The sequence below is a fragment of the Symsagittifera roscoffensis genome, chromosome 4 (genome assembly GCF_963678635.1).
Source record: "Symsagittifera roscoffensis chromosome 4, txSymRosc1.1, whole genome shotgun sequence".
In the NCBI taxonomy this organism is placed as follows: Eukaryota; Metazoa; Xenacoelomorpha; order Acoela; family Convolutidae; genus Symsagittifera; species Symsagittifera roscoffensis.
This window is the reverse complement of record NC_087065.1, coordinates 43,358,117-43,502,295: the sequence shown is the minus strand read 5'-3', so window position 1 is coordinate 43,502,295 and position 144,179 is coordinate 43,358,117. Positions and strand designations below refer to the sequence as shown.

At 38.3% G+C, this 144,179-nt stretch overlaps 7 protein-coding genes across 12 annotated transcripts; all 7 read right to left on the bottom strand.

Moving 5' to 3' along the window:
* Positions 1 to 26,878: 26,878 nt before the first annotated feature.
* Positions 26,879 to 27,709, bottom strand: LOC134844896 (uncharacterized). The gene has a single exon (XM_063861723.1). It carries the CDS (start codon positions 27,707 to 27,709, stop codon positions 26,879 to 26,881), a length of 831 nt encoding a protein of 276 aa, XP_063717793.1.
* Positions 27,710 to 31,958: 4,249 nt separating this feature from the next.
* Positions 31,959 to 34,092, bottom strand: LOC134843870 (argininosuccinate lyase-like). Its single transcript, XM_063860184.1, has 2 exons — positions 33,188 to 34,092; positions 31,959 to 32,925 (listed from the first exon to the last, which is right to left on the bottom strand). Exons 1-2 carry the CDS (start codon positions 34,086 to 34,088, stop codon positions 32,417 to 32,419), a joined length of 1,410 nt encoding a protein of 469 aa, XP_063716254.1. The 5' UTR covers positions 34,089 to 34,092; the 3' UTR covers positions 31,959 to 32,416.
* Positions 34,093 to 34,235: 143 nt separating this feature from the next.
* Positions 34,236 to 45,325, bottom strand: LOC134843660 (TBC domain-containing protein kinase-like protein). The gene is made up of 2 exons (XM_063859858.1): positions 45,217 to 45,325; positions 34,236 to 36,989 (listed from the first exon to the last, which is right to left on the bottom strand). The coding sequence occupies exon 2, from the start codon at positions 36,985 to 36,987 to the stop codon at positions 34,330 to 34,332; it is 2,658 nt and encodes an 885-aa protein (XP_063715928.1). The 5' UTR covers positions 36,988 to 36,989; positions 45,217 to 45,325; the 3' UTR covers positions 34,236 to 34,329.
* A 19-nt stretch (positions 45,326 to 45,344) lies between these two features.
* Positions 45,345 to 58,386, bottom strand: LOC134843659 (VPS35 endosomal protein-sorting factor-like). The gene is made up of 9 exons (XM_063859857.1): positions 58,188 to 58,386; positions 57,678 to 57,938; positions 56,777 to 56,981; positions 56,247 to 56,493; positions 55,725 to 56,140; positions 53,610 to 53,893; positions 46,964 to 47,597; positions 46,477 to 46,685; positions 45,345 to 46,237 (listed from the first exon to the last, which is right to left on the bottom strand). The coding sequence occupies exons 1-9, from the start codon at positions 58,380 to 58,382 to the stop codon at positions 45,473 to 45,475; spliced, it is 3,216 nt and encodes a 1,071-aa protein (XP_063715927.1). The 5' UTR covers positions 58,383 to 58,386; the 3' UTR covers positions 45,345 to 45,472.
* A 2,002-nt stretch (positions 58,387 to 60,388) lies between these two features.
* LOC134843699 (probable ATP-dependent RNA helicase DDX27) lies at positions 60,389 to 65,352 on the bottom strand. The gene is made up of 5 exons (XM_063859932.1): positions 65,129 to 65,352; positions 64,748 to 64,922; positions 64,197 to 64,418; positions 61,847 to 62,030; positions 60,389 to 61,624 (listed from the first exon to the last, which is right to left on the bottom strand). Exons 1-5 carry the CDS (start codon positions 65,347 to 65,349, stop codon positions 60,522 to 60,524), a joined length of 1,905 nt encoding a protein of 634 aa, XP_063716002.1. The 5' UTR covers positions 65,350 to 65,352; the 3' UTR covers positions 60,389 to 60,521.
* Positions 65,353 to 65,747: 395 nt separating this feature from the next.
* Positions 65,748 to 80,505, bottom strand: LOC134843701 (uncharacterized). Of its 4 annotated transcripts, XM_063859934.1 has the most exons (14): positions 80,319 to 80,505; positions 78,894 to 79,134; positions 78,582 to 78,632; positions 77,706 to 77,832; positions 77,099 to 77,187; positions 76,792 to 76,939; positions 75,900 to 76,214; positions 72,587 to 72,982; positions 70,450 to 72,350; positions 69,608 to 69,844; positions 69,022 to 69,326; positions 68,450 to 68,747; positions 67,604 to 67,949; positions 65,748 to 66,070 (listed from the first exon to the last, which is right to left on the bottom strand). In XM_063859934.1, exons 1-14 carry the CDS (start codon positions 80,405 to 80,407, stop codon positions 65,868 to 65,870), a joined length of 4,746 nt encoding a protein of 1,581 aa, XP_063716004.1. In that variant the 5' UTR covers positions 80,408 to 80,505; the 3' UTR covers positions 65,748 to 65,867. The 4 variants fall into 4 exon arrangements, with proteins under 4 accessions (XP_063716004.1, XP_063716005.1, XP_063716006.1 ...); XM_063859935.1 differs by lacking the exon at positions 78,582 to 78,632; XM_063859936.1 differs by lacking the exon at positions 67,604 to 67,949 and having other exon boundaries at positions 65,978 to 66,070.
* A 4,802-nt stretch (positions 80,506 to 85,307) lies between these two features.
* LOC134845308 (uncharacterized) lies at positions 85,308 to 115,382 on the bottom strand. 3 transcript variants are annotated; one of them, XM_063862281.1, is made up of 5 exons: positions 115,268 to 115,382; positions 112,176 to 112,458; positions 111,019 to 111,086; positions 110,627 to 110,947; positions 85,308 to 91,484 (listed from the first exon to the last, which is right to left on the bottom strand). In XM_063862281.1, exon 5 carries the CDS (start codon positions 91,471 to 91,473, stop codon positions 85,546 to 85,548), a length of 5,928 nt encoding a protein of 1,975 aa, XP_063718351.1. In that variant the 5' UTR covers positions 91,474 to 91,484; positions 110,627 to 110,947; positions 111,019 to 111,086; positions 112,176 to 112,458; positions 115,268 to 115,382; the 3' UTR covers positions 85,308 to 85,545. The 3 variants fall into 3 exon arrangements, with proteins under 3 accessions (XP_063718351.1, XP_063718350.1, XP_063718352.1); XM_063862280.1 differs by lacking the exon at positions 112,176 to 112,458; XM_063862282.1 differs by lacking the exons at positions 110,627 to 110,947; positions 111,019 to 111,086; positions 112,176 to 112,458.
* Positions 115,383 to 144,179: the final 28,797 nt, after the last annotated feature.

Genomic DNA, 144,179 nt, shown 5'->3' with positions numbered 1-144,179 from the left:
ATTAGCCTGAGAGATAATCATGTGAGCTTCTGGTCCATTTTCAGACTTCTCTGAGGGGAACAATTACATTGTTTTCTTAATTTCCTAACACCGATTTTGATCTATATCGACCAAAACTCAAAAAGTACGAGCTTCCATATGAAACGAAAAAAAGGAGAAAATGCTTAAATTAACTTGTTCAGATGTTATAAAAAGTTTCCCAGCTGTATATTATGTTAATTAGATCTTCATTGTCCAAAATGAAGTTATCTAAAAAATGGTAGTTCTTTCTGTTTGGCGCTGTTTTGGACAATTTCTGAGAAAACTCTCCCAGTTTATTCCATACATGATATATTCACTAAGATTGAAACTACTTGTTTATGAACATAATCCCTTTGCCGAGGAGCCCATTTAATTATGATAAGAACCAAAAGGATTTCAAAATGGTTTACACTTACGGTCTCCGAGTACTCGCACGAATGCGTGGTACACTTCGTCGTCTATGTGGTTGCGGTCTAAGAAGAGTGCCTTCAAGTGACAGTTCTCTTTTGTCAAATTTACTGCAAACTTCTTCACTAATTCCTGCAAAACCGAATCTTTGCAAAGTAGGGCTTAGGAGTTGAACGCAAGTTGAAATGTCAAAAAAGCAGAAATTTTTGACCCGTACACCCGAATTCAAAATCTTTCTTACGATAAAAATAGTGCACAAGAAAAATTTGAAATAATTTTCACCAAACTCCAATTTAGGGATAGCCGAGGGGAGGTGGATGTTCATATCTTCTTCAGGAATAGACTATGTTGGTACACGGATCCTCTTCGGTACTGTTTAACGACACCAATTTTCAGCCGACCAACTCTGAAGACTTTCTAAGAGCGCCAATCTAAGGCAAGTTGGGCAGAAATACGTTATTTTTGGGGAAAAGCGTGTGTAGCAATGTGATTTTTGCAAATTGTCAAAATCATTCAAAAAATACTCCGAAATGGAATTTAGTATGGTTCAGACAAACTCCAAAACCAATTTGATCGACCTAAAAAAGGTTGACTAAAGTTATAAAGTTTTTGAAAGATTTTGAAGTTGCAATTATTCTTGCAACAAGCCCAGATATCCTTCCCTGCCTTGATTGAAATTACTTATGATTGCATAATTTTTGACTACATTTATGACACGTGACACAAAAGCTTAAAATGAATTGGTGGGCAACTATGTTCAGGACTGCCAAGCGATAATGTCACCTGTTTGATATGGTTGTCGGATAAGTCTAGACATTCGATGTCTGTTCTGATAAGTGACTTCTGCATCCTTTCAACAGTGGAGGGGTGGAGTCTGCATCCTGCCAGAGAGAGGAACTTGAGGGAGGAGTTGTTTTTGTTCAGAACACCAAACGACACACCCACGTTCGGCCCCGTGATCAAATTGCGACTAAACATACAGTTGGACTAGGTAACTCCTCTCAATTTGAAATCAAACCTTTTTTGAAGCCCGCCTTACACACAAAAAGAGTGAGCTAAAAATGACAAATCATATTTCGGGCTGAATTTCAAAAATAGTTCCAACTTCTGATTTTCAGAGATTTCCCACTAAATTCGCTCCTGCTAGAGCTGGAAAACTACTTAGCTGGAAACTGGTGAGTTTTGTTAGTTATTTAAGGCCCTGCAGGCATTTAAAAACAATAGTTACAACCAATTGATTTTTTCAATGAATTGTGCTAAAATAGTGATGCGGTGCTGACGCTTTGGGTCACAATTTGGCAACTTTACTATCAAAACAAACTTACTGACCTCAAATCCAGCGAAATCAGCGTGAAGTTACTCTTGAGTGCTTTGAACAGATCCACAGCCGACTGGCTGCTCATCAAACTGTTGCCAGACAGATCCAGCACTGCCAGACAGTGGTTGGAGGAGAGAGCAGGGGCCACTTTCCCAATGGCTGCATCACTGATCTTGTTCTTGTTCACATACAGTTGTTTCAAACTTGTCCCCGTCTCCATTAACACCTAAGAGTTCAGAAGCAAGGATTCATTTGCAAAGTAAAAGAAGTTTACGAGTAGCTTAAGAGTTTTTCAGCATTTTATTGAAATATTTACCAATTTGATGCATGGATGTTTGTTTTAAATTTCACAATCTTTTCAGAAAATTTGTCATTTTTCCAGGAACTTTGAAGTTTTGTTGTGATAAGATCAATCTCTAGGTCTCATAACTTCATTCTGGAAATGTAAAATTTTGTTTTACATAAGATAAAGGAACTACTCATTATAATTGATTCGAAGCAAACCTTATAGAATGCTCCGAATGAGTCACGGATGCAGTTTTCTCCAATGTTGACTCTGGAAATGAAGCCGTTGTGGGTGAGCATCTGGGCTATGAAGCGACAGCTTTGGTCCTCAAGAAAGTTTCCGGACAAATCTAGCTCCTCAACCTTGAGAAACATAAATTGAAGTTCGATACATCGACACTCAAAACTTGTTAAGCCAACAAGCCGAAGGGCCAGTTTGCGGAAAATCGGGCAGCAATTTTAATAAGTTGAACTTAAATTTGGACGTCCTGAAACCTAAAAAAGCAAAAATGCTACTTGCAGCAGACGTGAGTTCCAAGAGGCTTACAAATTGCTACTAATCAACTTTATTTTTAGCCAAAAATCTTGTATTTTAACAGCTATTTTTAAAATCTTTAATAAAATTGTCTCGGGCAAAGTTGTCTGGGGCAAAACTGTCCGACCATATTCCCAGAAACTTTTGATTGCGCAATTTTTTTTTTTGAATTTGACAAATTGGGCCCATTTCTTTGTCGAGTGATGCGAGAAAACAAAAAAATTTGGAGCACTAGTAAAATAATTATAATCTACTACATTTGTGTCCTAAAACGACAATCAATTGAAAAAAATGGAAAATAAACTCTTGCAGATTCAAAAAATTCTTGCCAAGGAAATGCTAAATTGAGCTTTAAGAATTTGTTTTTCTGGAGTAGAACTAAATTTTTACGACTTACACAAAGTTTTTTTGTCGCTTACTACCCAATCGCTTGATATAATCTTTTGATATTAGACTCAAAAAGCACAAATTTCAAATCAGTTATCCTAGAGAATGCGAAAACTGATGAAATTCACAACGAAAAGAGCTTTGATATAATATATCTTCTTGAACTCATTTTAATGTTAGTTTGTAATACCTGCTCTGCGATAACAATACGCACAAACACGAATTTTTTCCCTTCTTTCAGTGTACTGAGCGATAATAGGAATGAAAAGTATTCTTGTTTTTTTTGCCCTACTCCTATTGGACCTTGGTAACTATTATCTCCCTTTGCCTTTTTATCTATGAGAACGTTTTTTTTGTTAAAAAAAAGTATTTTAAAAATGTCAAAAAATAACGGGCTTTTTTTGTATGCGTTCGTTTTTGTAGTACTACGCAATTTAAATAATACAAAATAGCAAATTTATTTGATTTGTTTTCTGAAAATTATTTTAGATTAATCAAAAAGTAGCAATCACAATTGAATTTCTAAAATCAAAAAAGGAGATAGCTTACAAGATGGTGACCGGCAAAGAAGAAGACAGCCGTTAAGGCGACAACAATTTTTGATGGAACTAATAGACGACCAATTAAGTCTCTGAGAAATACGAAACGCAAACTGAATGTTTCAATAATAAATCTGAGCAAAACCAGACAAAAATTATAACACTTAAACACACATCATAAATTTTCTAATCTTCCATCAATTCAATTCGAATTACTACCAGAACGACGGCTGGGGTTAATAAGGAATTGATCGAGAACTATATTGCTTTCCACGCAATACCGAGGGTAATCAGGACAGACCAAGTTCGGGATTCAACTCGAAATCCATCGGTGAATTCTGCGCAAAAAATTTTGTTCGGTTGATATTTGTACCGGTGGGAACCATCGGGGAACAGGTCATGTCGAGTGATGAAATCGAACAATACGTGAACGCCTTATGGCTTCTTCTTTCCAAAAACCAATGGCTCTCAAAACGGCACTCAACGAGATAATGTTTTGTATTCCAACAACTGTAAATCAGTCAATGGGATGTTCGCCACTTAAAGCACATTTTGTCCGGAAGCCGAATACGGTTTGGCATACGGTTAACTAGATTTGCGTCCTCTGATAAATTGTCTTGGAAAAATGTGTTATGTTTCGTAGATGAAAACAAGAAGATGTTCCCGGCTCAAGTAATGCAGAATTACACATTAACAGACAATGAGACAACAATGGGCACATATGACCGAATCGAACATCCTTTGGTGGCCCACAGAGAGAACAGTGCTGGACCTAGTAAAGTCACGCCGAATAAAGTGCCGGTTTTGAGCGCTCACAAAAAAGGGTATCATAAATTTCGGAGAAATCAAGATCGATTAAAATCGGTTAAATTGTTCGGGAAAAAATCATACGGATACATTGAGTTTTCGAAAGGTGATTCATAAGTGTGATATTTCAATATGTTTAGGTGAAAAATTTCCGGACCAGGGGAAGCTCCAGTCACTGCGACGTACCAATCTTAACGTGATAACAGCTACATATTGGCCGAAGGTGGAAGAGCCCAATAAATCTAGGAAGCCAGCAACGTTAAAGTAATCACAAGATCGTCCAAGGGACTCGAAAAAAATAACGGCAACGAAGCTGGACAGACAACCAAAATCGCGGGATCAGTAAATAACTCAATTGTTATTGACAGTTCTTTGGATGGGTTAAGGTCAGTCTAGAGCCCAATAAGGAAAAAGACGAGCCCTACCACTACAGAGCCGATCCCATTGGTTGGCAAAAGCGTAGTTAAGACCGGAGGAGTAGTACTTTATTTTAGCTCCAAAGAAAATATCGTAAAAAGGATGGACATGAGAACAGTCCAATTACTCTCTCGTATACTGAGGAACCAAACAAAAACTGCCGAAACATTAATAAGTCTGCAGGAGTGGAGGTGCAGGATGGTGTAACCTTTCCCCGCAAGAAACTGGAGGAGCTAACTTCAACGCTAGAGCCAGTTAACTGGAGAATTCCAGTTCCCCCTTTGAAGGAGCCTGGAATAACTAGTAGTCCGTTGGCATGAACACCAAAGCCGAGTGTACCCCATAATACGCGACCACTGCGTGAGCGAAAGCCACCAAAGTTGCTGGGGGAGCGATTTTTTACAAGCGTGGTTACAAAGCATGCTACCACCATAAACGCGATCAGGTCGATGGACAGTTCAGAGGATGAGGACCATAGGACTGCCCTGGGATGTCAATTCTTTAAAGGACCAACCGTCCACGAGGAGCGAACCATAATGGGAGCCGGAGAGCTCCGCAGAAGACAAAAATGGCGACTTCGAAAAAAAACTCCGAGTCCTAAGAAAAGAAATGCGGAAGACACATATTTCGACCGGGAAATCTGTCGGTCATACTGGTGAGGAGATTGTGTTCGGGATGATATCAGTGGTTTAGATAAAAGGGTCTCGAGACACTCTGTTGATATTATTGACAAGTTGCGGAAAATCAACAAATTTTCTAAGGTATTAGTGCTAGTAACCGATTCGCAGGGGGACATGATCGATGGAATCCGCCTGCAATCACTATATCAAGGCCTAGAGGCCCGTATTCGCAACAGTCGGAAGAACCCTAGGTTGAGTAGAATGATCGACGAGGCTCAGGCCGAAATTCAGCGGACCCGTGAAGCCAGCGACAAGGCGGGGCAGTAATTGTTCAACAGAGTGATCGCTGGAAGTGAGAAGAGCCCAACAGAAAGTGCCAGGTGGGTCAAATTTCAAATCCCGTCAGGGACAGCTGACAATGTGACCAGAGGGACACCTAAATCAACCCCGACGCCACTGGTAACTGCGCCAGCTACGCCGTTGACCGGTCATCCTACGGTAGTTCCACCATTGCCACCTTTTTTGAAAGAGGAGTGTAGTGGAGGGTGTTAAGTAACTTAAAATTTTTACGTATAATGTATTAGTTTTATCGCATGCTTACAAGGTCAACATGGTAGAGGTCGTGAACTATGCGTTCACCCTTTAGCGCTGGTGACCGAAAAGAATTCAAGTTGTTTTTCTTACGTTTCCTTGCAAACAATGTATGTCGTTACACAACCAATGAGTATACTTCTACAAAGACGCTTTTTATGAAGGAAACAGTCTGGAAAAAACTAAAGATGCCTTTAACAACTTTCTTGGACAATTTTTTTGATTGATAATCGCTCCAAATAACAATTTTTGGCTTTTTCCAGTTCCCCCCTTTCATTTTTTGAAATTCAATATATGAAAGTCTATTTAAAATAAGTTTTTCATATTATAAACTGCCTTAAAACATGTCAGCGTGAACAAGTGAACAAATTTGTACAGCATTTATATTATGCAAAATGCCGTGTGAACAATTTTTGAACAGTTTTATTTTGTAGCTTTACGAGGGGGGTGGGAAACTGAAAAGGAGCCCAATTTTCTAAATATTTTCTCTTGTTATTTGACAGACTTTTAAATTATACCATGGATATTTCTTCAGGTTTGTTATGAGACCATATTGTAAACGAGTTCCATAAAGCCAACTACAAAACAATTAGGGTTCTTTTCCAGTCCCCTCTTTGATTTTTTTGAAATTATTTAAAGGAAAGTCTTTATAGAAATGTCGTTAGAAATTGTTAGTGAAAAAGTAGCCTCGTGATCAGTAGCATTGGTGGTTGCGGTGGTTATATATGATCAACCAGTTTGGTTTTTCGAGCCCTTCAAAGCCCTGGAATGACTCTACTCCGCATGCATTTTTGCACCGCATGCAAATTTCTAGATTAAAAGAGCGTTTTTTAAAATTTTCTAAGACTGAGCAAAAGGAACCGTACAAAAAAAAGCACAAGCAGCTCATTTTTTAGAGCAGACGAGTTATTCGCAAAAGCAAACACTCGTTGATTTGATGATGTCTCGGTTGAAAAAAGGACTCCAAAAAAATGGTACGTACAGACAGAAAAAAGTCTGGAATGAAAACAGTTCAAAATCCCGAAAACATTTGCTGAAATAAAAGTTCTCTACATTCATTGGGCGCCTTGTCCGAAGTGGCGATGTTGTTCTTCTCGCTACTCCTAACGAATAGAGACACCGGGTCCAGGCCACGACTGTCCATACACTTGATCACCTCTCTGAACATGTGTCTGCTCTCTCGGATGAACAGGGTGTCCCGAGTGGCGATGGATCCCAACATGTTCCTGTAGCCAACCAGACTCAGAACAGACAGGTGCTTTGCTAAGAAAAACGGAGGATCAATTTGTCTGTTTTTTACTTTTATATTAGAAGATGCGAGTGATTCAGAAAAATTGTCAAGAGAGTTTTTGTTCGAAAATCTTTGCGACACAAAATTAATCATAATAACCTTAATAATAGAAATAAGCTTTTTTCAGGCTATTATACTACTGATGATTGTTAAAACGGCACTTACAACCATTAAACATTAGCCTGAGAGATAATCATGTGAGCTTCTGGTCCGTTTTCAGACTTCTCTGAGGGGAACAATTACATTGTTTTCTTAATTTCCTAACACCGATTTTGATCTATATCGACCAAAACTCAAAAAGTACGAGCTTCCATATGAAACTAAGTAAAAAGGAGAAAATGCTTAAATTAACTTGTTCAGATGTTATAAAAAGTTTCCCAGCTGTATATTATGTTAATTAGATCTTCATTGTCCAAAATGAAGTTATCTAAAAAATGGTAGTTCTTTCTGTTTGGCACTGTTTTGGACAATTTCTGAGAAAACTCTCCCAGTTTATTCCATACATGATATATTCACTAAGATTGAAACTACTTGTTTATGAACATAATCCCTTTGCCGAGGAGCCCATTTAATTATGATAAGAACCAAAAAGGATTTCAAAATGGTTTACTTTTACGGTCTCCGAGTACTCGCACGAATAGGTGGTACGATTCGTCGTCTATGTGGTTGCGGTCTAAGAAGAGTGCCTTCAAGTGACAGTTCTCTTTTGTCAAATTTACTGCGAACTTCTTCACTAATTCCTGCAAAACCAAATCTTTGCAAAGTAGGGCTTAGGAGTTGAACGCAAGTTGAAATGTCAAAAAAGCAGAAACTTTTGACCCGTACACCCGAATTCAAAATCTTTCTTACGATAAAAAAAGTGCACAAGAAAAATTTGAAATAATTTTCAACAAATTCCAATTTAGGGATGGCCGAGGGGAGGTGGATGTTCATATCTTCTTCAGGAATAGACTATGTTGGTACACGGATCCTCTTCGGTACTGTTTAACGACACCAATTTTCAGCCGACCAACTCTGAAGACTTTCTAAGAGCGCCAATCTAAGGCAAGTTGGGCAGAAATACGTTATTTTTGGGGAAAAGCGTGTGTAGCAATGTGATTTTTGCAAATTGTCAAAATCATTCAAAAAATACTCCGAAATGGAATTTAGTATGGTTCAGACAAACTCCAAAACCAATTTGATCGACCTAAAAAAGGTTGACTAAAGTTATAAAGTTTTTGAAAGATTTTGAAGTTGCAATTATTCTTGCAACAAGCCCAGATATCCTTCCCTGCCTTGATTGAAATTACTTATGATTGCATAATTTTTGACTACATTTATGACACGTGACACAAAAGCTTAAAATGAATTGGCAACTATGTTCAGGACTGCCAAGCAATAATGTCACCTGTTTGATATGGTTTTCGGATAAGTCTAGACATTCGATGTCTGTTCTGATAAGTGAATTCTGCATCCTTTCAACAGTGGAGGGGTGGAGTCTGCATCCTGCCAGAGAGAGGAACTTGAGGGAGGAGTTGTTTTTGTTCAGAACACCAAACGACACACCCACGTTCGGCCCAGTGATCAAATTGCGACAAAACATACAGTTGGACTAGGTAACTCCTCTCAATTTGAAATCAAACCTTTTTTGAAGCCCGCCTTACACACAAAAAGAGTGAGCTAAAAATGACAAATCATATTTCGGGCTGAATTTCAAAAATAGTTCCAACTTCTGATTTTCAGACATTTCCCAATAAATTCGCTCCTGCTAGAGCTGGAAAACTACTAAGCTGGAAACTGGTGAGTTTTGATAGTTATTTAAGGCCCTGCAGAGAGAGGAACTTGAGGGAGGAGTTGTTTTTGTTCAGAACACCAAACGACACACCCATGTTCGGCCCAGTGATCAAATTGCGACTAAACATACAGTTGGACTAGGTAACTCCTCTCAATTTGAAATCAAACCTTTTTTGAAGCCCGCCTTACACACAAAAAGAGTGAGCTAAAAATGACAAATCATATTTCGGGCTGAACTTCAAAAATAGTTCCAACTTCTGATTTTCAGAGATTTCCCACTAAATTCGCTCCTGCTAGAGCTGGAAAACTACTAAGCTGGAAATTGGTGAGTTTTGTTAGTTATTTAAGGCCCTGCAGGCATTTAAAAACAATAGTTACAACCAATTGATTTTTTCAATGAATTGTGCTAAAATAGTGATGCGGTGCTGACGCTTTGGGTCACAATTTGGCAACTTTACTATCAAAACAAACTTACTGACCTCAAATCCAGCGAAATCAGCGTGAAGTTACTCTTGAGTGCTTTGAACAGATCCACAGCCGACTGGCTGCTCATCAAACTGTTGCCAGACAGATCCAGCACTGCCAGACAGTGGTTGGAGGAGAGAGCAGGGGCCACTTTCCCAATGGCTGCATCACTGATCTTGTTCTTGTTCACATACAGTTGTTTCAAACTTGTCCCCGTCTCCATTAACACCTAAGAGTTCAGAAGCAAGGATTCATTTGCAAAGTAAAAGAAGTTTACGAGTAGCTTAAGAGTTTTTCAGCATTTTATTGAAATATTTACCAATTTGATGCATTGATGTTTGTTTTAAATTTCACAATCTTTTCAGAAAATTTGTCATTTTTCCAGGAACTTTGAAGTTTTGTTGTGATAAGATCAATCTCTAGGTCTCATAACTTCATTCTGGAAATGTAAAATTTTGTTTTACATAAGATAAAGGAACTACTCATTATAATTGATTCGAAGCAAACCTTATAGAATGCTCCGAATGAGTCACGGATGCAGTTTTCTCCAATGTTGACTCTGTAAATGAAGCCGCTGTGGGTGAGCATCTGGGCTATGAAGCGACAGCTTTGGTCCTCAAGAAAGTTTCCGGACAAATCTAGCTCCTCAACCTTGAGAAACATAATTTGAAGTTCGATACATCGACACTCAAAACTTGTTAAGCCAACAAGCCGAAGGGCCAGTTTGCGGAAAATCGGGCAGCAATTTTAATAAGTTGAACTTAGATTTGGACGTCCTGAAACCTAAAAAACCAAAAATGCTACTTGCAGCAGACGTGAGTTCCAAGAGGCTTACAAATTGCTTCTAATCAACTTTATTTTTAGCCAAAAATCTTGTATTTTAACAGCTATTTTTAAAATCTTTAATAAAATTGTCTCGGGCAAAATTGTCTGGGGCAAAACTGTCCGACAATATTCCCAGAAACTTTTGATTGCGCAATTTTTTTTTTTGAATTTGACAAATTGGGCCCATTTCTTTGTCGAGTGATGCGAGAAAACAAAAAAATTTGGTGCACTAGTAAAATAATTATAATCTACTACATTTGTGTCCTAAAACGACAATCAATTGAAAAAAATGGAAAAAAAACTCTTGCAGATTCAAAAAATTCTTGCCAAGGAAATGCTAAATTGAGCTTTAAGAATTTGTTTTTCTGGAGTAGAACTAAATTTTTACGACTTACACAAAGTTTTTTTTGTCGCTTACTACCCAATCGCTTGATATAATCTTTTGATATTAGACTCAAAAAGCACAAATTTCAAATCAGTTATCCTAGAGAATGCGAAAACTGATGAAATTCACAACGAAAAGAGCTTTGATATAATATATCTTCTTGAACTCATTTTAATGTTAGTTTGTAATACCTGCTCTGCGATAACAATACGCACAAACACGAATTTTTTCCCTTCTTTCAGTGTACTCAGCGATAATAGGAATGAAAACTATTCTTGTTTTTTTTTGCCCTACTCCTATTGGGCCTTGGTAACTATTATCTCCCTTTGCCTTTTTATCTATGAGAACGTTTTTTTTGTTAAAAAAAAGTATTTTAAAAATGTCAAAAAATAACGGGCTTTTTTTTGTATGCGTTCGTTTTTGTAGTACTACGCAATTTAAATAATACAAAATAGCAAATTTATTTGATTTTTTTTCTGAAAATTATTTTAGATTAATCAAAAAGTAGCAATCACAATTGAATTTCTAAAATCAAAAAAGGAGATAGCTTACAAGATGGTGACCGGCAAAGAAGTAGACAGCCGTTAAGGCGACAACATTTTTTGATCGAAATAATAGACGACCAATTAAGTCTCTGAGAAAAACGAAACGCAAACTGAATGTTTCAATAATAAATTTGAGCAAAACCAGACAAAAATTATAACAATTAAACACACATCATAAATTTTCCAACCTTCCATCAATTCAATTCAAATTAAAACCAGAACGACGGCTGGGGTTAATAAGAAATTGACCGAGAACTATATTGCTTTCCACGCAATGCCGAGGGTAATCAGGACAGACCAAGCTCGGGATTCAACTCGAAATCCATCGGTGAATTCTGCGCAACAAATTTTGTTCGGTTGATATTTGTACCGGTGGGAACCATCGGGGAACAGGTCATGTCGAGTGATGAAATCGAACAATACGTGAACGCCTCATGGCTTCTTCTTTCCAAAAACCAATGGTTCTCAAAACGGCACTCAACGAGATAATGTTTTGTATTCCAACAACTGTAAATCAGTCAATGGGATGTTCGCCACTTAAAGCACATTTTGTCCGGAAGCCGAATACGGTTTGGCATACGGTTAACTAGATATGCGTCCTCTGATAAATTGTCTTGGAAAAATGTGTTATGTTTCGTAGATGAAAACAAGAAGATGTTCCCGGCTCAAGTAATGCAGAATTACACATTATCAGACAATGAGACAACAATGGGACATATGACCGAATCGAACATCCTTTGGTGGCCCACAGAGAGAACAGTGCTGGACCTAGTAAAGTCACGCCGAATAAAGTGCCGGTTTTGAGCGCTCACAAAAAAGGGTATCATAAATTTCGGAGAAATCAAGATCGATTAAAATCGGTTAAATTGTTCGGGAAAAAAATCATACGGATACATTGAGTTTTCGAAAGGTGATTCATAAGTGTGATATTTCAATATGTTTAGGTGAAAAATTTCCGGACCAGGGGAAGCTCCAGTCACTGCGACGTACCAATGTTAACGTGCTAACAGCTACGAATTGGCGGAAGGTGGAAGAGCCCAATAAATCTAGGAAGCCAGCAACGTTAATGTAATCACAAGATCGTCCAGGGGACTCGAAAAAAATAACGGCAACGAAGCTGGACAGACAACCAAAATGGCGGGATCAGTAAATAACTCAATTGTTATTGACAGTTCTTTGGATGGGTTAATGTCAGTCTAGAGCCCAATAAGGAAAAAGACGAGACCTACCACTACGGAGCCGATCCCATTGGTTGGCAAAAGCGTAGTTAAGACCGGAGGAGTAGTACTTTATTTTAGCTCCAAAGAAAATAGCGTAAAAAGGATGGACATGGGAACAGTCCAATTACTCTCTCGTATACTGAGGAACCAAACAAAAACTGCCGAAACATTAATAAGTCTGCAGGAGTGGAGGTGCATGATGGTGTAACCTTTCCCCGCAAGAAACTGGAGGAGCTAACTTCAACGCTAGAGCCAGTTAACTGGAGACTTCCAGTTCCCCTTTGAAGGAGCCTGGAATAACTAGTAGTCCGTTGGCATGAACACCAAAGCCGAGTGTACCCCATAATACGCGACCACTGCGTGAGCGAAAGCCACCAAAGTTGCTGGGGGGAGCGATTTTTTACAAGCGTGGTTACAAAGCATGCTACCACCATAAACGCGATCAGGTCGATGGACAGCTCAGAGGATGAGGACAATAGGACTGCCCTGGGATGTCAATTCTTTAAAGGACCAACCGTCCACGAGGAGCGAACCATAATGGGAGCCGGAGAGCTCCGCAGAAAACAAAAATGGCGACTTCGAAAAAAAACTCCGAGTCCTAAGAAAAGAAATGCGGAAGACACATATTTCGACCGGGAAATCTGTCGGTCATACTTGTGAGGAGATTGTGTTCGGGATGATCTCAGTGGTTTAGATAAAAGGGTCTCGAGACACTCTGTTGATATTATTGACAAGTTGCGGAAAATCAACAAATTTTCTAAGGTATTAGTGCTAGTAACCGATTCGCAGGGGGACATGATCGATGGAATCCGCCTGCAATCACTATATCAGGGCCTAGAGGCCCGTATTCGCAACAGTCGAAAGAACCCTAGGTTGAGTAGAATGATCGACGAGGCTCAGGCCGAAATTCAGCGGACCCGTGAAGCCAGCGACAAGGCGGGGCAGTAATTGTTCAACAGAGTGATCGCTGGAAGCCAAACAGAAAGTGCCAGGTGGGTCAAATTTCAAATCCCGTCAGGGACAGCTGACAATGTGACCGGAGGGACACCTAAATCAACCCCGACGCCACTGGTAACTGCGCCAGCTACGCCGTTGACTGGTCATCCTACGGTAGTTCCACCATTGCCACCTTTTTTGGTGAGCAGATGTCGAAGGAAACGGACTCCACAGTGGTTCCAGAGAGCAATTCGCCGATCAAAGAGAGATTGAATTACGACCAACAAGGATAGACCGCGATCATACAAGGAGTGGTGGATATAGCTAACGTGAGTGGGGATTCAAGCGGACTGATGGTGACGGACGATTTGGATATCGCGGAAGAGCTGTTGGCGATAAGTATGACAAAAGAATACAACCGTCAGATTTTGAAGATTTGGAGAGCTTATGAACTGAAACTTTAATTAAAACTTTACTCGCCCTGAAAGGAGGAAACGTGATAAGATACTATCAGTGGAAATCTTCGACAAATCACTAACGTACTTAAAGGTTTTTGAGGCAGTGAATTGATTACCGAACATTTGAATTAATGAAAGAGGAGTGTAGTGGAGGGTGTTAAGTAACTTACTATTTTTACGTATAATGTATTAGTTTTATCGCATGCTTACAAGGTCAACATGGTAGAGGTCGTGAACTATGCGTTCACCCTTTGGCGCTGGTGACCGAAAAGAATTCAAGTTGTTTTTCTTACGTTTCCTTGCAAACAATGTATGTCGTTACACAACCAATGAGTATACTTCTACAAAGACGCTTTTTATGAAGGAAACAGTCTGGAAAAAACTAAAGATGCCTTTAAAAACTTTCTTGGACAATTTTTTTGATTGATAATCGCTCCAAATAACAATTTTTGGCTTTTTTCCAGTTCCCCCCTTTCATTTTTTGAAATTCAATATATGAAAGTCTATTTAAAATTAATTTTTCATATTATAAACTGCCTTAAAACATGTCAGCGTGAACAAGTGAACAAATTTGTACAGCATTTATATTATGCAAAATGCCGTGTGAACAATTTTTGAACAGTTTTATTTTGTAGCTTTACGAGGGGGGTGGGAAACTGAAAAGGAGCCCAATTTTCTAAATATTTTCTCTTGTTATTTGACAGACTTTTAAATTATACCATGGATATTTCTTCAGGTTTGTTATGAGACCATATTGTAAACGAGTTCCATAAAGCCAACTACAAAACAATTAGGGTTCTTTTCCAGTCCCCTCTTTGATTTTTTTGAAATTATTTAAAGGAAAGTCTTTATAGAAATGTCGTTAGAAATTGTTAGTGAAAAAGTAGCCTCGTGATCAGTAGCATTGGTGGTTGCGGTGGTTATATATGATCAACCAGTTTGGTTTTTCGAGCCCTTCAAAGCCCTGGAATGACTCTACTCCGCATGCATTTTTGCACCGCATGCAAATTTCTAGATTAAAAGAGCGTTTTTTAAAATTTTCTAAGACTGAGCAAAAGTTGCATATTTTGGTCTGTCAATTGGTCTGTCAAAAATTGAAAAAACTTTTGTCAAATAGAACCCTCTCAAAAAATTTGGCACTGGGAATGAAGGGAGTTCACCATAAAGTTTTCTGAAATTACCATTTACTGAGGTGAAGAAAATTTAATAATCCGGACATACAGGATGAAAATAAGCATGAAAACAATAATCAGGAAGTTTCAAAATCTGCAAATGTTACTATATATGTTTTCAACCTTTCGTCTTTTTTGTTTTTACCCGAGTATTCCAGGTGGTGATCAGGCAGGCGACTGACCTTGGTGTTGTTGATGAGTGCCTCCATAAGTGCGCCCACCCCCCTCTCGTTCATGCTTCTGTTGGGGATGAGGATGCTGCTGTTGGCCAAATTACTCATCGCATGGTGGTCGGGGGTGAGGCCCAGGTGCTTACACGCTGACTCGTAGATCTATACTAAACAAAAATACCATTCGATTCTTGTTCCACGAATTGAGAAGTTTTTGGGGAAAGTGTTTAGCCGTCTATGCTATTTCTAACAAAAAAAATATGTTCCCAGCCTGAGTCGAGGTTTGCTATTTATTGCTGCCTTTTCTAGCATATACAAAATTTAACTTCGGCTATTTTCGGAAAAAAAACGTAAATTACAAACTTAGACTTCTAGTATTTGGTCAAAATTCAATCTCGTCGCGAGAGACGCCATAAGTACTACAAATTGAAAAAGTACAGCATTTACAAAAAAAAACGGTTTTGTTGATGTTCTAGCGTGTTGAGATTAAGTTTATGGCATATGTTACCTTGGCGCCAGTTCCATCGAAAACTTTCTGGTAGTTTGCTTTGTTGAAGTGGTTCAGCTCAATGTACTCCTCCACGTCGCCAAGATCAGTCGAGAGACTCCTCCCAGAATCCACAGTATTTTCTTCCTTCTCACCGTCTCTTTTGTCATCTTCGCCATCCAATGACACGTCATCTAAACATGTTTATTCTCATCATTACACAGTCTTAAAATTAAATTATTTAAACATAGTGGAAGCAAAAAGGTTTGAACGAATTTTAGCATAACTTTTGGGATCTATATATATCGGACATTGATACTTTAGTGATTTGCTTTGGTTTATAGTTGTGAATTTGAAAAGCATGTGTAGTTGGCTCCAAAACCATAGACTGGGTATTTAATAAACTTTTTTGCTTTTACAATTTAACTTCCTAACTAGTTACGAATGAAAAAATGAGAAGAATGATCTGTAGAGGCATCACTTGACAGGCATAGCGCCAAATTGATGATCTTCCGAGCAAATTGTTAAAGAAATTTTTTTAAACCAGTTTGCAAATTCTAAGTAAGTCACTTGAATGTAATTTTATTCGTTATTTCTATTTTTGAAGAGCTTCAGTTAGCACATCGATTTGTCCTTGCTTTTAATTTTAGGTAGAAAAACTTTTCTCCAAAATTGAAATTTTTAAAATCTCAATATCAGAACGTAAGTAAGGGTGAAAAGTCTCCTGAAAAGACGTTTCAACACCCACCCACTCCTCCGCTTTCCACAGTTCTCTCGGATTTTGGGATTTGGAAAATTTTTAGAGGAAGGTCTCTACACCACAGATATGTTTCGAAAACGTTTTCATAGCAGCTTGAATTAAAATAATCAATGATGAATCTGCACATTGAATCGATATAACTAGGAAATCTGATTTTTTAAAATATTTTGCGTTGTCTACAGACCCCCTGATCGCACGTGTCTTAAATTTTTGGAAAGTCTGGATACTCTGTTGAATGAACTTCGATTTTTAAAAGGAACACCTATAATTGATATAACTTCCTGAGATTTCAATATTGACATATTTTCGAATGATATGAAACCAGAAATTTTAAATTATAAATTGCTTCTGAAATCTTTTAATTTGGACATTTTCTTGAGTGAACCAACCAGAGTCACTAAAAATAGTGCAACCTGCATTGATCATTGAATATCAGAAGATTTTTTTCCAGTGACAGTTATTAAATCAACAATTAGTGACCACTATGCATTGTTTGGTGAATTGCCATTTACTATCGCTAAGGCTGATAAAACGGTTTGTTGTACCACAAATGTTAAAATACTGAATCGAGACGACGACCTACTTAAACTACTATTTCTCCTACATAAAGAATTCAAAAAAGTGAGCGTAGATAACTCGTAAATTTAAAGTTCAAATTTTATTTCGTTCAATGATCGATGTTTTCGATAGGTTTTCCCCTTCTAAATTAGTCGATATCAAAAAACATTCGAAAAAAACGTGGATAATTAAAAATGTTAAAAAGCTGTGAAAAAAGAGATACTGCGCATAACAGAATGATTACTTTTCCCATTGATGAATCAAAAAGAAAGTTCAAACAATTGAGGAATGAAACCAAAAAACAAATTGCGATAGAAAAGCGAAAATTTTATGACAATGAGTTGGGTAACTCTAATGATTCAAAAAAATGTTTCAAGTTTTTTATAAGTTTTGTGGAAAAAAGAAAACTAGTTCAAATAAGATAGAGGTGAATCATTTGAATAACTTTTTGTTGGACCTCAACTTTCAAAAAAAAATTCAGATATCTTGATAGAATCTCTCGCAATTGCAAGACTTTTGTTTCTTTCCCACTGACATTGACGAAATAGCAAAAGTTATTAGGAATTTAAAAACATACATTCGACGGGTCATGATGGGTCGAGTAAATTGATGGTTATACTTTGTGCACCAGTCATTATGAAGCTCATGGTTGTTTGCTTTAATGAAAAATTCATCAAAGAGACTTTTCCTGATATTTGCAAAATTGCCACGATAATTGCTTTATTCAAAAGTGGAAGTGACATTGATTTTAATGATTGCCGGCCAATTAGCCTTTTTTCAACATTTAGCAAAGTTTTTGAAAAACTTATTTACCGACGAATGTAAAAATTTTACAGAAAATCAAAACACTTTGTCCTGGACAATTTGGGTTCAGACCAAAACACTCATGTGTACATGCAATTACACGGATAACTGAATATATACGCACAGTTTTGGAGCAGAAAGATTATGGAATGGCCCTCTTTCTGGATTTTAAAAAAGCATTTGACACTGTTGACCATGATATTTTAATCTTTAAAATAGAAAAAAATGGCTTCCGTGGAAAATTTTTATATTTGTTAGAGAAATATTTAACTAACAGGTACAATATGCGACTGACGGTACCATAATTTTGTCTTTAGAATAAACAACTTGTCGTGTGCCCCAGGGCTCAGTTTTGGGTTCTTTATTGTTTTTGATATATATCAATGATAATTCAATTATTAATGAAGTAACAGAAAGTTTTTTTGCTGATGACACTGCCATTGTAGGTTCTGGAAAAACACCAACGTTTATGAAAGAATTCAGCAAAGATGTCCAGAGCATAAATGACTGGTGCAATGTTAACAAGCTATCGATGAAAACAGACAAGAATAAACTAATGGCTTTTAGAAAAGACCTGTCGGATTCCAAAATTTCAATTGCTGGCCAAACTATGGAAAATATTGATAGTTTTAAATATTTGGTTCTCGAAGTTGAAAAAAAACTGAGTTTCAACAATCAAACTAAAATAACTTGCAAAAAGGTGTCAAAATTCAAGGGTGTTTTGTACCGAGGAAAATCATGCTTCTCTAAACAGTCATTAGTTAAGTTTTACATGGCGTTCGTGATTCCGATAATTTCCTATGGCTTGATAGCGTACGGATGTACTTCGAAAATAAATCTTGACAAAATTTTTGTGATACAGCAGCAAATTATAAGAACCAATTTTTTCTTTCCTAAGTATGATCATGAGTCCGAGTATTTTTCAAAATATCAGCTGCAAAATGTGTATGAAATGTTCATCAGCCAATTATGTTCTGAGGCAATCTTTCAGTTCTTAGAAGTGTTCTCCTTAAACCTTTTAAGTCTTCAATCAAGAAAGATGGGTAGGCTCACGCGCAGGGGTAGTTTAGGATGTTTGTCACTACCTTTAATGAAAACAAAATTAGCTCAAAAATCGGTGTCTTACAAAACTCTGAAATGTTTCAACTTTTTGTTGTCAAACGATTTGGTACCCCCAATCTTAACGAATATTCTGAAAGCAAAAAATGACATGCGGACTGTCCAGGCTGTGGCAAAAGTAAGACAAATAGCCGGTATTCATACTTAACCTTATAAAATCTCTCGCTACGCCAAAAATGACTGTTTCCCCACATTTGAAATTTTCTGTTTTCATCTTGATTGTTTTACAGGCTATAACGACTAAATACGTGATGTTATTATGTGTTCAAGTGTGAAATGTGTTCAAGTTAGTTGGTTTGTTCGCCATGCAACATTTCATTTGTAACGAGGAAAATCATGCTTCTCTAAACAGTCATTAGTTAAGTTTTACATGGCGTTCGTGATTCCGATAATTTCCTATGGCTTGATAGCGTACGGATGTACTTCGAAAACAAATCTGACAAATTTTTCATGATACAGAAAAAATTTATAAAAAGCATTTTTTTCCTTCGTCAATATGATCATGTGTCCGAGTATTTTTCAAAATATCAGCTGCAAAATGTGTATGAAATGTTCATCAGCCAATTATGTTCTGAGGCAATGTTTCAGTTCTGAGAAGTGTCCCCCTTAAACTTTTTAAATCTTCAATCAAGAAAGATGGGTAGACTCACTCGCAGGGGTAGTTTAAGATGTTTGTCACTACCTTTAAGAAAAACAAAATTAGCTCAAAATTCGGTGTCTTTACAAAACTCTGAAATGTTTCAACTATTTGTTGTCAAACGATTTGTTACCCCTCAACCTTAACGAATATTCTGACAAGCAAAAGAGAGATTTTTTCGTCAAACTTAAAATTATATACCTGGATGACAATCGATTGCTTGTTGACATGCTAATAGGATGATTATATGTGGTATCCAAGGGTGCAAGCAACTCTAATAACTCTGTTTTTGCCTTCACTTATTTACCTAGGTTTCCCTCGGGTTACTGCCAGTTGGGCTGTACTGCCCGTACAGTAACCCTGATGCAGTTTGTTAGTTCATTAATGTTCTCTAAACTGTATCTGAATTCAAATTCAAATTCAATCAAAAGACATCCATCTTAAGTTTTTTTTGACCATCGGATGTCGCTGACAAACAACAACCACAAACCATCGTCAGAAGAATCCAGTTTGAGAATAGACCGAGGTTGTCTGGAGTGCAACGAGTAGCTGCGACCCTGCTCTGAATTATCCATAGTCTGCTCCTCATTTCTGCGAGAAGTCTCTTCTGTTATCCCATACATGTCTTCATCTTCCCTGTCCCTGTAAAACGAGTGCTTGCTGGTTTCTGTCGCCATAGTTTATTTAAAAAATTAAAGAAATGGTTTTGCACGTGCAGATATGGACTACAAAACAGGTTAAAAAAATGACGACCCACCGTCCGCTCTTTTTCACACATCATCAACATTTGAACTTCAATTGGCTCTTTTTCCTTTTCTCCCCCACCTCAAACGAGCTTCAATTTTTTTAGTGTAGCGAGTGGTTTTACGAGGTTGATTATGAAGACCAAATATGTTTGTCGTGGCCTTATTAGTCTGTATGTCAATTTTCATAACAATCGAACAATGTGAACAGAATGTTTACTTGTAAAATTTTGCAGGTGCGGGAGGGGCTCTTTTCCAGTTCCCCCCCTTTCAAATTCAATTTTGAAAAGTCTATTTAACGTTGTCATAATGCAATGAAAGTTGGCGTGGTGAACAGATTTGTTCTTGATACTTTACAGCGTAACATACGCATTTAGCCGTAATAACACGTAAAACAAACAAAAAACTCGGTATTTTGAAAGGGGGGAAACTGGAAAAGAGCCTAAAATCAAGCATTTAGCCATAATAACACGTAAAACAAACATAAAACTCGGTATTTTGAAAGGGGGGGACTGGAAAACAGCCGCGGGAGGGAACGGAAAAAGAGCCCATCAATTTTCAAAAACGGTCCGTTTTTGCTGTTTCTTTTATAAGTGATTTTTCTGTTCACATTGCCCATCGATACAAAAAATGACATGCGGACTGTCCAGGCTGTGGCAAAAGTAAACAAACATCCGGTATTCATACTTTACTTTATAAAATCTCTCGTTACGCCAAAAATGACTGTTTTCCCCACATTTGAGTTTTTCTGTTTTCATCATAATTGTTTTACGTGCTATAACGGCTAAATGCGTGATGTTACTATGTGTTCAAGTGTGAAATGTGTTCAAAATAGTTGGTTTGTTCGCCATGCAACATTTCATTCATTAAAGAAAAAGACTCTTATTCACTCCCCCAACATTTCTAATTTTCTATTTTCTCAGTTGTCTTACGTGAATGGCTGAATGCGTGATTTAACGATGTAAGGTATGAAGAGCAAATCTGTTCACATAAGCTTTTCATCAAGCAACATTTCATTACAAAATGACAAAATAAAATACGTTTTTCAAAACTGAAAATCAAATGTAAGGTGAAGTGGATATGAACCAAGAAAAAGAGCCGTTAAATGAAATGGGGTAATTGTCACAAAGTATACGGCTCGGGCCTTTTACAAACCCTCTCAGTTAACCCTATACTTGAATTTTAATTTTAAAAATCTGTTTAAGCACTGTCAAAATGTAGTGGAACGTAAAACTCGAAAATGCAAGTCTAACCTGCTACTACTCTCTCGCTCTCTCTATATATATATATGTACATATGGAACTTCACGTTGTTTTGCTCTCCTTGAAGGTTATCCGTGAATCGTGAAAAAAACGCTTCGTGAATCGTGAAAAAGATTGAATCAAGCTGCTACGTGGACGTGGAATCAAAATCAAGTGACAAAAAAGGTAGTACTCAATACCGCAATACAAGCTGTGCGATTATGACGAAAATTTTGGAACGCGATCAGAACTGTTGTACAATATTTTCTCTCGAAAAATTGATGTTAGAAACAAAGCAAACCTCAAACATTATCTTACTCGACTTTGTTGCAGTTTTTAGAAAACGCAATAGAGCAAATTGTGCCATGTTTGCAGCCAATTAAAGCTCGTCAAGTCTTTTGTTCTTTGATTGTGCTAGTAATGGAACAATTTGGCATGGAAAAATAACAAAAAAGAATGATTTTTTGAAAAAAAGGTTTTTTTTTTAATTTCAAAAAGCTCGAAAAATCCATTTTTCAGCTTCAAGGTTCTGTTTAGCTTTTTGACAAAAAATTTGTTTCAATATTCCAGGGATACTAAACTTGTTTGACTGAAATTAAAATTTTGAGACTCTGTCAAGTATAGGGCGGCTAGAGGTACGTTGCTGGTCATTTAATTAAAAAAACTTAACATACTAGAAAAAAACCTTTACTTTTTTTAACCTGAAACTGAATAATGGAAATTGTATATGCGTTTAGTTTGCTAAGATAATGCTCTTTTTGCACAGAGAGTTTTTGCTCAGAAGTCAACATTTGAAAACCAAAAAAGTGCCAGGGACTTTTTGGCGTCTAAGAAAAATGTTGTGTTTTAAAAAAAATAACCTTCTGAAACTTTGCATCCAAAGATATAAATTTTTTAGAGTATGATTCTGTAGAAAAAGAGAAATTTTGCTCAAAAAAACTGATCAGGTCAGAAATGTGCACTAGGTCTTTTGGCCCAGAACAAAAAAATATATATCTCCTAACTAACCCTTTTTGCAATTTTTTTCTTCTCTAGCGATGATCCTCAATTTCATACTCTGCTGAAAAATTGAGCTGAAAATTACAAAAGTGCTCCAAACATCGAACAGGAAAACTTTTAGTTCAAATGAATCCAAGTCAAAAAGGTGCAAATTAACTTTCGACCTTGTTTTTTGGTTCACTCGCCAAAATAAATACTCAGCTACAGTTTGCTAAGATAATGCTCTTTTTGCCCAGAAAGTTTTTGCTCAAAAGTCAACATTTGAAAACTAAAAAAGTGCCAGGGACTTTTTGGCGTCTAAGAAAAATGTTGTGTTTTAAAAAAAATAACCTTCTGAAACTTTGCATCCAAAGATATAAAACTTTTAGAGTATGATTCTGTAGAAAAAGAGAAATTTTGCTCAAAAAAAACTGATCAGGTCAGAAATGGGCACTAGGTCTTTTGGCCCAGAACAAAAAAATTATACCTCCTAACTAACCCTTTTTGCAATTTTTTTCTTCTCTAGCGATGATCCTCAATTTCATAATCTGCTGAAAAATCGAACTGAAAATTAGAAAAGTGCTCCAAACATCGAAAAGGAAAACTTTTAGTTCAAATGAATCCAAGTCAAAAAGGTGCAAATTAATTTTCGACCTTGTTTTTTGGTTCACTCGCCAAAATAAATACTCAGCTACAGTAAACAAAAAATTAAAGGAGACTGTTAACGGTTTCTTATCAATTAATTTTTTTTTGAAAAACGTCCGAAAGGTCGTTTTTTGACCACACCTTTACCAAGTAGAAACATATCGCTGAACTCACAAATCAAAATTGTGTTGCTTTTTTTCGAAAGTCTGTCTTCTTGCCTGCGCTTGTTAACTGTTTGGAATCTGAAAAAAAAATTAAAATTTTTGTTTTTTTCTTAAGTTTTTTTATCTGGTCATTTGGCCAAAAAATGTTAGTATCAAGCCTGAAATATGCTGGGAAAACGTTTTTTTTTATGTTTTGCTCACAATTTTAAGAAAAAAACATACCATCCGAAAAACATCATTTTGAGTCTTCAAAAAAACAACAAGTCTTTAATTGCTTTTCTAAGTAGAACAACTTTTTCCGGTTTCCTGATTTTAAAAAACGAATTTCGACAGAATCAATGCTTACGTTTCAAAATTATTTAAAGATTGTCTAAAAAAATCAAGTTCAACTTTTTCAACTTTCCCACTAAAATCAAAAATGCGTAGCTGCTCTCACAAAAGTTTTCATTATTAAGAAAAAAAAACGCCTGAATTTATTTATTTTTGAGTTTTCTCGAAAAAAAAAGTTTAAAAAGAGAAAGGTTATGAATCTACAAGCGTCTTTTGATTAGATCTAAGCTCTGAACTTCAAAAAAAACTTGTGATTACCTAGATGCACGAAAAACCGATACATTTTTACAGTTTTTTTTAAATTCAATAATTTCAAAAAACTATTAGTTTCAGCAGCAGAACAGGTAATTGCTGATCAACTAAAATTTTCTAAGAATTACAAGTGTTCATAGGCCAGCTCTCAGCTCTGTGTTGTATAAAAAAAGCGCAAAATTCCAGACACATTGGCGTGTTTGTAAACAAAAAAAAGGACCAGACAGCTGATCGTATGGCTCAGCCCGCTGACTTGTTCTTATAGCCATAAAAACTGCCACGTGTGTTCTAAAAATTACTCAAGAAAACTAAAATGAGATAGTAAAAAGCAAAATCAAAACAATTCAGAAACTGAAGAAAACAAAATGAGGAAAGGGAACATGAGAAACTAAACCAAACAACCATACAGTGTTTTTCATAGAAAATACCACAAAGATTGTTTTTTTTCCTCAAAATTTTCCGAAAAATTTAAAGTGTTCCTTGGCCAGCTCTTAGCTCTGTATTTCTCTGAATGGGCCCAAAATACCGCAGAATATAGGCATGTTTTAAAAAATTAAAAGAAACACAAAAAAGACCAGACGGCTGATCCTATGGCTTAGCCCTCTGACCTGATTACATAGCCATTAAAACTGCCACATGAGTTCTAAAAAAGTGTCCGAAAAACTAAAGAGAGATAGTATAAGGCAGAATTAAAACAACTCAGAGACTGAAGAGAACAATTCAAAGATTGGAAGCATGAGAAACTAAACCAAACAACCATTCAGTGTTTTTCATACAAAACATTTCTTGACATTTTTTTCGGAAACTTTTGCTTAAATTTATAGCAGTTCCTTGGCCAGCTCTTTGACCCCTGTTTCTTTACAAAGGCTCGGAACAACGCACGCAACTAGTTTTTATTGAAAGCGTTAAAAATAACCAGACAGCTGAACATATGGTTTAGCCCCTCTGACCTGTACCTCTATCCAAAAAAACTGACCTATGGGTTCGAAACAAACTACTTGAGAAAACAAAAAAGTTTAAAAAAATCAAAAACAAACTACTCAGAAAATAAAAAGAACAATTTTGAGATTGGAAATATGAGAAAGAACGACAAACAACTAATCAGTGTTTTTATAGAAAATATCACAAAGATTAATTTTTCAAGGAATTTTCAGTTAAGCGTACCAAAATTTTGGGTAGTTCTATAAATGCAACTTTTGAAAAAAAGTCAAGAACTTGATTCAAGAAATCTATGTTGACTCGGGAAGAACTGAAAAAATTCGTAGGTCCTGGGACCTCAGCACTTTGATCAAATGAAAAACTTATCAAGTTTGCACAAAACAAGAAGCAGACAGAAACCATCCGATGATGTCAGAACTGCCCGCTAAAAGTTTAGGATTTCGGAAAAAAAAATTGAAATTTTGTGGATCTTTTTTTTTAGGTTGATCAACTTGATTTTCCAATCTCTCCAAAAATACTATACAGACCGTTTTGTCAAAATGTTTGAAAAAAAAACAGGCTAAAAATGATGTTTGAGCACTTTTATTAAAAATTTGACCAAAAAATTGCGTTTTTTGGCGCGCGTTTTCCCCCCTCAAAATTAGTTCTATTGGAGCCGAAGGCATCTTTAGAAAATGTTCGATGATATTCAACCAAAATGGATCTCGTAAAATTATACCAAAGGGGGACCCTTCGGAAAAATTTAGCAACCAGAGTTGAGGGGGGTGGGGGGAGCGGTCGCACCCAGCGCCCTTCCTCTCGGCACGCTACTGCTCGTGCCTTACAACACGCGCAGTCAGTGCACATCGAAACTGATGGACACCGGCAGCTTCGTCATGACAATTGAGAGATTTATAACCCACCGCAGGGAAAATATATGTGGACCGACAGCGGACCTATTACTAGCATCTAGATTTGGAAATCATTTCAGAGCGGAACTAAATCAAAGACAAGAAAGGAACACTAAACCGAAAGACAAAGAGCTCCAGTTTCACCGACAAAACTGAATAAAAAACTGATTTGTTATTATGATTGGAAATTCAGTTTGCTTATTTCATCAGAAATTGTTTCGTCTATAAAAGTCATCTATGTCCAATTTTCAAACTGCCGCCTTGATTTTATAGTTCCTTGATTTGACCGACCGATTAGTTTAGCTATATAACATTGATAAACGAACTGAAACTGTTTGCTATTGTTGCGACCACGTAACTGAAATTTGCTGGAAAGATTTCAGGCGTAAGTTTTTTTCCCCCGATTTTAGGTACCTCAAGAAAAATTCGTAGGGTTCAAGAGTGGTATGATATTGAGTTCCTATTAGTCAGTAATCGGGTTTCAAAAACCATCAAAACGGGTTCTCTTAGTATTGCAGTTTTTGCTATTCGTACTCATTTTTAGCGGAAAGATTGGACTCCTGATTTCGTGTGTGAACAATTTTTCAATTAAAACCATTTGAAAGGTTCATGGATGTTTGAATCGGACATTATTACGAGCGGATTTATGATCTCTTTTTGAAAAACAATGGTAATTTTTTATAAAAAATTCCGAATGAAGTTCTGTCTAAACATTTGTCCTTTCAAGATTAGTGAAAGGAGCTGACTTTTGATTTCAACGAGGAACAATTTTTCACTTAGTAACATTTGAACGGTTAATTGATTTGTTTTAACGAAAATATATATTTTGTAGATTTCTCATTTCTTTCCGAAAATTTTTTTCCAAATCATTTTCCAATTATATTCCAAGTATTCCAATTATTTAGCAATGATAACTGTGGTTGGAGCATTCTGTTGATTGAAGCGAATCTGGATATTCTTGCTATGTTGTTCCAAGTAAAGTAAAGAATGTTTTTCAGAAAAGATTATTATGTCTGATAAAGAAGTGCACAAGCCTCAGTCTTTTCCCACACCAAGTTAAATAAACGTTTTACAGTTCATATGAGAACAAAACTTTATAACAGTTTCGGTTAAAAATCTGTCAAAGCGATGAGTTCATAGGTCAATTCTGTTTCTTATCAAGATTACTGCTTTGCTGGTTTGTTTACGAGGTACACTTTGTTGGAAGCCTTGACATTTTGTCCGAAGACATATTCGTCCTGGACTTGATCCCAATCAGCCTGCCAACCCTGCTTTCCGTATCTTGGTTCATTCAGGTACGCACTGATGACATAGTTACACGCCGAGATCACATCCCAAACTGGGAGATTGGAGCACTCTCGGATTGCGTTAGCGTATGGCGGCAACTCGGTACACTCCAGAAGAATGGCCTTGACCTTCGGGTTTTTCTTCAGAGTTTCGTTCACAAGTGCGACCATTCCTGGTTGCACCTTGGCGACATCGACCTTCTGACCCAAAGCGACTGCTTCGAATCCTGGGATGTTCTCGCATCCGAGGATCTTGACTCGCGGGTCGACAAAAGTGAACCCGCAGGCCTTCTCGAAAGCTTGAGTCATCCCACCAAGAGCAACTCCATTTGCAGTCATGACAATGATCTCGTCGTCAGGTGAAAGGGTAGCTTGGATGGATTTAAGCTGGAGCAGTGAGCTCATTACCATGCAGACTGGCTTCTCCTTGTCAATGCTCAGTGCCAGTTCTTGGAAGTACACCATGAATCCACAATCTCCGGTTATGACACTCACTTTTTTCTCCTCGATAAGCCAAGTGACAGATTCGATGAATCTTTGTTTGACTTCGGGAGTCAGTTTACCAGACTGGGCCATTTCGAAAGTGAGTCCGGGGACTACTTTGTAATAGACATCGTACCCGTAGGTATCCGGACAGTCGATGTCTCCACATGCTGGAGGGTAGTCGTAGTCCAGTCGAATGACTCCAAGAGTGGGTGCTGGTTTCATTTCTGTTCCAAGACAAGAAAAGATTCTCTATCTACCGAGAGATCAACTGAATTCAAAGTGAGTTTCCACAAAAAGTGAAATGGTGAGTCTACGTTTCCTTTCGATGGTAAATTTTTCATTTGTTGCAAGCATATATGGCGTCATATTGAAAGTAAAATCCTTTAAGAACGGGTCCAAGAAAGTGATGAGCCTATAAAAAGGTACTAGTTGAAGAAATATTCATTTTGAAAGGCTCCAATTTGTCGAAAAAGAGTCTTTGCTGCCTGCTATTTTGTATTTTCCAAGCTTGGATCGGTTCGATATATCCACTTGATTCAAAAGCGATTATCAACTAGCTTTCAAAAAGTCGAAATTATCAAAACCGAACAAATGATTTAAGCATTTGGATGCTGTAGCCTTAAGGAAAACTGAAGCCAAAGGGGCTTGCGGATACTTTCTGAACACAGATGATCAGAAATTATCCGCACACCTCTTCGCAAGACTATTCGATGATTCTCGTATCAAATATCACTGATTATTTATTTGAAGAATAAAACCAGCAGTTTTTCGTCTTCAAGTGATTTCGTCTCTAAGTCATTCAGGTAATATTTGCCAACTTGCACCAGTTAAACTCACAGTGAGGAAATTTCAAGAAACATCCCGGTAAATCCATAATGGCTTGAGACTTTTAATTGCACCAAATGGCGTTGAAGATATCATTCCTCTGGTTTTGAGTAACAGAAATTCGCGACCTCTGACTTGAAGTTTAAATTCACAATTTTGAACTAAATTTGATAAAAACAAGGAATAATGAACAGGGTACTTTGCATGGGGTGCAGAAGCTCTAACTGCAGCTATCATCGTTGCCAAGTAAAAAAAATGGCCGGTCGCTGCGCAGGTAGCATACATTTTCTGACCACAGTTCTTTGAACTTTCAAATGTTTTTGGGCGTTTTCCGCGCGCGCTCCCCTCTCAAAGCTAATATATTTTCGCACCTAAGGCGACTTTAGAAAAATTTCAGGGTCGGTCAGCCAAAAATGGATGTCTTTAATCAAGGGATTGAATCCCTGTGACGGGGGTGGGGCGTCCTTCGATTTCCCTAAATCCGCTACTGCTTGTGACGGGACTAAGTGAAGCTAGCTACAAGATCGATATTATTGTAAACTCAAGCATCGAAGACAAACATTGTTTTCTTTTTTTAAGCCATTTCAATATTTCGTGATATAATACAAAAGGTGGCAGATTCAAATTAAATAGCTGGGTCGCTCCTCGATGTTCTTAGAACAGTATTGGGTGTTAATTTATTTAGAAGCCAAACTAATTGTTCAAAAGAACCGCAAATTTTGAATTCTTGTGAAACATGTCAGCTAGCACAAAAATGCATTGGATATACTTCACAATCTTCTTCTATGGTATCTACTTAACAGCTTCCCCCTATCAATAAATACAGGAAATTAGCACAGAGCTTTCTATTGCGAATTCCAACTTAACTGCATTCTGATAGGTCAAAAACTCGACTGTTTTTATCTACTTAACAATCTCCCACCCCCTTTCTTAAAAAAATGAGGGGGAGAGATTATTTAGTAGATCCAATGCATTTATAAAGCTATCTTAGTAGCATGTAAAAATCTCATGTACAAGTTTAGTGACTGAAAGTAATGATATGAACATTTCATGCAATGTACTTCGCAAGCTTAATACATGCAATCAGGGGCGGATTTGGGGGGGGGGGGGGGGAGACGATTCCTTCTTCTCAGGGATTCGACCGCCTGCCGACCCAAAGGGTTCTCTTTTGTACAATTTTGAGATATCCATATTTGGTGATGAACCCTAAAAATTTTCTTAAGGCGCCTTGGGCGGCCATATATACTAACTTCGAGGGGCGCGCGCCAAAAAAACGCGATTTTTTGTCTAAACTTTCTAAAAAGTGCCTAAAAACGCCTTTTTGGCCTGTTTTTCAAAATTTTGCCAGCGGCGCTGAAAATTTGACCAAAATAGGGTCTTTTTAGTGCTTTGGGAAAGCTCGGAAAATCAATTTGGTCGACCTAAAAAACAAGGTCGACAAAAATTTCGAAATTTTTTGAAAATCCACGCCCTCGAGAAAATCCTAGATCCACCTCTGCATGCAAAATGCAATACTCAAAGTTGCCACATATTGCAATATTGCTCTCAATATTTATTAATTTTGTCTTTTGAAATACCTGAAATAATTGATAAGACCACCTCTTGATGATTGGGAACTATTTATTGCGTATTTTCAAAACCCCGAAGCATGATTTTTCAACGAGATTGTTGATACATGAAAAATTACTCATAAAAAGTGAATATGCTACCATTAGAAAAACCTTTTGGTCGAGTCGAGATGTAGATTATGTTTTGTCCACTCAAACTCAAAATTCAATTTACCGCAAGAGAGACAAATTCATAATCAATTTTTTGTAGATTTTTTTAGTTTCGCTTTTCTCCAATAACCGCAGCCCCATTTCAACCTATATCAGGACCAAAACGCATAAACAATTCGGAAAAAAACCGAAAAAAAAATACATCAAATTGCTCAATCTCTGTAACAGATAACGGCTAATATTCATCGATTTGTGTTTTTGAAGAGGGAGTCCGGAGAAAATCAGGGTCAGATACCGTGGTCATTGCATTTTGTGTTACTTGCCCAACAGCAATCAGGTGCTCTCTTTTGCCTCATCCCATTTGTGAGGCGTTAATTGACTGCTACTGTTTCCTCATTTGAGATCAACTAGTCAACATCAGCTTTTTTCGTAACCGATATTCCTTTCTCATACTTCATATTTTAATTTACACATTTTTTGTATAAAAATTACCCATTTAAAAAAATCATAATTTTTTCAAAACTGTTGCCCATTTTAGGCTCATTAAACTAGCTTTATAAACTGAAGTTTTACTTTGGAATACAAATTGCGACTGCAAATTAAACATGATACCAAATTTTCTACTCCCACACTACTTAAACCATTTATGTACGCACAGGTAAAACGGAGATTCGCATCACTGGCTATACAACGGAAACGAAGTATTGCAAGATTGTGGATGGACAGAAATTGAGATGAAAATAACAGGATCTGAGTTTTATTATTGGGAAAAAATGAAATTTCAGAAAAATAGTCGAATAACACAACCATCAGCATTAAAAAAGATTTTAATTTTTATCCAGCGGCCGCAACAAATAAGCAGACGCTCAATGACCCCAAAAACAAAAAAGTTCTCTAAGAGGAGTAATTGTCAAAAAAAAATTCGAAATCTTGCAATACAAACTACCTAAATTTTTAATACAAAAATTAATCAAATTTTTCTTTTGAAGCGACACAAAATAAAATAACTAAGATGATGAAACATAAGCTGAAACTAAGACGAATAAAACATAAGCCGAAACCTAAGACGAATAAAACATAAGCCGAAACCTAAGACGACGATGAAACATAAGACAAATAAAGCTTTTCAGCGAAAAGAAACAAGCAGGAAAAAATACAACTACAAGGCTATTCAAATTTAAAAACTGTAAATCAACAGCACTTGCATCTATGATGAAAAATGCTGGCAGCAAAAAAAATCTCCGATGCAGCACTTTAGCCGACAAAATATAAGCAGACATACATAAGTCCGACAATTCTGTTTTTCCCGTTCAATTTGATGCAGACTGAAAATCCAGGTCCGGCTGGGACTCGAACCCCAGACCATATCTTATTAGAGTTCACTAATAAAGCAAGAAAAGCAAGTAAGATTTGAAAGAATATTTTTACGCAAAAGAAACTAGTTTTTGATTACAGGACACTTGCTCTTGTAAGTTAAATTATACAGCCTTAGAGGCACTTAGCATATGGGTAAGGCTTTCACTTTGAAATCGTCAGATCGTGTATTCGATCCCACGCCATGGCAATGATAGTGTGCGAAAACGAGCTCTCACCTGACCTCTAGCTTCAGGTCTACCACAGCCTGACCAATTTCGGCTGCAATAGTGGTACCACGTAAAAGTTCTAGACGCAAAAAACGGTCTTGATTCGCACAAAAAAGAGCTTCGCTCAAAGTCTGGAATGTGGGTAGATAATACAAATGTACTATCCTTGTCAGTACTGTTACGGCTGATTCGCAGGAACCACTTCAATCATTCTATTTACAGTATATATTTCTTTGCGATCATGTTTTGATTTGTCGAATAAGTTAAGGAAAGTATTTTCTGGTATAAATATCCTTTTTTTCCCTGAAAACTAACACTAATTTGAAGTTGCAGGGAGAATTTGAAAAAAATGACGCAATATTAAAATTCAATGTTTTGATACAATTTCAAGTTCAAGACATGCAGAATACTCTTCAGTTTACAAAGAGTTCAAAAACAAAGCAAGGTATACAATGGCTATATAAGCTATCGCTATGGTAAAATACAGTTTAATCAAAATTTGTGCTTAAAGACTAAGACATCAAATTAATGGGAAATACTAACAGAGCCACCCACAAAACAATGATAGACACTTTTTTCAGAAACTTCAATCGATAAACTATTGAATAAATTAAATTGCTTCCTGGCTCATGAAATTACGATTTTAATCAAAATAACCTTCCAGAGCCCTTAAAAGTGGTGGTTGCAAATCGAGATACGGATAGATTTAAGCAACGCATCAATAATTCTATTGCACAGCAAATTTTGGCATTGTCAAATTGATACAAATAGCATGATAAATAGCGACAAAATGAACTTGAGTTTCAGTTTTGCTTCAGCCAATCAGTGAAAACTTCGATTTGCCATTTGATCGATTTCGAACCCGTGCCTCCTTTGGCGTTATATTGTTCCATTGACTTCTCGTAGTCAAAAATCTGCAGAATATCGGATTCAAACTTGGTTGAAACAGCTAGAAAGTCATCTACCGTCAGCTTGTCCAAATCGACATTTTTCGATTCTGCCAATTGAACGCACTCTCCTGAAACATGGTGCGCATCTCGGAACGGGACTCCTTTGCGCACCAAATAGTAAGCAATATCTGTGGCTAACATTTCTGGACTAAGAGCCGCCTTCATCTTATCGGGGTTCACAGTTAATGTTTTGATCACGCCACAGGATATCTTGATCAGACTTGTGATGGTTTCTACGGCATCGAACAGAGGTTCCTTGTCTTCTTGCAGATCTTTGTTGTATGTAAGAGGGAGTCCTTTCAGGGTACATAACCAGCCCGTGAGGTGTCCAGTTAGTCGCCCAGCTCTGCCTCGAATCAATTCTGGAAAACATTTTTATTAATGCATTTAATATTATTTTTCATAAAAGAAAATTGGCGCTCTTGTATAAAAATTGCAGGAAACACTTAGCTTATTTTAGAATACAATCAGAGGACCCTTCATAGCGCACGCTTTAATATTACAATCAAATAAAAGAAGGAATGGTTCAAAAACCAAACTTTCAAAGTTGGCTAAAAACAAATTGTTTACTATATATCAAGTCATCATCATAAATGGGAGGAAAAGGAATTTTTCGAGACTTACCACAACTGTCCGCATTCTTCTTCTGTGGCATCAAACTAGACCCTGTGCTGTACTCATCAGCCAAAGTGACAAATGAGAACTCCTTAGTCGAGTAAATTATCAAATCCTCTGCCATTCTGCTCAGATGAGTCGACGTCAATGAGCTCCAGAATAGAAACTCAGACACAAAATCTCGATCACTGGTTCCGTCCAAACTGTTCAGAGTTATACCATCAAAGTTCAATTCCATGGCCAGGAAATCTCGGTCGATATCAAAGGGGTGTCCTGCTAACGCTCCAGAACCCAGTGGCAAAACATTCGTTCTTTTATACACCTCTTGAAGCCTTTCGAAATCCCTTTTCAACATAGAAGCATAACATAGTAACCAATGCGACCATCTGATTGGCTGAGCTCTTTGCAAGTGCGTATACCCTGGTAACATTACAGTTTGATTCACTTTAGCTTGCTCTACAAAGGCAGATATAGCTTCTTTGAGGACAGCTGAAATGGCTAGTATTCGATCTCGCAACCATAACCTCGTATCGGTAGCTACTTGGTCGTTTCGACTTCGACCCGTGTGTAATTTTCTGCCGACGTCTCCGACCAGTTCGGTTAGTCTTCTCTCATTCGCAGTGTGAATATCTTCGTCCGAAGCAACTATCTGAAATTTTCCGCCTTTCCATTCATTTCTTACTAGCTCCAGGCCTTGGCATAACTTGTCTCTTTCTTCTGCACTTATGATGGATGTCTTTGCGAGTGCTTTGGCATATGCTATGCTTCCGTCAATGTCAGCTGACCACATGATTTTGTCGTAGTCGATTGAAGCGTTGAATTTCTCCATCTCGCTATCGAGAGGTTTCTTGAAACGTCCTCCCCATAGTTTTGGACCATCGTCACCAGAAGCAGCTGCGTTGCCGGCCATCAAAAAACCTGAAACATCAAATAAAATCGAAAGTTAATTGAAAACGCGTAAAAAGGCTAATTTACCACTGTAACGATTTAAAGATAAAATGAAGATCAGCCTTGATTGAAAGTAAATTAATTTTAAATTTCTAATGATATAGCTGGCTTATTGCAAGCGTAAAGAATCGATAGATTATTTTTCAGATTTTTCTGTAAAATTTAGTTAACTACACTACAACAGCAATTATTATTAACTACAGTTAATTTACAATCATCAAATTTGTGTGAGCGAACTCGTCTGCTCCTCCGTGCACAAAACAAACTCTAGAGTACGATGACTTAATCAATAAACTAGTGAAGTTTCTGCATAATATCACGTTATTAGAAGGACCCATTACTACGACCAAGCTGTTATCCTCGACCTTCACTTGATCGGTTATTAGCGCAATGACCTTGACTTCATCTTCATGCATCATTTCTCCGTAATTTATGTTCACGCTTTCTGGCAAGTGACCTCTGTCAAACTCAGATTTTGACCGCACGTCAATTATAACAAACTTGGACAATTTCATTTCTGAGTTTTGAATCAGATTATCTCCTGATGAGCTTTCGTCTCTCAACTTGATAAGTACGATCACATCGTGTGCGTGAATTCTCGGGCACCAGTCTAATTGTCGTTCAGATAACGGGTAATCAATGCTACATTTAGATTGTATACGGGTTAAGTTGTCACTCGGCAAGAACTGTGTATGATATAGATCGGGGTTCACCCAGTTCCGAAATAAACAACTTGGGGGCGTTGACACCGAAAGCTGTAATGAAAGAGTCTTAATAGACTCTACTTCAATTTCAGGTATATCGGAAAACAATAGAATTGCACCATCAAAATCTACAGCAAGCAGTTGAGATCGTAACAATTCCAAAATGGCTGCACCCATGAATAGAGGAAAAGAGGGTCCTTGCAGTATTAAAGTATCCCACAAATGATAGATTTTGCCCATGGGAAAGGTGTGAGCAAAAACTGTTAAGAACCATGACATAGCGTACAGATTTGGCGAGAAATTCTGTTCGTGTAAATGGTAAAATAGTTCTGGATCGTGGAATGCTATAACTTGCGAGAAACAAGCAAGAAATTCTTGAATAATCGCCGAGTTATCCGCCAAGAAGAACTTATACAAGTACTTTTTAATAAATTGAGATAGACAAGAAAATGCAAGAGCAGGATTGTTGAAATGTAGACATACGAAAGGGGCCGCTAATGAGTCCAGGCCTTGCCAGTAGACCAGGTCTGGGTTCGAAATAACCCAAGCCCGGATCACAGTTCTCAGAGCCCCGTGGGCTGTGGGCGAGGATAATAGGGGGTGATATTGATGACATCTTGGTATGTCAACGTCGATCTGCTTGTCACTTGGCAACTCCACGGAGAAGTCGATACTGTCTAACATCGAGTTAACTTTCATCATATATGTAGCACTACAGTTAACATGCAAAAGCGCAGCCCATATAAAGTTTCTGTAATAGGCAGGAATATCCGTAAAAGCCTCCTTGTACAGAAGTTTTTTCGTTACAGGAAACGCTCTAATCAACCTGTGGAACATTACAAGTCTTTTTAGTTGATACTCAACGTCGACTTCTTTGATGTTCGATCCTAAGCATCGCATCCCGAAATCACCGCCCGCTGCTATAACTGATTGGCTCGAGAAGCACAGCAAAGGGAAAAATGTATCCATAGACACCGATGATAATTTACTTTGTAAAGATTCGATACTCAACTCTATGATTCGGTCATTCGCCTTTAAAATTCTCGAGAACTCGTTGCCAAGATAGACACCGTCATTTGATATACAGTTTGGGAACCTGCATATCTGGAAGATCTGTTTCAGTAGACCTTGTTTCTGCATCTCCTTTGCCAGATTCCCACCTGCTAGTTTCCATAAATGGAATATTTCATCTGAATGACGAGTATAAATGAAACTTTCGGTCGTTAGTGGTTTTAAAGGCAGTTTTGAAATCTCAACAACTGGTTGGCGAAATTCTTCAAACAGAGCAACTTTGTTATCATGCACATTATATCCAGTTAATAATAGCTTGATTCTCAGAGACTCCGGATAGAGCGTCATCAATTCTTTGCATGTTGAACGATTTGCTGGATTACGCTTTAGACAATTTCGCACAACATTTTGTACGACTGGATCAAATTTTGCAAAGGCTTCGTCGATCTTGTTGCTCCTCAAGATGTCATCAAGTAACGCTTCGTCGTCTGAGTCCGCGTCGAAAAGGAGTATCAATTTCGAAAATATTTGCTTCAAGCTTAAAAACTCCCAAAGACGCACCTTAAAAGTCATTTCGAGTAACAGAAGGCCAAATGTCCAAACATCATACGAGTGGTCAGATCCGCTCCACTCTAGGTCTGATTCAGGAATTGGTGCTTCATGGGCCATACTATGGCTCATGACGGTTTCCGGAGGAAGGAATCTTGGTACGTCTATTGGAGCAGAAACCATCACTCCACCAAGCGAGGCATAATGTATCGCATAATTTGCTAATTTAACATCACCACTACTTGAAATATTGAGACAGTTCCAGTCAAGACAGTGATGAGGAATTTTTTGACTATGCAGGTAATCCAGGCCTTGCAAGATCTGATAAGAGTGTTTCAAAACATCACTGGAATCAAATTTATCTGGCTTAAGCCAGTTCTTTCCATGTTCCAAAACAAAAAGTACGTCTTCGTTACCCGACCGTGAACAATCAATGTAGTTACATAATCGAGGATGACGCAATTTGATGAGTCTTTGGAACCGTCCATGAATTCGTATAGAGCACGGAGTCAGCGGGAGTCCAGCCGATGAACATTCATTCGTATCGTAGGTTCTCGTGTGATATGCTTGACATCCTAGATGATGGTCATTGTCCATTACTAGAAATGGAAATAGAATATTATCGAACTCAAGAAACAATTCTCATGAGTGTATTGATTTGTAAAATGTGGAATTAAGGACTTACAGTATGAGAAATATATTTAAAAATTTCACGAAGGCACGCACAGCTCAGCCCGGTAGATAATGTAACCGGAAAAAAAACAGGCTTCCTTTTTTAAGCCGTGAGCTACTGTAGCAGACTTAATTTGAACAAAGCTCTAAATCCCTTTCAGAACTAAAAAAAAGCTCTCAGAAACACATAACCCAATTTGACAACGAGCATTATCTGTTCCACTGGGAATTCTACGAGAAAGAAAAAAGAGCTTTGCACCCATGCTAGACAAAATTGTTAGTGTTCCAAGAAAAAAATAACCAACAGACATTTGGAAAGAGTCAATGAACGCTAAAAAAACTGAATTAGACTAACTTTAGAATTACCAAAAGAAAAATTACAACTTTCGAATTTCACTTATTTTTGACACTTATCTGATAAAGTTAACCCAATATTAGAAAACTAGGTCAATAAGTATTTTTTTTATTTCGCTGGGGAATCTGAAAATTAAAGTCCACGTTCAAAACTAGAATTCAATCAAATTGTTGGTGACTTACAATTTTGCTGATGTTGGATATTCCGCCTTCCTTTTAACAAAGGAAATGAACTGAACTGAAAAAATCAAAGTCAAACAGCGAAAAAGTAAATTTGAGCCTGAACAAAAGAGAACTTTCCTGAAAAAAAAAAACATCAACACGACCTTTATAAGAACCTGGAAAACGTTAATTGACTCTTATGAAACGACAATATGCTGTATTTGTTTCAAAATCCGAATAAAATTTGTTTCAATAAGTCAACAATTGTTCAAAACTTTACTAAGTTTTGCAATAATTAAATTGTTTAATTTCAAATGCACGACACATTGATAGCTCAGTGCCGTGAGCTAACAATGACACAGATGCGAAGCATGTAAAATGCATGTAAAATGAAACGGAAAAAATTGAAGAAAAAAAAACTTCAAAAAATAGTTTTTTTAACAAGAAATACAACATAAGCCCAAAATATACGGAATTTTACATGCAGTATTATAAACTTTACAAGCAACTATTCCAATGCTAGAAAGCAGCCAAATTTCAAACCAGTCCTTTCTGCGGAACTAAGCCGACAAAAATATGCAGAGAGACAATAATTTAGATTAGCCAAAATTGTTCAGTGCAAAAAAATCAAGTCTCGACTGCAATCAAACTCCCGGGCTTTGTAGTCTCGAGTATCGGCGTTAAAGCAACTTGTAAGAAAGCTGAATGTGAACTAAAAAGTCGGGCTATGTGAACTAAACCGACAAAAATAAACAGATGGACGATAGTCTGAAAAAGCACTAAAACTCTAATTTGCGTAAAAAAGGTGCCGGCCAGATTGCAACCAGAGGCATTAGCCATCTCAAGCAGTTGTGTTACCTCTACGCTAGATCCGCCGGAGGGTTGATTGGATTTGAAGTTATAATTACCAACCGCTAACGAAGCCAAAAACACCTTAGCAAAAAGCCTTCAATTAAAAAAAATGAACACAGGCAAAGCTGAGCTTCGCACCACTTCAAGAAATCAAGAAAAATCTAACTTCAATTATTATAGAAATCAATTAGCTGAAACAAAAGAAGGATTCGGGCTTATCTCTATCCATTTCTTTCTCATCACCAATAGATGGAAACGAAAAAATAAATTTTGGTCAAAAAAATTAAAATGCAAAAATTTCTATATGTACCCAAAAACTGTTCATTAAATTTTGCAACCAAACAACCTGAATATCCAACTGGAACAATCGGGGATAAAAAAACACCTATACGCTATTTGCTATCGTATAAGATCAAAAAAAAAATTAAAAAACAAAATCAGAAAAATGAATGTAAGAATTACAAACAATTGCCCCAAAAAAAATAACTTGCGAAAAATCTCAAAAACAATGCAAGCCTAAAAAATCAACCAACTACAACGGTAAGAGAGCTAGCTGGATCTCAAAAAAAACTACATTAAAAAAGACGCCGGTAAGGGAAATTAAAACACGAGTCTTTTATTTTGTGAGCCATACTCCACACTCCTGGGTCCCGTGCAACAATTGCCACCCGATTCCGTTGTATACAAAACAGTTGAGTCAAATTAGCAAAAAAAATCGAAAGTTAAAAAAAATAAATTAAAACAAAAGGCTAAACCATCAACTTGAAACGATGCTAAATGAAATTGATCGAATCTAAAATACACTGAATAACTTAAAACTTGAACCCGTTCTTTACACTTTAGGAACAAAAAAAAACTTAAAATTTAACACAAAAAAATGTCTAACAGAAAATTTGAAAAAAAAAACTTTTTTTCTAACAGAAAAGTTTAGCACGTATAAAAATACGAAAAGTATGAAGTACATTTTCCCTCATGAAATTGATGAAACAAAAACATTCATAAAAATTTTCGAAAAAGACAGAAACATAACACCCGGCAAGAAAGCCGACAATACTTGGGGCGAAGTTTTTCAGCTGTAAAACAAGAATCACTTCAGCAGCTCTAAACCAGTTGTTGAACTACACCTGTTAGACGCGCAACTTGGGTAGGAAAAAAAGCAGATGACCAAATTTTAGTCGTCCTGTGAACAAGGTTGTTTACGGGTGAAAAGTCTACTATTAGATTGCAATACCCTTTCTTAAAATGAAAAAAGAAAGAAAGAAAGTAATAAAAATCCATAAAATTGTAGCGCAAATGACTAGAATGTCACTTTCAGTCAAAATATAGACTCCCAAAGGATAGCTTCAATAAGTTCCCTCAGCGTGGAACAAAACCGGTATAACAGTTTTCCTTTAAGTCCCCTAAGCGTCGAGAAAAACGGGTATAACAGTTTTCCTATTCAGACCAATCTTGCACAAGCTCAACTCAGACCCAGTTGATGTTGCTCAAGGGTTTATGTTGCTCAGTTGATGTTGCTCAAGGGTAACATAATAATATTTCTCAACATGATGATTTTCTTTTGTTTTACAAAGCTTTTTGTGGTCTGAACATTCTGTGATACTTGCATAGGAACCACTACTTTCACTTCAACTTCCTACCTTTTACACCATCTTAGAAAATGTAATAGCTAATCTTCGCAATATTCCATCGTTTCTTTGAAAAACAATGGTAGCATTTTTAAAGAAAAAACCATACACAGAGGCGACCCGGAGCTTCGCACCACTTTCGATACAACACAAACATGAAAAAAAATACGTGAACCAAATTTTTCGTATGTCTCTCAATAAAAAACAATCGGGGCCCCAGCTAAAGCTGAAGGTACGTTTATGATATTGAATGAAATTCCTATACTGATGCCGCACAAAAAATGTGATTTCAAAAACTGTACTTTGGCCAAAGCCTTAGTTGTTTCTCTACTGAAATGAGCAAGAGTAAAAAATTTTGAGATAATCAATTTACCCAAGAAAATAACCTTTCTCTTACAGAAAAATTTAACAGTCGCCGTTTCCGCAGAAACAATTATCACAACCGTTTCTCACAATTGCAGTTTTCATCTCAGATTTGATTGTGAAAATTTGAAGAAAATTCAAAATTTCCAAAAAACGGTCAAAAATTCTAAAAAACGGCCAGTCTTTCCAAAATTCATAACTTTTTTCTGCAAAATGAAAGTTGTGGTCACCTAAACAGAGAAAATTATGAAAACCGGATTTCTCCATAAAACACAACCTGAGAATTAGCACGAAAATAATTGTTTCGTAATTTAAATAAACCCTTGATATCAGATTTGGCCAGATTGTTAGCGAGAAACGTACAAGAAACGGTCTATAAATAAAAAATTTGACATTTCTGAGAATCATAGCTTTTTGTGTGAAGAAATAGGGCATAGCCACTTATGCAGGTGAGATTCGCGCAACCTGTAATTTTGATTGAACCTAAACAATCCGAGGGCCATAACTTTTGGTATCAGAAAAATTTGGGAGTAGTCGCATAAACATACGAGCCGAGCGCAACCCGTTCCTTGAATTGAACCCAAAATCTAAGATATTCAAAAAAAATTTAAAACGGTCAAAAATCAAAAACCTGCCCATTCCGAGGGCCATAACTTTATGTAAAAAAATTTTGCGTGCCCGTTTATGCAGGGAGCTTAAAACCGTTCTATTCATTGAAACCACAAACCCATATTTGAGAGGGTAAGTGTATGGGAGTAGGCGGTCTTTCAAAAACTAAAAATTTTTCAAACCCATTGGTACACATACAATCGACTTGAAAAAAGCGATGTGGGAGCGTTAAAATTGTGTTTCCCTTGAAACGACCCAAAATTGAGTGATTAAGCCAATAAAAGAGAGACCGAAACAATTTCGGGCCGCGGAGCTTTTTTTAGAAACAAAAAAGAGAAATACGAAGTCAAGGTAAGTAAAACAACTGTAGGAGTAAAACAAACACTAAAAACAACATGAAAGAAAAATGCTCGCAGCAAAAAGAAACGATTTCGAGATGTGACAACTAAGCCTTAAACAGATTACTACACAAATAATTCGCCGACAATTTAATTTGAAATAGAATATTTCCCGCTTGAAAAAAAAACAGGTCCTTGCCAGATTCGAACTTTTACCATCCCAGGCATATTCGCTACCTCTAGGCTACTTTGGCCGGGAACGCATAGAATTTTGAATTTATTATGAACCAAGATACAAGTGATTTAAGTGATTCTGTTAAACAAGTTGTTAATCCGAAAAAAAAGTTAATATCCAGGTTTGATAATGCTTGTTAATCGCAAGCGTAAAAACTATCCAAATAAATCAGACTTTAAACTATTTGAAAGAAATCAAAAGTTCAGCCATCTACCAGTTGAGAACGCATGAGATGAGTAAAATAGAGCCAAAACAATCAAAAATGGGCAAATTGGACAATTAAAATTAGGGCAAAAAACACGAATCATTTTGAACTGCAATGACAGGAAAAAAAACAGTCAAACTTGAAAAATTGTGACAAACAGTCGGTACAAGTTGAACATAAGTATAGATAAAATGAAATGAGGCTTTGAAAACGTCAGATTGAGAGTTCGAACCCCCTGTCATGGCAATGATAGCGTGTGAGGATGCGCTCTCATCTGAACTATAGCTTCAAGCCTACCTTAACCTGGCTAATTTTGGCTGCAAAAAAGCACCACGTAAAAATTCTGGACGCAAAAAAAAAACGGAATTGATGTAGAAAAAAAGAGCTCAGCAAGATAAACTCTAAAGAAGACAAAGAAAGTGGAGAAATAAGAGAACGGATATCCTTAGACAGGCTTTGAAAGCCTTTGATAGATCCTCTGCGAATCTAATCACCGCAAATAGTTCGTTATAGCCATAAAAACTGGAAAATATGAATTCAAAAAGTCGTTTCTGCAAAACTACAGACTTTCAAATTCTTAAATTCCATATTTTGAGAATTGTTAAAAAATCAAAAATTATGAAAATTGCCATATCTCGGAACCAATAATGAGCAGCCAGTTTCCAATCCTGGAAATATCCTGGTAAAAACTCACTGCAATTTTCACTGAATTGAAAGCTGCAATTTTTGTGCAGTTTTGAATTTTTTTGAAAAATAATTTAAAAAAAGTCAAATTTCGGCAATTAAAAAAGTTCGAGAAGTAATATTTAGAAGCCAAAACTATAACCTCTTAATTATATTACCGACATCCTCTACCATAGAGTTGAGAGCTTATCGAGGTAAATTATATTTCAATTATTGAAATCTCATATTTAAAAACGAGAAGTATTTGAGATTTTCAAAACGAGAATTACAAACTAAAAAAAACGTAGAAACTAAAATATAAAAACGTAGAAACTACGGTTACATCATTTGCGTTTCAACTGGTACAAAAACGTACAAACCAATAAAATTATGACATCAATGACTCGTGTTATGTACCAAAAACACATCGGAACTTAACTTCTATATGGATCATCAGGGCTCGTTTTCAGCTTCAATACACATTTAAAAAAATGCAAACAGCCAATAGAAAATTGGAAAAGTGTCAAAGAAATCAAAACAAAAGAACTTTCGGATTCCGGAAAAAAATAATAACCAAAGTTCTTTGAGTTTCTTGAATCTTTTACGATTAAAAATTGTTACGCAAAAAAGAAGCTTCTCACCACTCGCGATACAAAAAAACCCATGTGAAACAATATTTAAAAAAAGTAAGAGTCAACGAATGCAGGGAAAAAGAAACAAACGCAAAGAAACAGAAACAAGATTGACTTGTTTTTTTAACTTTCGATTTTCTAACAAAAAAACAGTAATGAATGCAAGTGAAAATTAAAAAAAACACTGACTTTCTTGAAAAGTATCAACTTTCGAACTTCAACGAAAAAAATAGATGCCTTTCTAAGCTCTTTGAATTTTTAAAACAATTTATGATTGGCGTTTTTTTGATAACACGAACCCAACTTGAGAAAAAAATCAATAGGTAAAGTTTTTATTTCGCTGGGAAATCCTAAAAATAAATTCCACTTTCGAAACTAGAAATCGTTTCGAAAGTGAAATTTATTTTTAAGATTTCCCAACTTTTCGGATTTTCGTATTTCCCAACTTTTAGGATTTCCCAATTTTTAGGATTTCCCAACTTTTCGCACCATTTCCACGTTCGTATTTGGAGAGTTCTATTTACGTCACTTTCAGCAGATGAACTTCAATTGAACTCAAAAAGTGCATTATACCTAAGTGCATTAATATTTTAAAAGTTTTTCCTGAAATTTTTTAAAAAAATCACCATGACATATATACCTTCGTTCATTACTCTTAAAAAATCAATTTCCGAACTTCGAATCAAACATTTCTACAATAACTCATCATTGACACTTGTTAAATATAACAAACCCATTTTGAGAAAATTGGATCAATAAGTAAATTTTAATATTACATTTCGCAAGGAAATCTGAAGATTAAATTCATTCCACGTTCGAAACTAGAATCCGAACACGTATTTCGTGACCTTTACAATATTGCTGTTTGATAGAGGAGTTTGCGCTCCTTTTGACAGAGGAAATGAACTGAAAATTCAAACCGCGAAAAAAAATGTACCTGAACAAACGTTAAGACTTTTCCTGAACAATTAAGGACAAAAAATCATCACGACTTATATAAGAGAATGAACTAAGCTCATCGACTCTTAAAAATGAGTATTTGAACAACCGCAATACCTTCGTTTTTTCAACAAATTTCTTAATCTTTTTCAATACTAACCACAATCAATCAATATTTTTATTCACTTTACAATCATTAGAACTCTTTTCTCAAATAAAACACTGGCGATAGAACCATTTGCAAAAAAGGACAAATTTTACAAGCAGACAAAAACATAATTCAGATTGTTACGGAAATAAAGCTTGATTGATTGCGCTTTTGTGACTAAGAACTACACGAACAAAAATTTTGATAAAAAAATTTGGGCTTACTTTTTTGGAATTCAATTACCCATGCCATTGCAGGAACAGATCAAAAAACTAGTATGGCTTGCTTAAATCAAATAAGTACCCATGCTTTTAAAACGTAACTGACAAAAAAATCATCAAACAACCGATAGCACGACAAAATTATTTGAATTTCTAGAAATAAGGCTTCTTGCCACATTCGAACAACGGATCTTTGTGCTCCAAGCATGCTGCGTTCTCTGATGAACGGGCATATTAGTAGCAGAAACTTGACTTGTTAATTAAAAAAAATTGATGAAATTTGTGAACAAACTTTTTCCTCAAAGGCTATGCAACCAATCAAATGAGAATATTTTTTTATTCCACTGGGAATTCTGAAAACCTAATGTCACTTTTGAAACAAAAAGTAGTTTAAGTTTTTGGCGCGATTGGTTCTTTTCTTATTGTGGAGCGTAATTCACTCAAATTTGCCTTAATAAGTGAAAAATCCATTCACTTCAGAAAATCGTTCCTAACGTCAGAAAATCCGTTCACTTTCATTTAATATTTTGGTGTTCTTACACGGAAATTCCAGAAATTCATTTTGATTATTCACATTTAAACGAAATCAATCCGTGTCTTAATTTTCAAAGAACCCAGCAGGGAAAACTCCTGGTTTATTACATTAAGAAGCATCTGCCAAACGCACCGAAAACTCAAACTGACTGATAAACTACCAGTATGAGTTAAATCGATTCGCTTCTACCCCGGAAAAACGTTTACATACGGATTTGATAACACAGGCTGCTATCTCATATTCAGTTGAAATCTTTCATTAATCAAATCTTACGATCTGATTTGCCACATCCTGTTCTATGCAGTCACGGGGGATCCTTGTGGCAATGATAACACGACTTTGATCTATAATTTTTCTATTGAGTTGAAACACAGTATGCGATGAATTTAAATTCATGTTTTAAACCCATGAGTAAAATTTGAATAATCAGCGCAAATGTAACTTGACGATAAATTAAATAAGAAAACGTGAATAGAAAATATAATGTATAAAAATAAATATCGGATTTATAGCAAATCTTGTATATAAATTACTTGGCATCGGGAATAGCCGAAGTCAGTTTGCGATATGCGCTCATAGCCGATTCTAATTCAGGTGTCACAATATTTGCTGCAGCAGCTTCGCTTTTTAACTCCTTACGCGCATAAGTTAGCAAACTGCGCAGCATTTGCTTTTCCTTGAAAGAACTTCTTAGCACCAATTTTGGGATATATCTCTCACAGGTAATCACAACATGCGATGCGCTACACGGACAGCAGTAGAGCAAGCTTCTTATGTAATCAGTCACTAACGGAACGGTAAGTGTTGGATTTGTGTTGATTTCTTTGTTCAGCTCTGTAATCAGATGTCGACTGATTTTGTTCATCTCTGACTGGTATTTCTTATCAGCTCCGTACCCATATAGGTCCCCGTTATTGTCAACGTATGGGACCTTCAGAGTCCATTTTGACTGAGCAAACGCAGCTAGTGTCTTGAGAGCGTTGAGGTAAATGTTGAACTTAGCTGCAGTTTCATCGGGTAGTGGGAATTGGGTGAATTCATGAATGGCTGATTTGAAATGGAATAGGATGCCTTGGCTTGGGTAATCAGGCATCATAAGGAGAGTTGAGAATAAATTAGCTGAGAAAGCCACTATCCAAGGCTCTGTGGATTTGGTGCGATTAGTTGCGCTTCTATGGCCTGTTGAAACATTAGCTGAAGTATCAGGTACAGATAGCGGGATGAATTTAATCGTCCCAATGAGAGAGGAGAAAAGGGAATCTGCCTGTGCAGTCGAACAGTTCCATAATGCAACCTAAATGCCAGCAATTTTAGTTGACTTTCTATGGAAAAAATTATATACTTTAGCGCAAAAATGAACGTGCCATACTGATACTGTTTAAAAAAGTTTGTAAAAAGTAACAAATCTTGCTTATTTGAACTCAACCAATTCAAAAATAATTTCCTGGAAGAATTGAGGAATTTTAGTCGCTTGAACAAATCTACGGTTCGAATTGATATCCTCTATATTTCTTTTCGAAGTCTCGGTCTAACCTGAGCTGTATTGAGATAGAGGGAGAGACGTGTGATTATGTTTTCGATGGAAGGTACGGTGATGATACTGAATGCTATGCATGCTCTGATGAAGGACGAAGTGCGTTTGCTGTGTCTTCCCGACGGCATCCTGCGAAGTGTCTCCATGGTCAGAGTGTTCACTCTGTGAACTAGTTCAGTGATCACTGATTCAATCAGGAAGAAACAGGCTGAAACATTATTGCTTTCGTATAATATTTGTTGAGATATTCTGTTTTAAATCTATTGCTGAAAACGTACACGAAAACACCTTTATCCGTTCTCGAAAACTCCGTAAAACCTAAAATTAATTGTCAGCTATTTAAAAAACTTACAATTTACTTTAAAAAACAAAAATAGTTAGATGTACTTCGATTTCGTTATAGTATCGAGTATACGAAGAAACGAAAGAATATTTTAAACATAAATTACTAGTTTTTTAAAAAAAAAGGTATAAAATTATATTCACCTCTCGCTTCGACATAGAAATTCAACTGTGCTTCGAAATCATCTCCGAAAGTAATTCGATCGAGCATCTTCAAAATCAACTCAGCCACCAAAAGAGAGGTGTGACTCTGACCTCCAAATCCTTGCCCATTTTCAGTCAATTCTCGTGCCAAATTAGTCACACTTTTCATCGAAAACGAGGACAGGTTGTCATGCAGATTCTTGCCGATCCTCAACAACGCATTGATAACTATAGGATCCACTATCGGCTCATCATTTGAGGTGTTATTGATAAACATTTCCAAAATCAAGTGATTGACTTCATAGCGTTTTGATTGGTCGCTTTGAAACAAATCCAAAAGTGCGAGAAAACTTTCCAGACTTAGAAGCTGCGCACAAGTAGATCTCGATGATTGTCTGAACATACATCGCACAGAATCAGTCAGTTCGTTCAGAACTTTTTCATACTTCCGTTCTGGGACCACGTGTTTGATCAGGCCTTTCAGTATTAGTTCCACGTGGTCCGGTGTCAGGCATTTGGCTGCAAATTCAAGCCAAACATTGGCAACTCGCATAAACTCCTGGATGTTGTCCAATTTCAGAACCGCTTTCCAAACCTCATTAAGAAGCTCCCACTTTTCTGCCATCGAGGCGATCTAAAGATGCAACATTAATACCAATTCACTTCCCCAAGAGATTATTCAATATGTTTTGTGAAGATTGCCAATTTGTATAGTTTTTTTTTATTTCCTTGGCTTTTTTCAGACAAAAAAAAATAATTATTTAAACGACAGATCGTCATTTGAAGTTATGAACAAATAAACACATAAACACAATTTTAATAATTAAATAAAAGATGAAGAGAAAATCATGCTTCAGAAAGACTAGCACTTGACTCGCACCTACGGTGCTTCAAATAGATCGTTGAACGTAAAAAATAGCTTCTTAAAACATGTACTAAAACAGCGATATTTTAGTGACCCTAATTTAATGCAACCGTGAAGATAACTGGGCTCATCTATCAGGTTTCTTTTCTTTTAAAAAACACCATATCTCGAAAAACAAGAAGATTTGACAAATTAAATTCGAGGGCAGATTTGCTACCCTAAATTGTTCCCTGGCAGCATTCCATCGTAGATTTAGAATTTCAAGTTATACTACTATATTTAAATCTAAGTTTTTTTTTGAAAACAGTATTAAAATAAAAAATCATGAGAAAGGCCATATTCTCGGAAACAAAAAAAGTGAGCAGGTAAGGTTAGAGGCCCTGACAGTACCCCCCCCCCCCCCCCCTGATTTGTATACTGATGGTAGACGAAGAATTCCCTGACAGTACCCCCTGATTGGCACCCTGACCGTACCCCCTGAACGTACCCTGACAGAACCCCACCATTAGGGTTAAGAAGTTCAAGATCGGTTAGTTTTTTTAATTCAATTTTTATTGCAATCCCTGTGAGTGTACCCCGACAGCACACCAACATAGGGTTGAGAATTTCAAGTTTCATTAATTTTGTTTTATATCAAAGTTTTTTCAAATAAAAAACAAATCATAAAAAACTCCATATCACGAAAACCAAAAACATTCGAGCAATCATACTGGGACGCCAGAATTGCAAATCCTGAGTATAATTCGACAGTACCCCCACTATAGGGTTGAGAATTTCAAGTTTTGTTACTTCATTTTATATCTTATTTAGAAAAAAAATGAAAAAATCATTAAAAAACGCCATATCTCGAAAACCGAAACGATTTGAGCCGTCATACTTGAACACCAGATATGCAACCCCTGAAAGTACCTTGAAAACACCCCACTATAGAGCTGAGCAAAATCTGTTACTTTAATTTAAATCTAACTTTTGGAAAAAAAAATGAAAAAATAATAAAAAACGCCTTATCCCGAAAATCAAAAAGATTTGAACAGTCATACTTGGACTCCAGACGCCGACTTATTGCAAATTTTAAATGCAATCCTTCTGAGTTCACCCCGACAGCACAGCAACATAGGGTTGAAAATTTCAAGTTCGGTTACTTCAATTTATATCTAAGATTGTTTGAAAAAAAGAAATTGAAAAAAAAAAAAACGCAATTTCTCGAAAACCAAAGGATTTTGGGAGTCACAAATAGACGCCAGATTTACAACTACAAAGTTAACCCTGACAGCACCCCACTATAGGGGTGAGCAAGTTCGGTTACTTTAATTTAAATCTAACTTTTGGAAAAAAATGAAAAAATAATAAAAAACGCCTTATCTCGAAAATCAAAAAGATTTGAACAGTCATACTTGGACTCCAGACGCCGACTTATTGCAAATTTTAAATGCAATCCCTCCGAGTTCACCCCGACAGCACAGCAACATAGGGTTGAAAATTTCAAGTTCGGTTACTTCAATTTATATCTAAGATTGTTTGAAAAAAAGAAATTGAAAAAAAAAAAACGCAATTTCTCGAAAACCAAAGGGTTTTGGGAGTCACAAATAGACGCCAGACTTACAACTACAAAGTTAACCCTGACAGCACCCCACTATAGGGGTGAGCAAGTTCGGTTACTTTAAAAAAAAATTGAACTAAACATAAAAAACGCCATTTCTCGAAAACCAAAATGATTTGAGCAGTCAAAATTTGACGCCAGTTTTGAAAATCCAGAGTGTATCCTGACAGCACACCACTTTAGAGTTAACAATTTCAATTTCGGCTACTTCATTTTGAATCAACATTTAAAAAAAACATTGAAAAACTCCTACAAAAACGCCATACCTCGAAAACCAAAAAGATTTGAGCAGTCATACTTAGACATCAGATATGCAACCCCTGAAGGTAACTTGACAGCTCCCCACTATAGGGTTGAGCAAGTTCGGTTACTTTGAAAAAAAACTGAACTAAACCATAAAAAAACGCCATTTCTCGAAAACCAAAATGATTTGAGCAGTCAAAATTTGACGCCAGTTTTGAAAATCCAGAGTGTATCCTGACAGCACACCACTTTAGAGTTAACAATTTCAATTTCGGCTACTTCATTTTGAATCAACATTTAAAAAAAACATTGAAAAACTCCTACAAAAACGCCATACCTCGAAAACCAAAAAGATTTGAGCAGTCATACTTAGACATCAGATATGCAACCCCTGAAGGTAACTTGACAGCTCCCCACTATAGGGTTGAGCAAGTTCGGTTACTTTGAAAAAAAACTGAACTAAACCATAAAAAAACGCCATTTCTCGAAAACCAAAATGATTTGAGCAGTCAAAATTTGACGCCAGTTTTGCAAATGCAGAGTGTATCCTGACAGCACCCTACTTTAGTGTTAACAATTTCAATTTCGGCTGCTTCATTTTGAATCAACATTTTTAAAAAAATACTGAAAAATTCCTACAAAAACGCCATATCTCGATAACCAAAAAGATTTGAGCAGTCATACTTAGACACCAGATATGCAACCCCTGAAGGTAACTTGACAGCACCCCACTACAGGGCTGAGCAAGTTCGGTTACTTAAGTTTATATCTAAGTTTTTTTTTCTGAAAAAAAATTGAAAAAATTCTAAAAAAACGCCATTTCTCGAAAACCAAAAAGGTTTGAGCAGTCATAATTGGACAGCAGCTTTGCTACTCCAGAGTGCATCCTGACAGCACACCACTAGAGTTGAGAATATCAATTTCGGTTACTTTATTTTGAATCGAAATTAAAAAGAAAAACATTGAAAAAAGTCCTAAAAAGACGCCATATCTAGAAAACTTAAAGGAATTGAGCAGTCATGCTTGGACGCCAGCTTTGCCACTCGTGAGTGTACCCTGACGGCAGCCCACTATAGGGTTGAGAAATTCAATTTCGGTTAATTTATTTAAATCTAAGTTTTTTTTTTACCTAAATTTAAAAACATAAAAAACGCCATAGCTCGAAAACCAAAAGGTTTGAACAGTCATATTTGGACGCCAGACGCCGAATTATTGCAAGTTTTAAAAGCAGCCTCTGTGAGTGCACCCCGACAGCGACAGCACATCAACATAGGGTTGAAAATTTCAAGTTCGGTTACTTTAGTTTGTATCTAAGTTTTTTTCTTGAAAAAAAAATTGAACTAAATCATAAAAACGCCATTTCTCGAAGACTAAAAAGATTTGAGCAGTCATAATTTTGACGCCACTGTAAACCCTGACAGCACCCCACTTTAGAGTTAACAATTTCAATTTCGGCTACTTCATTTTGAATCAACATTTAAAAAAAAAACATTGAAAAATTCCTATAAAAACGCCATATCTCGAAAACCAAAAAGATTTGAGCAGTCATACTTAGACACCGGATATGCAACCCCTGAAGGTAACTTGACAGCACCCCACTATAGGGTTGAGCAAGTTCGGTTACTTTAAAAAAAATTGAACTAAACCTTAAAAAAACGCCATTTCTCGAAAACCAAAATGATTTGAGCAGTCAAAATTTGACGCCAGTTTTGCAAATCCAAAGTGTATCCTGACAGCACCCTACTTTGGTGTTAACAATTTCAATTTCGGCTGCTTCATTTTGAATCAACATTAAAAAAAAACATTGAAAAATTCCTACAAAAACGCCATATCTCGAAAACTAAAAAGATTTGAGCAGCCATACTTAGACACCAGATATACAACCCCTGAAGGCAACTTGACAGCACCCCACTAAAGATCTGAGCAAGTTCGGTTACTTTAAGTTAAATCTAAGTTTTTTTTTGAAAAAAAAAAATGAAAAAAATCCTAAAAAAACGCCATTTCTCGAAAACCAAAAAGATTTGAGTAGTTATAAGTGGACAGCAGCTTTGCTACTCCAGAGTGTATCCTGACAGCACACCACTATAGAGTTGAAAAATTTAAGTTCGGTTAATTTTATTTAAATCTAAGTTTTTTTTACCTTAGTTTTTTTAAATTTAAAAATCATAAAATACGCCATAGCTCGAAAACCAAAAGGTTTGAACAGTCATATTTGGACGCCAGACGCCAAACTGGGAGTGCACCCCGACAGCGACAGCAGATCAACATAGGGTTGAAAATTTCAAGTTCGGTTACTTTAGTTTGTATCTAAGTTTTTTTTGAAAAAAAAATTGCTAAATCATAAAAAACGCCATTTCTCGAAAACCAAAAAGTTTTGAGCAGTCACAATTTGACACCAGTTTGTCAAATCCAGAGTAAACCCTGACAGCACCCCACTTTAGAGTTAACAATTTCAATTTCGGCTACTTCAATTTGAATCAACATTTTAAAAAAAAACATTGAAAAATTCCTACAAAACGCCATATCTCGAAAACCAAAAAGATTTGAGCAGTCATACTTAGACACCAGATATGCAACCCCTGAAGGTAACTTGACAGCACCCCACTATAGGGTTGAGCAAGTTCGGTTACTTAAGTTTATATCTAAGTTTTTCTTTAAAAAATATTGAAAAAATAATAGGAAACGCCACATCTAGAAAACTAAAAAGAATTGAGCAGTCCTGCTTGGACGCCAGCTTTGCAACTCATAAAAGTACCCTGACAGCAGCCCACTATAGGGTTGAGAGCTTTAAGTTCGGTTATTTTACTTAAAATCTAAGTTTTTTTAATTAATTTTTTTTAAATTTAAAAATCATAAGAAAACGCCACATCTCGAAAACCAAAAGGATTTGAGCAGTCATAATTTAAAGCCATATTTGCGATCCCTGAGCGTACCCTGACAGCACGCCATTGAAGGGTTGAGAAATTCAAGTTCGATTACTTGATTTTAAATCCAAGTTTTTTTTTGAAAAAAAAAATTGAAAAAATCATAAAAAACGACATATTTCGAAAACCAAAAAGATTTGAGCAGTTATATTTCGACGCCAGATTTTCAACTCCTAAGTGTACCCTGACAGCGCCCCACTATAGGGTTGAGCATGTTCGGTTACTTTATATCTAGGTTTTTTTTGAAAAAAGAATCGAAAAAAATCATAAAAAACGACTTATCTCGAAAACCAACAGGATTTGAACCATCATACTTGGACACTAAATAAGCAATCCCTGAGTGTGCCTTGACAGCCACCCACTATGGGGCTGAGCAACTTCGGTTACTTTAATTTACATCTACGTTTTTTTCGAAAAAAAATTGAAAAAATCATAAGAAACGCCATATCTCGAAAACCAAAAAGATTTGAGCCGTCATACTTGGACTCCAGATATGAAACCCCTGAGTGTACCCCGACAGCACCCGCTATGAGGCTTAGAAACTAATTTTTAGTTCAATAAATGGTGATACAAAAATTTGGTAATTTTACTTTGCGAATATAGAAAAAATGTGGAGTTGAAGCATTCGCCCTACAACAGATGCCTATTTTGTAAGCCTATTTTTGAAAGAATTGAAATGTTTACTCAAGTTGACCTTTTAAAATCAGTTGTAGGGCGAATGCTTCAACTCCACATTTTTTCTATACCAACATAGTGACTTCTTAAAAGTGTGCCAAATGAAATTTCTTAAGCATTACAATATACGAAATAGCTTAAACGTGCAAAAATCTTTCGTTAAACATGCAAAAAATATTACGTTCAAAAAGCTTAAATGTGTCAACATAGGGACTTCTTAAATATGCCGACATAGGGAATTCTTAAACATGTCTTATGTGAAACGCCAATTAAATAAGGTATAGATAGATCGATAGATAGATAGATAAAGGTCATTCAAATGGCAAAAGCTGATTTTACCCTGCCATGTAGACATTTCTCCCCCAGAATCCTGTACAACTCCGACTTCCTCACAATTAATTTGGTCTGATTCTCATCAACCACTTCCCTTGTACCCTTCAGTGCCCTCTTGTCCTGGCTGATGAAGTCCGTGAAGTAGTCCAGCTGTGCACAGATGTAGTCTGGAGGGAATGTGGAGAAGACTGCGTGTCTGAGTACTATGTGCGTTTCACACCTGTCTCTGATTGAATCTAACATTGTGTCTGAGGAGTTGCAGATTACACACTGCAGAAGCCACTCGGCAGCTAAAACAAACATCAAGTCAAGGAAAAAACTAAAAAAAGAAAAATTTCTTTTTCAAATTTGTAGCATAATTAGTTTCAAATGGTAACAAGTATAACCGGTTGCAGCGCAAGTTGCACTGAAAATTCCGACCAAAATGAAAAAATGAAGAAGAACGATTTTTTTCAAGCGGCGTCGTTTTTTTGTTCATGGTATGAGAAGAATTGAACGAAAGCCCCGAACTTCGATAGTGGTGGTAAATTAGGTTCATTTGACCACAGTTTTCCTCATAAAGTAGAAAAAATTCAATAAAAAAAATTCGATTTTTTTGTTCCCAAGAAGGTGCTGAAAGAACCTTCGTACACTGACTTTACTGGCGTAAAACTAAGTTTTCGCGGCTTAACTTGAAGTATAAGCTTCCTACACAGAGGCGAAGTTGCACTTCGCATACACAAGCAAAAATATGACCAATAACGCTACTGGGAAAAATGAATGAGTAAAACTATGAGTCTACACAATTTCTGAGATGACGCACGCCAATTAAGACGCATTTGCAGTACCAGTCAATTTGGAAAAAAGAAATTTACCAGCTAACATGCCTAAATTTATAGAACAGTCTATGGAGCAGTAATAACATGAAAAAAATAAATGTAATTAAAATGAAATGAACATTTTTTCAATTTGAGATTTTTGTGAAAATCATTCCCCCACACGCCATAGTAAAACGAAAAAATAAATTTCGCTTCTAGCAAAAAAATGAATTATGGAAAATAAGCTTCCTTCAACCAATTTGGAACGATTTCTATGACGAATTAAATCTCCGCTTACTCGTTAATAGCGCGAAATATATCGCGCGTTATTTGTCCCAAATTGGCCAAAATGGCAATTTGTATACCCCCCATAACTCTATAAAAATGATCGCGCGTGAAACATCTTTCCAAATTTAAGCTTAGGACAACAATACTTTTTGAATGAAATAGAAACCCCGTCAAAAATGGATAGTTAAAACTTTGTAATTCGTCTGAAGAAAAACAAACAACCCCGAGCCCAAATATTCCGTTATTTCGTTACGAAAGTCGGAAGAAAAATAGCCTGTGTTAAAATCCTTAGCATTGGCTGTAAATAATAGCTGATTATCGATCAAAAGGAACACATTTTATCGCAACAATATTTGCATCGCAACAATATTTGCGACTTAGGTTGGAAAAAAAGAAAGATAGTTCGTGCTATAACACAAAAATTGCTTGTGTAATTATAAGACTACTCGTTCTATTTGCTCGATACTAGACCAAAACAACTAAAACAGCCGAAGACAAAATTCCTCCATTTTTTGGGGGTCGGAACAAAAATGAGATCTTTGAATCGAGAACTTTTTGATCTACTTGTTTGAAACGTAGGAAGGCGTTTATGCACAAAGATGATGTTTTTAAGTACAACTGATTTTGGAATGATATTTTGAATCTATTTTACCCACAGGCGAAGCTTCATTTCGCAAAAACTAGCGAGAACACGGCAAAAATCAGCTCTAAAAAGTAGAAATAGGCCTCGAATTAGTAAGAAAAAAAATCGGCTACGTCTAGGATTCGATCTGCGACCTAGAGATTGTGAGTCTCACGCATTAACCACTCAGCCGCGAACGCTAAATAAATCACAAACACTAGCTACAAATAAAGCAGAGAACAGATGTTATGAAATTTCCAATGCTACAGATTGTGTTTATAGCAAAATGCTACCAAATAAGTGATTACTTTTAAGGCATACGAGTTAGGTTAGAAAAAAGAAGGTTCGTACTTATACACTTAGCTCGCAAGCCCGCTAGTGTAGTGATGGGCTTTAAATTAAACAAAATATTACCTGGCAGAAACAGCTGGTAGTATGGCGGCACTTCTATACTGCAGTTCTTTGCAATTTTGTTCACAATTGGAGTCTTTATTTGATCAAGACACAGCAAAAAATCGTTGAAATTCTCCATCAGACAATCTCTATACTCAGGGGCGAGTTGCAAACAGGCTCTGCACAAATAAGCTCTCGTGTATACAGCCACTAGCGGGTCTCCGATTCCCCGAATCATTTTAGTGATCCGCGTCAGTGCACTTTTGTATTCGCCCATGGTTAAGAACCTGTAGCACCTTAAGACTGCAGTCTCGGCGTAAAGACGTGGAAGCATTTCGCGGACCGAGTAGATTTTGTAGAACCAGTTCCGAGCTAATTCCTTCACGCTGTCTGGGACCATTTCAGGAGTGAATCCCTCGGACAGAAAAGCTGCTTTGCTAAAACGGATACATCAACTTTCATAAGTTCCTCTTGCATAACTTGCATATCGCTAATTCCACTTAACATTATTTTTTCGCTTACAATTAGCTCAGTTATACTAACTCTTTCAGTCGCTTATAGACTGCTTTCCCAAACGTCTCCACAATGTCGGTTATCAGCACAAACTTGCTCGGGTAGAATTCTACCACTGATGTATCTACTAGGAGTTTCACACACTGGATGACAATTTTGAACGCCTTCACTTTCTCTTCATTGTTCCAGGCACCCATGAAGCCACTGTTCATTTCGTCTATCTTAGCTATATACTCTCTCTGACTCAAGTTCTTTCCACCAGTTATCCCTGTTTCGGCTATAAAAACAAAAAAACCATGTTTGAAAAACAATACTGAAAATGCCATTTGTGCATGAAAAGTTTTTTCCGATATCCTACTCAAAAAGTAATCTCTATTTTCACAGAAAATACACGATTGCAATTAGAATACAAAAAATGCAGGATCTGAAAAAACTTTTGGGATCAGTAAAACACAATTAATCCTATTCGTGGAGTGTGAGAATTCTCGCCAGCTTGCCAACTAAGCCATTTATTTCTCTATTAAATTTGAACAAAAATTTGAGTGGCGTTATTGTCTAACCCATTTCATCCAACTGGTCCAGCCTCCTAGCTATCTTCTCTTCCACTGCGCTGCCACCTTTTACGGACGTCTTTGGGATTCCGTCCAGTGAGATGGTCAGTTTCTCCGTGGTCGTGAACTGCTCTAGGATCTCGATTCTTTTGATTGACCAGGGCACGAAAGAGTCGCCGTAAGGACCAAAAATTTCTGCCGCAGATTCCACACTCTAAACAAACAGTTTTGGCATACTAGGCACTCCTTTATATTACTTTAGAAGCAGGCGTCGCACATCAAAGATAAATCATATCATTTTTGGAAAGTATTACTCATTAAATATAGCTTTATTTCCAATTTTTCCGACAACTAGCGATTTTTCATGTCCAGAAACACCTAATTTTTGCAAAAAATCGCTCCATCAATAGAATATAATAGCTGCATCTAGCGAGTTTAGTGATAGAAATCAGCATCTTGAAATAGAACAGTCAACAGATGGTTGGAAAAGAATAAAAAAGTCTGAAAGAACTCCGGAAACGGAAAACAAATAATTGAAAATTTAACAATTTCGATAAAAAAATATCACGTTGAAGCTCTTTGAATTTCAAGAACTTTTTTCCGCTGGGAATTCAGAAAATTAAGTCCACTTTTGAAATTAGATGTCGTTTTACGTTGTTCGCTACCTTTATTTTTTTTTTGCTGTTCGATAGAGGAGTTTGCCTTTCTTTTTACTAAGAAAATGAACTGAGCTAAAAAAAAAAATCAAAACTCCGGCCATGAAAAATCAAATTTGAGCTTGAAAAAACTTTCCCGAAAAAAAAAACGAAAAAATCGTCACAACCTTTAGAAGTGAAAATTACATCGTTCATTTATGCTTAACAAGAAAACAAAAGACAGCCTAGAAAACAGAAAAAAGTAAATTACTAACCGACGCAGTTGACACAGCACTTCCGCTTCTCAGTTGTTGTCTGAACGAGTTGCCCGCAGACATACTCACAGCAACACCTCCGAATGACTTCGAGCTAGAAGCAGCAGCAGCAGCAGCACCAAGAGGATCATTCAACATGCCCGATAGATTTGACGCACTCTCTTCCTGGGCCATGGCCATTTTGGATAGGGGGTCGTCGAAGTCTTTCTCCGAGGACACAATCTTTGGTACCATAGCAGCTGTAGTTGCCGATCTCACCACCTAAGAAGAAGCATTTAAAAACTATCTCAATTTGTCATGAAAAGGGCCCCTAAAACTAATTTGTTTTTTAAAACTCTTGGTCGTCTATTTTTGATACTAATCAATTGCTTAATATTTGAATTTTTCAAAAAAAATTTCACGAGCCCTAAGAACTTGAAGTCAAAAATCTGTTAAAGAACGGCTGGGGAGAAACTATGACATCGGCTAAAAAAAGATAACAAGTAAAATGTTGGAATAAATTGTGATCACCTGTGACTTTTGGGCGTCCACCTTCTTGATATTTAACAAAGGATCGAACTCGCATGCTTCCGACCCTGGGAAGTTTCTCTGCTCAGCTGCGATTGAGAAGTCTTTGGCTTTCCAAACTGAGGGCACCACAGGGTCAGACGCAACCCTTTTGACATTGACAGTGTCGCTCCGCTTCTCGACAGTTTCAACTGCCATGGCAATATCTGAAAGATATTCCAGCCTTCGGAAAGAGTTTTTTGTTTCTTTTTGAGTAAAAAGTTTTAGCTTCACCCTAGTTTTAGCTTCAAAAAAAGATCGAAAATGTCGAAAAAAAACTATATCTAACAAAATGAATAAAGCTAGTTTCGAAACAAAACATGCCAAGACAAGAGAATGTGAAATTAGCATCGCAATAAATTTACCAATCGGTAACAAAGCCAAAAATACCTTAGCAGAAACCTTTCGAAATGAAAAAAAAAATCAACACGACTTACGAATTATAAAAAGTTATTCAGTCCTACTCGCCCCCAAAACTTTATTAGCTCTTCAAGTGAAACAATATGCGGTCCATAAGCCGATATAATATACGCCGAATTCTATAAGGCCGAAACAAAATTTTAAAAAGCAGAAAAAATGCAAAAAGTAATATGATTAATAAGAAGTTACAAGTCCCCCCACACCCTCAAAGCACACAAACGCACATATGAATTAACTATCAATTCTATTAACCTTTTTAGTATTTTATGCAATCGAGAGGCGAGCCAATATGTTTCCGTAGAGACAACTCAAAAAGGTCACTAAGCCAATAAAATATAAGACGAAATCATTTGGGCAGAAAAAGTTTTAAGCTAGACTTTGAAGAAAACATACTAAGTCAAAGCTACGAAATTGAAAACAGCAAAAGTCAAAACACTAAAAGCAACTTTAGTGTAACTCGCGTACACTAAAAAAAAACAATTTTATGATGTGGCAACTAAGCCGACAAAACATAACCAGGAAATAATAAGCCGACAATTTTTTTGAAACGGAATTTTTCCCGTTTGAAAAAAAAGCAGTTCCTGTCAGATTTGAACCCAAGACTATTACCGTCCCAGGCGTATTCGTTGTCTTTCAATCAAGCTTGTCGGAGACGCAAAAAAAATTGAATTCATTCTGAACTTACCCTAAAATAACTACTTTTAAATTTTGACCATTCTGTGATCAAAGTTATTAAGTGGGAAAGTCTAGTAACTGATTGCAATATCCATGCTTATCGCAACGGTAATGACCGTTATTACTATCGGATTACTTCGAATATCGCTTCATTTGGGAGTGTACGTCTTAATCAACACAGACACAAAGTTGCAATTCGCATACACAAGCAAAAATATGACCGATAACGCTACTGGAAAAACTGAAAACTTTGAGTCTACAAAATTTAAAACTTGGAGTCTAAAAAATTTCGTTAGTGACGCACGCCAATTATGACGCATTAGCAGTACCAGTCCATTTGAAAAAATTACCAGAAGAAAAATTTACCAACTAACATGCCTCAATCTAAAGAGCAGTCTATGGAGCAGTAATAACATGAGAAAATTAAATGTACTAAAAAAATTTCAGTTTTTTATAATTTCAGATTTTTAAGAAAAAATCATCCCCCCACGCGCCATATCAAGTACTTTCGCTCCTAGCAACAAATAAATTATGACAAATAAGCTTCCTTCAACCAATTTGGAACGATTTCTATGACGGATTAAATCTCCGCTTACTCGTTAATAGCGCTAAATATTTCGCGCGTTAATTGTCCCAAATTGACCAAAATGACAACTTTTAAACCCCCATAAATTTACAAATAAATGATCACAGGTGAAATATCTTTCCAAAATAAAGCTTAGGTTACCTTTGAATGATATAAAAAAATACTGTCAAAAATGGCTAGTGATCAGTCGAAATTTGTCTGAAGAAAAAAAACCACCATGAGCACAAATATTCCGTTATTTTCGTTACGAAAGTCGGGAGAATAGTAGTCTGTGTTAAAATACTTAGCATTGGCTGTATTTAATAGTTGGTTATTGATGAAAATGAACACTTTCAAAATGAACACATTTTATCGCAACAATATTTGCGACTTAGGTTGGAAAAAAAAGATAGTTCATACTATAACACAAGCATTGCTTGTGTAAATATTGGATTCCTTTGAGAGTGTACATCTTAATCAAAAATTGGATTCTTTGCCGTTTTTCCTCCAGTTCTTTCTAGATTGAAATTTGATTTTAAAGTGAAGTCAGTCATCTGAATTAAATCAAAAAATTATTAAGACATCAATTTAAACTCGATAAATCAATCATTCAGGATTTTAAAAAACTCACAAAACAACTACTTTTTCTTTCCTCGTTTTGCCCTCTTTGCGTCGAGATACTGACTTTTTATTAATTTTTTTTCCTCTTTATCTCTAGCCTGAGCCACCTCTGCTTTTCTGGATTGAATTTTTTTCTCTTGTTTTGTCAGAGACTTTTTCTTTTCAGACGTTTCACAACTCTCGGCATATTCTGCAAGCTTGTTACTCAGTTTTTTCTCCATCCGTTCTCTGTGAGACTGGAACCAAGTTCGTTCGGACTCCGAACTTACACTATTTTTGGCTCCTGGCATCCCATAGAGATCCTCATGTTGCGTCAAAGTTGCTTCCGCTTTTTTGATTCTAGCCTCCAATTTGTAAATGTCGGCATTTGCGTCCTCGTGCGAATTGACACTTTCAATATCTACTTCAATAGCATCCAAAACTCCTTTGTAATACTCGATAACTTCAGAAGGTATGCTTCGATTTTTCAACGTTGTCCTCGAGTACTTCAGAACCTCTTTCATAATTTTCCGGTCTTGCTCTCCATATAAGGTCAGTGAAACTCCACTTTTCCCAGCTCTGGCTGTTCTTCCCACCCTGTGTATATACTGCTTGTAGGTCTTTGGCATGGAATAGTTGATTACAGTTGTCACTCCCTTGATGTCCAAGCCTCTAGCCGCCACGTCTGTAGCAATCAGCACTTCAAACTTACCATCTTTGAATCTGTTTAGCGTGTCCAGCCTTATAGTTTGAGGAATGTTTCCATGGAGTTCACCAGCTGAAAGTCCAAAAAGCCCCAAAACAATATGCATACGTCTCGCCAATTGTTTCGTTGGCACAAAAACAATAATACGATTAGTGAAGTTTCGAACTAAAAGTGACACCAGCATTGCTTCTCTGTACGGTTCCATCTGAGGTCGAATTCTCACAAACTCTTGTCTCAAGTTCTGAGCCACTCCCAAACTTGAGTCGACATAAATCTTGACCGGGTCGCGCAACGACACAACAGCTAGATCTCTGACCTGGTCTGACATTGTGGCAGAAAACAACATGGTTTGCCTACTCCGGGAACATCCCTTGACAATTTCTTTGATTTGATCCTCAAAGGACTCGTCAAGAATCCGATCAGCTTCGTCCAAAACTGAAACAACAATGTTTCCAAATCAAAATTATGATTTTTTGCAGCATACGGCAAAAATCCAAAGGCATCAGCAATATTCAAAATGATCCCTCGATTATTCTCATCAAAACTCAAATGTGTCTAACCAACATAAAATTGAACTACAATAATGGTTTCCATGGAATACGATCACTTCAGCTAAGTTACTTAATGAGTTCTTGCTTATATTATACTCATACTAACCCAAAATTTCGATATTTTGCAGGTGAAAGCTAGGCGTGTTGACTAAAATGTCAATTAGTCTACCAGGAGTGGCAATGAGGACATCAGGGAACCGTCTAACAGCGTCCTCTTGTGTCTTCAGATCCAAGCCACCAGTAGCAAGAGTTATCTGAATCTTGGAGAATTTTGCCAAGCTTTTTGAAACCTGAAGCAAAATGGCCTTTAAGGAACAATTTCTCCATATATACATTAACTTTGAGCACAGAGGCGAAGCTGAGCTTCGCGCCACTTGCGATTCACAAAGCAACCGACTCGAAGAAAAAAATTGACCAGTATTGAACAAGCTCGAAAAACTTCGCATTATGCTACACATCGCGCTACAATATACAATATAGTCAGTGCAAAAAAGACAACAGATCTAAAAAAAATTTAAGTAAATTATGTTGAAAAAACTACAGCTACGAAAACTTCATGGTTGTATCGGATGAAGTTCATAAACAGCCGTAAAAACAATAGGAAACCATTCACCTGGCGACAAAAGCAAAAAAAATTTGGGTCAAAACCTGTTGAGCCGAAAACAAAACTGCTGACAAAAAAAATTTCATAAGGTTTTACAAATTTTTACGAGACATCCATACTGAGGCACAGAATCCTTCATGAATATATTTTGCCCTCAAAATTACGCAAGATAAGTTGACTAAGCCAAAATAATAAACTATTAAAATTTAAAAAAAAAACAAGAAAAAAACGCAAAATCAGATTTGGTAAAATTACAAATTACAGAACTTTCAGTTCTAATGTAAAAACTGTTTAAATTGGAACGAAACCTATGGTTTACAAAGTGAGCCACAAAAACTCTAACAGATTTTTAGAATGTGCGTTTATAAATAACGGAAAATGAACCGACAGGAACAAGAAGGAGAAACACTAACACGAAAAAAATGTGAGAAATTTTTTTGAAAAATTAATTACTACATGAAACAGCCTTTACTCAATTACTACTTAAATGGTAGTTTCATTTAAATTTGAGCATGTCTGAAGTGATAAATTCCAACAATTCGGGTCCAAATTATCCTTCCTACTAAAAGTACCATTCTGTGAACAAAGTTGTTTACGAGAAAAAAAGCCTATTACCCAATTGAAATACCCTTGCTTATCACAAGGGTAACAAGGAAAGCCGGTTTCTGTGCAAGCAGCATATGTTTCGACCAATCATTCAAAAAATTCCCAGTTTTTTTGTGCGTGTCTCGATGAGGAAACTAATCGAACACGTAGACAGTAAGTGATCAAGACATTATCGACAAGTTGTTGTCAAAAAATGAATAAACAAGTTTGTTGCCATATTTTTGCAGAACAAATTTAATTAAAAAAAAACTTTTTATTGCCAAGTTAGCGCTAAAAAAGCATCCAAAACTAGTTTTTCTGGAGTGAAATTAAGTCTTTCACTAGCTAAAATTATTATTTTTGAGTTTAAATCTTGACTGAAAAGGTTTTAATGTGTTGCATCACTCGACCCATTCCATTGATTTTTTTTGTTGTAAAATAAACTCGACCATTTCCTATGACTATTTGTTGTACCTAATTTTACGTGAAAAAGACACTAAGCACAATCGAAGACAAAATTCCTGCCCATATTCAATGGTCAGAACAAAAAAAAACAGCCTAGAGTTGCAAAAAAAACACTGAACGCAAGGAAACAGAAAAGGTACAAAATATATAGCCTTCAAGCTCTTTAAGTTTCCAGAAAATTCATGATTGATACTTTTTGAGCATAACTATCTGACAGATGCAAAATGATAATGAGCGCAAGAAAACAAAGCCAACAGACAGTTGCAAAAGAGTCAATGAACGGAAGTAAACAGAAAAAAATTTTGAAAAACCTCAATTTTCAAAGAAAAAAATGAAAGCACTAAAACTCTTTTAGTTTTGGGAAAAAAATTATGACTGGCATTTCTTGATATAAATACCTAAATTTGAAAAAACTGAATCAAAAAGTAAAAATTTCATTTCGCAGGGAAATCTGAAAACTAAATTCCACTTTCGAAACAAGAAGTCGATCACTTTTTTCGGGACCTTTACACTTTCGCTGTTCGATAGTGGAGTTTGCCTTACTTTTAACAAGGGAAATGAACTGAATTCACAAAATCAAATTCAAACCGCGAAAAAGTAAACTAGAGCCTGGACAAATTTTATGACTTTTCTTGAAAAAAAAACTAAACAAACTACGTTCATCGACTCTTAAAATGTATGCAAATTTAATACATTCAAGATTCATTATGACTCAAAATGAGTTACAAGGACCAATTTACTTGAAGCAGTCAAAAATCTTTGCTAGCGGTCAAAAATCGATTTCACGTCTCTGCATTCCAACCTGGAACACTTGCACCGCGAGTTCTCTCGTAGGCAACAGCACAAGTACTCTCGTAACTGCAACCCCGTTAGCTGGTTTGAAAAGAAGTCTCTCCAGAATGGGCAGCATGAAGGCGGCTGTCTTTCCCGTTCCAGTGGATGAGCAGGCACAAATATCCTTTCCTTGTAGGCCGATTGGAACACATGCTTGCTGAATGGGAGTAGGTACATCATAACCCATGGCCTAAAAATATCAGGATAAATATCATGCAAGCAACTTCAACCGTTCAATTAAATCATGATTTATAAAATTATGGGGAATAGCTTACATTCTACTCAGATTTACCAATTGATTTACATTAACAAGAGTAGCCGGTTGCGGTGCAAATGGCACAAAAGGCGCAAACAGAAGATTCAATAACTGTTTAAGAAAGGGTCAAGGCCGCACTTCGTAAACGTAAGCAAAAAGAGGCAAGAAGACTCCGACCAAAAATTTCAATATACTTTAAGACAATTTACTCATTTCAAATTCTGGGATGTGTTCAATGAAAGCAGAGCAAGTGGGTTACGCACACTGATGCCTTTGAGTAGTGGACGGGAGAGATGCATCTCGTCGAATCTGAGGAAGTCCTCCTCCTCTTCATCCTTCACAGCCGGAATGGCAGTAAAGTCCTCCAAGTTACCATCTCTCTTCATCGCCTTCTGCTTCACACTACTGTTCTTCGCTTTCACCACGTCCGCCTTCTTCCTGAAAATTACCACACCCTGGCTACCCTTGAGAACATTTTCACACAGCACTTAAAATTCATTCAAAACATATCTAGCTTTCGATGGCCCATCTATTCAACAAGCAAACTGAAGGTTTTCAAAATTCATTTTAAACGTGTTACAACCTTGTTGAAACCTCAATCCACAATTTGACCTTGCAACTAATCTAACAGTATCAACACTTACGCTTGTTCCTTTGTATGTTGCAATACTCTGCTATAGAAATCTTTCTTCTCTTTTGTCACATTTTGAATCAGGAGATCAATTGTAGAGAGCGATGACTTTAATTCTTCGTCAGATTCTTTCTCCACCTCCTTCGCTTTCTTTTTTTTCTTGCTCTTCACTGGAATTGAAACATCATTTGGATCGAATGAGAATCCTTCGTTAAAAGCGCTACAGCGTTTCATTGTCTGTCTGAAAATGACGTTATTCATTTTCGGCGAACAATTAAACTTAAAGCTAGTTGCATTCTATCTTTTTTCATGTAAAACATGATCAACGAGTTCTAGTACCAGATGCACAAAATTTCCAGACAACCCTTCACGGATTTCACGCCTACGTGAAAATTTTGTCGAAAAACATTAGAATTTTCAATTAGTTACCAAGTTTCTGAAAAATGCGTTTTAGAACCAAATCAGAAGCAAAAAATCTTGTTATATCGTTATCATAAACAGTGTTTTACAGAACCAGTTCCAACTGTCTCTATTGCTTTTTTCTCGTAAAAAGTGGTTGCAACGCAAAAAATGACATTTCAGAGTCACCTAGATTTCAGATATCTTTGGGTTTAGTTTGCTAGAATGCTGATTAGATTTTTCTCTTGAGTTTATAATAAATTTGAATTGCACTTCACGTAGCAAAAAAGACAATCGGCATTTCTAATGATTGGAATATCTATGAGTTTGATTTAAGCGAGCGTTCTCGTCATTCAGTTTCGAGGATTTTTCTTCATCTGTTGTAATAGGTGCAACTGATTAGACAGTTGCTTCATCCTCCTCTCTGTGAGCGCTTCAGTGCTGACGTCGAAACAAGAAGACAGACACTGTTCATCTGTTTTTGAAAGAGATGAGTGATTGCTCTGTATTTCATTCAGTACTCTGCCTGCACTTTCTTCATAACCAGATTCTAACTCTGAAACAATCAATTTAAAAAATGCAGCTGCAATACACGCAAACTGAATTGAACAATGCTCTGAACAAACACCGGAAAAGTCAAATAAACGGAAAGATGGTCAATGAGCACATTAAAACCAAAAAAGACTAATTTTCATTGCATTTTTCAAACAAAATGACCTTCAAGCGCTATCTATTAACTTCAAGAAGAGTTGCCATTTTAATAAGTGCGTTAAAGCAAACCAAAAAAAAACTTATTAAAACAGGATTAGCCGGTTACTGTGCAAGTAGCACAGAAGGATCAAGATAATAACCTTAGGTATTTTTCTTCAGAAAACAAACAAAAAAACTAGGATAGCTGGTTGCTGTGCAAGTAGCACAGGATGTTCCGACCACATTCTCAGACTTTAGAGTTTTTTCTTGTAAGTTAGTGTCTAAGAAAGAAGTTAGTGTCTTTTCTCATAAGCCGTGTGATGATAGAGCTATACAAAGGCGTAGAAATTTAGTTAATTAGACGAAGACATTTATTTGTCTTCAAAAAATAAATGAACAAAAAATTTTTTTCTTCAATTTTTTGCATTAAAAAGTTCAAATACTTTCGAATGATTTTTTTTAGCCAGAGAAGCACTATAAAAGGTATCCTTAATTTAATTTTCTTTTAGTAAAATTGTCAATGTTGAGCCGAAATTAGTAATTTTCATACATAACGAACGTTACTCGATGGCTTTACTCGCTCTAAAGAAGACGAAAAGTTAAGAAGTTCGAACGGAGTTTTCTCGGCACTTGGAAAATTTGAAAATTTTTTGACATAGATCAACTCACGACCGAAAGGGCTTTAATATGATATATCACTCACAGTCCGATGATTATTTGTATTTGTGGTAGATGATATTGAGTGGAAAACAAAAAAAGATAGAATGAAGAAAAAAGACTAAACAAGGACAGCCGGGTACTGCGCAATTAGCACAGAATGTTTTTTTTTAATTAGTGCCGTTTTTTTGCTGCGTGGTGTGAAAAAAAGATGTGTGCAAGAAACAGGAACTTAGGAATATTCGGGAGTCATAGTAAATTAGGCAAAAATTGTAGAAAACTGTCTAAAAAAAACAAAAAAAAATATCGAAAAAAAATGCAAAAAAAAATTTCAATTTTTTGAACATAATTTTTTATAAAATTTTCAAGTTTTCAATTTCCAAATGGCGCAAAAAACACCAAAAACAACTTTACTTGAGTAAAACTAAGTTTTCAAGGCCTAAATTAAACAAACATAAGCTAAGCTATACTAAGCCTGCTCGCTCGCATTAATCGCTCGAATTTAGACTAAAAATCAAAAATTTTAAACCGATTTTTATCGATACTGGGATAACTTTAACCAAATTTTATATTGTCATTCAAAACACGGCTGAAAGGGCTTCAATATGATATGTCACTTGGCCAATTCCGATTATTATTTGTAGTACCTGATTTTGCGTGAAAAAAAAACTAAAACGCACCCAAATACTACGTTCCTCCCCATTTTTCAAATGGTCGGAACAAAAAGATCGAATTAGCTAACGGTCGAATAGTTGTTCCAGATGATCCATTCTAGTTTCAAGCTGAAGAGTCAGTCGCCCAATCATCTCAGAGATGTTCTTCGGGGGCTTCGAGAAGTCAAACATAACCTCCTTGCTTCCATTCACATCTTCATCGTCGCTATCTTCCTCTTCGTCATCTTTTCTCTCACGCCTGGTCTCTTCTCCTATTTCATCATTGACCATATCTTTGTCATTCTTTTCTTTGTTTTCAATTCCAGCAGAAATTGGTTGTGAAGTGAGCGACTGACTAGCTAGAGCGTTTTCCACTTGAGTTGAGGTCAACGGATTATGTTCAAGTGCCTCGTACTTGTGCATAGAGTATAGCAGCTAAACAGCTAATTTCGTTTAGCTTTCCCTTCCCTACTTCTACAGCTGATAATAAAGTTTTGTTATGACTACACGAACCAAGAATTAGAGCTAATAATCATACAATTCTGCTCCGATATCTTAAGGAATTTTATCCAACATCAGCAGCAGATCTTTTAATCATTGCTTTAAAGTATCTTAAACACAGAAGCGAAGCTGTATTTCGCAAACACTAACAAAAATACGACAAAAAGCAGCTCTTTATAGTGCAATAACAAGAATTAGAAATGAGCCTCGAATTAGTAAAAAAAAAATTCGGCCACGTCTCGGATTCGATCGGCGACCTAGAAATAATGAGTCTCACGCACTAAGCCACAATTATAGCAAGTAAGTGAGCACTTTCAATGAAAATTTTTATTTGCGAGTTAGATTAGAAAAAAAGAAGGTACGTACTAATACACATTAGAGTAAAAATCGCTTTAAAAGTAAAATAGCTTCAAAAAAATTGAGGTTTGACTGACCTCGATATTAGACTTGTACGATGACAACGAAAGAGAAGCGCTCAGATCAATCTCTTCGTTCAAGATCAGCTGCTGATTTCTTATGTCATCCTCCTCGAACAGTTCTGTTTTACCACTGGCTGACATTCTCCTTTTGCATTTTTCTAAAGACATCTTCTGGGGTGATATCCACGTGTCAATCGGATGAGACCGGTGAGTCTCCACGTCATTTCCTCCTATGCTGTCAGGTGGGGTTGTTGTTTTGGGCCTGGTGGGAATTTTATCGTCTCGAGAGTCTTCGTCGATTTCAAGAGAAGAGCTAAGAACGCAAAAAGATTGCAATACCCACACGAAAAAGCGAAACACGAATACCCAAAAGAAAATAACTGAGCATGTCGTGAAAATAACTATTGCAGCATGTCCAAAACAAAAAACTATGTCGTCCATAAAAACTTTTTCATGGATATCTATGGTGGTTCAAAATATATATTGACTCGCCATAAAAGGAAAACAAATGTTTTGAAAGATAGAAGCAGACAATAGAAAGACGGTTTTCACTACGAACGAAGCCAAGACAACTCAGATGAACTTACTTCAAATCAATATCTTCTACTTCATGACTTGGCCCTACTCCAGAATCTAGCGAAAAATCGTCTTCACCAGCTCCATTCTGATTTGCAGAAGGATTCTCATCATCTGCTTCAATTGCATCGACTGCAACTGCACTATCAGTTTTATCTTCCGCCATATTAGGCCCAATGTCTGTCTCTTTCGCAGAAGTATCTACAGTATGGGCTCTTTCGTGCAGCGTTTCTTCAGTTGGAACGAGCGTTAGCGTCTCATTATTAAGTGCAACAACAGAAGCTGAAGATGCTTGAAGACCAGATGCAGTCAAAGCCTGAAACCATTTCGCAGTTTCCACTGACAGCGCAACCTATGTTGACTAACGGCACCAGTAAAGCTAATCGAAAAATAAGGGAAGGTTTTTGTTTCCTATTCTTTACCAGGTTTGTTTCTTTTTCTACATTGAATTATCATTATGTCTATCTATACAGCTTAATTAAGTCTATTAAATAAATGTACTTTTTGGGAGAGCGATTAAAGATGAACTCACTGAACCACACCAGCTGAATTTAATTAAGCTAAAAAGAATTAATTGCTCTTTTTAAATCAACTTACAGCAGGCTTTGAATCAGTGGATTTCAGATTCTGTGGTGGTAATTGCACTGGTGACGTCAAACCAGCTTCATTCGCGTCATCGCCCAGTTCTGCCAGTAACTTAACCACTGTTGGATCCAAGTCACAATGATCCAACGCACTGGCCTCACTGTCAAATGTATGCAGTGCATGTTGGAATCTAAGAACTAGCTGTGGATACTCTGGGTGTCCGGGATCTTGCATGATAGAGTTCAGAACCTAAAAACACAATAAATATTCATCAACGAAAGTAAATTATTGAACACTATTATATTTAAGAAAGAAATATTTAAAATTATATTTATATTAGAATATATAATATATTTAATATTATATTTATATTAGAAAGAAAGAATTAAATGTATTTTTTCATATCAACTTCTCTTTTTATCAATTAGACATAGTATTCAACTCAGATAGTTACTTAGAAATGAGATTAATAGGAGCAGACAACGGGACTATTGTCCACTTTTCTGTTTATCCTAGAGCACAACCAGGAAAATTTCAAGTTATCCCGATGATTTTTTTTTTGCAATTTTTTGGTTCTTTTTGCGCCCTGAATCTGCTTTGCTTGACACCAACTGTCTTCAAAAGGAAACATCAATATTGAGTTTTCTAGCTAAAATGGTATATAGTTGGTGCATTTTATATCGTCCAGAAATATTTATCGAGAGAGTTTTAGTAGCACGATAGAGTTATTTGGGTCTTTTCTTTCTGATTATCAAAAGGAACTTGTCATTCGTGACAAAAACTAATTCAAAAAACTTTCAAGCAGTTCTATAATGCATTCTTATACCTAACGGAGAAGCAATTTCGAAACTAACCTCTAATGTATGTAGCATTTCCTTGAGATGGTAAAAGTCTTCAGCAAATTGGTTTGTTGCGTTGATCCATGGCAAAGTTTCTTTATCAAACGCGAGTCTATCTTCTTTGCTCGGATCCAAAGAGCTGTCATTGTTGGATGCAAACATAAACCAGTGGTTATTCGAAACACTATTTGACTTGCGAACTCTCTTTTTGGCTTCACAGTATGGACACTCATAAGTATCTGGCAACGTAGCCTCAGTTACTCCTAGACATTCGCCATGGAGCCAGGAATCACAGAAGTTGCACTGAACCATAGTTCCAAAAATATCTGTATCCTCGCATACACATCTGATAACTTCACCCGACCATCCCTCCGATTCCTCGGAAGCAACCGAATCCGAATCATCTATTGTAGCCCTCTTGTGACTCTTACTAGGCGATGAATCATATGAGTCACCGGCAGTTTGACTTTCACCTAATATTGGTCGACTAAACGTCAGAATCTTTTTGAGACCATCTTTTAAAGGTGAATCTCGAACAGATATTTTACTGAAACTAATGTTGTTGTCTGTTTCAGCGTCGCTTGACAGAGGCGAAAGCTGTGTAGGTAAGGATGTACTTTCATTTAAAATATCATTGTAAGACTCTTTAATCGGGGTCTTCAGTTTAACATCAGCTGAGTTTGACTTAGAAGATTTAGCTCCCGCAGTTTTATTTTCAGCGTTGCTTTTCTTAACTTCCTGAGAAATATTTTTAGTCGGTGATCCTTTTTCTTTCTTAATTCCAACTGAAATTTTACTCTTCGGTACATTTTTGTTGTAAATTATTGACTTGCTCGAATTACCGTCGTGAGCTTTTCGTTTCTTCGCGGTATGGATATGTTTCAAATGTAGACTCAAAAATGCTTCTTTTCTAAATGACTCATGACATCCAATATGTGGGCACTTGATAGGGTTCAATTTATTTCTCCCTCTGGTCTCTAGCACTTTTTCTGCTGCTGACTCATCATTTGTACTTTCATCAGCAGAAGAAGGCGGGTCTAGAAACACAGGCACAAAATTTTCATCAGGCTGTGAAACTTCAGCAAAACGTTCATTCTGTGTATCAGATTCCGCATTTGAAGCTTGGTTATCATTTGTTCCCCTTTCGCTTATCTTAGCAACTTTGGGCAATTTCGATCGTTTTAAATTTTCAACCAAAGCTTTCTTTCGCTTTAGTTTTCCCTCTCTCGAGGCATAACTTGTCTTCTTGAAGCTCATGTTTGGTAAAGACTGGGACAAAAACGTCACGTCGAAATCCGATTTCGCTGGTGACTCATTTGTTTTACTTTCTGCAATTAGTTCACTCGTTACTCTTTTTTGTTCATTGTCTTCTTCACTCATTTCATTCACTTGGTGTAACCTCACTTTCTGGTGATTAACTAAACTGTCCTCAGTTGAAAACTTCTGTGAGCAAACAGGGCAAATAAATGACTTTGTGTTATCTGAAAAAGATCCCCGAACTGGCGTCAAAGGTTTAGCAGGACTTTTTTCAGGCGACTTAACCGGGCTACACTCTGTTTTCATTGGAATGTGAGCCTTCGTTTTCTCATTTTCGTTAGCACTATTTCCTGAGACAGTTTCTGGGGTCAGCCCGTGGATCGATAAGTGCTTGTCATACAGCTTCTTGGAAGAAAAATCGCCTCCACATAATTTACAGTAGAACTTGCCCCCTCCCAAACTGCCAGTTAGTTTGAATTTCGGCTTAGCAGTCTTTTTGTTGGTTTTCGGCAGTTTAGATTTAGCCTTGAACCGCATAATGCTTTCACTTGTATCGTCCGCTTCCTCAGCCGTGAATGCTTTGCTGTTTGTTGAAGCAACTTCGTTTTTATACAGATCATTTTCCAAAGGTAGTTTGGAAGAAATTTCTAGTCGCGCGCCTGAAAAGATATTAACCTTCATTTCAGATAAGTCAAAAAATTATATTACCCTCTACATCTATTGATTTGATCTAAAATTAGAAATTGAATCCGTACATTTTTCTCAGGTATGCGTCTGATATTATCTTGCAAATACAATTTTTACCTTTTCTTGATTAGTCATTAGATCCAGTTCAGGATTCTACTTAAAAAAGTACTTTAAGAAAACTAATCAATTCTTATTCAGTTAAGGTTACCTTTGGTATCAACAGCTAAAGAAGCTATTTCTCTTTCTCCCACTTGGCCTTCCACAACAAAAACATCACTTTCCTCTTCACTTTTGTTCACATCTAAGCCTTCTCCTTCCCTTGCCCCTCCTACCAAAGCACTCTCGTCGGCTGAGCTCAAATCAGCACCCGCATCTTCATCTCCATCTTCAACTTTCTTGATCAAACTAGAAGTAGCCAACTGAAATGCCGCTGCAAAAGAGGACTTGAATGACCTTTTCTGACACTGACTGCGACTGTTCTTCATAGGTTTGCTTTTCATCTTCCTGCTTACTACGTCTGGCTTCGAAGGTTGCTTTGTTTTTATTTTCTTTTGTGGGCTAGACTGCAACGAAGCGGTTGAACTGGCAGTACTATTTTTTCGTTCTGAAGTACAAAAAATGAAATTATAAAACGAGCTCATAATTTCCAAACATTACTTGTTCAAACGTTTACTTTCACAAGTTTCATTCATATCTCTCAAAAAGGCTGAAAAAAACGCAATGGTGCAGCAAAAATTACTGTTTCATCACTATTACAAAAACGGAAACACGTTCAAAAAAATTGAGATCGTATCAAATAAAATTCATAGGGTAAATTGAATACACATAAAAAATATATATATCTCATAATATAGCCAACAGAAAGTTGTTAAAGTGTCAATAGCAAAAAGAAAACCACGAATAATGAAAACCACAAGAATCTTATACGATTCACACCATAAAACAATTGTTCATCATAATTAGAGAAAACTGGTTCAACTTGTGGAAAACTGATGCGGAACGACATCGGTAATTTGAAAAATAGGTCTTCACCCAAAACCTTAGTTATTTCTCTAAATAAAAATTGAAAACTTTTGAGAATTCAGAATTTAACCAGAGACGTAACATTTTTTGTTAAAATTTCAAAGCGTAGCCGCTTATGCACACTTTCCTAAAGCTGTTGCCTCGATTACACAGTTGATATCATATTCGGCTGACTAGTTATCGAGAAGAGTCAAAATGTTTCAAAAAAAAAACGGAAAAGAAATCAAAACATTGACTTATCTGAGGGCCAAAACTTTTTTGTTGGAAAATTTGGACATCGTCACTTATACAAGGGAGCTTCTCTCAGTCTTTTTTTATTGAAACCAAAATCTTAGATTTGGTACGGTAGTTTTTGAAAAAAAAAATCAAAAAGTTTCACAAAACGGTCAAAAAATCAAACCATTGACTTTTTCAAGAAACGCACCAGCTGGTCAAAAAATTATGAGCGTAGCCGCTTATGCAAGGGTGCTTCGAAGAGTTTTTTTCGATTGCAACCAAAGTCTCAGGTTTGAGAGGGTACTTTTCGAGATAAGTCAAAAAATTTCAAAACACGGTATAAAAAAAAAAACATTTGTTGAAAAAAATCGGGCTTCTTTATTAATGCAGGGGAGCTTCCCGGAACGGGTTTTATCCATCGAATCCAAAATCTCAGATTTAAGAAAGTATTTTTTGAGAAAACGAAAAAAAAATCAAAATAGGTGTAAAAAAAATTCCCCCACAGACTTTTTTGAAGGCTGTAGAAAATGGACTGAATTAAAAAGAGACTACGTTATTATGCAGGCACACGAGGGACTGGATGGAAATTCCATTCGTATCACCTTTTTGAAAATCGGTTGAAAAGTTTCTGAGAAAAACATTTAAAAAAGTTGAGAAAAACGAATATTTTTTTTCAAAGCGTCTAAACTACTATTTTTTTCAAAACTTGCGAGAACACGACCAAAAAGCAGCTCTATCAAGTGAAAAGAGAAAAATTCGAAATAAACCTCGAATTAGAAAAAAATCGGCTACGCGTAGGATTCGAATCTGCGACCAACTGCATTCACGAGATTTTGAATCTCACGCACTATCCACTCAAGCTTAAAAAAACGACAAACACTAGTCACGAATAAAGCAGCTTCATATGCTAATAAAATGCTAATGCAATTCAACGAAATTGGCACCAAAAACAAACAGACACAATTTTGCAAGTAAAAAAAGCCAGATTCGCATCAACTGTGTTAGCTTATTAATATTCGAATGTCAAAGCACATGCTATGAAAGAGTTGTAAAATGCCCCCAAAAATGGCACCAATATTTGGGACTTTGGTTGGAAAAAAGAAGGTTCGTTCTAAAACACTCGCTTCGCAAGTGTAAAAACGAGTCATAAAAAACCCCGATCCCAGACCTTTTCATAATGCTTGTTTTTGTGCCTTGTATTTAACAAATAATTTGAAGGCGACTCAAAAAAAAACGTCAACATTCGCATTTCAAAGAAAAAAATAAACGCCCTTTAACTCTTCTTTAAATTCTAGAATACTTTATAATTGCCACTTTTTTGATGAGATGCACTCAATTTGAGATCACTGGATCAACAAGTGTACATTTTTTATTTCGCTGTGCAATCTGAAAACTAAATTGAGAAAACTGGACCAATAAGTATACAATTTCTATTTCGCTGGGAAATCTGAAAATTAAATCGAAACTAGAAGTCAATCACTTTTTTCGTGACCTTTACACTTTAGCTGCTCGAGACTAGGGTTTGTCTTCCTTCAAACAAAGGAACTGAACTGAACTTTAAAAAAATCTGAAGTCAAACCGCAATAAAATTGAAGTCGAGCCTAAACAAATTTTAGGACTTTTCCTGAAAAAAAAATCATGGCGTCCTATATGAGAGTCTGAGCTACGTTCACCGACTCTTACACGCAGAGGCGAAGCTGCAATTCACAGACACTAGATAGAAACGACAAAAATCAGCTTATAAAATGAAATAAAAAGTAGAAATAAGCCTCCAATTAACAAAACTTATCCTGTGTCGGATTCAAACCTGCGACCTCAAGATTTACAGTTTCACGTTCTCGCATCTGCGCCACGGGCTCTTCACAATTTTCTAACACGAGTCACCAAAGATGAAGCTATAGACGCTAATAAATTGCCAATGCTATGCAGCAAAAATGCCCCTAAGAAAAATGCCCCAGTAGATTAGGAGTCTGGCGTCCATGCAACTACGCCACGGTGGAGAGTCGCTTACAGATCAGCAAACACTAGCCACAAGTAAAGCAGATAACAGATTTTATGAAACTTCCAATGCTACAGATCGTGACTTTGGTAAAATTGCCACCAATGAGTACTTTTATTTGCGGGTTAGGTTGGAAAAAAAAGTGTAGCCTTGGAAGAATCAATCTTCGAGCGTAAACCACTTTTGAGATTTTGTCACGAAAAAAAGTTTCTTTCACTCACTTCGCTCATTGACACATCTCACCCATCTATGAGTTGATTGTTTAACTCCCTCTTATTCTTACCTTGCTTCGACTGTATCTTTTTCCTGCTCACTGATAAATCTCCCACCGACCTCTCCTCCTTCAGTCGTCCTGCCAACACATCCGCAGAGCAAGACTTGGAAACTTCTTCGTCTACCAAGAGAGACGAGTGCTTGTGGTAATGTTTGGTGTGGTGCAGTAATAGAGTGGCTTTTCGAAACTTCTTGCCACAATCTGGCTCTTCACACACGAATGAACCATCTTCACTGTCCTTGCTAAGTGATAGCGAGGAAGCCAAGTCTCCGCTTGACAGATTTAAGGTGTCTGTTAAATCTGAGGCAAGCGATGATGCAGTATCTAAAAAGAGTCACTATCTACTCAGTTTCCCAACAATTCTTTGTTTTTACGACCATTGAAAATGGGGAGGAACTTTGTACTAGGGTGTGATTTAGTTTGGGTGATTCGGAATGGGTCTAGTGATATATCATATTAAAGCCTTTTCAGTCATGATTCGAACAGTTAAAATTTAGAAAAAATGTTCTCAGTGCCGAGATAAACCCGTTTAACATTTTTGATTTTTGGTCTCATTTCGAGAGAATAAGGTGAGCGAGCAGACTTGCAACAGCCTATATATGATTACTTTAAGCTGTGAAAACTTATAGTTTTTGGAGTTTTTTCAGCGCTATTTTGGGAATCAAAAACTTCAAAAATTCGAAAAATTTTGTTTGTTTTTTCACGAATTTTTTTTCGTTCTTAGTCATTTTTCTACAAAGAGTGTTTTCCAATTTGCCTATTTCAGTTATGGGAATGAGACCCTGCATTTAGCCCTGCATTTAATTGTTCATGTGGTTATGGTGAGATCCTGCATTTAATTGTTCATGTGGTTATGTTCAATTATTTTTATGGCCTGAGTAAATCGATCCCAAATTATTACCAAGCTTCGAAGGAGTCAATGCAGGTTGTGCAGTATCTGCAATTGTCGTCTTCATGAGTTGCATCAACTCCGAGTAAGTCTTCACTCGCTTGCCTGTTTTCTTCCTGTACTCCTTCATCTGCTCCTCTTCCCACTTCCACTGCTCATACTTAAGAAAACATAAAACAAAATTTATTGACGACTGCTGAACAAAAACTGATCTTGCAAAAAATTTAACCAATAACCAGTTTTACTTTTATGCGTCTAGTCAGCGCTTATATTTTCATAGCTGATTAATGTTTAAGTATAAGCAAGATTTACATCACACCTCTTTCAATGCGATTGGAGTGACGGGACTCAGCTTGTGAGCAGGTACTGCCCCCTTGGAGCCATCGTAGAACTTCACATGGTACAAGCCTGAAACAAGTAAGCAGAACTCTAAGGACACTCCGGAGCATCTTGTCCAGTGGCGCATTTAGGAGGGTACGGGGGGTTGCATTCAACCTTTTGACTACCCACAGGCTTTCTCTCTTTGGTACTGCTTCAAACCTCCATTTTTGGCTGGCTGATAAAATTTTTTCAAAAGTTCCTAAAATTGCGCGCGTTCTTTTAGCCTGTTTTCTCAAAAGCAACTCCTGCAGCGTAAAAAAATTGACCAAAACAAAGTCGTTTTAGTGTTTTGGAAACATCTCGGAAAATCAATATGATCGACCTAAAAAAAAACGTCGACAAAAATTTCGTTTTCCATTTGAAAATCCGCCCTTCCTCGAGATAATCCTAAATCCTACTCTGATCTTGTCTATGGCGACAGAAAAAATCAGTTACAAACGAGCGCAAATTTTGCGCACTTATTTACTGTGAGCAAATCTGAATATTCATAAACCTTAATGAGTAAATGGGCTCTTTTCCAAAAAAAAAAACAATACATAAATGACCTTTATCCGTGTTGGATTGTGACTGGATGAAGCATACATATTTGTGCCCATCTTTCCACTGTCCCAGCAGCATCTGACCAGTCGCATATTTCTGCATCTCCGCCGATCCTCCAGATACATTTGAACTCTACAAAAAAAGTTGACATCTTTTCGCACTTAGTATTACCAAACAAATATTATTAGATATCCAAAAAAAATTTCTTCTTAACTTTTTCAAATCAATTAAAACAGAGCATTTATTTCACACTCAACATTGAAAGGACCAACTGCAACCATTCTGAAGAAACTGGATTGTTCTCCAGAAGGTGGAAGTTTTGACAAACAGTACGTGAGCATTAAATAATCAATTCAACTAAAACTACTCTACAATTGGAAGATAAAACACAGAGAATCAAATCAGAAATGAAACTTAAACTTAAATGTAAACTTGAGACGAAGATGATCTTTAACCTATTCAGAAACGTATTTAGAGGGGACGCCGCTTTCTCAGAAACTCGACACCTGAACACTCAAAGGGTCCCCCTTTGATACTATTTTACGACAACCATTTTCAGATGATCAACCCTAAAATTCTTCTAATAGCGCCTTTGGCGCCAATATATACTAAGTTTAAGGGGTTGCCTTTTTTCTCAAAATTAGGTATTTATAGTGTTTTGTGAGAGCTCAGTAAATCAGTTTGGTCGACTTATTTATTTTTTTAAGTCCACCCCTCCCTCGAGAAGATCTGCGCCTGAATCTACTAATTGAAAAAGAAAGTCAGAAACCATTTTTAAGAACATAGAAAAGAAGATTCACGTTATTTCATGAAGACGAGCCGACAAACAACGAATGAAACTGAAAGCACGAACTATTTCGTATATTGCGATTGCAACTTACCTTTCGCTTTCCAATGTTATATTCAATAACAAGATTTGCTTTCTTGATTGGCTGCAGAATATATACACCCGTAAATTATGACACTAAAATCCGAAATAATTATACCGGCTTAAAGCGTTTCTTTAGCTTCGGAGCGAAATATCACGATTTACTAAAACATCTATAGAAAAATCAAAAAATATCTTCGTGCGTCACAGATCTAAACAAGTTGACAACACAAAAATTGTTCACATGAACTAGACAGTCAAAACTCCAGATCATTGCAAAAAAAATCTGATCACTTGTCTTTCTTGATGAATTGTATCGCCTTACCGTAGACTGTTCATGTTTGGATTTCTTCTGCAGCACGGCCACATCTATGAAATCATCATTCTCCCCCTCCCTTTTCTTGCTATCTGAAGATGGCAATTTAGAGGTGCCTCCCCCTGTCGATATTTGCCTCACCAGTTCCGATTGCACCGGGATCCATTCGTCGAATCTGGCCTTCCATCCTTTGTAGTGCACATACACTTGGCCGGATTTAGAATCTATTCGCAGCACTTTTGCCGGGAACCTAGAGAACACACTGAATTGGTGAACGGCGTCAGGAATATCTAAATATTTTGATAGAGCTTCTCTTTACACTTTTTAATCATGGTTCTCATTAGTAGAGGAGGGTTGTACTTTGATCTTAGATATGTTATTCTTGAAACATAAAACATGGTCATGCTCAGAACCACATGTTCACGGTACCCATCTATGGTGATATGTTACAATAGGTGGTAATTTTGAGTATAGAGCAGGTATTAAATTTAAGAACTATAATGAACACGGGAAAAGCTGAGCTACGCACCACTTGCGATCGAGACAGCAATTATACAAGGCAATAGAATGTGAATTTAGCATAGAACGAAAATTTACCAAGCGGTAACAAAGCCGAAAACACCTTAGAAAAACCCTTTAAGCCGAAAAAAAAATCAACGAGACTTATAACTTATCAACGTCAAATGAACCAATATGAGGCCACTAAGCCGATATACTAAATGCCGAAACCAATTAAGACAAAAAAGGAAAATAAAAAAGAGCCGTAAATAAATTCAAAAATTTTAAGTCTAATAAAAAATCATTAAGACTCCCTCAGTCTCAAAACACACAGACACAGTTTTTGAATTTATTTACGGCTTTTTTATTTTCCTATTTTTGTCTTAATTGGTTTCGGCCTTTATTATATCGGCCTAGATGCCTCATATTGGTTCATTTGACGAGCAAATAAAGTGTTTTGTGTGTTCTGAATTGGTTATCTCCAGGCTAAGTGGGCCGGGAACGCCAAGAATTTGAAGCGGGCCGAGAAAATTCAGAAGGCACCTCTAAAGATGGGTCCAGAAGTACACTAGAGATGAGTCCTGTGGACAAAGTTGTTTACGGGAAAAAAAACCTAGTACCCGATTGCAATACCCTTGCTATCGCAAGGGTAATAATACAGTCATTTCATTTTCAATCATTGTCATTTCATTTTCACTAGTTTTTGTAAATATATTACTCTGCCAAATGAAATGTTTTTCAAAAATTAAAATTTTAGACTTCTTTTGCCAAAAAACTGGCTTTTGAAAAAATTATAAATTATGTGCAAAGTATAAAAAAACAGCGATCCAAATATTGAAAATGAACCTACCACCTTTTGTAATATATCTCCCATCTTTTAATCCGTAACCAACTTCAATTAATCTGGGTATTAACATTTTGCAATGATAGATTTACCATTTGTTCATGGGAGCATAATAAATGTTGATGTAAGTGTCCACTACCAGCTGATCCAGGAGGGCATGGTCAATTGCTGCCGGATCCATTTTGACCACCTCCGGTTAAGATGAATGGAAAAGAAACAGGCAGGACGTGGACTGGAGACACTGATCGAAACAATTTTCGCGCATCTACCTCAATTCATTATTCTGTAATGAAGAAAATATATGAATTTGGCTAAGTTTTTAGCTAAATGCATGATATAACAAGAATAGCCGGTAACTGTGCCAGTAGCACAGAATGTTCCGACCACAGGCTTAAAAAAATTGAAACTTTTCATCAAATGGTGAAAAATTGTGGTGTGAAGCAACAATCTGCACAACAAACTTACACTAAAGTATATTTGACAGTTATAGTAAAATAGGCAAATTAGACAACCGTTGTTTTCGTAGATAGAATTTTTTGATTCCCAAAATGGCGCTAGAAAAACTCCAAAAACCTAGTTAACTCGTATAAAACGAAGTTTTCACGGCCTAATCTAAGCTAAAATAAGCTTTGGTAACCCTGTTTCCTTAATTTATTTGCTCGAAATTAAATCAAAAATTTCAAACAGGTTTTTCTCGACACTTCGAAGTTTATTTTAATTTTTTGTAAGAAAAGTTTTAAAAAAAACGCGCGCAAATACTAAGTTACTCTCCAATTTTAATGGTCAGATAAACAAGAGTAGCTGGTTGCTGAGCAAGCAGCGCAAAATATTTTTCATCCAGTTATTTAAAAAAAATGAAATTACTTTTTTCTTTTTGGCTGTTTTTTTTTCTGCGCGCTGTCTGGGGAGAGAATATAAAAGAACGTTTAGATCAATAGCATTGGTCTTAAATACCAACAGTTGTCTTTCAAAAAACGATAACAAAACGGAAAAAAAACACGTTTCCAAGAACTTCAATTTTTTCCGCTTGTATTCCTTTTGATTTTAAAGTGCTAGAAAAGCGCCACATAAATCTATGATCACTAAATTTCCTTTGGTAAAACAAAGTGTTCATAGTTTGAACAATCGATTTTCATGTAACAAACATAACTCGCTCGAAATTAGAGTAAAAACAAAAATTCGACACTGAAAACAAATGTTGCAAAATTTAAAATGTCATTTTAAACAGCGGTTTAACAGGTTGTATTACTCGATGCATTTGTGGAAAAAGTTTTATAAATTTGTAAAACACACCCAGAGACAGAATTCCTTCCCCTTTTCAATATTAGGAACAACAAGCATAGCCAAATGCTGAGCAAATTCCACAGAACTTTTCGACAATTATGAGGTAGATGAGTTAAATTTTAAAAAAGCAAATTTTTACATCGGAGAAAGCAAGTTAAATAAAAAAAACTAATTTTTACAATCGGAAAATCGGAGAAAGCGAAAAACTCCATAAACTTATTGATTTTTCTCTAAATTTTGCATTACTTACTATTTCGTAGATGAAACTAAAAGAACTTAAAGATCTTTTATTAGAAAAACATCCAGGACTGATACATTTCAAATAAGGGTAACCCAATGTGAGAACACAAGAGTCAACAGAAGAAGTGTGATGGCTTATAAAAAAAGTTGACTAAAAGCTAAATCGCTAAACTGATTCTAATACTGGCAACTGGCTATCGCGGAAAATATCTGCTAAGCACAATCGCTAACGATCACTAATTCAAAGTTTTTTTTTCAAATTAGTGTCGTTGTTTGTGTATGGTAAGAGAAAAGGATCTAAAGGAAAACCAATAACTTGAACATTTTGGACAAACATACTTTTTTTGAAATTTCGAAGTTTTCATACCCAAGATGGGGCTTACAAAATTTCGAAATTTCTTACTGGAGAAAAACTTAAGGTTCACGGCTAATCCTTCTAGAAATAGCCTGCTCGCTCGCTTTACTCGCTCGAAGCTGAAACTCAAAAATTTTAGACCAGTTTTTCTGGACACTGGGAGAACTTTTTGAATTTTATTGAGGTCATTCGAATCACGGCTGAAATATGCTTAAAAGTGGTAAATCACTCCACACATTCCGATGACTATTTGTGATACCTGATTAAGCGTGGAAAAGAAAAACTAAACTACATGGGTCGGAACTACAAAAATGGTCGGAACACTAAAACGTCTAGTGCTGGACCTGTTGAACTAACTTAATTCTAGATCGGTGTAACATACATGAACTTTAACATTCACCTTCGTAAGTAAAGACATTGAACTTTGATTAGTGACGTGATGTTGATATTTATAAATAGCGTGATGTAAAGTAAAGCTCATGGTATGTTAGATGCTAATCTTGTCAATACTGATTGAGAACACAAAAATTATATTCAGCCACCAAAACCAGGCGAATTAACTTTGAATTAAAGTTTGTAATCTCCGTTTTCAATAACACCAGGGGACGTCGGAAGGACTAACAACAAGCATCCGAAAAATAAATTCAATTGTATAAGAGCTCAAATAAAGTGCAATATCATTGATATTCGATAATCGGCAACTGATTTCTGTCTCGCTGTCAAAGTAAAAAAAAATCAAATTTACGTTTTTACACAGAGGTGATTCCGAGCTTCGCGCCACCTAAGATACAAATGAATAACTGGGATAAAAATCAAATGAAAAGACAATTCAAAAGCCTTCATAAGAACGTTTTTTCAGAAAAATTTGAAAAACTTGCGCAAAGAAAGCCAAAAACATCCTGGAAGAAAACTAGTTGCACCAGCAGACAAATATAAACAAATGAGCATTTGGAAAGCCTTAAAGCAGCTGAAACTTCAAAAAGCACTTTCTATCAAAACTTAGCCGACAGAAATAAGCAGACAAACGCTTGTCTAAGAAAGTCAAAAATTCTCTGTTTGCGAAAAACAACGGGCCCCGACTAGAATCAAACACGCGGTTATCGTCCCCTGGGCATAGATGTAACCACTGCGCCAAATGCGCGAGTGTTTCTTGAGTTTAATTCATTAGTGAAGCAAGTGAATTAAGTGTAAAATTTTTTACGTGCTATTTCTGTGAACTAAGTTAATTATGGGGAAAAATTGTAAAGGGTTGCAACAAACTTGCTTATTGCATGAGTAAACAGAGGTGAAGCTGAGCTTCGCATGATTTGGCAAATATACAGAACTAAAAAAAATTTCACAATAAATTCAACACCTTTCGCATCACTGAAATGAGAACCTAAGTGTAGATGAACAGCACTCATTTGCTATGAACTTTTTTGCAAAATCAATAATCAGAAGCAAAAAGGAAAAAAAAGCTGTTTAAATTCCGTAATGAAAAAAAAAACTGAATGTAAAACAGCTTTTCAATTAGTCTCTCGCATCTGACTATTGATTTTGCATTAAAATTTTTATCAAATAAAACTTTTTAAAGTCGTAGCGAAAACCAACCAAAAAATTTCGGCAAAAAATCAATTTCAAAAGACTGCATCAACCGCCTACATAAGATCGACGAGTGCCGTATAAGTATTATGCAAAGTTGTATACAAAATTTTATAACTAAACCGACTGAACTCAAGTCGAAAATCATGAATCCGAGAAATGAGAATCAAAAATTACATCAGTTTCTAAAAATATATACAATTTTTAGAACTGCAGATATGGCATTAAGCAGTAGTTAGTAGTTATTTTGGCCAGTATTTTATTTTGAATTTTCAAAAAATTGATCAGGCATAAATTATTCTATGATTTTGTCAAGCCATTTAACTTGACCATAATCACAAGCGTAACAGCTAGCCTTTGGCGGTATTTTTCTACACTCGTCAATCATCTATTTACCTACTTGGTTATTTAAAAGAAACTTGGTCAATGCTGTCGCTAACGCTGTAGCCATTGCACCACTGATTTAAAATTTTCATGAACATTTCGCTCGGAATTCTACAAATTAAAATTCATTTTTGCATTTTAAAGTCAGGTACTTTTTGTCACGCTATTCCCGATGCTCTCTGTGCAGAGCTGAAAATGCTACCAAGCCTAGCCAATGTTTATTGCGGCTAGTTAATGCCGGCAGGAATATTCGATTTTCTTCGAATATTAATTTTGATACATCTAATAGGTGTTTTTGAATCTTATTGATTTGCTGTGGAAAATACCATTAATTTTCGGATTCATAAAATGTTTTGAACATCTTGGGTTTACAGGGTAGCCGTTTAAAAAGGTTCGGATTACAGGGCAGCCGTTTAAATAGATTCAAGGGCTGCCTTTTTCCTTTTAAGATAATGAATTGTTAATATCTTTAAGTATTATCAATTCATAACTTGAGAAATAAATCTTCTTTCGAGCGAGACATAAATCTTCTTCACACCATATGTTAGCATTAAAAACGATTCAAAATTACAACCGCAAAAACAATTGACTTTTTATTGAAAAAAAAATCAAAACCAGCACTTCATATATGAGCAAAAATTCACTTTGTCACTAATTTCTTTATTAATCCAGCTTAGAAAATGCGTCCTAGCATTATGCTGCATGCTGCAAGCCAATAAAATCATTATCATTTGGATATGCAAATTTGACACTCAAAAAAGTGGGTTCAGAACACAACATACCACTACGATTCCTGCTTATGCTCAGCTTATTTAGATAAACTGCGAACACGCCAACAAAGTGTTTCCTTTTTGAAAATCGAATCGAGAGAAAGTAGAACGCCCATTTCGAAATAATGGTACAAAAAAGAAGTTATTGATTGCAACCAATAGACTCTTTACAAACTTTATTCTTTTGGATTAAAACTCCTGTCACGCAGCTTTCAGAACTTCAAATAATGCAGTTGCATAAAAGATATATTTTTTTTATTTTTAAACTTCTTGAACTATCTGAATTACAAATGCAAAGGACTGAATCACTCCGAATGTTATTTATGGGTATCTGCGCCGAAAAACAAAGCCCACCAAAGTTCCTTCTCAACCCTGTAGATAAGAATAATGGCAACAAAACTGATTCATCTCAGTCTATTCATTCTAAAGCAAAAATTCACTTACAGAAAGATTGAATTGCTAAACATAATTAGACAATTAATAATGAGTTAATATCATATAGCACGGGAAAGCGACATGCATTAATCTGCACGAAGGTACGACATGTAGGTAATCCATCCGAGAGCTATAATAATTTTAACAACCATGCGCTGTTTTATATCTATTATAGCTTATTTTTGAAATTCAAAGAATCAAGTAAAGTCAACAATTTGAAAATATTTCAAACATCAAAATTATAAGTTTCTCCTATTAATTGCATCTGAATTACAACTCTCCATCTAGTTCCGTGTCATCTAGAAGCAGCTCATCTTCATCTACTCCGACTTCGAAATAAGACTCATCATAGTTCTCTTCGTCGGCTGACTCCATTTCGTTGCGAACATCCATCAAAAAATTATCACCCTCAAATTCGAAGTTAACATCACGATCTTCGATTTGAAACGCACCCTCCTCGTCGGACACTTCATTCCCTTGTGAAACCACATCTGAATTTCTAACCATCAACTCATCTGTGTAATTCAGCATGTTTGACATAACATCTTCCCATTGAGACGGTCTAGCAGGATCGTTGTCTTGGATTTCAACATTCTCTTCGAAATCCTTTTCGGCTTCTTCAAGAGTAATCTGTGAGCCGTCAATTCCACCTGGTGGCGATTTATCTTTACTATAACTAGCAGCTAGTGTCGACAACGAGTGTGGTTCTGAATACTCATTCATTAGCGTCGACAGTGATTTAGACTCAACGCCATCACCTGCTGATGCGATCTTAACTTTCGTCTCTTTAGGTTTCTCATCTCCAGGTTTCGACGTAAACGTTCTCGATCGTTTGGGTGAGTTGCTAATAACTCTTTGGGTTATACTTCTTCGTTCCTTTGAATCTGATCTTGATCTTCGTCTACTTTTGGAACTTGAGCGTGATTTGGACCTTTTGCGGTTCCACTCATCTCTTGGTTTTGAGATCGATCGCGATTTAGATGGTAGACGTCGCCGGCGACGCCTAGGAGAAGAAAGAGATCTGGAGCGTGATCTCTTTCTGGATCTCGATTTACTTTTTGACGCTTTTCGTCTACGACGTCGGGAAGATGATCTACTTCGACTAAGAGGTCGTCGGCGTCGTGATAAACTTCGAGATTTTGACCTAGAACGCCTTCCCTTTCTTATTCTTAATCTAGAACTAGATCGTGACCTTGATCTTCGCTTAGGAGTTCTGGATCGTCTCCTGGACGGGGTTCTAGATCTTTCGGGTAGCTTTCCGATCTGATTAGCTTTCTTTTCCTGACGTTTCTTATCTCTCACTAGCTCTTGTTTCAGTTTTTGCTTCGTCTCTTCTAGCAACTCTGTCGGCAGCATGCTCGCAGTTGCCGTAAAAATTGACTTCAAGGTCGTGTTTCCTCGCGCATCAGTTAAAGCTGGCATTCCCGTGAAGCTTTTAAATTTATTCAATCTCTGCCGTGTTTTGAATACACTCTCACTTAACTCGTCACAAGTTGTGACTATGTCGAAACTGAACTGAGCGTTCTCGAACAATTGGATCGGATATTTTCCACATTTGGTTTTGTCCTTGTGACCAGTTTGAAACTTTCTCATTCTAGGGTACAAAGTGAGACAGTTTCCTCCACATAGGAAATGTCGGACGCATATGTTATGCGAATTCTTCATGTGGTCTTTCAGTTCTACCAAGGATCCAGAAAAAGTTACCAATGAGCAATATTGACATTGAAACTGCTCCTTAGGTTCCACAAATGAGTGACGATTTATAAGATGTAAAAGAAACATTTGTCCAACGAAGAATGGCATGATTGTGTTGTGATGGTCGTCATTTTCACATAGCTTGCATTTAAAGAACAGCGAAGTTGCGATATTAAATGGACATTTGTCGCATTTATAATGGAAGAATGGTCGTACAATCATTTCAAAAGTACCTTCCAGTGCCTTCAGTTGAGTATGTCCGTCTAAAATTACCTTTGGTTTAACTCCATCACAAGAAACTATATGGTTCAAAAATAACTGCAAGCTTGGGAAAACTCGTCTGCAGTAATACATGGGGCAGACTAAATGCGTTATACACATTTGGTGAGCTTTCGCTCGGTGATCAACAAAATCGAGAGCCGATCCGGCGATAAATGCACATTTTCCTTGGTAACATTTGACACTTTCTACGCTGAGATTCATTAGCAACTTATGAGCACTTTGCATGTGGACTACAAACTCCGATTCAGCATAAAATCCAGGATTGAAAGGACAAATCGGACACTGTCTTGGTGGGTGTAATTTGTCGAAAGACCTCACGTCACGGTTACAAGTCGGACACACATACATTTTTACATCGGCTTTTCGCAAGCCCTCAGCGAGAGCTTTCGGTTGCACAGTCGCATTTAGTATCGATATTCGTCCAAACTCGTACTTGTGAAATGGACAATGCTGATGTACATTCAATCGATGCAGAAGCAATTTATCAGGTAGCCCTGGGAAACTTGAATTGCAGAACGAACACGGAAAAGCACTGGCACATGCTTTATCGTGATCGATTTTCAAGTGGCCCGCTAGTTCGATTCTTGATAGGAAAGTTATTGGACACTCGGGGCATTCCAAGATCGTGATTTCGTCAAAACCTAGATGACACTTTACGCACCTGTAGCACCCCTTGGTGCCTTTAGCTCCCAATACTTTGAAAATTTTCGAGGACTGCTCTGCCTTAAGCGGAACACATGCATGTGTTATTATATTCACTGCTGAGTCTTGTAATAGCACTGAACAGTCACTTCGCTTAGCACAGAGCGCATGGCCAGAACTGCAGAAGGCATGATCAGAAGTCAAATGTTTCTTCAAACCACCAACGTCAAGAGATACTTTGGGGCAAACTGGACATTTAAAGGTACCCGTGATGAACCTTTTATGAGCCAGGTTCAAATGCGTCGCAAAATCCGTTACAGTTGGGAAGTACTTTTGCAACGGTGTACACAACAAACAAGACACGAAAGATTCGTTAGCTACTACCGCCTTGCACGCACTGCATTGTCGCGCAGTTGCCGTGATCAAATTTTGACTATCAATTTTGCACGCATTCATTTGATAATGATGCAACAACTCCTTTTTATTAGGAAACAGCCACGTACACTTTTTATTGCGACACGCAATATGCTCAGCGCATGTACCATGTTCCTCTTTCCTATGATCGTTCCATAGTGAAAATTTCTTGGTTGTATAACCACAAGAACAGACGAACGATTCAATAGAATCATCATTATGCATAGTTGCCAGATGAAAGTCAAGATCAACTTCAGTGAAGTACGTTAGTTCACACACCTGACACGTGTATGTGATCGAATAACAAATTGAGTACGGGCAGAACTTACAGTGCTTCCATCCCCTTTCAGTGCATTCCAGTCGTTTGTTCATATTTCCGCCTTTTGTATCATCGTCGGCATTTCCGTTATCATCATCTACGATTTCAGGTCCTGGTGGCGGCTTCGCTATTTTCACCAAACTCGACGATGAATCGCTTTTTCCGTGTTTCTGGACCATATGCAACGTTTGTTTGTGATGCGGTACAATAATTTGACACTGCTTGCATCTGAAATGCTCGCGTGGGCAGCAGCTGTGAGTCTGTTTTCTATGCTGGTTCAAACCATCTCCGTTGAATTTCCGATTTGATCCCTTTTTGCCAGACTCTGCTGAACAAAAACTACATAGCACTTTATCTGATTCCGAAGCTTTGATTGAATGAACAAGCTCCTCGTGTATCATCAAATCTCCTTTCGAAGCGAATGCATACAACGTTCTACCCGGACAACGCGAACATGTAAGCGGCGTTTCGTTTAGACCCGGCTGATAATTGCAGTCTAAGCACATTTGTATCGCTTTCGATTTAACCGCTTCATTTTCACCCATTGGCACTATTTTGGGTTTCCGTTTCGCAGTAGGCTCTTTGAGCGATTTGAACAACTCTTTAGCAGTGTCCGGAACTGGTTTAGCCGGAGAATCTGAGCTGTGGAAGTCCAATGCATGCTTCACTACATCCTTTGGACCCCCAACAACGAGTTTTGTGCATCCAAACTCGCACTCCGAATGTTCGTCACAAAAATGACCCACAATGTGGTTTAGAAAGTCAGTATAGGAAGATGAAAACTCTCTACAAAAAGGGCATCGCTTTTCCGAGTAAATCTCCGGAACATCATGGACATTAACCATGTGTTCCATCACCGCTTGAGGGAAAATAAACTTCAAAGTACACCGCCCACATCCGGACAACGTCGGGTGGTACATTAATGGGCACTTTGCACAATACAAGAACCCAGCGTCTACAAGTTCGAGTCTTCTCCTAGGTTCCATTTGTTCAAGCACAGATTCTGGAGGAAAATCGACTGATATTTTCGCATGCTTGTTTCGTGTTTTTGAAATATTCAAAACCGACTGCATGCTCTCATTTTTTATTCTCGGGGCCAGTTCGAACGAGTAGTTTGGGTCCCTCTCGGGAGATATTTCAATAAGATCTGCCCTTACAACGAGTGGTTCGGGCTGCTTCTTTTTATTGTGCACTTCATTTAAATGACGCTCAAGATCAGCTTCATCGCTTAGAAAGAAGGTACATTTAGGGTCCTCGGGGCAAACCAGATGATCACTTTTACATCGATGCGTGGTTGCGAATATATGCCTCATTAACTCCTCGTTACTAGGGGCAATTGCACGACATATTTCACAATTCAGTTCAAATGAGGGCGTCGGATAGCCATGTGCGTTTTTGATATGAACGTTTAGTTCCACTTTATACTGGAATCCTTTTTCGTTACATAATTGGCAAACGTATCCGCCACTAGGCGTTTTCAGGCCACAATCTTTGCAGATTTTCCAGTTCAGCGCTTCTTTTTCCATGTCAAAGTTTTCAAAAGCAACTGACTTGGATTTTTCAGTCCGGGCAACCGATTCATTCTTTGCCGACAACGGTCTAGATACCTCTTGATAGAATTCCGTCACTGCAGACTTTCTCGGTCGATTTATTTCATTTTCACTGTAAAAATCATTTGACTGAGGACATCTAATATGCTGCGTTGACACTGGCATAGCAATTGCAGGGGGCATAAGCTCCTCTATACGATTTCTGTTCCAATTGTTAGGAACTAGTCTTCGATTACTATCATCCGAATTAATTTGGGTTCCATCTAAAACTTCTTTGGCACGTTTAATCAAATCGTCCTGCGATGATCTCATACGAGATTCTCCTTGGAAACTTGATGACGGTTTTACATCCAAAATTTGTACTTCATCTTTCTCGGCATGAAATCTATCCATATGGTACTTCGTATCGCGGCTGATTTTGTCTCCACACACAACACACATGTGGTACGTTTTGTAATGCTTTTCAGACGGAATCGATTTGAGAACCAGCATTTTGCAGCCATATGGACATTCTAAATGATCGTCAGCACAAAAATGGCGAGTATAGATGTGATCTCGGAACATCTTTGGGTCCCCTGGAAACGATTCATAGCAATAGGGACATTGAAAAGCACCGTCAACAGTAATTTTGTGGTCCACGAAAACATGCGCCTCCAAGTCGATTCTCAGAAGGAACTCAGAGTGACAAATTTTACATTTAATACCAGCAGGATGATACTTCAGCTCACAGAAGCTGCAGTAAAACGGAGAGTCATCTTTCAGAGTGAGTTCGGATTCATTTGCCATCGTGCCTTCTTCTAATGCCTCCGAGTACGTCAGAGTCCAGCGTTTCTCTTTAATCAAACGCTCCACATGGTCAGTAAGTTGCTTTCGGATCTCTTCTGGTCGCATTCCGATTCTGGATAGCTCCAACTTCACCCCTCGTACAAGTGAATCAATTCGCTGCGCCGAGTTCAAACTTTGATCTCTACTCGCTTTTTGATATATTTCTGACAACTTCACTTCAATCTCTGGTTTTTCATCACCTCTTCGCAGTGGTTCTCTTTGGAACATTTCCAGGCCCTGTTGAGGAATATGAACGGGCTGATGAACCAAATGTCTTTCAATAGAGACATCGCGACGATCATAACTAGACACCTCAGAAGACTCAGTCCGCCTTCTTTCGCCTCGAATAAACATCCCCAGCATGTCTTGGGAGTCCTGACCGATTCCCTGTCCACTGAATCCACGGGATGTTCCGGCCACTCGATCCCGCTCTGCTCGAACATAATCTTCCAATGATACTTGGCGAGACATTGTGCCGCAGTCTAAAAGCAGCAAACACTAAATATTCAGAAATTATTAGTCGGTCTTCGGTTGCTGTTACAACACAGAATGATCCATCAATTTGGCAAAAAAGTTGCCATGTTTGAGAAAAAAAAGCAATGGAAAAACAGGTTGTAAGACAGATGAAATAGTTATTCAATATTTCAGTTTATTTACTTCAATTAACTATCCCCGATATTACCCACTTTTCAATTAGTTTAGATTAGAAAGCCCAACTTCAATAATTTGGGCATTTGAATCACGAGTACTAGAATCACAATCTAACAATAAACACAGAGGCAAAGCTGTGCTTCGCAAACACTTGCGAGAGCAAGACCCAAAACGCGGCTCTATCAAGTTAAATAAGAAAAAGAAGAAATAAGTCTAGAATTAGCAAAAACTCGGCTAAATGTAGAATTTGACCCTACAACCAAGAGATTTTTAGTCTCACGCACTATCCCCTCAGCCTAACAAACGAACGACAAACAATAGTCACGAATAAAGCAGCTACATATGCTAAATTGCCAATGCGATTCAGCACCAAATACAAATAGACTCAATTTTGCAATTATTAATTTCGAATGTTACAATCTGAAGGCATCCCAACTAACTTTGCGAACTTTGTAACAAATCGCAAAGCATAAAGCCACATTATGTGTAAATTATTCATTTCAAAAAATATGCATTTCAATCGTGCGCATGCCGTATCGGCGAACTATTCAAAGTGCCGGTAAAATTTTTCGCCATTGAAAACATTGTTGAACTGTACATGGTGGGAATGAATTTTATCGCGTGCTTCAAACGCGACCTGTCGATGTGGTCTTTAATTTTCGGGGTGAATCAGAAATAAATCTATCGTGAGCGTTAACAATGCGCTGTGCGTCGGGGTCTGAAAACTGGATATCATCTTGTGCTTCCTTATTTTCGTTCTAATCATCAGCTTATTCTGCTGGATCTTCTTGCAATTCAACATGTGGTGAGACCACGATTGGTATCGGTGGCACTATTATTGGAATTGGTGCAGAAACTACTGGTGGTGCCTGTACCACATGTACAGCTAGTAGCACTGTCAGATGAGCAGTAGCTGGTTGTTAAATATGAGGCAATGTTTGCGCTCCGAAGCGTTGCAGACGTAGCACAACTTAACTGAGGCAATCGTCCATGAAACAATTCTGGTTCTTCGCGGAACTATACCAACGAAGGATCAGAGTCATTAATGATTCTGGAACGCTATTCTCGAAGTCTTCGAGTTCTTGCGAAGGCGTGATTGGCTTCAGTCGATATCGATGCAATTTATGTATAAGTGGTTCCAACTTTTGTAATGAGATAGCTTGAGTAAGTCCGAACTTTTTCCGCTCTGTAATAATGTATCCTCAAAAACTTGGACTCATTTCAAAAATTTGTCACGAATAAAGCAGCTACATATGCTAAATTGCCAATGCGATTCAGCACCAAATACAAATAGACTCAATTTTGCAATTATTAATTTCGAATGTTACAATCTGAAGGCATCCCAACTAACTTTGCGAACTTTGTAACAAATCGCAAAGCATAAAGCCACATTATGTGTAAATTATTCATTTCAAAAAATATGCATTTCAATCGTGCGCATGCCGTATCGGCGAACTATTCAAAGTGCCGGTAAAATTTTTCGCCATTGAAAACATTGTTGAACTGTACATGGTGGGAATGAATTTTATCGCGTGCTTCAAACGCGACCTGTCGATGTGGTCTTTAATTTTCGGGGTGAATCAGAAATAAATCTATCGTGAGCGTTAACAATGCGCTGTGCGTCGGGGTCTGAAAACTGGATATCATCTTGTGCTTCCTTATTTTCGTTCTAATCATCAGCTTATTCTGCTGGATCTTCTTGCAATTCAACATGTGGTGAGACCACGATTGGTATCGGTGGCACTATTATTGGAATTGGTGCAGAAACTACTGGTGGTGCCTGTACCACATGTACAGCTAGTAGCACTGTCAGATGAGCAGTAGCTGGTTGTTAAATATGAGGCAATGTTTGCGCTCCGAAGCGTTGCAGACGTAGCACAACTTAACTGAGGCAATCGTCCATGAAACAATTCTGGTTCTTCGCGGAACTATACCAACGAAGGATCAGAGTCATTAATGATTCTGGAACGCTATTCTCGAAGTCTTCGAGTTCTTGCGAAGGCGTGATTGGCTTCAGTCGATATCGATGCAATTTATGTATAAGTGGTTCCAACTTTTGTAATGAGATAGCTTGAGTAAGTCCGAACTTTTTCCGCTCTGTAATAATGTATCCTCAAAAACTTGGACTCATTTCAAAAATTTGACAGCGTTGTTATTTTTGGATTAAGAAGTTGACAAAAGGAATGAAGATTTACGGTTGCGCTGATGCTTTCTGATCGTAAAATCCGCGATATGCTTGGCATGAACCATTGATACTCTGTTTATTTTCTTGGAACTTCTCTAACATTGCATCTTGCATTGAAATTACGAAATCTGACTCAACAGTTATGATTTCAAGAAGTGATGTGAGTTTCGTGCATTAGTTTCAATGTAATTGACGTTCCTAGATCTGACAACATCAGTTTCGGTATACAGGCATGGGTGAAGAATTTTTCCCTCAATTTCCGTGCAATTGTATTGGCTGACACATTTGTCAGTGGTACTGCAAGCAGATACTTGAAAAAAGCATCTATTATAGTAAGGACAATTTATACACTGTTGATCGAAACGGTCCAACAATTAGAACTAGCATGATGTCGCCTGGAGAAGATTGCAAAATTGAGACTGGTTGCAACGGAGGGGTTTGATACCTATAGAAGACTTTCTTTACATGTGAGCAAGTCAAACAATTGTTCATCAGATGCAGGGAAAGTTCTTTTAAGTCTTCAGAAAAAACTCTTTGAATTCTTTTATTGATCTTTCCATATCAAGGTGTCCTAAACTTGACTATTTTTGAATGCGATACAAAATATCCTGTCAAATATGTTTTGGTAGACAGTATTGCTGATAATTATATTCACCCGTATCATCGAAAAATTTTCGGTAGAAGACTTGGTTTTATACTTCGAGTCGATTGAACTGCTTCACATATTTTTTCTGTTAGCTATTGACGTAATTAAAATCTTGCATTTTGTTAAGAAATATCGACTTTATCACGTCTTTATGTGCGCATCTTTGCTTTGTTCCGTTTTCCAATGCAGTGGTTCATTTTTCTCTTAAAATCCGAAATAACATCTTCTAGATCTGGTTATTTGATTGCTGATAGTACTGGTTTCGTTAAGCGCACAAGCGTCTGTGCTTCTAATTCCCCGGAATTAAGTATCATGGTTTCTTTCTGCATATGAAATTCGAAAATGCCAACAGATTGTAACTGTTGGCGAAGTTCATTTGTCCTCATAGTTTGTTCACAGAATGCTTCCTGTATTTCTTCGATAAAATTTAGCGTTGCGTTTGGTACTTTTACCGTCACGTCGATGTGTATTTCTTGCACTGATATCTTGTCTGTCAACCGCAAAAGCAGAGAAGCACTCACGTTTGTCTGCATGCCTGACAAAAATCTATTGCATGGTTTGCTTTGCCGGGTAGATGCGATATGAAAATGTTGAAAACTTAGACTCTGTCTAGAACATTCCAGACTGATGGTTGCTTCGACTTTGGTTGAAAGAATTCAGCTAGACTTCTGTTAACCGTCAACATAAGTACGGGTTTCGATGCAACTTAGATGAATTGTGAAAAAAGATCAAAAGCAAAGTATAGTGCAAGGAATTCCTTATAATAGTCTTGATCCGAATAAAACTGATACATACGTCTTTTGTTTTCAGTATTTACACAATGCTTCATGAGAACAAATCCCGTACTGTGGTAGATTGCATCACACAAAATTACATTATGCAAGTCAGAATTTGGTAGAATTAGTGTTAACTTGTTGTCGCTTAGAAAAGATCGTGTTTAAACATTTCATGATCTTTGTGATGTTCTGATAAATTCGCAAATTGCCCTCAATTTTATCAGAAGCTCGCTATACAGTTCCAAAAATCTTGTACAAATCCATTGTGTCTTGATTTAATTTCCTGTTTGGTGCAGTCGTAAGCCAAGTTTACATTTCTACTGCCAAGCATGAATTAGAGTAATGACGAATGAACGAACTAAATTCTGTTATTGATTTACTTAGACCTTCAGCTAGAAACTTATAGTCAAAAGTACGTGATGAAAAATTATAAGCCAAAAATTGAAACGAGATACCATCTGCCAGTTGCACAAAATGGTATGCTTACGACAATCAAGCTTTGTAAATAGCTTCTTTCCGGCGAAATGCTTTAAGGTATCCATCATGTTTAACTTTAGAAAAATGGTATTTAAATAATCAATCTTGAGCGAGAGATTAATTCTTCTTAGATCAATAAGCATACGTAGTTTTCCTGATGGTTTTCGATGAGCAAAAAATGGGCTACTGTATCTCATTGCGACAGCGTTGTTTTAAGGCCAAAGTAATGCATTTTAGCTATTTCAACCGTTCATTATTCTCGTAGGTGCATTGGTATCGTGGTAGCTGTAGGCTGAACTTCTGTGTACAAAGGTTCTTGATGTTCCTGTGTAACTTTGATTTGTGGTTCGGAATGATATCCGATATCGAATGGATGTTCGTCAAAAACATCGAAATATTTAACTCGCAAAAAATCTTATTCTGACCTTGGTTCGCTCGGCAACACAGAGTTATCTCAGATAAATTGATTTAGATGTTGTCATAGCCATGAATTATGTTACCTTGACTTTAATTTTACTTTTAACTTCAAAGACTTTTACGTGCGAGAACTAGATTAGAGTTTTTAAATTGATGGAAATTTACGCAATTTGCCCAAAATTTGACAAGGTGACTTCATCAAAACAAAACGAAAAAGTGAGCACTGGAGCATGGAGGTCAACTATATCTTTCGTTTACAATTTTCAGGTAAATTAGCGTTTGGAAATTAACCTCATCAGAATTATGCAATTACTTAGAAGTCATGTTTTAAAACAAGTTTTAGACATTCAGAACTAACTCTATTTCTTTTCTTTATTTTAGGTGAGCTCTACATTGAGAACACAACACAAAGAAGAAAGAACGAAAGCGAGAGAGAGTTTGAAAAACAGTAAATTGAAATACAATGAAAGAAGGATTTAGGACGAAATAAAATCCGCGTTGATAAATTAATTAACTAATGTAACCATGCAAATAGACAAAGAAGTTAGTTTGGCGCCCAAGGAGTCGACCTGGAAGGAATCATCTCGACTGACAGTTCTTTTTGTACAATATTTTTGAATAAATTGTTTGCTTTCAAAGTTTAATTTCCTTTTTCATCTTTAAATTCATGGTAGTTTCCAAAAAAATTCTTTAAATAATTTTTCAAAAAACTTTATCTGCAAAATTAGATTTTACAGTTACACCTCGTGAAAAAGAGACACAAGTACCTTTTAAGCTCACCTTCAAAAAGTTTTACTTTTTGAAGCACTCTTTTTTTAAGGTAAGAAACCTCGGTGTTTGTGTTGGAGCGGTGTTGTTTTTACGGTAAGAACCCACGTTGTTTGTGTTAGGGCGCTATTCATTTTTACGTTAAGACCCCTGAAATTTTGTAGGGGCTGTCTAGTTTCCCTAGGCCCCCTACGACGTGTTTTCAGGGCTCTGTTCTTGCTTTTTCAAGAAACTCTTTAATTTAAACTGACCCCAGCTTTTGGGTTGGCCCCGTTCGTTGTAGCACCCCGTGGGTGAGCGCGGGCCGGTTTTTCAAAACCTTTCTAGCTCTCTAGATAAAAGAGCTCTGGTAAACTTGGTACCCTCATGTATAAGCTGGTGGGGGTGTAGACTAAGTTCTAGTTTTAAAAATTGGCGTAGTCGGTGGGCTTCTCATAAGTTTTTATGGTCGGTGTTCTGGCCTTAAATTACAAATTTATGTTTATCAATTTCTCGCGATAGCTACGGCTTTTTGTATTTCACACTCACTCCGGATTAGCTCAAAAATTGCCTTTTTTAACACGTTAGTTTTAAAACTCATCTTCATTTTAGAGTCCGCTAATGCTTTAAGCTCTACAACTTCATTCCAATTTAAATTTTAGAACGTGTTTGTTTTAAATCGTATTTCAATTTCGCGTTCACCAAGGCTTTACGCAACTTTAATTTTAAAGGGCTTTTCGGGGTATAAGAGTGATGGTGAGGTGGTGATAACAAATATGAAATTCGTCAGATTGACTGATATAAGTTGGGGGTAGGTTTTGGTTTTCAACGGTATCATAGCTATGATAAGTAGACCTAAAATAAAGATGTCTCAACAAGCCTCTTCTCTTGAAAGGGACTCCGGAAACTCAACTGAAACTCCAATTTCTGATACATGTTCACACAAAATACAGAAATCGCTTTTAGATATAGAATATTTGAAAACTATGTATGACGATGACATTGAGTTTACAATAGACTTTATCAGCACTTGCATTGATGAAAACTATGACTAATCTGAATCAACTGATAACGGTCATCTCTGAATCAGTTGATAAATTTCATATGCAGAAAGAAACGTCAACCTCTAATCAAAACAGAAAGTTTGATAGTCATAATTCGCACGGAAGTTCTAACAGAGTTTGTGAAATTTTGTCCCAAAAACGAAGACTGCAAATACTTGAACTCTTGCAAGCATTTTCGCAATTTGAAAATTCCATTCATACGAGAGCATGGCAGAAAGCACCATCTGTGTTTCAATTGCTTAGGATCACATATGTTTAAAGATTTTCCATGGGATAAATCCTGCAACGAATGCAGTGGAAAACATCATACAATCCTTAATGAAGATAATGGTACAAGAGTGATAAACAAAAATACTTCTTCAAAAATTGTTCAAATAACTGGAGGGACACGTTCAACTTCTTCTTGTAGAGTTGTCTTCGGGAGGCCGAAAAGCCTAAACATACGCTTAGCTTGATAGTGGATGCAGTCAAAGTGTGATATTGGAATCAACCGCACAAACACTAGGCCTTGAGCTTAACGATTTTGCATAATGTCGGTTGGTGGATACTACATCACAAGATCACAAGAGAGATCACAAGTGCTCAAAACTTGTCAGTTAAATCTCACTATCAAATCTTTTTTGGAATACATCATTGCAGTTCCATCACTCAACATGTCCCCAGTGGAAACAACACATCTGAACAAATTGTGCCGATCTCACGAGCACTTACTACAAATTACTTTTCCGAACATTGGAGACAATTCGGTTGCTCTAATAATTGGCATAAAATTTATTCAAAACAACGAAGTTGTCAAGGGACCTACAAACACACCATTTGCTGTTAAAAGACCTCTTGGTTGAACTGTTGCTGGTAAGCATAGCGTTATACCCAACGATATGTCAAATATGAAATTGACACAGACACATCAACATCCTCACCTTGACAAAAAATTGTTCAAAAACGTTCAAGACTGGATAAAATAGACAATTATGGAATCGGTTCAACTAAGAAACCTATGTCTAACAATGACAAAAGAGCTATGACTATTTTCGAAAACACCACGAAACTTGTTGACGGTTATTATAAAATTGCCTTGCTTTGGAAAAAAGACGCTTTCCTGCCCAATAACCGTGGCCTTTCCGGAGTGTAAAATTTTTTCAGTACCTGTTTCTGCTGCGATTTGGAAGAATACTTTGGTTTCTAATCTAATTGTACAAGTTGTCTACCGGCGGCCATTTGCACTCGTTTCAATTTCAATTTTTTGGTCTGAATTTAATGATATAACATTGTGCGCCAAAAAATTTGATGTGCAAACTGGAGTTTGATTGACTTATATTCGACTTTCATCAACTTTTATGACGACTGTATATACGTCAACAATTGTTCTCGTTCTAGTTTTCCATTGAGACAAACTTTTTGTTTCGCTTTTCGCATTTTTTCGTCCAATTTTTGTTCGTTCTTTTCAACTCTTTCCGTTTCCCTATTTGACTCTTGACTCCATGGCATGATGAGTTTTTTGGCTGCTTTTGGAACGGGAAGGATTGTCCTTTTCCTTGAGCTTTTTGTCGAAAGCGACTTTGACCAGCGGTATGATTAGGGTAATCGCAGTTTTCGTGAAACACGGCAGTCGCTTGATTGACTCGTAATTATGGCATGGTGGATTTTGGACATTAACATTTGTTGCTTGTTGCTGTTGGGCTGAACGTTGGTTGACGCTGTTAGGCTGTGAGAATTTGAAATTCTGATTTTGGGAAAATGACTGAAACGATTGCTGATGATTTCCTTGAAACTCTTGATCAGTACTTCGATTGCGTCATTTTTTTCTCGATATTAACAAGCCGTAAGGATTAACTGAGATTTGAGCGGGTCCAATTAGAGTTCGTTGATTGTCAGTCTGATTTGTTTAATTGATAAAGTTTAAATGCACAAACTTAGGTTGGTTTTCATAAATCGGTTACGCACGGTAACAGTAAAGACTCTATCTGGTTATTTTTCAAGGATCAATTGGCTTAACATGGGTTTGAGTAGCGGTATGAGAGCTTAAGTTTACTGCAATTACGCTTTTCGTATTTAATAAGAATTCAAACGATTATGATTGATTTCTAACTAGGGTGATTTGAGCGCACATCAAATTAAAATATTTCATCGATGAATCAAAGAAAACGAAAAAAAAGAAAACCAGACGCCTTCAAGTGTCTGAATACTTCGCAATAGCTCAAAACAACCGATACTCAGATTATTAGGCTTTATGTGATATATACTGTTCCGATTGAGGGGCAAATATTTCCCAAAAACTAACAAACAAAGATCAATCTGAACTGGACGATCTTAATTGATTGTCCAGAGCCGCTCACGTTGATCACAGCCATGTCCAATCCCGCCCAACCGTTGATGGTATGTTGTTCCTTAGTAGCGTGTGTAGATTTTATCTCTATGTTTGCAATTCAGTTTGTCAGTTCAGCTGAGGGTTCACGTGTAATTTATGAGTGATTCGTTTTCGGCGGACTAGAAGCAATACTTCACGATAACTCAAAACAATCTATTCTCAGTAGTTCTAAGTTAACTGGATTTATCTCGGTTTCGAAAGAACGAAACAATATATGCGCGGAATATTAATATATAATTAACTAAATCTGATTTGGATGAACTTAACTGAGTGCTCATCAATCAAACTCTGATCAATCTTTTCACATTTCATCGGATAGAGCTGAAATTTGGCTTCAGCAAAAAGATAGAGGGTGTAGTGAAAATGCCTGGATTGATGGCGGGGAAGGCGGAGGTTCAGATGAAGGTGGCGATGGGGAATTGGGAGTGAAGATTATCTTAGGGCGGCTGAAGTTAGTGGATGCAGCCCCTTATCTTGTGGATAAAAAGAAGAGGAAGCGGAAGTTTCTTATTGGAAATGTAGGGATAATGGGGTTGAAGAAGATGCTTCCTATTCAGTTTTATTTTGCACTTCCCTTATTAGACTATCGTTTCCATTATCTATATATATTCCACAATTCCCATTGGCAATAATAAATGTTATCATCATCGGGTGTGTATGAAAAATCTGTTTTTTCAAGTTCCACTTTCCTACAACGATTCCTGCAGCGTGGTTGCATGGCAGTTGAATAAAATTATTTTCTCGGGAATTGTTCATCTTCATTTTGCTCATTAATGGTAGGATCAACAATTGACTTAAACCAATTAGCAGCATTGATGAAGTGAGCGGCAGAGTATATTTAGTATACTCTAGCTTCTATCTGACTAACCACTGTGTAAACCTCATCTAGTTTGACTTTTCCTAGATTGCCTTTTGTTATGTGATATAGCAACTTCATTAACTTTGCAGAAGCTTCGTATAGTTTTCCAAAAATTGGATCCCTTGCACGTTAAGTCCGATAGACACCAAAGTTTATGTTCAGGGAGACTGTCTTTTTTTAAGTTTGTCTTGTAGTAGTCTCTATGCTTGAATAAGCGTGTTTTATGATCCGATGAATTTGATTATTTATCTGAGATCTGTTTGGTGCATCCTCCTTTAACCCTCAATTAGTATTCAGTGTCCAAGGCTTTCGAATTAACTAAAATATAGCTTTAGTAGAAAAGCAATTAAAACCTAATATGCAACACTTCAGTATCGAGATATGAGTGTTCGGAGGCAAGATAATCTGAAAAACTACTTTCTCGTTAAGGCAATCAGCTGCTGCCAGCCGTCCGCCAACTTTATGCAGTCTATAACATTCCGCTCTTTTGTCTATCCGACGTTAACAAATTGAGTTTCAATTTGCCTTTCCTTTCGGTAGTTCAAGAGGCAAAGAGCGTTGAAAACATCGATGAAAGAAAAATCCACCTCCAGAAGAGCAACAAATTATGGTGAGCTCTACATTGACTACACAACACGAAAAAAAAACGAGAAATCTTTGAGGTTAAAAGTAAAATAAAAGTAAAGTTAACATAAGTCATGGCTATGACAGATGTCAATCTATCATGGTAATTTGATTTCAGTTCGCAAAATTCAAGATTCTTAAAAGGGATGATCTGTTCATAAAATTCTCGTTAAATTGGTAAAAGGAAATTAGAAATTTCACACAATTTCAAAGTCGGGAACTAAAAATTCTCGTATTCTGGCTAAGCTTTGAAGATTGTCAAGCTATTTGATTGATTCGCTTGCTTCAACTGATTGATTTCATAGTTAACAATTTCTGGAGTATTCAATTCGGCCTGGGCTAGTATTTGGGGATCAATCGAAATGATGTTTTGAATGTCTGTTGAATTTAAGATTGAAAAATAGCCATTTTACTTCTATTTGAAAGGGTTATTACATTATCTTATAAATTAAGGGCTGCGATGCTGAGTTTGCTATCCGCTGTTGATTGACATTATGCGATATTGTAATTATCTTGAAATTCGAGAATTGGGATAACTGCTAGCTAGTGTTTCTGATATCTAATTTAGTAAAACTATTTTATAAGTATTGTTTTCGTTGGTTGAATAACATATTTCTTTGAAAGGAGTAAAGTGATTCGAAGTGTTGGTTTTCAGTGTCGTTTGCAGGTTGGTAAATTTATTTCCTTCAAATTGATTGTCAATTCCAGACATTTCAGAAGATCGTATCATGGACAACATTCTATGCCTCATTTCTTGAAGAAAATATTTTGAAGTATCATTGATATTGCTTTTCGGAGTGTAAAATTTTTTTCAGTATCTGTTTCTGCTGCGATTTGGAAGAAACCGTTGGTTTCTTATCTAATGGTACAAGTTGTCCTCCGACGGCTATTTGCACTCGTTTCAATTTCGATGTTTTGGTCTGAATTTGTTGATATAACATGGTGCGCCTGAAAATTTCATGTGCAAACTGGAGTTTGACTAATATTCGAATTTCATCAACTTTTATGACGACTGTATATACGTCAAAGAACTGTTCTGGTTCTAATTTTCCATTGAGATAAATTTTTTGTTTCGCTTTTCGCATTTTTTTGTCCAATTTTTGTTCGTTCTTTTCAACTATTTCCGTTTCCCTATTTGACTCGTGAATCGATGGCTTGATGAATTTTTTGGCTGCTGTTGGAACGGGAAGGATTGTCCTTTTACTTGAGCTTTTTGTCGAAAGCGATCTTGACCAGCAGTATAAATAGGGTAATCGCAGTTTTCGTAAAACACGGCAGTCGCTTGATTGACTCGTACTTATGGCATGGTGGGTTTTGGATATTAACATTTGTTGCTTGTTGCCGTTTGGCTGGGCGTTGCTTAACGCTGTTAGGCTGTGATAATTTGAAATTCTGATTTTGGGAAAATGGCTTAAAATATTGCTGTTGATTTTCTTGAAACTCTTGATCAGGACTTCGATTGCGTCATCTTCTTTCTGGATTAACTGAGATTTGAGCGGGTCCAATATACAGTTCGTTGATTGTCAGTCTGATTTATTTAATTGATAAAGTTTAAATGCACAAACTTAGGTGGGTTTTCACAAATGGGTTACGCACGGTAACAGTGAACAATCTATCTGGTTGTTTTTCAAGGATCAATTGGCTTGACATGGGTTTGGGTAGCGGTATGAGAGCTTACGTTTACTGCAATTACGCTTTTCGTATTTAATAAGAATTCAAACAATTATGATTGATTTCTAACTAGGTTGATTTGAGCGCACATCAAATTAATATATTTCATCGATGAATCAAAGAAAACGAAAAAACAAAGAAAACCAGACCACGTCAAGTGTCTGATTACTTCGCAATAGCTCAAAACAACTGATACTCAAATTAGTAGGCTTTATGTGATATATATTGTTCCGATTGAGGGGCAAATATTTCCCAAAAATTAACAAAAAAAGATCAATCTGAACTGGACGATCTTAATTGATTGTCCAGAGCCGCTTACGTTGATCTTCAAAGAAGACCAGAAGATATATCGTTTCAAAAGAAGCACACTGTAATCCAGATTATCAAAAACGTCGAAACTGGCCATGATCGTCTTGATAGCTACTCATAGAAAAAAATTGTAGAGGACTGGGATTCCCATTGGCCGACGCCGTCGATGACGAAAATTCATCAGACATACGGGCACGCCTATTTTGTTGATGAACACACGTTCTACCCTTGCTAGTGTAGGGGACTGAGATGCTTATTGGCTATCTCGAACTGATAGCGTGAAGTACACAGTCATGTCCAATCCCGCCCAACCGTTGATGGTATGTTGTTCCTTAGTAGCGTGTGTAGATTTTATCTCTTTGTTTGCAATTCAGTTTGTCAGTTCAGCTGAGGGTTCACGTGTAACTTATGAGTGATTCGTTTTCGGCGGACTAGAAGCAATACTTCACGATAATTCAAAACAATCTATTCTCAGTAGTTCTAAGTTAACTGGATTTATCTCGGTTTCCAAAGAACGAAACAATATATGCGCGGAATATTAATATATAATTAACTAAATCTGATTTGGATGAACTTAACTGAGTGCTCAACAATCAAACTCTGATCAATCTTTTCACATTTCATCGGATAGAGCTGAAATTTGGCTTCAGCAGAAAGATAGAGGGTGTAGTGAAAATGCCTGGATTGATGGCGGGGAAGGCGGAGGTTCAGATGAAGGTGGCGATGGGGAATTGGGAGTGAAGATTATCTTGGGGCGGCTGAAGTAAGTGGATGCAGCCCCTGATCTTGTGGATAAAAAGAAGAGGAAGCGGAAGTTTCCTTATTGGAAATGTAGGGATAATGGGTTCAAGAAGATGCTTCCTATTCCGTTTTATTTTGCACTTCCCTTATTAGACTATCGCTTCCATTATCTATATATATTCCACAATTCCCAGTGGCAATAAAAAATGTTATCATCATCGGGTGTGGAAGAAAATTCTGCTTTTTCAAGTTCCGCTTTCCTACAAGGGTTCCTGCGGCGTGGTTGCATGGCAGTTAATCAAAATTATTTTCTCGGGAATTTTTCATCTTCATTTAGCTCATTAATTGTAGGATCAGCTGCAATGAGCAATTGACTTGAAACCAATTAGCAGCATTGATGAAGTGAGCGGCAGAGTTTGTTTAGTATACTCTAGCTTCTATCTCACTAACCACTGTGAACACCTCATCTAGTTTGACTTTTCCTAGATTGCCTTTTGTTATGTGATATAGCAACTTCATTAACTTTGCAGAAGCTTCGTATAGACTTCCAAAAATTGGATCCCTTGCAGGTAAAGTCCGATAGACACCAAAGTTTATGTTCAGGGAGACTGTCTACATTAAGTTTGTCTTGTAGTAGTCTACGCTTGAATAAGCGTGTTTTATGATCCGATGAATTTGATTATTTATCTGAGGTCTGCTTGGTGCATCCTCCTTTAACCCTCAATTAGTATTCAGTGTCCAAGGCTTCCGAATCACCTAAAATTTAGCTTTAGCAGAAAAGCAAATAAAACCTAATATGCAACACTTCAGTATCGAGATATGAGTGTTCGGAGGCAAGATAATCTGAAAAATTACTTTCTCGTTAAGGCAATCAGCTGCTGCCAGCCGTCCATCAACTTTATGCAGTCTATAACATTCCGCTCTTTTGCCTATCCGACATTAACAAATTGAGTTTCAATTTGCCTTTCCTTTCGGTAGTTCAAGAGGCAAAGAGCGTTGAACACATCGATGAAAGAAAAATCCACCTCCAGAAGAGCAACGAATTATATGCTATACATTTTTGAGGGCTCTTCAGTGGCGGGTTGTTTCTCTTCAAACCATGTAGCCATAAATAGTGCTTACATACATCCAAGATTGAATTAACGCATGATACCAAAAAAATTCGAAACACTAAGCAAGTTTTATCGGATAAATACAACGTTTACAGAAATTTTTGAAACACAATTGCTGGAAAATTAACCGAATGTAAAAGATAGATTCTTAACCTAACATAGTATATTGGCATCAATTTTTCGATCATACAGTCAAAGACAAATCGAACTCGAGTTTACTGAATGCAAATCTTCTTGCTTATTGAGTACTTCAAAAAATTATGAATACGTTTGAAAAAATCTATGACTTTTACACTGTTTGAATTCTGAAAATCTTCTTTATGATAGTTTTTGGATAAAATCAACCCAAAGCTGGATCAATCGGTAGAGTTTCATCCCGCTAAAAACTATTAACTTGAATCCTTCTTTGATACTAAAAGTCAATCTGTTTTCCTTACTGCAGATTTGGTAACCCAAAAGATTTTCGCAAGATTGCAGACTTATTTGCACCCAATTTTATTCAAACAAAATAGGAAAAAAGTTTCAGAGAAAATCAAACCGAAAAGTATCGAGTTTTCATTGGCATAAAATAAGATAAACATCTAGTACAGTTTGCTTATGGCCGATACAAAAACCAACTGGTCGTAAAAAATTTATGCAACGAGCATATAGAAATTTAACTTGCCTTTCTTTTCGTTAGTTACCAAGACAAAGAGCGCTGAACACAACGATTACAAAATATCAACATTTTTAGAAATTGGTGATAAATAGCTGGAATTTCACCGAATGTTAACTATGGATTCTGTTTTCTTTCATGCATGATTGTTCTCAAACCTGAATCCAAAAAACGATAACGATGATAAAGATGGTAATTTTACCTGAACTTTTTCATCAATCAGTAAACAGACACAAAAGTCTTCATACTATCTGTTGACTACATTTGAAAACATATATGACTTAAAACTTTCTGAATTTGAGAATCTTCTTTATTGACAGTTTAGAATAAAATTAACACAACTGTACCAATATGTATAAAATTTATTCCCGCTAAAAAAAATCTTCGCTAACTTCAATTCCTCTTTAAGACACGAGTCAATCATGTTTTTGTTGGTAAACTAGTTTGAAATGAGCCCCGAAAATCTATACTTTAGCGTGAACAAATTTTGAAGCTTATTTTTGAAAATAAAGGAAAACAATTATGACAGAAAACCAGACAAGCTAAAGTGTCTGAACATTCCGCAACAGCTCAAAACAACTAATTCTTAGGTAATTAATCTTAATGTGATTTACCTTGATTCGATAGAGCGGGCAAATACATTACTGAGAAATAACAAATATTCAAGTGAATCAGATTTGAAAGATCTGAATCGATTATCGATAGCCGCTCCCGTTGATCTTTGATCAAGACGAGAGAAAAGCGGGATTCAAAAATAACACTGTAACCTAGATTATTTAAAACATCAAACTGGCAATGTTCGTTCTGATACGCCGAAGCTAGCAAGGTTCGTCTTGATATCGTACTGTCATAGAAAATATGTGAAGACTGGGATTCCTATTGGTTACCGCCGTCGATGACGAAAAATCATAGTCCATACCAGCACGCGCATCTTGTTGATGACCGCACGTTTTACCCTAGCTAGTGTAAGAACGGAGGTTACCATTGGCCACAATGAATTGATAGCTTGTTGACCGCTACTGTTTTGGATATCGGTTATATTTTCAAATGTCAGCAACTTACAGAATGCTGCATGCAGTGCAAATTTCAAAATTGTTTTCTCGGGCATTTTTCAGCTTCATTAAGCTCATCAAAGGTCGGATCATCAATATTGTGCAAATGCTAATACTTGACATTATGTAACTGATTTGATTGTGTGAGCGTCGCATTATCTTTAGTATCATCCAAAGTCGTTGCCATTACTTGAGTTGACTATTGATTCTATCTGACCTACCACTGTGTACACATCATCTAGCTTGAGGTTTCCTACATTGCCTATTGTCTTCTGATAAAGCAATTTCATTGACTCAGCAGCAGATTACCATAGACCTCCGAACTTTCGAGCCTTTGCAAGTATAGCAGTCCATCTGATACGTAAGTATCGAACGTGTTTAGGGAGGCTGCCTATCCAGTGTTTGAGTTGTAGTAGTCTCTTTACTTGAATTAGCTTGTTTAAAGATCCGATGAATTTGTTCGATTATCGGAGAAGATCTGCTTAATGCATCCTCGCACAACCTTCCATAATTTTTCACTGCCCAAGGCTTTTGATATAGGCAAAAGGATTGCTTTGCAAAAGCAAATAAAAAAACTATTTAACACTTCAGTGGTTGATCGCCTTCTTTATTATACATTGGTCAGTTTAAATCAAACCAACATGGAGGAATGGTTTTGAAGGGTTGACAAGGATAATCTCCCATTAGAAAAATCTTTGCCCTACTATGATACCTGAAGCAAGTGATGCATTTGCCAATCACTACTCGGACCGTCGTCTTGACTCGTACGATACAGATTTGCAACAGTGGCATTCAGTTCATTGTGTACTTCGACAAGATGAGTATCGCGAATCACTTTTCTCGAGAAATGAGCGTTCTGAGTCGAGATAATCTAAAATTTTTCTCGTTTAGGCAATCAGCTGTTACCAGCCGTCCACCAATTTTTAGCATTCTATCGATGTCTATGAATGAATACAGCTAAACGAGGCTTGATTTCAGGCTAATATCTTAATCGACCGTCTTCGATTGTATTGATTTCTTCGTCAAAATACTGTCTTGAGCTCCTCGTACAAAGAGGTTCAGTATTATCTTTCAAAACTGATTGCGATCGTCAGTTTCTTTGCAACTAAAGCATTGATGCGCAGAGCTTTACCAGAAAATCCCCATCGTTGGAACACCAATACTTTCCGCTCTTTTTGCCTATCCTACGTTTAGTCGCACCTGTTTTGCTGCTAGCATTGTTTCCTCATAAAGCTGCCTGAGTGACCAGGATGGTTATGTGGAATGATCGTTGGAGCTCAATTTCCCCTTCACTTGCTTGTACAGGAATCCACTTGCTTGGACCGGTTGTACAGGATTCCAAACAAGACTGCAACCAAGAGCATCCTGACTCAAAGTCGAAAGTTTTCCAGTTCAGCTGATGCTGCTGGTTGACTAGTGTGGTAGGCTGGGTTTTGATGAGTCGGAACGCGTTTGGACTTGTTGACTGGTAGCATCTGTTTAACTTTGGCAATGCGATTGACCATGAAAGCAGAACATCTTTTTGGAGTTGATCTGATCCAAGTGAGTGCTATTGTTGAATCACTCCATGCCTTGACATCTACCACAAATTGCAAAATTTTGATTGACTTCACGACAAACCTGAAGAGTTAAAGGGTCCAGAACCATTGGACAAAGCTCAAGTCTTGGACTGCAAACTGTCTTCCTTGTTGGACGTCTTGACATGGCGGCTAGCAATTAACGTGGGGCTCCTGCGTCTGAAGTTGTCCCGGCATTGATAGCTACTCCAAAAGCCATCATCGACGTATCGCATAAAGATCTACTTGCTGAAAGCTATTCTTGGTTGAGTACCGAGGTACATCCAGGTAAGACAGAAGAAAAGCTATCCATGTTGTGTTGCAATTGGTTCGCATATGTACTTCAACATCGTCATCCGATTCAAAATCTCCGCCCATTTTTTGGAATAGAATCTTTGGCATTATAGTTACAGGGGTGACAGGTCCAAGGGGATTAAAAACTCGTCCCATGTTGCTTGCTATCATCTCCGAGTGATCGTAGGTGCTCGAATGATTTCGGACAAAGCTAATGAGTTCCTCTCAATCAATTTAAATGGACTTCTATCTGTTTTTCTTCTTTTAAGTGCGTTTTAGCAGGCCAGAGGATGCTTGGAGACCCGTGAACTTTTGCGAAAGCCTTTAAAGGAGACATCTGGATGATTCTTGTCAATGGGGCAAGCCAGTAAAGCGTGCATGTAGCTGATTTGCTCTCGATTTCTCAAAACTTGAAAAATTATTTATTGACACTGGTTCATGCGTAGTTGTTTTTTAGAAATGAAACAGCGCGATTCTAAAAATTTACTTGTTTTCCTTTTGAAACGTCCGGATTTGACCAGAGTTAGATTTGGGACCACGTGAAATCGTTTTCCTAAAATGTTCGACTCTTGACAAAATCTGGGTAATTCATCCAGCATTAGTGGGAATGCACCAGTTCTCTCATTCGCTCCTGCTTCGTTGTCATTTGGTGGGCTGAACTTGGGCACATTTTTTGACTTTTCGGCAGAAACTGGAAATGCATCAAAAAATCAACACTAGAGATTTTGACTGGCTTGATAAAATTAGCGGTGCGTGGGGCATACCTATGTGCATCACTTATACCAATTCATCCATACACCGCGATTGGAAACAATCAAAAACTGAATACCAATTGAGCCCTATGAATAAATCTACAAATTCATGTACTTTGACGGGCATATCTCTCATGCCAAGCTTGCTGTTGGTTGCCCACTTCAGAAAACGTAAGCACGCACAGTCTAGAGTGTCCGTGATATTCTGGCGTATTCCGGTGGCTTTTTTTCTCAGTATCTCAGTATAGGACTCTCAAATTGCTAGCTTTGTCAGTTCATCATTCGTTTTGTCGGCGATGTCTGACAAGCCTCGTATGGCGTGATAGCTACTAGAAGCTATACCGTAGATCAAACAAATTGAGTCAAAATTGTGTCAATTTAAGATAGAAATTTTGGCCCAAGTTTTTTCAAACAATTCGCCTTGTCTTAATTCTGATAAAATTCTTTGCAATTTTGGTTCTCTTTATTTAGTGTCAAAATAAGGTTCAAGTTGAGAAAAACTTGCTTCAAGTTTCCAGTTTTGCTAAATTGTTTGGTAATTTTGAATAAGCACTGTAGCTTAACATAATTTCAGTCCATGCAACGGCCATGGACCATACCACTACGACAATATCATTTACTCGGCAACAAGATACCATGGCGACTGAAAACAATTAAGCTGAAGTTACCTCGAATTTTCAGAATCCAGAGCCCACTGGCCGGCCTACTGTCAGTCCCGCTCTTTGGTCATTATTTTATTCTAAAAATTTTGGAGTAAGCCCTTGCTGAATTCACGGATCAATTTTCACGACAGACTATGCGTACTTTCGCCATACCGTTAAATAAACAGACATTTACAAACGTTTTAATTAATCATCAGCATTAGTTTTATATATACACCTAGGACACAAATAATTTTTGAGTTTCATGTCAAATCTGCAACTGTGTCCATCTGTCCTGACATAATCATCCTCCTTCAGATGACCTGAACTTCTTCAAGGGATCTTCAGCTAAAATAAAGATCCGCATTGCTCGTAAGAACCAGCTCTGTTTGAGCTAATTCAAAAATAAATTTTTATACCCTAGCTTTGGAGAAAAGGCTCCTCAGAAAGTATCACAAGCACTGTGGTAAGAGTACGCGTCTTGTTCCTGAAGCACAATCTGAAGTTTTCAGTTGCTAAGGACGACAATCCTAGCACCAAATAATTATTGATTTCAATACCCGTCTTTAAGAATAGAACGCCGCTGGTAGTTTATCTTTTAGCAGTACCGCGAAACTACGCAAAACTCCGGAGCGTTTCGCCTAGATCAGGTTGAAATCTCAGAAGCTAACAGTCAAGAATTGTTAAAGAACAATACAAAAGAAGCACAGATAAATACTGTTCTGCTTCTTCTTTGCGAAACCTCCTAACTAAAACATTGAACAATTTACCAGCAACCAATTCGCTTAAATCAAGCGTTAAAGTAATAACCAACAGAACGATTGATTAAGTTCGTTTTAGACAACAATTTTTTTCGTTTATTTTTACTCACATACGTTCTGAAAAGGTATCTTCTGACAAGAAGCATGTAAACGATATTTGCAGTAACTAATTGAAGAAATCACCCAACTTAAAAAAGTAGTTGCTCCTCAACCTTCCAGATCAAAAATCAAAAACTTTAAGTAACGAACCTTGCCCTAGTAATAATGAAGCTTTTGTGACCAGAATTTTTTAAAATAATTAAAACGATGAAGAATCCCTGCGATTTTCCCCAAATTAGATGATTCATGTTTTACGTCCCTTCTATCTTTGAAAACTTTGTTTTCGGATATTTGGAAGATATGCATTTGCAGCCAAAAGATCTGAGGATACAGGAACACTGAAAAAAAGGACAAATAATCTCCTCTAATATAAAGATGCAATTATGTGGAAAATAAACAATTAGACAAAAAGCGGCAAAATAAAGGACCAAAAGCGGCAAAAAACAGATGCGAGAATTCAAAGTTGCGCTTCACACTGCTTAATCAAGCGAGGAGCAATTGAGGGTCACCGCTAAAAACTATCCTGCCCTGCACCTCCTCGTCCTGCCCTGCCTGGCTTTATCTTGACCTTCATCGCGCTACCCCACCCTGCCTTGTCCCTCCTCGCCCTTCCCTGCCTTACGCTGCCCTAACTTCTTCTGCTCCTCCAGCCTTACTCTGCCCTAACCTGCCGTGCCACTCCTCGCCCTGCGCGCCATAGCTTTGCGCTGCCCTACCCTGCCTTGCTGCTCCTCGCCCTGCCCTTTTTTGCTGCTCCTCGCCCTGCCCTTCCTTGCTGCTCCTCGCCCTGCGCTGCTTTGACACCCTTCGCCCTGCCTTGTTGCTCCTCGCCCTGCCTTGCTGCTCCTCGCCCTGCTCTGCCTTGCTGCTCCTCCCATGCCCTGCCTTGCTGCTCCTCGCCCTGCCTTGCAGCTCTTCCCCTGCCTTGCAGCTCTTCCCCTGCCTTTCTGCTCCTCGCCCTCTCCTGCCTTGCTTCTCCTCGCCTTCTCTTGACTTGCGCTGAAATATTCCGAAAGCACTGCAATATACCAGAGAGCTTAAACGTGCAAAATTTTGTTCATTTCTGAAAGCTTAACCAGGAGACATATGGTATATATTAAACAAGGGGAGATAGACAGTCGCATTTAAATATATGATAGACGTGGAGCCGTTTGTATCACTCAAACGATTAAAATACCTTTCTTCAACTAAATGTTCGAGAAATCATCACCAACTACGAACTCTATAGAAAACCAACTAAAACGTAAAAACCTTCAAAAAACTGATAAAATCTGCTGAAGAAAAAAAAAACAGTTTTTCTGTTACCTGACCCATTAATTTTTCTGATGCTTTCTCAACTTCGAAAAATTATCATTGAGTTTGAGATTAACTTTAGATCGCATGAATAAATTCACATTTTAATCCGAGAAGACAAGTACTTCTGAACAGATATTTTAATTCTACATAATGGCGAATCTACACATTGGAAACAAATACAAAAGATTTGTTGAATGAACGATACTAGTTATTCTGCCGCTTGCGTTGAATTGGCGTGAAAAATTCTTTACATTCATGCTAGCAAATGCACTGTGGAGGTGTCGTGTAAACATATTTCAAAGTGAGAAAACAACGGTTTTAGCATGTGAAAAACAAGCATGAACACACATATTTTTGTTGACTAAAGCCTTTTCGCAAGTACTTTTTCACGCACTCTCGAAATTAATTCCCCATACTGGGGCCTGACGGCCCTTTGATAGTGAATTAATTCCCTCTTGCATGGAAAAAAAACAGCTGCAAGACTCCTACTACTGAACAATTCCCGCAAAAATATACAATATCAGATGCACTTAATTGACAAAAAGCAAGAGTAAATCAAAGCGCTTTTCAGTGACAGAAATAATAGCTTGAATAAAAAAAAATCAAAAGGTTTCGAAAATCGGCAGACAAAAAAAACGATAATACGCCAAATAGTTGCTCGAAGAGATTCATTATCAATTTGTAAACAAAATCGGCGTCTGGTCGAAACCACGACTTTTGTCGCCCCAAGCATGGAGGGTACCTCCACGCTCGACGTGCAAAAAAGCCGCAGCTGGATATACTATCAAAGTAAGCCGAGGAATTCAGTAGAAGACTACTGTGACAAAATTTAAAACAAGAAAAATGGTTCTGCCCGCTTCCAACATGCTTCCTAATCGCTTGAGTGACACATTGCGAACAAAAATGAAGAAAAATTTCGATGAACTTTTGATTCGAAAGAGGAAAAAGAATTTAGCCTACTTTTTCATAAAACTAGCCACATTAGAATTTCATAAAACCAGCTCAACTTGATAAGATCTATCAAAGAATTCCAAAGTCAAAACGCACCGCGAAAAATCCAATTTACAAAACAAAAACAAACCACAAGACCATAAAAATTGTCACAAAGCCTAGCAAGTAACAACGATTCAAAAAAATTTTACAAAGCTGAAACTCGGACAAAAATTTTTTATAGACCTTGTAGATATTTTTGTAGACTCAGACGCACAAAATTTTCAGCTGTAAAAAAACTTGAAAAGCATTTTTCAAGACCTCATGAAACACACAAAAGGATAATAATAAATTTTTTCATGCACGCTTGCAAAAGCACTGTGGAGGTTGAAAACATGTTTTAAAGTGAGAGAACAATTGTTTTAGCATGAGAAAAACAAACATGAACACATAAATTTTCCGTTGACGGAAGCATTTTTGCAGCTTTTTTTTCATGCACGCGGGAAATTTAATCACTATACTCGGGCCCGGCAGCCCTCTGATAGTGAATTAATTCCCTCGTGCGTGAAAAAAAAACAGCTGCAAAACATCTACTATATAACAATTCCCGTAAAGTATACAAAATCAGATCAGCTTAATTGACAAAAAGGGGAAATTAATCAAAACACTTTTCAATTGACAGAAATAATTGCGTGAATCAGAAAAATTTCAAGCTTTCGAAAGTTAGCAGACCAAAAAAAACGAAAACCGATAGTACGCCAAATACTTGCTCGAAGTAAATCATTATCGATTTGAAAACAAAATCGGCGTCTGGTCACAACCGAAACCACGACCTTTGACGCCCCAAGCATGGACGTTACATCTATGCTTAAAGCGCAAAAAAAATAGCCGGAGCTGGATATACTATTAAAGTGAGCCGAGGAGTTCAGCAGTAACAAAATTTAGGACTTGAAAAATCCTTCTACCAGTTTCCAACATGCTTCCTAATCGTATGAGTGAAACATTGCCAACAGATAAAAAGAAAAATTTCAATGAATATTTGATTCGAACGTGATCCAAAAAAGGCAACTAGCCGACTTTCTCATCAAACTAGCTCAACGAAAACTTCATAACACTAGCCCAATTTGATTTGAACTATCAAAGAAATTCGAAGTCAAAACGCCTCGCAAAAAATCCAATTTACCAAAAAAAAACATACAAGGCCACAAAAAAAACTATGCTTAGATACCGCAAAAAAAAAAAATTTTAATGAGAAGAGAAAGTCTGCAAGTTTTGACATTTGTTTCTGAAAATACCTGTGTCAGGCTGATTTATTTTCACGCCCATTATCCGAAATTAATTTTCATTTTGACCTCATTGGCTGTAAAAACACTGAAACTTTCTGATACTAACACATTAACTTGCCAATTTATATGAATGAACTCGAAATTTTTAAACTGAACTGAGCTAAGTCACCGTGTCGTTTGCCGCACGGTTCTTATTAGCTGAATTATACACTTTAATTCTCTCGCCAAAAATTTGCAGATGATTAGTCTCTTCTATGCGGAATTTTCAACGGAAAAGATTTAAAATGTGCTATAACCTGATTGATTTTTGTGGATGCATGCTACGTTGGCCACTTGCACTTCGCTAGAAAAGGACTTGACTTCTCCTCATTTTCCGGTTCCAATAATTTTTTGAACTTCGCTCGCAACATTGAATCTGAAAATTTACAATGCATAACAACTTCAAGCTCAACAGTAAAGCCAAATGGTTATTACTACGATATGGTCGCCTATGGCCATTACTCTAGCATCTTGATGTATTTAGCACATGGTCATGCAATCTGGTATTCAATATTTGTATTCATCACCTAAAAAGATAAACACAAAAAGTTAACAAATACTGCGGCTAATTGCTGCTATAGTTGAGTAATTCCTGGTCGAGGTCAACTTCTTTAACTTCAGAAATATATCTAGCTGCGTTGTATCGAAAAGCCACGAAGGCATTTGAAACTCTCCGCCTTAATAGTTTCTGGCGTCCAACTTTGATGTCGCAGGAGGAGGAGATGGAGCATTGACAAATGGCCGAAGAACAAGATGCAAAAATAAACGAAATTAGAAGAATTTAGAACTTCTAAACGACGAAAAAAGAAGAAACAAAGAAGTGACGAAAGAGAAGAAGTTAAAACTCAGAATTGTTTTGTGTGAAAACTCAAGTGAGAAACTAAGCAACCAAGTTGTAATTGAAACTGAAAGAAAACATTTTAGTTGAGTTTTGAACATTAAAGAATATGTTGCATTTATAAACTTGTATTTTGATTTTAGTTAGTGGCTCTAGAGACACTTACTATTTATTTAGAAAGGCTTGGGTAAAGAGTATATTTACATATTCTGGACTGCATGATTGTTTTTAATCAACAAGGGCAACTGATCACTTTGTGGTGACATGAAAAGCTTGGGTAATTTCTTGAAGAGGGAGATTGTTTCATTGTTCTTTCTAACCACAGAGTTCCTTAATTTCAATATTCAGGACCAATAACAACTAAAATTTCCGAAGGGAAGAAGCATAGTAGTATAATTTTAGCTTGTTGGTTGGCAGGACTGTCCTGCAAACTAACACCTTTTAAAACCTAGGAGAAAAAGTTTTAAATCAGGGCATTGACGTTGGAAGTTAGAAAAAATGTTTTATCTTAGGTCATATCCTCAAAGCGGGGATTGCAATATATTGAATGATCAGATATTGAATATCGAGACGATGTCAATATTGATTTTTTAATATTGAGATATTGAAGGCTAGATATTGATATTGATATTGAATTTTTTGTAGATATTGAGAAAAACGGATTTTGTATCATTGCTTGAAACGTGACGTTTTAACACATACACATAAAACAAATGTTGATAAAAAGTTTCTGAAATGTGAAAGAGCCTACATGAACTAAGTCAAACAGTCAAACAAACAACTCAATTCACTCAAGCATTAAAATTAAACAAATTAAACAAAAAACATATAAATTGCAAAAAAAACTAAACAAATTTAATTATATATTTCGAAATTCAATATTGAATTTGGTCTCTGGTATCTTAAAATAGTGATAATATTGAGATATTGAGCTTTTAGATATTGATATTGATATTCATATTGAAATTTTATCCTATTTGATATTGATATTGATATTGAATGGAAGATATTGATATTGAGCTCAATATATTGATATTGTATTGAAATCCCTGCCTCAAAGTGCAGATTAGTGAAAGAATTTGGAAGGCTATAGTAGTGTAGTATGATGCCATTTATATTCTGCAGTGAGTCGATATGACGTGGATAAAAGTAATTTCGTGCAATTTGTAAATTCTTGTGACATTCGACCAGAATGTGAAAAATGCAATCTCTGCAGAATTCGAATTTTTAGCAGCGAGCCTTCCGGATTGATGATTATTAAGAATTAAGAACGTTATTGGAACGATTGGCCAAACGGTGAGGGCTAGAATATTCTGGTATTTTAAAATTTTAAAAATTCGAAGTGATGACGTAACATTTCTGAGAAACGTCAGAAACGGCCATTTTGGCAAAGAAGTAAAAGAAAAACACAAGAACAACATTAGCTGCGCTAACAACAACTACGGAATTGAGATTGAAAAACGACAGCGAGTTACAGAGTAACAGAGAACACTCCGAGTTGCAACTATTGTACTGCTACAATAGTTGCAGGGCCGTTGCAGACAACGGTGAAGGGTGAAAGACGGCCTTCCGGATTAAGGGGAAATCAGGATTAACGAGCTTGATCCAGCGGATTCATCAATCCGGAAGGGTAAAGGAACTGAAACTTTTATCCTGTTACGTAAACTTTTAGCTTCCTGTCAGGTCCTGACTTGAATTTAATTGATATCCAGATTCATTTTGATAAAGATGAGAAGCTAGGAGTTGGGGGAAAGGGTTGATCCATCTTCGATGGAGATGATGATTTTTATCTACTGAACAAAAACAATAGTAATATAATAAGTAGTAGCCCTGTTTTTAGGAGTGACCTCGTGGTCTAGGGATACTGAGACCCAGCCATGAGCTCACTGTTTCTGCATGTAATCTAGTTAATTTGAGTGTTTTGACCGAAGCCGAAAGCAGTAACGTTTTTGTCGACCCGATGTTAGAAAGACCACCGAAAAGTACTGGCTTGGTAGAGACGGTGAAAAGCATGCAAAGCTCTGTTTAGACGTTAGCCAGTCGTCTTAAGACTTAGTTTTGTCTTCCGTCGATATGTATCTTCCGAGCGAATGTTACATAGATGTTTTTATGGCGCTCCTGGGTGTTATTCTTTTTAACATCATGACCGGCAGAACCGTTAACGAGCACTCCGCGCCGAGCGGATGCTCACATTAACGCCCTTAATAGGCCTAAACCGCCGGGGCGGAAGGGTAGTTCGGAACGCGGAAGCCTTCCGGATTACCGTGAATAGTTTTTTAACCTAGTTAAGACCGAAAATTCACGAACCAGGAAGGGTGGGGGGATTCGCGGTCCCGTCATTTCCTGAATGGTCCGTGACCAAAAACACTTAAAGATATATATAAAACCAAACAAAAAGTAGTATAGTACCCAAGAAATACAAAAAACATAAAAAATAACCGAAAAAACCAAAAACAGTAAAAAAAGTAAAAAATCAGTAGAAATCATCCCCCCAGACAAGATGTGATCCGACCCCCCCGTTTGTTGTTGATAGATATATTGTTGTTACAGGCATTTGTATCAGTCAGGATCGTTACGATCAGTTTTGTAGCCCGTTTGTGAGGCTTGTACTGTAGGGTTATTTGAGCATTTAAGCACGTTAATGATAAATTGCGCTCAATCCGGAAGGGTCAGCTGATTTGCGCTCAATTCGGAAGGGTCTTGGGAGAAGACTGATCCGGCAAGCAGTACAAGGAGCAACAAGAAGAGGCTCAACGACAACAACAATCGACTGTTGGGTATCGTTAACAAGTTTTGTTTCCCTTTTGGTACAAAAGTTAAGATAGTAATCTGTGGAAGGCTCGACAGTGCTGCACTGTAGTGACCCTTCACCGAACTGCGAATATCCGAGTTAAGCACCTTAATTCGGATATTAAACAAACCCGGAAGGATATAGTATTACTATTATTATTACTTATAGAGCCTATATTAATAGTCTTATATCGTTTTCAGTGAAAAACAACGAAAACAGACCGGTTTTTAGGGTCAAAATAGCGATATTTTGATCCCCCCACAAGTCGCGATTTTTGAGATATCGATAATTTTCGAAACGAAAAAAAGCGCTAAAGTAGTGTGTTACATCGTAATTGCACTACCATAATAGATAGAACCGGTTGATTTTAGTTCGGAAGTGGTTGGAACTATTTTGGAACCAAAAAACCGAATTTTCGTGATTTTTGAGAAACCGAAACACTAAAAATTCAGAAAATTTTTTGAAATTTTTGAGTTAGAACAGTAAAAATAGTTGTTCGGACAACGTCCACTAGTGAATCTACAAGTTTTAAAATCCGCTACCCGAAAGCCTTCCCGGTTGCAGAGTAATCGAACTTAACGTGTTTGATTTGGTGGATTCATCAATCCGGAGGGGTACAGGTAGCATAGTTTTTTGCAAATTTTTTCAACTAAAGCGTTTTAGATCGGGTCTTTTGCATTGAACTAGAAGAGTATAGGCCTTCTAAGCTCGGATCAATAATTTTTAGGTCGAAAGGACCTGATTTGCGGAAAAACTTAGGCGGAACCTATAAGAGAGAAAAATTTTTGAGTTTAGGAAAAAGACGTTTTGGTTAATAACTTTGGAACTACTGGGCATATTGAGTTGATCTTGGTGCCAATAGATCAGAAATTAGCTGAGCTTACTGATAGGGACAAAAGTTTTTCGGAAAAGTAAGCGTGAAAATTTTTTGAGATTGTTTTTAGCAAATTCCTCAATTTGGAAGGGTACACCCTTCACGTTTTACAAAAATCTTTTAGAAAAGCCCCTATACCCCTAACAAAAGGTAATAGCGGTTGAATAAAGTAACTTTAGGCTGTTCTAGACGAAAAGGGAAGGCTAGAGGCACAGCAAAAGCTTAAGAGAGCCGAAGTTAGGCGAGCGATAAGACCCTTCACCGTTAGTGTGAATTGTCAAATAAGAGGCTTAACTTCAATCCGGAAGGGTCTAGGAAAGTAGTGCATACCCTTCCTAGTTAATTGAAAGAGCAAAATTGCATCGGAGAACGTATCCGGAGGGGTATAGGTTGAAAGAAGGAAATCTCCGAAAAGCTACTTTTCCCAATCCGGAGGGGTCTAGATTCTGCCAGTCCGGAAGGGTCCTATTTGTGTCAATCCGGAGGGGTATTATTTTATTAAAGAACTTAGGTAGACGAAAGAAAGACTAAAAAGTGAGAGGTATTAGGTTATTAGCACACAAGCTAGCTATCAGTGACTGCACTGGTAACTTGCCTTTCAATAAGAACCAGACCAAAACAAAACAGATCCGAACTCGGATATTCGCGACACTAAGTCTACATTAAAAAGAGCGCGATTCATTGGTGTGGATTGTAACATAATACGTTTTTGGGAAAAGTGACTGCCCTGAGGATTTTAGTAGGTCTAGCTCGGGCAGTCCGAAGGCAGATAGGTAACACAGTACTCGGTGGGTGCAATAGCCGCCCACTTGAGAAAATTACTGCCTTCAAAGTTTTGTCTGTTTGGTGCAACACTGAGAAGGGAAAGCTTTTTCTTTAAAAGACAGGTTCGACTATTGTACTGCGACCGACTAAGAGTACATCACACATACATTTTTTTTCATAGAGGTATTCATAGTTTGACATTAAAAATATATATTTTGTTGTTTTTTTTTTATTTTAAATCAACATAAACTGTGCTTGATTGGGTAGTGAGTACACTATCTTTTAAATTGACTGATAACATCATATTGTGCTAGTTTTCAAATCTTACCACCGATAATTGGTTAGTGTGAATAAATTTTATACAAACTGTACTCTGATAACATACAGGGATTCGTGGTCACTATTTGATAGAATCTTGTGAAAATTATTGTGTTGTGTCATTATTATTGTTAAAAAAACTATCAGGTATCTAGCAATCGGGTTAAGTATAGGCATTAATAAGTGACAAATAGAAAATGAGTCTAGACAAGTAAAGGATACCAAAACGAGGTAATAGCTCTAGGAAATTCATACCTGAAAAGCAAAGAAAAATGATGACTGATCCTTTTGTGGATTGGATCAAGTGATCCCGGTCCAATAAAGGGGAGACGGTTTCAGGCAGAATGGTTGAAACGAGAAGTCAGAAATCCTCAGAAGAACGAAAAGAACTGTTAGAAGTGGAGGTCAATACGGACCATACCATGAACGACAACCAGGAAGTAAATGGACTGGAAGGGAGAGGCAGAAGGCTGGCGAGTGAATCTACTCCGGTAGAACAAGGCCATGATTTTGCCACTTCCACCGGGACATTGGATCGAGAGGAGATGTCGGAACTGTCCGACATCTCAACTGAAGTAACGGCAACTAGAAGATCTCCGACAGACAACACTATGATGGCAGGCGGAACTGGGAAACAAACAACGTCATCATCATTCTCAGAAAGAATGAAGAACACCTTCGGAAACATCTTTCCATTCAGCATGGGAGGAGGAGCAGGAAACGACGGTGAATCCCAGGAGGAAGAGGATGAAGAGGGGCAAGGGGACTTTGGATCTCAAGTCAGCCTCAATAGTTCGATCCAGGAGAACGAGGCATACGTCGGAAGAGAGACTGGAACCATGGACAAATTTGGGGTAGTGACAACGATAAGCAAAGAGGCAAACACACCGGGCCAGTCAAAAGACTTCGCGATTATGACAAGTTCAGAGCCACAGACTGGAGAGAGTAGAACCAGAGGGCTAGGCAACGCGTTAGCGGATCCTGAAATAGATAATGAGAAGACGTCGAGACAGAGAGTCAAGGCCCGGATCTCGACCAGCACGAAGCTACCTGGGACCGACAGGGTTACACCGCCACTAGTGACGCCACTCGTGGATAACGGGGCAGCACTAGAAGAAGCTTTAAACAACATAGTGGACAGTTTAGGAGAACAAAACGAGCAGATGTCAATAAGGATGAGTGAACTAGAAAGAGCAGTTCACATTGAAAGAGAAAGTCTGCGGGAAGAAATAAACCGCAATAGACAGGAAGTTAGCAGGAGCGAAAAACGCTTGAAAGAAAGAACGGACGAGCATATGGCGAAGAACTTGTCGCGAATGACCAGAGAGGCGGAACAGCGAGAGTTACGCTTAAGAGACGACATGGAGAGGTTAAGAATTCAGCAAGAGCAGTCTCTTGGGACTCTTGACACAAAGATAGACGCCATGATGGAGCAGCGAACTCAGGCTATCATGGATAGGTTGGACGGGCTACTAAGCAGCAAGAGTGGACCAAAAGAAGGAGAACCGAACTCGGGAGATCCCAACAGGGAACCGAGGGTGAACTTCAATGAACATCAAAAGAGGAAGACGTATGGATCCACTAGAGGCAGGGGCAGTTCATCAGGCTATGCCACAAGGGGTAATGGAGCATGGGGCCCGAACAGTAGAGCAAGTTCAACGGGGAACAGACATACCTCTAACGAACGACCAACGCAAGGCACACATGCGACTGGGAGAAGTGATTCCGGCAACAGGGGGCATGCAAGCTCGAGGAGGAGTCATGTGGGCCAAGCGGGAAACACTCACGGTGATTCGGCTTGCAGGGATGCACCGCACACAGAGCCTTCGACGAGGTGTGAGGACACTCAAGCAGGACACTCAAGGGATGCTACGGAAATGGCCACAGCATTTGAACCCCTAAACAGGTCTTTGGAGACATTCCTGACAAGGTTATCAAGAACCAATGAACGCAGTGAGAAGTCCAGAAGAGTCTTTAAGAAACCAAGATGCTACAAAGACGAATCTGATGGCTGTATTGATACCTGGATAGAGGTAATGAAGCTGCATTTCGAGGAAGAGGACTTGTCGGAGAGACAGGAATGCAGCGCGCTCACCAGCAACTTAGAAGGGACAGCCCTGAACTGTGTCATGGCCAAGAAGCAATATCAACGTGACACTGCTAAGAAAATCTTGGAAATCTTGTTCAACCGTTTTGGATCAGGGGTGCAGGGGCACCAGGCGATGATGCGCTTCGAGAAACGGAGGCAACGAGAAGATGAAACGATAGACAAGTTTCTCGATGATTTGGAAATGCTGAGGAGACGCAGCCAACCGGACGAGTCAAACCGAAGGATGAACTTCGCCGTAGCCTCGAAATTTATCGATGGTGTGAAGAATGATGAACTTCGTACGATGCTAGCAACGCATTACACACCACTATCAACCAATGCGCCAACACCGGAGGAGTTGAGGCTCAAATCAAAAGAGTATCTTTTGTTGAAACCTCCTTCGAGATCTGGATATTACAAGAACAATTATGGCAATTTTAACAACGGACCAGCAAACCAAGGGAACAATTGGTACAAACCAAGGGATGATATGGACAAGAGACGCTCTTGTGCTAATTGCAGTTCAACGGTCCATCATGTGTCAGCATGCCCAGCTTACAAACAAGGCATGAAAGCAATAGGCTTTACCCTCGAGGACGAAGATGCGTCAGAGTTGGACCATGAGGATTTCATGAGAGGAGTAATTGCGAAATTCGGCCCGAGGTGTTTCTTTTGCAACTTGGAAGGTCATTTTAAATCAGATTGTCCGCAATTCTGGGATGCAGTGGCAGACATTAAGCATCCAAGACATGAAGAAGCGTTGTCAGGAGTGAAAGCCAGCAAGGCTCGACTTTTGAGCGAAGCAGAGGCACGCAGAAAGGATAAACCTCAAGAGCTGGCGGCAAAGAAAATGCAAGCGGTAATAGAGGAGACACGTGAGCCGGAACCAGCAACTGCGGCTCACGACTTCAAGGTCGATTATAAGGCAGCCGCGAGGGATGCTCTAAATAGAGTGCAGCAGGAACTAGTGACGAAAGAGATCGAACAAAAAGTGAAACTTGAACTGGAGAATGAAAAACTTCAGGAGCAACTGAATACCTTCGAAGCAACGGAGTTCGAGGAAACTAAAGCACCAAGCAGTTTGAGCATGAAGCTTAATGTGATCTCCGGTCAGAGGTTCGGCATGGTGCCGCAAGGAAGCAAGATACAATCGATAATCTCAGTGGCTGGACATCAGGTGATCAGAAATCTGAGTGAACCATCCGAGTTCACTTTGATGCATTTGGACACATATGCAGATTATCTTAGGCAGGTGGAGCCACGCACCGAGTCGAGAGCTGTGCGAGCACTACTAACGACGGGTGGCCCTCGCATGAAGAAACTTCATGGACGCTACCTAGAGGTCTATGGGCCGTATCAAGTAATGCTGAATGTGGATGGAATCAGTATTTACACCAGGACTTATGTAACAACAGATGATGACCAAATGGGGCAGATCTATTTGGGAGAAGAGGAACTCAAAGTCCGCAGGATAGGCCATGACGCCATGATGGAACAAGACGCAGTACACATTGGGTATGAAGCAGATGTGACCGCACATCTGCTCGACACCAACGGAACAAAAATCGGAGTCACAGGGCTTCTGGACACAGAAGCGGTAGTGAGTGTGATGCCGATAAAAACTTGGGAAAGAATGGGCTTCACGCGGGAAGATCTAATTCCAACGAATCTACGACTGGCCGCCGCCAATCGAGGAGCTATCTACGTGGCCGGAAGAACACCAATAACGGTCCTCCACATGGGAGGACGGGATCTTTGGATGAGCTTCCTGGTGGTAGAGAATCTGGACGACGCCGACCAATTCATCTTGGGCAGAGATTTTGTCAGGAATTTTGACGTGATGATTGACTTGAACAACGGTCTGATACGGATTAGAAACCCGGACCGGAAGTATGTTAAGAAACCAATTAATAGGATGATAACAGACGAAAACAAGGTACCAATTTTTTTGGATAGGAAAGTAAAATTACAACCAGGACAGGCTGTAGTAGCAATTTTTAGAATGAGAAATTTGAATTCGTTAAGTGATAGTAAACAGGTTTGCTTAGTACCGAATCCAAATAGTCAGAGTTCGGTGATTTTAGGCCGGAGCTTCTCGGTAACGCGAAACGGACTGTGTGTCAGTGTGTTGTTGAACACACTGGACACCACGGTTTCAATCCAGCGTGGAAAGAAGCTTGGCTACGCTTTGCCGATGAGGACCGACTATGAGGAGACACAAGACTTGAAGAAATATAGCGTGAAAGACTGTCCTTATCATGCCAATAAAGATAAAATTTTAAAGAGGATTAATGAATTAAAATCTATTCGTAAATTGTTTTCAATGAAATCCGAAACAGACGACGGCTTATCAAGCTGCTCGAATTTTCCGGAACGCCCCTCGTCATATGAACTGGAATCTGACAAACCGGTTTTGCCAGAGATAGAACATTTAAAAGGGAAAATAGGTGAGGGAGATTTCAAAAAATTACGGGACCTCCAAAATCGGAACGCAGATGTATTTTCAAAACATAAGGCGGATATCGGTTGCTGTAATTTCGTCGAACACGAAATCGAACTAGAAGAAGGCGCCGTTCCCCATAGGGAAGGCGCAAGACGAATGACGCCACACAAATCGGAAGCGTGCCGAGCGGAGATAGAAACGTTGCTTGAATACGACATGATAGAACCCTCGAAATCGCCATGGGCTTGCGGAGTAGTAATGGCGAAAAAGAAAGGGGGGCAGCTTAGATTTTGTTGCGACTTTCGTTACTTGAACGCGGTAACGATAAAAGATGCGTACCCGATACCGCGAATAGACGAGAGCCTATCTAAGCTTGGTGATGCCAAGTTCTTCACCACATTGGACTTAGGTTCTGCCTTCTGGCAGGTCCCTCTGCGAAAGAAGGACAGAGAGAAGACCCGATTCGCGTGCGAGTTGGGATTGTACCAGTGGAAGAGGATGCCCTTCGGCTTGTGCAATGCAAAGGCCACTTTTCAAAGACTGATGACTCAGGCTTTGACTGGAGTGACCAAGAAGTACGGGAACCTCGTGATGTGTTACGTGGATGACGTAGTCATAGCAACACCGACCCTGGAAGACCACATTGATAGGCTCGATGAGGTCTTTGGATGCATGAAAAGAGCAGGATTAAAGTGCAAACCATCGAAATGTGATATCCTTAGGGACTCGATTAAGTACCTAGGAAGAATGGTGGATAGGCATGGTGTGAGGCCGGACCCGGAAGCAGTGGAAGCAGTGTTGACATGGAAAGTCCCCAGAACGGACACACAGCTCCTGAGCTTCTTAGGGTTTGCCAATTACTACCGAGAATTCATAAAAGGATATGCGGACAAGGTGTACCCGATGCAGAAGCTGATGCGCAACAAAGGGAAAAAGTTCGAATGGAACGATGAGGCACAGGTTGCTTTCGAGAACATAAAGCGGGAACTGTGCGAAGCGCCAGTGCTGGGCATGCCTACAGAAAAGGGCATGTATGTTCTCGACACAGACGCATCGGTGGTGGCCATCTCAGGAATCTTGCATCAAGAGCAAGAATGGAACGGAAGAACAGTTCTCCGTCCCATTGCATACGGCAGCAAAGTCTTGAGTGACACAGAGATGAAATATGGCGCACCAAAAGCAGGAATGTTTGCAGTAGTCACCTTCGTGGAGAAGTACCGTGCATACTTGGGGAGCGCTCCCTTCAAGTTACGCGTGGACAACAGAGCGTTATCCTGGTTGAAGACCTACTCGATGGATCAGAGTTATATTGGTAGATGGATAGTAAGATTGGATGGCTATCATATGATAATCGAACATAGGATGCGTGATAAACACCAGAATGCTGACAGCCTCAGTAAGAAAACTGAGTTCTAAGAAAGATTGGAGCAGAAGCAGGCCAATCAGGCGGAATTAAAGGAGGGATTCTCGTTTCTGGACAAAGAAACTTATGAAGCGCTTCCCTTAACGAGATGGTTAGATAAGTCTGGACATCCAATTCCAGGGCATCCTGAGTTACCTGTAGAGAAAGCAGCCGAAATAAAGATCCTATCCAAGGAGGACCCGGTCCCCTTGGATCTGCTGCTGCGCTCAAACCTGGTCCAGCAAGAACTCTCTCGCATGAATATAAACAGCCTCTCATTATTGGATAAAACGGTGCAAGTCACACCACAAGTGATGCGGATGCTGGATGGATTGTTAGAAAGAGAAGTGACCAGAGATGACCCCGAGTGGACAGCTGCAGTGGCATCGCTAACAGTCAGTAAGAAAGTGAAGATCATGCCGTCCAGACGACAGCACGAAGAGAATGAGAGGGATTGTAGGACAATAGTTCAGCAACTAGTATCCTCAATACCCCAAGAGATTTTAACCAGTACTTCTTACGGACAGAAAGAACAGGGAAGCAGCAAGCGAAAGAAAACCGTCACCTTCGTGGACCAGGATAAGGAAGGTAAAAAGCTAGAACAAAATCGGCTGCAAGACTATTTGTCCGGGGAGACGAATGATGAAAAGAACCAGCGATCACAAGATCAACACCCGGGAAAATTTGTCCGGGGAGTCTGAGATAGACGAGAAAATTCCTGATGAGAAACAGGACCTAGAGAACAAGGTTTTGTCAGGGGAGTTCAGATGGATGCGAAGAAGGCACAGACATGATCTGGAGGAGCGTGCAGTCTCCAGCACAACCTCTTCGACGGATGATGATTCCCGAAACTCAGGAATGGACACCTATTCAGACAGGAACTCGAGTTCGGGATCAGAACTGTCAGAACTAGCGATACACACGCTACTAGTGGAAATTCGGGCAAGGGACCTGGACAGTGAGGTGTATCAGGATCCTGACAGCGATCGCTACCTTATACCAAGCGAAAGAGTCTTTGACAACGCAGCGGATGACTTAGAAACGATAGCGGTATCGAAACGTTCGATAAGCCTGTTGCCGCAGAAAGAGGTAGTCAGGACTGATCTTCAGCCGTTTGAACAAGAAACACAACCGTTGGCGAAGATTTGGTGCGTTAAGATGGAAGAAGACACACATCAGCCCAACGAGCTGAATAGTCAGATGAGGGTCATGAAGACATACTTGAAGGCGAGATACAGACTCTCGGACCTTCTAAGAGCGCAGAGAAATGATCGCATGACAAGCAACCTGAAAAGGTGGATCGAGAATGGTTCTCCGGATAAAGGGAACCTCGAGGAGGATAGTTATCGCATCCTGAGACAATACTTCATGCAGAAGGAAGGGAGGTTATATTTGAACAAGGACGGGATCGTGGCTTGCAAAAGAAGAGAGGAAGACACAGTCCTATACAAGTATAACGCGATAGTGTTACCGCAACTCTATAAGACAGAACTATTATTCAGGTCACATGATCAGATGGGCCATCAGGGGATCGACAAAGTATATCAGAGGATCCTGAAGCGCTTTGAGTGGCCTGGGATGAAAAAGGAATGCGAGAAATGGGTAACAGCATGTCTGTCATGCCAACAGGTCAAGGATCCAAGGAAGTTGCGATTTCCTTTACAATCGATCGAGTCGTCTGAATTCAACGAGGTGGTGCAGATAGATCACCAAAAGATATGCATGACAGACAATGGTTATAATCAGGTGCTGGTCATGATAGATCATTTCACGAAGTATGCAGAGGCCGTGCCCTGTATAACTGCCTCGGCGGAAGAGACATGCGACCACCTGATCAATACATGGATAGCAAGACATGGTTGTCCGATGACGTTTCAATCGGATAATGGAACAGCTTTCGTAGGAGAGCTTACGAAAGAGCTTATGAGACGCTCACAGGTTGCTCAGGCTCACTCCACGACATACCACCCTCAGACGAATGGCTTAGTGGAAAGACAGAACAGGACGTTAGTGTCGATGCTGAGAGTATATTGTTCGAGGTACATGACTGATTGGGACAGATACCTTCCACAGGTGATGGGAGCATATAATAGCACGCAACACTCCACCACTGGAGTCAGTCCACACATGATGCTAACTGGACACGAAAAGTCTTTACCCTTAACCTTCTTCTACCCAGAATATGAGGGAAAGAAAACGTCCCCACAGGTCTACGTGAGGGATGTGATCAGACGCCAACAGGAGCTGAACGATTTGTGTAGACGAAACACTCAGCAGGCACAGGCAAGGCTGAGGAAAAGATTCGACAAAAAAGCAGCTGGTGCAAAGGCTTACTCGGTGGGAGACTACGTATGGGTATTCCAGAACGTTATACCACCGAAAGGGACAAAAAAGCTCCTAAAAAAATGGAGGGGACCCTTCATGATTACAGAGGTGCATCAGGAGGGACGCTTTTATAGACTGAGTACTGGCCGAGCCGCACACTACGAGAATATAAAGCCACACAATCCATCGACAGAAGACTGGTGTATACCTGCAGACATGGGAGGAGGGGATTATCTGATGATGGATCCTGCTTGTGAGGTCAATGAAAAAGGCACCAGGGAGAAGAACGATGGAAACGAAGTCGTAGAAGAAGGTACGGATACACCGCTGGACCTGGATCCGAACGAACAGATCGAAGCGGACGATGAAACCTTACCCTACGCAGAGGAAGATTGGCAGGATCCGAACAGATAGAGGTTCCCAAGAACTTGGAACCGGATCTTCCGTTCACCATACAGACTCGTCAGAAGGACGGGATGAGACCAAGAAAGAAATACAATCCTTACGGTGACGACTTTGTAGTGGATAGGATAGATCTAAAGAAGATAGTGGAGGAAGTAGTGGGTCTAGAGGAAATAACTGTGTCACAAGACATTGACATAGTCGATCATCACGACAATGAGTGGGTTGACGACTGGTCGAAACCCGAGGTAGAATTCGACGACGAGCAACAGCAGTCATATGAACAAGACTTGACGAACCTGCGTGTCTTAGAGTGGCTGAATGAAACGACCTCGGATCCAGAGGAGACCAGGGTCACGATTCAAGACGTTAGATCGTGAAAGCATGAAATACATCAAGACCGAAAGAGATGATCCTTCCTGGGCTGCCCAGGAAGGACGACTACTCATTCCAGCTTCTAACCTCGACTTGATACCCGGTATGTGATCGACGGGGACGTCGATGGATATTTTTGTCCGGGGAGTGGGGGTAGGACTTACCCACACTGAAAACTTGATAATAAAAAAATTGAGAATAGCGAGAGAAACAGGAGACTTAGAAGCAGAGACAGGCAAAGAACCTAAGAAACCTGACATAGGCAGGGTAGTTGAGTCATATTTTAACTTACCAAATGAATATTCAAGTAACATAATACTAACAGACAGTGATTTCATACTCACAAACAGAACATGTGCGATAGCAATCACAGCCGACATAAGTTTCAGGACAGCGTTAGCGGCAGATTTTAAGAGAGAATACAAAAACGTGGAATTCCTTTGGAAGCAAAGACCAGGGATAGGGGGCGTAGCAGCCTTACCTCCGGCGGCGTCGCAGATACCGGGAAAATACTTGTGCTTCTTGGTAACGAGGGCGACGGAGAAACAGCACGTGGACCCAGAGAACCTAGTCTTGTCTTTGACGAGGCTGAGGGACTTCCTTGTCGAAATGGACGTGAAGAAGCTCTCGCTTCCAGTGTACGATCCAAACAGAGGAAGACTGCATCCTCGGGAATTGTACGCGCTTGTACACGTGATATTCCATGATACAAACATACAAGTATATCTACATAAGAAATATTACTTAAGTATAGGCTGAGTGATGTGCGAGAGAGTTTTAGGCCAAAGACTAAGTTGTACGTAAAATGTGTGTTATGTTATGTTATGTTACGTTATGGTTATTAAGATCATGGGTAAGTAGGGGTTAGTGACCATGAACAACTAAATGACGATCTTGGGAATAGATCCAAAGTTTGGACTGTCCAATCTTAGGTCGAATTCCAAAATTTTAGAAACCAATTGATTTTAATAAATTTTAGGATAAATATCTTTTTATCTGAACTGTTTTTAAGCAAATTTTAACGATATATGTTAGGGTGAAAAAGACAAGTGTGATATTTGTGACTTCTTTTCTAGATCCTGATTGATCATTTAATAGCTCACTTGAGTCATATATCGAATTGAATCAAATCAAACCTGAAAGAATAGAATGGACAACTTCAACTTGGATAAATTGATGGACCTGGCAGAGGCATATGTAGGACCGATGATAGATGCTATCTATCGTCGGCTGATCGATCGAGACTTCGCTCTGGAGGACCCAGAGGTAGTCATGTTGCTGACCGCCCTGATCAATATCTTGGGGCACGACAACCGTGGGGACCGCCCCACGGAAGTCCTGTTGATGGCAGCATATGGAGAAAGAGGAGTACTAGACCGCCCGAACATGAGAGTGATGAGGTGGAGAAACGGGGCTCTCTCAGGGAGTGACTTGGCGAATGAGCCTGGATTGGGAAGTTCTAGGACTTACCAACCAGGTGAGATGCCAATGCCCTCCAAGCCCAAACCTGGGCTGACGAGAATGCATCGGGAGAAGAACAGCGAGGCGACCTCGTCTGGTTCACCACTGAGAGCAGCTGTGCCACCAAAAAGGGCGAAAGTAGCACAGAAGGTTCAGACGAACCAAACCATGCAAGATCTGGATGAGATGAACGATGAGCTGAAAAGTACAAAGAAGGAGCTGGACGAGATGACCAGAAGCATGCTCCAGATGGAGGAAGATCGGGACATGTGGAGAAAGTTGTTTGAAGACTGCAACAAAAAGCAGGGTCAAGAGATTGAGCGCCTAAGGCAGGAATACAAACAGCGATCGGAGCAGATGGCGTTGACAACGGCCGTGGAGAAAGTGATACCTGCAAGGGATATTCCTCGTGGGCAGTCCCCGATGGAGCTCTTGACGCCTCAAGAAATGAGTCAAACAACGGAGACACGACCCCCAGTAGAGACAAATCGAGTAACGATCCCGGATCCTAGTGACACCTTGGGTGACCCCGTCGTAGAACAGACAGTGAGGAAACTGATAGAGACAGCTGGGCGACTGGTCGCTAACAAGAATGCGCCAGGTTCCGGGGTGACTGCACCCTATGGAACGATTGACGATACGGACAGAGTACAACTCTCCCAGACCGTGATCAGACAAGGGATAAGTAACGTGACACCACTCATGGGGAGCTCGAGAATCCCAGAGAGGAAAGTACGAAAGATGCCAGCGAAGAAAGTGTCTCGCTTAATAGACGTGCAGAAGAATAATCAATTGAAATACAATTTCACGGGAGTTCCGGAGACAGATACGAGGGCCTGCTTCAATCGAGCTACCTGGAGCCCGGCTGTAAACCTGCAGCAACCACCACTCGGGACATCTCATCTGATCTTGGGAGACAGCTTGGTCAGAGTGCTGTCGAATTTGAGGACCTCGTGGGTCACCACGGTGATGGCCTTTGGAGGAGCGACAATAGCCCAGTTATATCGGATGGTGGAACTGATGAATCCAGGGAGGATTCCCAATGTGATGATCTTAGTTGGGACGAATGACATCTCCAGAGGTTCTGACGAGCAGGAAGCACTATGGGAGTCAATGATGGTGTGTTTGTTTACTACCCTCTGGCAGAAATTCAATTGCGCGGTACTGACCGTTTGCACTGTGCCAATGAATACGAGAAGCCTGACAGCCTCAGGAAGAAGGCACAACGAGGGAGTCGTAAGATGGAACAACATCTTGAGGAACCTAGCAAGTCGAAATGCCGGAACAATGATCCTCATGGACATCGAACATGAGTTGAGAGCCATGGATCAGGCCAGACTGACCACGGATGGCATACACTTCGACAGTATTGAAGGACAAGCTTGGTTGAATCGAGTCTTCCAAGAGCGGTTGGACGAGCTGGAAGCAGAACTCTTTGACACAGGAGCGCTGAAGGAAGAAGGAACAGTGAGTGACGCGGTGATTACCACCTTTGTGCCTCCTAGCTTGGAAACACGCTTGGGTACGGTCCCGGCCGTCACGAACTACAGGCAACAAAGCTCCAGCGAACCAGGTCGAAGAACAGACGTACAGGATCGATTGGGAGAAGCACCGATGAGGAGGACTATTCATCCTAGGAGAAGAATAGGACCTGTTAACCCAATCGAAGAAACAGCAGGCACATCTAGATCGGACACTAGATCGGAGACGACGAGTACCAGTCGAGAGGAGAGACCAAGCAGAGGCTCATTGATGTGGTCGAGACCCATACCGTCTCCCTGGCATGTATACAAAGACGAACTAATGAATCTGGATCTTCAGAGAGTAAGCTTCATCGAAGATGCAAGGAGGATGCTGAATGGAGCGATGCTATCCGTCAGCAGATTGTACTCGATAACCGGCGTAGACTGGTTGATAGCCGCTAGCATAATTTTCAGCTCCACGACGGCCTTGAGATTTGCTGACACGATGGGACCAGTGAATGCGGCTAGACGGACTTCTGACATTGATCGCAATTACCCACGGAAACTTGGGAGGACTAATGGAACTGGCACGTTGTCCAGAGCAGATGATAGAGAGAGTGAGGAACTTGGATATGAAGAAATCCACGGACTCGTGGAACAAGATAAGAGACCTGAGACACACTCTCATCCAGTATCTCTTACAACAAAATCGCTTTGGAACGGGAGAAGACGAGACGATTGAAAGAGAGGAAGATGTTAGACGACATGTTGGAGGCATGCCACTGTTAACTGATCTGAGCTTGGCTATGAGAACCGATCCCTTGGCGCTGATCAGAGGAGTCACGGAGTTCGTGACAGTGATCTATGGACCAGCAGTCACGTTTGCGTTCCCTGACGTTAAAGTGGAAGCATAAAGGAGGTCGGTGCTGCACCTGAACCTCATATCGGCAGTGGACGGTAGTACACCGAACTGGTGTGAGCAGCACACATTGTGGGAGCTCATGAGTGAAGTTCTATTATTTGCAAAAATATCGGAGCCAGAGATGACAGTCATCAATTTTGACGATCACTTCCGTGACCGCATGGGAGAAGTAGAAAGAGGACACATCGAGGTGTTTCCAAGGCTTTGGAATCTGAGGCCCTATGATAAAACGAATGGTGAAATAACCAGAGTGCCTCGTCTCACTGCAGCATTTCACAAGGTGAGAGAAGAGACGAAGGACTGGGGCGATTACAAGAAGCTGCCGGAGGCAATCCCTGAATTCCCTCTGATAAGAAGGATGTTGCTCGGAGCAGTCTCCGTGGTACAGACTCCTAGATTGGGAGCGTTCGAAGCCAATGAAAGGAGAGTAGGGAATTTCGTGGGAACGATGGATCCATACTTTGTAGGGAGAAATGCCGCCGTGTTACAGTACACACGATTCGCATACACGGATCAAGCGACGAGAAGGCGAATAAGCAACGCCGCAACTCCCAAGCCTGGAAGATTTGATGAGGAATGGAAGGGATTAGGTTTAGCTCCGATGAGGATGAGAGGCAGGACCGAATTGCCTGAAGCCTCATTAATCATAACCAGTGTGAAAAAGGAGATGAAAGTGGGAGGAATATTGCAGACGAGAACTTTCCTAGCACCCTTCGGCTGTGAAGAATTCAAAGTGGTCCATGGAGAAGAGGAAGATAAATCGGCCGGTACATTGCTCATACCGAGATTCCAGGAAGAAGCCGACAATGACGAACAAGGACCATTGAACTCGAACAAGGATAAGTCAGAAGGAGATGACGGACAGGGTGGAAGCCGTCAAACCGAAGAACCCATGCAACAAGATCAAGCTGGTGGGGAAGACGACAGGGCATCGACTGGAGGAACATCCAGCCTGGATTTCAATATCTTCAGTGATCTCGAGAATAATGCAGACACGTTGGAAACGACTGAGCCAGCGGATGAAGGCATCTCGACACTGGAGCCTCCGTTAGCCTTTATGGAAATGAAACGGAATTTGCCGGAGAGCAGCTCTCCTGGCAATTCAAGAAATAACGACCAGAGAATCCTTATGGAATCACCTCGGAGGAGAAGAATAGAGGCCTCAGCCAGAGTACCTTTCTTGGGAACGCTGCCCGAAGAAGAATGGGAAGTACATCACCGAGACCAAGAGAGTAGGACGGGATGCAAGCTGGACAGAGTGGCGTTTATGGAAGAAGTCTGGACCGTGGTTCAGAGCTATGGGACCCAGTCTATTCTAAAAACGGGTCTTAACCAACCCTTGATGAGAGAAGTGCTTGACAAGCTTGATGAGTGTGAGGGGAGACTGAGTGAGTTGTTGATCGACTCAGCCACTGATAAGAGTGAAGCGAATTCTCCCATCAAGATGACACCGCAGGACGATGAAGGAGAAGTGGTGTATCTGTCAAGAACCAGGAGAGGGACGATGCGATCAAAAATGGTGATTGATAAAATCAATGCGATCAAAATGAAGTTAGGCAGCAGAGTGATGCCGAGGAGAGTTGGAAAGACGAAGGTGGATTCAGAAATATCGATGAAAACTGGTAACTCAGCGAAAAGGAAACGAGTTGAGGAGGTCATGGATTTGGGGCAAGGTGATTATCAATTGTCTGGCACAGATAGAATATTAACTGATATAGCGATGGTGCCACCCATTCTCATGGCGGGGATAAAGTCAACCGGTTATAAATCCAAAAGGAGTGACCGCACTCTGACTGGAGCAGCCTTAGAAATGGAAATACTCAGCCAATGTGGAGAGAGCAAAATGAAAGACTTCAAGCCATCTCCCATGAATCATGGAAAGGGAAGTGTCGCAGGACAACTAACACCAGTGGAATACAACCGACTGACAGTGTCTGAGACTGTGTCGATAGATGAACCCACCGGTGGATACATGGAGGAGTTGGAATACCGAAACTCGGCTAGAGGGTATGTAATGGCCCTGGAAGACGAAAAAGCCATGGAGGGTTATCTAGAAACGATGTTGCAAGGCACCACCCTCAAACAGAAGGCGTACGGGACTTTGGCGTCGTCTGACATACAGGCGGAAACGATCGAGCAGTTGGTGAGCCTTCCATGGAAAGCAGTAGTGTTGAGGTATTTCGAAGAGGAAGTGAGGACTATGCCAAGGATACATGCTCTCGTGGCAGTACCTTACGTAAGAACAGAGTTACAACTCAGGTTCGCCTGGTGCATGATGGGACTGACTCGCGAAGAATATGACTCAGAAGAAAGGAAGAGATCAAAAGAGGAAAAGGTTTTCCTTATGACGAACCTGAGGGATCTGATAGTCCAGGAAGGAGCAGCAGTAGCGTGTGCGAAGCGGAGAGACGCTCTCTGTTTCATTCGATTCCTGATAGAGCAGATTTCAGTACCTGCATTAATCACTTGAGTTAAAATGTTGAGGGAAGGCGATGAGCGAACGAAAGCCTTATTCTTGCTAGCACTGCTGGATATGCAGCAAAGTAAACCGATGAGGGTGAACATGAAAGAACCTGAGGAGTTGGAACCCATGAAAAAGATAGACGAAATCAGGAGATTCTCAAACAAAGAGCTGAGACTCACTAAAGAATCTATGGGAGCATTGCCGAAATCCAGTGAATACTGTGGACCGATCAAGAAGAAATCGTATGGCTACGTATCCGGGATCATAGGGATTGCGTACAATCCTTTCCTGAGTGAAGACATACGCGATTGCTTCTTCGATTATGAGCAGGCGGTGTTGCTAAGATTCTGGACGTCCAGAATTGTAACGATTAAGAGCGTTAACAATCCACAGGCCAAATTGGGACTGGTCTTGGAAGAAGAGGTGACTGCACCTTCAGTACCAAAATCCGACAAAAGAGTGGAGTTTGGGTTGGGATTCTCAGATGAATTACTGAGAACGAGCTTGATGACAGTGTGGGAATTGATGAGGCCATCATGGTGTCCTAGTCCCAACGCTGACTCAATATTACGGGCGACACAAGACGTACAGAGGGAACTGAATGCAGACTGTAACCTGCGTGACCTCAATATCATATATAAAGTGATGATAACAGCCTCTAAGAGCAACGGAGAAGATAAAGTGGAGTTGCCTGGCTGGGGACCAGAAGACTGGGTCAAACCTGGTAGCTGTCTGGCGGAAGTCTGTGGACTGGAGGGTCACGTTTGTGGAGGTTTGGACTGTGTGAAGACCCTGGAGAAACAACACAAGCAATTGACGGTGTTGTTTGGAAATGTAGTGATGAAAGCTAGAACAGAAACGGAACTGATAGCAGATTGCCATGGAGGAACCGATGTGAATCTAGTGACTGCACTAGGATTCTACAGCATGTTTGGTTCTTTAGAGTCACTATTGAATCTGGAACAGAAACATGAGGTGATCACAGCCATCAGTGTAGAAGTATTCCCAGGAGTTCTGCAGACTGAGCAGAAATACATAGGAAGATGGAGGGAAGCAATCGAGACGGAAATGAACATCAGACACAGCGAGACTTATTGTAGACCATCAGGAGCACGATATTTGGTGGGTTCAACGTTGGCTCCAATGTGCAGGAGCAGATATTCTGTACATTTCGTGGCTGTGGACGTGAAGAGTACAAGAACGATCGTGGATCAAGCCTTCTCAGTGCCGAAGTGTGTGAGATTGGCGAGAATGTCTGAAAAGTCTTACGAGTTACTATGTGAGATGTTCTCAGCAGTTCCAGAGAGAACCAAAGAAGAATTGGAGTCAATACTAGGAAAGAAGTTCATGGGATATGTGAGTGAGAACTTCAGTGACTTTGAGAGACAGAAACAGAGAGGATCAACTGGCACAGATTACAATGCAGTAGATGAGAATGATGAAGTCCACCGAGTGATGATGGAAGTGGAACCATTGCTGGAAGCTTCGGGAAAACGTAATTGGAGGAGCATCATGTTGACGCATGACGAGTTTCCTTGCCACTGCTTGCTGCAGACCTGATGGTATCCCAAGCGTAGTAATCTGATGTTGATCTGGGACTCTGGAGAGCTGCTCTCCATGGGTTTACCAGATTCATCACAGCCCGTAACGATAGTGATAGTGGGAGTTATGATGGCGATACGATGGCTGGAAGCTCATTTGAGAGAAAATAACAGACAGGAGGCGCCGACGAGAGAACAGTTGCAGAAAATAGATTGTCTAAAAGATTTAGATCTTTTTGAGACAATGTGCAAAGTTCTAAACATTCCGATGGAAGTGAGGAAGATATGGGCAAGAAAACGATTGATGCCATGGTTCAGAGCTAGCATGACTGCATGGTTGTACGAGTATGCGAAAAAGCATATGTCGAAGCACGGCAGGGTGTACAGTGAATATCAGCTGGACATTGGAGCAGGAGCTTTCAAGCGAGCTCTCGTGACTCATCGGAATGCAGTGACCACCGCTGTGAAAAGAATTTCCAGGACGAGTGAACGTAGTGGAAAGGAGAAGGCAGAGATGCTGAAAGAAGATTTGGAGAGAAACGTGACGTTGTGTCTCCACAACAGCTTCTGCAGGAACAGAGAATCTAACGTGGATCCCCTACCTTGTTGTAAACAAAGGGTGGAAGAGCAGAAGTGTTGGAGGACGGCTTCCAGCAGCGTCAGGATAGCTAACAACGTGTTATAAGATACGGAAACTGAGAGTGCAGAGTCAGTATTACAGGAGGAAGAGATGGAACATTGACGGATGACCGAAAGAAGAGATGAAATTAGAAGAATTTAGAAGTTTTAGAACTTCTAAACGACGAAAAAAGAAGAAAACAAAGGAGTGATGAAGAAAAGTTAAAACTCAGAATTGTTTATGTGTGTGAAAAACTCAAGTGAGAAACCAAGCAACCAAGTTGTAATTGAAAACTGAAACAGTTAGTTGAGTTTTGAAATTGTTGCATTTATAAATTTGCATTTTGATTTTAGTTGAAGTAGCTTTAGAGACACTCACTTACTATTTATTTAGAAAGGCTTAAGTGAAGGAGTATATTTAAATATTCCAGCCTGCATGACTGTTTTTAATCAGCTAGGAGAACTGATCACTTTGTGGTGACATGGAAGGCTTGAGTAATCTCTCGAAGAGGGAGATTGTTTCATTGTTCTTTCTAACCACAGAGTTTCTTAGTTTTAGTATTCAGGACAATAACAAGCAAAATTTCCGAAGGGAAAAGCGTAGTAGGATAATTTTAGCTTGTTGGTTGGCAGGACTGTCCTGCAAGCCAACACTTTTTAAATCTAAGAGGAAAGTTTTAATCGGGACATTGACATTGGAAGTCAGAAAATATGTTTTATCTTAAGTCATATCCTCAATGTGCAGATTAATGAGAGAATTTGAAGGCTATAGTGATGTAGTATGATGCCATTTATATTCTGCAGTGAGTCGATGTGACGTGGATAAAAGTAATTTCGTGCATTTTGTAAATTCTGTTCGATGACACTGTAACTATTTTACGAACATTGCGTGATTCAATGAGGACATTGACCGGACTGTCCGGGGAGTATGTGACATTCGACCAGAATGTGAAAAATGCAATCTCTGCAGAATTAGAATTTTTAGCAGCGAGCCTTCCGGATTGATGATTATTAAGAATTAAGAACGTTATTGGAACGATTGGCCAAACGGTGAGGGCTAGAATATTCTGGTATTTTAAAATTTTAAAAATTCGAAGTGATGACGTAACATTTCTGAAAAACGTCAGAAACGGCCATTTTGGCAAAGAAGTAAAAGAAAAACACAAGAACAACATTAGCTGCGCTAACAACAACTACGGAATTGAGATTGAAAAACGACAGCGAGTTACAGAGCAACAGAGAACACTCCGAGTTGCAACTATTGTACTGCTACAATAGTTGCAGGGCCGTTGCAGACAACGGTGAAGGGTGAAAGACGGCCTTCCGGATTAAGGGGAAATCAGGATTAACGAGCTTGATCCAGCGGATTCATCAATCCGGAAGGGTAAAGGAACTGAAACTTTTATCCTGTTACGTAAACTTTTAGCTTCCTGTCAGGTCCTGACTTGAATTTAATTGATATCTAGATTCATTTTGATAAAGATGAGAAGCTAGGAGTTGGGGAAAGGGTTGATCCATCTTCGATGGAGATGATGATTTTTATCTACTGAACAAAAACAATAGTAATATAATAAGTAGTAGCCCTGTTTTTAGGAGTGACCTCGTGGTCTGGGGATACTGAGACCCAGCCATGAGCTCACTGTTTCTGCATGTAATCTAGTTAATTTGAGTGTTTTGACCGAAGCCGAAAGCAGTAACGTTTTTGTCGACCCGATGTTAGAAAGACCACCGAAAAGTACTGGCTTGGTAGAGACGGTGAAAAGCATGCAATGCTCTGTTTAGACGTTAGCCAGTCGTCTTAAGACTTAGTTTTGTCTTCCGTCGATATGTATCTTCCGGGCGAATGTTACATCTGTTCGATGGCACTGTACCATTTTTACGAACATTACGAGGTTCAATGGGGACATTGACCGGGCTGTCTGAGGGGTATGTCACATTCGACCAGAATGGATGAAAATGCAATTTCGGATTATTAGCAGCTAACCTTCCGAATTGGCAGTTCTAGAGGATTAACGGTGTTATTGAGACAATTGGACGAATCGTGAAAGCTAGAATATTCTGGAATTTTAATTTTTTAAATTTTCGAACGATGACGTCATATTTCTGAGAAACGTCAAAAACGACAATTTTGGAAGAAATCTGAAATAAAAACAGAACAACGAAATATGTTGCGAAAACAACTACGATCATTGAGAGGGAAACGAAAATACGATAGAGTGTTAGCAGAGACCGCTCCAAGTTGCAACGGTTGTGTCGCTACAATCGTTGCAAGGCCATTCACAACAACATTGGAGGGTGGAAACAAGCCTTCCAGAGAGGAGATAAGGGTGTTATTTCCCCGGATTCAAGAATCCGGAGGGGTCTCGGGACTGGAACTTATATCATTTTTTATACAAAATTTTAGCTTCCCTATTTTGTCCTGAACTGAAGTTTTTCAACATCTGAATTCATTTTCTGACGATGAGAAGCTAGGGGTTAAGGGAAAGGGTTGATCCATCTTCGATGGAGATGATGATTTTTTTTTTACTGAACAAAAACAATAGTAATATAACAAATAGTAGTAGCCCTGTTTTTAGGAGTGACCTCGTGGTCTGGGGATACTGAGACACAGCAATGAGCTCACTAATTTAGCATGTAAACAAGTTAATTTGAGTGTTTTGACCGAAGCCGAAAGCCGTAACGTTTTTGTCGACCGGATGTTAGAAAGACCACCAAAAGAACTGGCTTTGGTAGAGACGATGAAAAGCATGTAGAGCTTTGTTTAGACGCTGGCCAGTCGTTTTATAGCTTAACTTTATTTTCCGGGCGAACGTTACATAGATGTTTTTATGACGCCACTGGGTGTTATTCTTTCTTAACATCATGACCGGCAGAACCGTTAGCGAGCACTCTGCGCCGAGCGGATGCTCATAATAACGCCCTTAATAGGCCCTAACTACCGGGGCGGAAGAGTAGTTTGGAACGCGGAAGCCTTCCGGATTCCCGTGAATAGCTTTTTAACCTAGTTAAGACCGAAAATTCACGTTCCAGGAAGGGTGGGGGGATCGGCCGTCCCCTCGTTCCCTGAGAGGTTTGTGACCAAAAACACTTAAAGATATATAAAAAACCAAACAAAAAGTAGTATAGTACCCAAGAAAAACAGAAAACATAAAAAAAACCGAAAAAACCAAAAACAGTAAAAAAAAAGTAATAATATCAGTAGAAATCATCCCCCAGACAAGATGAGATCCGACACTCCCGATTGTTGTTGAGAGATATATTGTTGTCACAGGCATTTATATCAATCAGGATCGTTACGATCATTTTTGCGGCCCGTTTGTGAGGCTTGTACTGAAAGGTTATTTGAGTATTTAAGCACGTTAACGCTATTTTGCGCTCAATCCGGAAGGGTCTGCAGATTTGCGCTCAATCCGGAAGGGTCTCGGGATTAGTGAAGAAGACTGATCCGGCAAGCAGTACAAGGAGTGACAAGAGGGGGCTCAACAACAACAACAGTCGACTGTTGGGTATCGTTAACAAGTTTTGTATCCCTTTTGGTACAAAAAAAATCATATAAAAATCTGTGGGGGGCTCGACAGTGCTGCACTGTAGTGACCCTTCACCGAACTGCGAATTTCCGAGTTAAGCACCCTAATTCGGATATTGAACAAACCCGGAGGGGTATAGTATTACTAGAATTATTACTTATACAGCCTATATTAATACTCCTATATCGTTTTTCAGTGAAAAACACAGTAAGCGGACCGGTTTTTAGGGTCAAAATAGCGAAATTTTGATCACCCCACAAATCGCGATTTTTGAGATATCGATATTTTTTGAAACGGAAAAAAGTACTAAATTAATGAATTACATCGTAACTGTACTAGTATAATAGGTAGAACCGGTTGAATTTAGTTCAGAGGTGGTTGCAACTATTTTGGTACCAAAAACCGAATTTTTGTGATTTTTGAAAAAACGAAACGCTGTAGAATAAGAAAGTTTTTAAAAATTTTTCAGTTAGGACAAATCCTAACAACGTCCAGACAACGTCCACTAGTGCATTGACAGGTTTTAAACCCGCTAGCCGATACCCTTCCGGGTTACAGAGAAATCGAACTTAACATGTTTGATTCAGTGCATTCATCAATCCGGAGGGGTCCAAATAACATAGTTTTTCGCAAATTTTTCCAGCTAGAGCGTTTTAGATCAAATTTTTTGCATTGAACTAGAAGAGTATAGGCCTTTTGAGCTCGGATCAATAAATTTTAGGTCGAAAAGAACAGAATTGCGAAAAAAATAAAGCGGAACCTATAAGAGAGAACTTTTTTTTGCTTTTAGAAAAAAGACGTTTTGCTTAATAACTTTGAAACTACGGGACAGATCCAGTTGATCTTGTTACCATTAGATCAGAAATTAGCTGAGCTTACTAATAAAAACATCAATTATTCAAAAAAGTAAGAGTGAATTTTTTTGTTAGGATTATTTTTAGCAAATTCACCAAATTGGGAAGGTAGACCCTTCACGTTTAATATAAATATTTTCTGGAAGGCCCTTACACCCTACCAAAAGGTAGAAACGATTGAATAAGGCAATTTTACGCTGTTCTAGACAAAAAGGGAAGGATAAGGGCACCAGAAAACCTTAGTCGACCCGAAATTAGTCTAGCGATAAGACCCTTCACCGTTAGGGTGAATCATCGAATAAGAGGCTTAACTTCAATCCGGAAGGGTCTTGGGAAGGACGACACACCCTTCCTAATTAATTCAAACAGCATAATAGCATCGGAGAACGTATCCGAAAGGGTATAGGTTGGAAATTTAGAAAACCTCTGAGAAGCTATCTTCACAAACCAGGAGGGGTCCCAATCCGGAGGGGTCTAAATTTTTACAAATACGGAGGGGTCCTAATCCGGAGGGGTCCGAATTTTTACAAAACAGGAAGGGTCCCAATCCGGAGGGGTCGCAATTTTATCAATCCGGATGGGTCTGATTTTTGTCAATCCGGATGGGTCCCAATTTTGCCAATCCGGAAGGGTCCGATTTTTGTCAAACCGGATGGGTATTTTTTTGTCAACACTTAAGAAGACAACAGAATAGAAAGTAGTTCAGGATATTAGGTTATTAAGAGATAGGCTGGGAACCAGTGACTGCACTGGTAACTTGCCTTTTGTAAAAAACCGAATCAAAACAAAACAGGTTTAAACTCGGACATTCGCGACACTAAGTCTAAATTGATCAAGAATGTGTAACTCATTAGTGTGGACTCAAATCAAAAACGTTTTTGAGAAAAGTGGATGCCCTGAGGATTTTAGTAGGTCTAGTTCGGGCAGTCTGAAGGCAGATAGGTAACACAGGATTCGGTGGGTGCAATAGTCGCCCACTTGAGAAATTTACTGCCTTCAAGTTTTGTCTGTATGGTGCAGCACCAAGCAGGGAAAGCCCTTTCTTTAAATAGACTGATATCATCATACTGTGCTAGCTTCACATCTTACAACTTGTAGTCGATTATTGTGAATAAATTGTATAAACGCTGTACCGTGATAACATACAAGGATTCGTGGTCACTATTTAATAGAAGCGTTTGTAATTTATTGTCTTGTGTTATTATTATCAGTAGTCAAATCAAAATGACACTAGCAATTGAATTGAGTGTATAGGTAGTAAGAAGTGGTAAATTGAATATGAGTCTAGACAAGTCAAGGATACCTAAGCTAGGTGATAGCTCCAGGAAATTCATGCCTGAGAAACAGATAAGAGCAATGACCGACCCTTTTGTGGAAAGGATCACACGAACCCGGACCGACAATGGGGAGACGGTTTCAGGCTGAATGGTTGAGACCAGGAGTCAAAAGTCCTCAGAAGAGCAAAAAACAATGCTAGAAGTGGAGGTCCATCTGGACCAGGCCTTGGATGAGAACGAGGAAATACACGGACCGGAGGAGAGAGGAAACAGAAGGCTGGCGAGTGAATCTACTCCGGTAGAACAAGGCCAAGATTTTGCCACTTCTACCGGGACACTGGACTGAGAGGAGATGTCGAAACTGTCCGACATCTCTACTGAAATTGTGGCAACTAGAAGGTCTCCCACAGACAACACCAT

What these genes read in the sequence shown, in the direction of transcription:
- LOC134843699 (XM_063859932.1), bottom strand. Translation starts at nt 65,349, where the DNA reads ATGAAACGCTGTAGCGCTTTTAACGAAGGATTCTCATTCGATCCAAAT. An exon ending in TCGCGGTGCAAGTGTTCCAG is followed by an intron (nt 62,031 to 64,196) that starts GTTGGAATGCAG and finishes ATTTTGCTTCAG; the next exon opens with GTTTCAAAAAGCTTGGCAAA. An exon ending in GCAAAATATCGAAATTTTGG is followed by an intron (nt 61,625 to 61,846) that starts GTTAGTATGAGT and finishes TTGTTGTTTCAG; the next exon opens with TTTTGGACGAAGCTGATCGG.
- LOC134843701 (XM_063859934.1), bottom strand. Translation starts at nt 80,407, where the DNA reads ATGGATCCGGCAGCAATTGACCATGCCCTCCTGGATCAGCTGGTAGTG. An exon ending in CCAAACATGAACAGTCTACG is followed by an intron (nt 78,633 to 78,893) that starts GTAAGGCGATAC and finishes TATATTCTGCAG; the next exon opens with CCAATCAAGAAAGCAAATCT. An exon ending in GTAGAAGATATTGATTTGAA is followed by an intron (nt 68,748 to 69,021) that starts GTAAGTTCATCT and finishes TTGCGTTCTTAG; the next exon opens with CTCTTCTCTTGAAATCGACG.
- LOC134843659 (XM_063859857.1), bottom strand. Translation starts at nt 58,382, where the DNA reads ATGGCAGTTGAAACTGTCGAGAAGCGGAGCGACACTGTCAATGTCAAA. An exon ending in GGACCAGTTGGATGAAATGG is followed by an intron (nt 56,494 to 56,776) that starts GTTAGACAATAA and finishes TTGTTTTTATAG; the next exon opens with CCGAAACAGGGATAACTGGT. An exon ending in TTTCTATGTCGAAGCGAGAG is followed by an intron (nt 46,686 to 46,963) that starts GTGAATATAATT and finishes ATAATGTTTCAG; the next exon opens with CCTGTTTCTTCCTGATTGAA.
- LOC134845308 (XM_063862281.1), bottom strand. Translation starts at nt 91,473, where the DNA reads ATGTCTCGCCAAGTATCATTGGAAGATTATGTTCGAGCAGAGCGGGAT.
- LOC134843660 (XM_063859858.1), bottom strand. Translation starts at nt 36,987, where the DNA reads ATGGACAATGACCATCATCTAGGATGTCAAGCATATCACACGAGAACC.
- LOC134844896 (XM_063861723.1), bottom strand. Translation starts at nt 27,709, where the DNA reads ATGAAACCAGCACCCACTCTTGGAGTCATTCGACTGGACTACGACTAC.
- LOC134843870 (XM_063860184.1), bottom strand. Translation starts at nt 34,088, where the DNA reads ATGGCCGGCAACGCAGCTGCTTCTGGTGACGATGGTCCAAAACTATGG. An exon ending in GAAGAATGCGGACAGTTGTG is followed by an intron (nt 32,926 to 33,187) that starts GTAAGTCTCGAA and finishes AATGTTTTCCAG; the next exon opens with AATTGATTCGAGGCAGAGCT.